The sequence below is a fragment of the Glycine max genome, chromosome 15, assembly GCF_000004515.6.
Source record: "Glycine max cultivar Williams 82 chromosome 15, Glycine_max_v4.0, whole genome shotgun sequence".
Lineage (NCBI taxonomy): Eukaryota > Viridiplantae > Streptophyta > Magnoliopsida > Fabales > Fabaceae > Glycine > Glycine max.
The window spans coordinates 49,787,101-49,913,060 of NC_038251.2; the positions used below are offsets into that span (position 1 = coordinate 49,787,101).

The 125,960-nt window shown below is 33.8% G+C and overlaps 6 protein-coding genes and 3 long non-coding RNA genes across 17 annotated transcripts; 4 read left to right on the forward strand and 5 right to left on the reverse strand.

Moving 5' to 3' along the window:
- Nucleotides 1–32,623: 32,623 nt before the first annotated feature.
- On the forward strand, nucleotides 32,624–35,335 carry LOC100815462 (G-type lectin S-receptor-like serine/threonine-protein kinase LECRK2). The gene has a single exon (XM_003545844.5). The coding sequence runs from the start codon at nucleotides 32,716–32,718 to the stop codon at nucleotides 35,161–35,163; it is 2,448 nt and encodes an 815-aa protein (XP_003545892.1). The 5' UTR covers nucleotides 32,624–32,715; the 3' UTR covers nucleotides 35,164–35,335.
- Nucleotides 35,336–42,994: 7,659 nt separating this feature from the next.
- LOC106796027 (uncharacterized) lies at nucleotides 42,995–45,012 on the reverse strand. Its single transcript, XR_001384853.2, has 2 exons — nucleotides 44,793–45,012; nucleotides 42,995–43,992 (listed from the first exon to the last, which is right to left on the reverse strand). It is a non-coding gene; the product is annotated as an uncharacterized lncRNA (long non-coding RNA).
- A 4,263-nt stretch (nucleotides 45,013–49,275) lies between these two features.
- Nucleotides 49,276–53,231, reverse strand: LOC100818832 (uncharacterized). Of its 4 annotated transcripts, none has more exons than XM_041009518.1 (5): nucleotides 52,962–53,226; nucleotides 52,279–52,390; nucleotides 51,030–51,132; nucleotides 50,202–50,382; nucleotides 49,276–49,631 (listed from the first exon to the last, which is right to left on the reverse strand). In XM_041009518.1, the coding sequence occupies exons 1-5, from the start codon at nucleotides 53,042–53,044 to the stop codon at nucleotides 49,517–49,519; spliced, it is 594 nt and encodes a 197-aa protein (XP_040865452.1). In that variant the 5' UTR covers nucleotides 53,045–53,226; the 3' UTR covers nucleotides 49,276–49,516. The 4 variants fall into 4 exon arrangements, with proteins under 4 accessions (XP_040865452.1, XP_040865453.1, XP_003546770.1 ...); XM_041009519.1 differs by having other exon boundaries at nucleotides 49,276–49,653; nucleotides 52,962–53,224; XM_003546722.5 differs by lacking the exon at nucleotides 52,962–53,226 and having other exon boundaries at nucleotides 49,276–49,653; nucleotides 52,279–52,450.
- Nucleotides 53,232–59,925: 6,694 nt separating this feature from the next.
- LOC102663727 (uncharacterized) lies at nucleotides 59,926–63,345 on the reverse strand. Its single transcript, XM_006598573.2, has 4 exons — nucleotides 62,534–63,345; nucleotides 61,779–62,438; nucleotides 61,108–61,698; nucleotides 59,926–61,026 (listed from the first exon to the last, which is right to left on the reverse strand). Exons 1-2 carry the CDS (start codon nucleotides 62,906–62,908, stop codon nucleotides 62,235–62,237), a joined length of 579 nt encoding a protein of 192 aa, XP_006598636.1. The 5' UTR covers nucleotides 62,909–63,345; the 3' UTR covers nucleotides 59,926–61,026; nucleotides 61,108–61,698; nucleotides 61,779–62,234.
- A 3,020-nt stretch (nucleotides 63,346–66,365) lies between these two features.
- LOC100819369 (ruBisCO large subunit-binding protein subunit beta, chloroplastic) lies at nucleotides 66,366–70,808 on the reverse strand. The gene is made up of 14 exons (XM_003546723.5): nucleotides 70,404–70,808; nucleotides 70,206–70,331; nucleotides 69,774–69,911; nucleotides 69,577–69,672; nucleotides 69,155–69,397; nucleotides 68,830–69,064; nucleotides 68,546–68,715; nucleotides 68,159–68,236; nucleotides 68,004–68,075; nucleotides 67,822–67,926; nucleotides 67,581–67,673; nucleotides 67,409–67,501; nucleotides 66,774–66,897; nucleotides 66,366–66,551 (listed from the first exon to the last, which is right to left on the reverse strand). Exons 1-14 carry the CDS (start codon nucleotides 70,590–70,592, stop codon nucleotides 66,538–66,540), a joined length of 1,776 nt encoding a protein of 591 aa, XP_003546771.1. The 5' UTR covers nucleotides 70,593–70,808; the 3' UTR covers nucleotides 66,366–66,537.
- Nucleotides 70,809–74,090: 3,282 nt separating this feature from the next.
- LOC100817058 (uncharacterized) lies at nucleotides 74,091–76,379 on the forward strand. Its single transcript, XR_001385276.2, has 4 exons — nucleotides 74,091–74,316; nucleotides 74,461–74,525; nucleotides 75,611–75,713; nucleotides 76,094–76,379. It is a non-coding gene; the product is annotated as an uncharacterized lncRNA (long non-coding RNA).
- A 2,859-nt stretch (nucleotides 76,380–79,238) lies between these two features.
- LOC121173515 (uncharacterized) lies at nucleotides 79,239–88,771 on the forward strand. The gene is made up of 3 exons (XR_005888562.1): nucleotides 79,239–80,851; nucleotides 85,580–85,647; nucleotides 88,241–88,771. It is a non-coding gene; the product is annotated as an uncharacterized lncRNA (long non-coding RNA).
- Nucleotides 88,772–101,274: 12,503 nt separating this feature from the next.
- LOC100170730 (peroxisomal glycolate oxidase) lies at nucleotides 101,275–106,785 on the reverse strand. Of its 5 annotated transcripts, none has more exons than XM_006596869.4 (12): nucleotides 106,354–106,785; nucleotides 105,382–105,558; nucleotides 105,103–105,227; nucleotides 104,581–104,627; nucleotides 104,207–104,284; nucleotides 103,991–104,115; nucleotides 103,800–103,866; nucleotides 103,652–103,714; nucleotides 103,086–103,155; nucleotides 102,899–102,999; nucleotides 102,702–102,806; nucleotides 101,275–101,722 (listed from the first exon to the last, which is right to left on the reverse strand). In XM_006596869.4, exons 2-12 carry the CDS (start codon nucleotides 105,516–105,518, stop codon nucleotides 101,525–101,527), a joined length of 1,116 nt encoding a protein of 371 aa, XP_006596932.1. In that variant the 5' UTR covers nucleotides 105,519–105,558; nucleotides 106,354–106,785; the 3' UTR covers nucleotides 101,275–101,524.
- A 12,854-nt stretch (nucleotides 106,786–119,639) lies between these two features.
- On the forward strand, nucleotides 119,640–124,614 carry LOC100819900 (probable sugar phosphate/phosphate translocator At3g14410). 2 transcript variants are annotated; one of them, XM_003546724.5, is made up of 8 exons: nucleotides 119,640–119,822; nucleotides 120,493–120,600; nucleotides 120,681–120,715; nucleotides 121,836–121,948; nucleotides 122,214–122,475; nucleotides 122,580–122,848; nucleotides 124,048–124,195; nucleotides 124,279–124,614. In XM_003546724.5, exons 1-7 carry the CDS (start codon nucleotides 119,733–119,735, stop codon nucleotides 124,170–124,172), a joined length of 1,002 nt encoding a protein of 333 aa, XP_003546772.3. In that variant the 5' UTR covers nucleotides 119,640–119,732; the 3' UTR covers nucleotides 124,173–124,195; nucleotides 124,279–124,614. The 2 variants fall into 2 exon arrangements, with proteins under 2 accessions (XP_003546772.3, XP_040865455.1); XM_041009521.1 differs by having other exon boundaries at nucleotides 119,640–119,751.
- The last annotated feature ends 1,346 nt before the right edge of the window (nucleotides 124,615–125,960 follow it).

Sequence of the window (125,960 nt, forward strand, 5' to 3'; positions counted from 1 at the left end):
TTTTGAAATGGAGGGTGACGAGCAACATGATGTATTGGATTACCTAATAAGCATTATTTAGGTGCATAAAATTTATAAAAAGTACCAACTGAATTTCTTAAGCCTCCGAAGGTGTCCAACATTCCTCAATTAGCATGAGGACTTGAATTAACTTGTGTCGTTTTGCTAATCTGGAAGTGCTATTAGGCAATAAAACTATAGCTTCAAGATAAATTATACTAAATTATAAACTACTGGAAGTCACATCGGATCACGTAACACAAGTTTCTGGTAGTTTTTTCTGACTCCCACATACAGCACCATTGAAGCTTTAGGATTTGATTAGAATTGTTAAAGCACTATTATATATAATGGAAAAACTATGTTATCAACCGGCCGCATACGTATGCATAAAAATTTCAGGAAACTTTTTCTTCCCACATTCAACACCTTCAATAGGTTCCCTTGCATATTCAATTTTACCCACAAAAATAATTTACAAAAATAAGCACCAAAACGTGTTCAATACATGATACTTTCTTTCACACCACTAATTACAATTTTCTTTGGGGTTATTGAATGATTTTAGTTAACTAATACGGAACACTATACTAAAAGAGCCTCTAGTTTTAGGGGTCATAATAACTTATAATGTTGACTTATTGATGAAGAGAGAAAGAAGAGGAGAAAAGATGCTGAGTTTAAATTCTTAAATTAACAAAAAAAAAATATCAACTAACAATTAATTAACATTGATCGATAAAAATAAAAAAAAAATCATGATTTTACATCATTAAGCACTGTGTTAAAATTTCCTAAGTGATAAAAGTATATACTTCAATTGGTTCATTTCATTTTTTCAGAAAAGCCGTGATTTGGAATTGAAGTTTGAATAATCGAAATTTAAAGTTCAAATTCATGATCGCATTTGAAAAAAACAATTATAAAAAGAGGTTTTGATACTGTTGATTTTTCATTCAATATATAATAATAAAGCTACATTACTATTTCATTATTTTGATTTTTAATGAAAATTTTATTATATATTTCAATTTAGTCCACCATTAATTAAAATATTTAAAAAATTGAAATTTTTAATCTCACATAACCAAACATTTCGGTTTGCAACAAACATATCCACATTTCGGTTCATACCAAAATCCTCAGCAGCAAACATACCCACATTTCAGGTTTTGGGTCTGAGTTGGATCGTTAAGTGAAGAATACAAGCTGTTGGTAGCCATCGAACCAGTGGTTGCTGAAGTAGAAGAAGGTGCGACGATGAAGAAGAAAGAGTTTTGAGTGTAAGGGGTGTTTGGAGAAAATCGTTAGTGATTGGCAATTTTGTGAGTCAATTCATGGATCCAGGAATGAAGGGTGCGAGTCAAAATGTTTCCTTTCGATGCAGTACTTCACTAATTGTCATTTCTTAGACGAACAATAAGTGCAGTGACAGTGTGTGATGTGCATACCGCAACTAATTATAAACTTTTATTTGTGTGGAGGTAACAACATATTAAAAGATATTTCTTATGAAAATTGATTATTAGACGCACTTTAAATGCCTAGATCTTGAGAAAGATACACAAAGAGAAAGATTTTTTTTAAAAAATATTTTAATTATACATGGACTAAATTGAAATATATGATAAAATTATCACTAAATATCAAAATAATGTAATTTGATTATTATTGGTTAAAAAATTAATAATATCAAAACCCTCCAAATTAATGTAGGCATCTTAGAACCTCTTAAAATGAAAGTCCTAAAAAGTATTTAAGTGTCAAACAGAACATTTTTTAAGTAAGGGTTGAAGTCAAGAGTTGTTATCACCACATGGATAGAGATATAATATATAAAAAATTTGTAGAATATATTTGCATGTGTTTGTGGGATTATTTGACCGTATAACATATATATAATATAAACCAATAAGTCTCTTGTATTTCATGTTTAGCTGTTGAAACACTTACACACTTCGTAACAATCACGCCCCATATATCAATTACTAATGATTTGTTGAGTTGAGTGTATATTTTTAAGTTCTAACTACTCTTTTACATTTCCATCCATTCTTGCATTTTGATTTACATTCTTGCAATTTTAACTCTGACAAGTTCTTTACTTTTAACATGCATTTCTTCTCTTCCTTCACTTTCTTTAATTTCAAGTTTTGAAATTTATGTATTTACCTTTCCTGCAACTTTTACATTTTTTTTAATTTATATTACCCTTTTGAATTTAAGTTAATTTCTCACGTATTTACATTTCAAGTACTTTTATCTTTTTGAGTACTTCACTAAATACCTTGAATTCTGTCTCTTTCTCTGAGTTCTCTAAATTTTGAGTTCTTTTAATTTTATTGAACATTTTATAGTCCTTTCAGTCTAATTGCTTTCTTTTAAAATTTTGCATTTACAATCTTAGTTCTTGTTACATTTTAACAATCTCTTTTATCTTTACATTTTATATATTAATTTCAAGTTTTTATTTTTTCAAGCAAATTTTTTAATTCATCATCTGGATTCAATTTTTTTTTCTGAGTTATTTATTCTCTAAATCATGAATAATATTCATCTGTTAATCAAAATCTTAATCAAAACAGTCGATTAGATATAACTCAATAACCAAATTGAATTTGATTATCTGATCATGTTTGCAAATCAAAGTCTTAATCAAAATAGTAGTCAATTAAGATTTTCATCAGATACATGCCACTTAACTAATGAATTTAATGATAATGTGTTGTCAGTATAAAATAATTTTATATTATTATATAATTATGAATCATTTATCGAATGATTTATAAAATAATAATTATTAAAATTAATAAACTTATTATTTAACGAGTTTCTAATTTGATCCTACCTTCTTTTTCTCTTAACTAAAAGCTTAAGATACCACAGCCCAAAAGTTTTCAATACTCTCATTCAGAATCAAACAATTTAAAAAACTAAGCCGTCAAGTTGAAATACTACACAATTCAAAACCACAAAACTCATTCAACAAATTTCACTGCCAACACATTGTAACCTCAAAAAGCTGCACCTTTGAGAAGCTAATTACAACACGTTCCCAAGGATAAATAGATAACTGCTGATGTCACTGTACTTGACGTCCCTTCTTGTGGAGAGAAGTTCATGCACCTCGCAACTTCTGCACTTAGTCCACACACACTAGTAGATAAATTTAGGCTCAGCCCTCCTTGCTCCTTTATTAAATATTTTTGTGCAAAGCCCTTCTCGAATTAAGAAGCCAGTTTTCATGGCCCAACATTTTTCCAGAATATCATTTGGAAGGACAACATTTGCAATCAAAATTCAAGAACAAACAATTGTTATAAGTACTCAAATTTTGGTGATAGGAAACGCGGTTTTCTAGCGTCAGAAGTGCATAGGTAACCATGAGCAACTAAGTCTAGTCACACATTGCACACAAAGACCACACAACACAAACTTCCCTTGTATTACAGCTAGCATAGTTACATAACAACATCAGCAAAGTTAGCTAAATCTATATATCCTATGGTCAAATGTCATCAAAATACACCAACCCCATGGACTAGATGTTAAGTTCTTACTAGTAGTGTCTGTAGCATGCACAACGTTACACATGTCAACCAGGTGTGAAATTGTGGCTACAATTGTAGTGACACTGCAATTGTGAAAATTGAAGATAATTGCAAAACAAAATTCAGCTGACGCAATACTTACTATGTAATCACGAACATCTCAAAAGCACAACATTGCAGTCACAATTTGTAGCTGTAGACAACAATTTAAAAGTACTATATTTATATATGTAATATATACTATACCAAGAAAAACTCATTTTTTTTTCTATGGAGCTTGCAAATATGTTGGCTATGTGAATTAATCACAGTGGCTCTCATAACACTTCAAAGGTTAGCTAGGAAAGTTCCAAAGGGGTAAGGTTTCCTGATTTATTGGATCCATAATTGTTGGACTCCGCCGAATATATTGGAGAATAATAATAATAAATAATAGAAATTAATGAAATAAGCTTAGATGATGAAAAAAAAAAAGAAAAAAGAGAAAGGGGTGTGGCAACTGTGATGGTGTGGTCCTATAACTCATCCAAAATTCCTTGCGGAAACTCTATAAATTATTGTTTAAGAACCATGTGTCAGGCTCTGCGAGAATATGTGCTTCAGTGTACCAAACTATGAGAATATAATAAAAATGAGTGATGTGAGAGGAACAGAACAAGCTTGAAGAATAATAGATTAATATATCCGCGGAGAAGGTAGGTCATAGGTGTCTATTTTGTTTCGGTTCCAAAACAATGAACAGAAACTTGGAGAATGGAGAAGATGCATGTAACATAAGCTAATAACATTGAACATATATTTTTGGTTTCGTAGGGTACAGACATGCATACATAAGCAATGCTAGATGGTCGATTTTAAGGTATATATATATATGCCAGCAGTGTGATGAGCAGAATGTGACCGTGTCCAAAGCTGCATATGATTGATATGTAATCAGAGACATTTTTTAATTTTCTGAAGTCTAATATATATATATATATATATACACGCAAATTGGTCCTTATTTTTTTATTGTTGAGAATCAAAGATGATTTCAAAAATTTATAATAATTTATATATCTTATTTAATTAATTAAGTTAGATTTTCTTGCCAATATATCCTCCATTTGATTGAAACAATAATTATAAGGATTTGGCAGATTAATTGAAGACATTATCCTTGAAACATAATAAAATACATTTCCTATAAAAAAAAATGCATTTAAGCGCCTTCAATATGCATGTTCTTTCACTTTTACATAAAACTAGATATTGTCGACACTTTTCTGCCATTTTTTATGCTTTTTTGTCTATCGAATTTATAGGACAAGTTTTGTTGTTTTGGAGTAGATTATGATAACGGAATGCCAAATGTATGGTAGTGTTCATCTAATGCGGTGTGTAAATGTACTTGGAGACTTAAAACTTGATAAGTGTTAGGGTTAGTTAGTAAAAAGGTATAAATTAAATGAAAAGTGCTAGCTAACACACTTTTTTTTTCACTCTTTCTAATACACACTATTGAATTTTACTTATAATTTCATACTGTTTTTTTTTTTATGATTTTATAGTTTTTGATAAATTTGGAAAGTAAAATGTGTGTTAGAAATAATGTTAAAGAATATGTTGTCAACACTTTCTAAATTAAATATATCAACAAAGATATAAATAAACTGATTTATATAAAGATATCTCAAGCCAAAAAAAAAATATTATTTTTGTCTTATTATAATTGTCATCTTAGGTTATCTTACACACATGAAAGAAAAATCATTAAATAGATAAAAAAGAATAATAATTTTATAAATTAATCTTATCATCATTAATTCATTTTTAATTTTTTAACTCATATAATTAATATTATAAGAGATATAAGTGAAAGAAATAATTAATGTTATATTATTAAGTAAAATAACAATTATTTTTAGATAAATATTTTTCTTACACAGATTATTATGAGATGGAGGGATCGTAGTAGTAAATTTCAACTTCAAATTAAAATTTAAGCTATTTAAATGGTTAAGGTTGTGTTTGAGAACCCCAAACAATATGAAAGGATTGACATTGATTATTAAACGTGCTTTAAAAGGTGAAAATGTGGCCAAAGAAACATATTCTAATAAATCAACGTCATAACTTACACTTCAACTTTTATTAGTCTAGTGACTAATTAAAGAATACTTGGATAACCAATAGTTTTTCTTTTCAGTTTGTATTTCTTTTTATCTGCCTTAAGTTTTTTTTTTTTTTTGAGAGGATCTGTCTTAAGTTTTAAATATATTACTTTTCATAAAAACATATTATTTCACATATCTTTTATAAGCCATTAATGTAACTATGTTCTTTACGGTTTTTATTCTGTTTAATTTGATTCTACGTATTTGAAACAATTTAATTTATATACGGCTAAACAATTTATCAAAAACTTTTAGAATAGGTTAAAAAATTAATTAATTCGTTTTTTACTGCAAAAGTTAATTAAATCTTAAAATTAAACCATTTTTACAAACATGCAAATCCATGATAGACTTTTACGTCACTCAGGAGTGCTACTTTCGGTTACAAGAATATATAGTTAGTGTTTCTTTTTTAACATTTTTCTTCTTCTACATAACAAGTAAGATTTAAACTTATAATTTCATACAAATTAATCCTAGCTTCGCATCCCTAACCCAATCCTAGTGGCCTGTTTTCACACCTTATTTGTCAATTAGTCATAATTTTATTGACTTAATTACAATTTTAGTCTCCATAATATTGGCTATTATCTTAAGGTTAATTGTCCATATTTCGTTCTCTTTGTTTCTAAATTATTAAAATAAAGTCTTTCAATCTAAATTCTGTCCAAATAACTAATGAGAATATAATGAAGGTTTAAATGATATCCATTTAACTATGTAAATTCACAAAAAAAAAGTACATATAATATTTCTATAAAAATTAAAATAGAGATCAAGCTACTCCAAAAATAATTACTTAATAATGACTTTTCATTCTCACCTTTCGCTTTCTTTTAATATAACGATTCAAGATAATCTATTCTATCATTAAAAATTCGTTGTATACTTTAAGATTATACTTTTTTCTATATATTTCAATTGTTGGGTAGTGTATCTTGAAGAGACATGTCGAAAATATATTTGCGAATTAATCTAGAGAGACTAATAAAATGCTTGGATAACAAAATACTGAAAGTGTAAACAGTATGAAGAGATCATTAAAATCTTGACGTTTTGGTTAAGCATTAGATGTAACTGTGGATTTATAGGGTAAACTGGTATAAAATTTTGTACTCTATACTAATTCATTAAGAAATCGATTTGAGATTTTATTTTAAAGAAAACCTTTTGAAAAATATATTTTCAAGATATAATTCGTAATACTACTTTCTAGAAGACTTTTGTCATAATTATTTTCATTTAAGAAATTTAAAGGAAACAAAAACTCAATTCAATCCTTCTTATATTTGTCTGCATTCCCTCTTTTCAAGAAATAAAACCAAAAATGAAATAAAGTATGAGAACTAAAAATTCAATCTAAGTCTAAATTTTCACTTTTAGCAAGACCAGGGAAAAATAAATATCATGTAATTATAATTAAAAACAATGGGAGCTTAGAAATGATAATTAACGTGCAACCTATTTAAATTTATTTGTTGAAATAAGTGTTTATTTTAATAAAATAAATAATAAATAATTTTTTATTTTTTATTTTTTATTTGTTTAAATTATTTCTGTTTAAAAAGGGTAATTTTTTTTTTATTTTAATAAACAAATCTTATATGTTTCTTAAAAAGCACTTATATTTTAAAGTTTTTTTTTTCTGGAAGCAAAGTAACCAAAAACAATGAGATTAACTCTCGTGGTGAAGAGTTGTCTCTTCTAATAAACTATAAACTCTTTTTCACATGAACATATAAGGAAATAACCTCTACAACTCAACCATTTATCAATTGTGTTGTTTCTTGTTTGATATATTTTTTAAAAATTAAACAAACTAATATATGTTATGGCAAATGCTAGTTGGACTTTTTTGTTCGTTTTTAATCCAATAGCTAGGTATAGGGCTATTGCTTCTTACACCTCCCCTTTTGCTTCATGCACCTCTAAAAGACTTAAATGAACACAAATACTCCTACCTCTCCCAAGCAAGTTCCGCCTCCACCTAATACCACCTTCGACCCAAACAGCACAGCCTCAACCACCCAACATCATCATTGACGACCCTTATGCATGAAAAAAAGTGTAGACAAAGTAAAAAATGAAAGTGAAATACAAAATTTGACTCTATTTTGAAAAGGACTTTTTAGAATACACAATTTTTTTTTACACTTTCAAAAATACCCTTTTATAATATATATATATATATATATATATATATATATATATAGAGAGAGAGAGAGAGAGAGAGAGAGAGAGAAAGACCTCTCTGAAAGCATAAAAAAATATACTTTCAGAAACACCTTTCTACAATACACTAATTATTTTACAGTTCCAGAAAATGCCTTTCTAGAAGTTTAAAATTTTACTTTTGGAATAACTTTTCTAGAAGTAAAATATATACTTTCAAAAAGACCTTTCCAGAATTCTTCATCCCCAATTATAAGATCATTTTTCATAAATTTGTTTATCAATTTTTATTAGATCATTTTTTAATTTCTAGATGTATTAATTATGTTTTTCCTACATACCCTTACTTAATATTCTTTCTTCAAACATTAATGAGAAATAATCAAATGGATAGAAAGGTAAGAAAATAATAATTTTAGAATGATAATACAAATAATTGACACATTGAATGTGATTAACTAAATTAATTACGCTTCTTAAGAGATGTGAATTAGTTGAAATATTCTTATAATTACGAACGAAAGGAGTATTTTTTTGCATTTCATAGAGGCCTTTTGGGAAGTATATTTTTTTAATTCTGAAAAGGCATATCTAGAAGTATATTTTTATATTTCCCGAAAGGATATTCCAGACAGCACACACTAAGATGAAGGTTTCAAATAGGTTGTTCTGTAATGGACTATTGGCAAATAAAGAAGATGTGGTGTGATAAGTTGATTTTGAGAGTGTTAGTGTATGTGGGGCCATTGCTTTTTTCCACTATGGTGCTGAAGAAAGGTCATGTAGAAAGAGGTTATTGGAGGAAGAAGGAGGTCAGGACATTTTTGTCCATTCAGCTTTTTATTGTTGGTGAAAAGCAAAATCGGAGAGGCAGGACGCAATAACCTCCACACGGGTTCTTAAATTTGCATAAAAGACATATATGGGCATATGGGTTTTAAACTTGGTTGTTCGACCTCCAAAAAAATCTATTAACTTGCTTGTAGATAGAAACATAAGATTTTCCAATACCCTAAAACTAGGATGCGTTTGGTAAAAAAAATAATTATTGTGATACAATATTTTAAGATATAAAAGCTAATTTTGTCTTACATGAATATAAAAAAAAACATGTTTATATAAATTATTGAATACAATAAAAAAACTTTTTCATCATAAGTATAATTCTGAAAATTATCATTCAAATAAATCATATAATCTTTTGGTCAACTTATTTTTTTATTTTATCTCAAACTATTATTTATTTTAAATATAAAATCAATTACAATAAGCAATTCCATAAATAATAAACTATTATTTTTATCCTTGAAAAGTGTATAATGTTGTTTTTTTAGTTCAAAACCATGATATATATTAATCAACAGAAGAGACTTTGATAGACCTCTTTTCATTGTTTACATGAGAGAGAATCTCTAAGGGAACATTCTCAATCCAAAAAGTGGTCAAAGTTATCCTACCTCATTACAAGAACCGTCACTATTATATTGGGCTAAAACTTTTAGCTCACTCTCATAGCTAAAACCCACTCTAAATAGACGGTTTATAGCGGGCTAAAAGTTTTTCTGTAAAACCTCTATTGGTAAATTTTATCTGCAGCCTAAAAAATATCCTCAATAATATAGTGAGCTTAGCCCATTATAACTCAAGGGTAATACAATGAATTCTGTGGTCACTAATTTGATCGTCATTAATACCAAGAGTCGATAATTTGAGTAAAAATAGAATGTATAAACAATTACAATGGTTAAGCCATCTCTACTATAATAGATAAAGCTCACTCCAATGCAAACAACTTAGCCCACTGTAATTATCTATTTTTATAAAAAAAAATATTACAAAATCACCTTTCCCTGGATATATTAATTAATTTCAAACAAAAATAATTTTAAAATAATACCTGTTTATGCATAAAATTAATCCATAAGTACAAAATATTTCATTTTCATAGCTTAAATTATTCAAAACATGACATAAAATTTCATAGAAGTACTACTACGTCATAATACAAATCCATAAAAATACTACATAATACAAATCTATAAGCTTTGATGCTGACAGCAAGGAGGCTTTTGATGCTGACATTTCAAGACTTGTCATCCCAAGCTCCATATATCAACAAGAAGACTATAGTCATTTGTATTCATTACAACCTAAGAGAGCAAACATCAGAATATATTACAATTTATCAGTCATGTTGCGATAGGCAAAAAATTTAGAAGAAATATTTACCGATAGCATATTCTTTATTAGCAACCACTGAGTAACATGTACCCTTCAGCTAGAGTATCAACTGGAAAGAATTTCTTCATAACAATATGCAAATTATGTGCGATGGTGTTGCTTTTTAATGTCAAGAAGTTGCAAACTTTAAGCCTTTTACTTTGGAACTTAAGGGCTTGTTGTAAAACTGATTTTTCCTCAAACTTCATCCTCCAATCATGTCTTGAGTATTGTATCCCCTATAATTATATGGTTTTAGATAGGTGTCAATTCAGTTTTTCATATCACTAAAATAACTAAATAACTTGATACCTTAGTTTTCTGGAGATATTTGGGTTCTTTTGTAGTAATGTCACCCACATGGTAATGTCATGATGGTCCGTAAGTTGTTAGTTGAAATGCTTGCATATCACTCTAGTTTCAGTGAAATTAGTGATGATAAAAAATAATAAATTCAAAATGAAATTATGTGTGCAACCATGGTTCTGAAACTAGTTCACTAACATGAAACTAGTTTGACTAAAAAATAAAACAAGCTAGGCTTTGTATTCAAGCCATGTTTTGTAAATTAAACTGAATACTAATAATAGTATAGGGTAAAGAACAACAAAAGCAAATGTTAGAGAGAATAAAATGTGAACAAAATAACCATGACCATGCTGAGAATCTTGAAAATACATTCCTCTCTCTGCTGTAAACTGAAACCTTAATTTGTAAAAAGTGATGGAACAAATACATTACATATGAGTGGTGATCCTATTAGATAGCCAAATACTCACAAAGATTCATATCAAGTCTATTTGTAAAATAGGCAAAAGCTGCAATGTGCATACTGATAGTGTTTAGGTTTACATAACATGTATCATAACAATTAGAAAGGTAGAATTTCTCCAACCATTGAGCGACTATGTTTACTACGAAAAGAAAATAGTTTACCTTTTTGACTGAAGCTCTAAAGAGTTACCCTCAGAGGATCACAATTATTATGTTTGACAAAGTATTCCTTCCATTCACCATAAACTTTTCTCAATACAAGAATACTTGCATCAAGGTTATTATCCATATAAAGCAAATCCTGTTTCCCAGTATTAAATAATAAATACATTTCTTTGTTAGCAAGTAGGAAAGGAGTCATTAGGAAAAAAAAAATAGATAAGATAAATATAACAGCTTATGTAGTATACTAAGTTAAGACAAGAAAAATCATTATATAATTTTTTTGACACACGCGACACAAATGCTTACAATGGACTGACACCAATTTTGAATTTTCAACACACATATATTGAACAAAAAAAATAGAGTGGACAGATTAGCTTGCGTACTGACTTAGTTGTTTCTTCATGCTAAATTGGTTCATGAAAACAAGTCAACAAAATAAAAGCGTATAAAAAGACAACTTTATATTGGCTCAAGTTCTTTTCCACTTAAACATTTCACCCTCTCTTCTATGATAATATGTAGTACGTCCCAAGTTATACTATAGACACTCCAACTGAGTAAGACCCCAAAAGCTACTACAACCCACATAAACACAAGATTTTATAATAAGAACATATGCATGAGCTAACAAACTATTCAAATTCCACCACAATCAATCAGAAATGCAAGAACTCTATAATTCATTGTCTTTTTCTAATTATCTAGAAAATTGTTTAATGGTATGAAAGGATATGGCCCTATTGGGATAATAATTAGTTATAGGGATTATAATTAGTTTGTTAGTTATTTTCTATTATGCATCTTGTATGTATAAAAACCTCAATAGAGTCCTTTATGCAGTGGGTTAACTCATTTTTCTCATTTTCAATAATAGAATTCTTCCTCATGATATTTCCATTCATCATAAGATTCAATATGGTATCAGATTAGAGTATTCCACTCTCACATCGATCCAACCTATTATTTCCTTACAACAAGATTCTTGATTTGATTCTGCTGGTTTCAATGGCTACACCAACCACCGATCCAAGTCAAGATCCAACCAACCCTCTTCACCTTCATCATTCAGATGGGCCTGGCCTTGTTCTCACAACCCCTTGATCACAAGAACTACACCACCTGGAGCAGAGCGATGAAGGTAGATCTCTTTGTCAAGAATAAAATGGCGTTCATCGACAGCACCCTTCCGAAGCCTGAAGAAAAAGCTCCTACCTACACTGCTTGGACACGTGCAAACAACGTTTTATCTCGTGGCTCTACAATTTGGTATCTAAAGAAATCATCACCAACATCTTGTTTGCAAACACCATGAAAGAAATTTGGGACGACTTGAAAACTAGGTTTTTGAGGAAAAATGGCCCTAGAATCTTCCAATTGAAGCACCAATTAATGTCTTTGCAACAAGGAACTGACGATATCAACACGTATTACACAAAACTTAAGTCAATTTGGGAAGAATTGGCCGATTACAAACCAACCTTTCAATTTGGGAAGAATTGGCCGATTACAAACCAACCGTTACCCTCCAAATTACTTCAAAAATTGCACTAGCAACTCTATGAATCAAGTAAATGACACACCCAAAAGTTCAACTTCTGCTCAGGCACCAACTTTAATTGCTACTCAGTGTCAAAAATTGATCTCTTTCTTAACCAATCACATGAAAATCGAAAACACCATTGATGCAGTAGCCACAAATGTTATAGGTATCTGTATGAATGCTGCTTTTAATAATGATTATCACACTTGGATCATTGACATTGGGGCTACTTCTCACATTTGTTGTCTCAAAGAGTTGTTTAATTCATTTACTACCATTTTGAACTCTCATGTTCTTCTGCCTAATTCCACGAAAGTTAAAGTAGAAGGAATAGACAGTATTAAGATTAATGAAGACATTTTTCTTCACAATGTTCTGTTCATACCTACATTCAGATTTAATCTTCTATCCCTTGTCACCTTTATTAATGCTAATCTTTTTCAATTTACAATGGAACTTGACTCCTTTATTCTACAGGACCTCAAGACTTTGAGGAGGATTGGCATTGCTAAGCAAAAGCAAGGATTAATGGTTTTTGAGTTCCCAAAACACATTTTTTGTTCTAAATATGTTAATATATGTAATAATGTTTCATATGAAACTTGGCATAAAAGATTAGGCCATATACTCATTCTTGTATACAAAATAATTGCTAATAAAATGGATCTTACCTCTGTTGATTCCAATTATCATTGTAGTACTTGCCATATTGCCAAACAAAATAGGCTCCCTTTCCCAAATCCCAATAAATTCAGTGATCACTGTTTTGACTTGATTCATGCTGACATATGGGGACCTTTTAGGCAACCTACTCATGATGGCTTTAGTTACTTCTTAACATTAGTTGATGATAAAAGTAGGTTCACATGGATATATATGCTTAAAAATAAATATGATTGTATCAATGTCATACCACAGTTCTTTTCCTATGATGAAAATCAATTCAAAACTAGTATTAAGGCATTCAGGTATGATAATGCTAGAGAGTTGGTTTTCAAAGATTTTTTCCTTCAAAAAGGTGTCTTACATCAATTTTCCTGTGTAGAGAGACCCCAACAAAATAGTGTGGTGGAAAGAAAGCACTTACATATATTAAACATTGCTAGGACTTTACTGTATCAATTGAATGTTCCTATAAAAATGTGGGGAGAATGTGTTAAAACAACTGTTTTTCTGATGAATAGAACACCAAGTCCTATTTTGCAACACAAATCTCCTTATGAAATTCTGCATCAACAACTACCTAACTATTCTGATTTCAGGACTTTTTGAACTTTATGTTATGCATCAACTCTTCTGTCCATACGACACAAGTTCAGTCCAAGAGCTACTGCAACATTTTTCATGGATATCCTCATGGATATAAAGGCTACAAGCTGTTGGATTTGACCATTCTCAAAACTTTCATATCGAGGGACGTGAAGTTCTATGAACACATATTTTCTTTCAAAGACAAAGACTCTACAACAAGTTCCTCTGATCCATTCAGCCCTCATGTTACTCCAAATTTGATTACTCTAGGAATTTGTGATGATCTTGACCCTATACACACACAACAACATCCAGACAACCAACAGATTATACAAAACAATCCTCGGCCTCACCCTCTTTCAGAAAATCAACTCAGAAGATCAACTAGACAATGTGGCACACCAGGATACCTTTGTGGAAGCAAAGCTTTCCAAGTTTATTTTGATGATGCCAAAGACTCAAGTCAAGAATCAAGAGTTAAACAAGTTTCAAAAATCAAAGAGTCGTTCAATCAAGAATTAAGATTCAAGTGAAGATTCAAGAAAAGACTCAAGATATGCAAGAACTTCAAGAAAAGCATCAAGATAAGTATAAAAAGATTTTTTCAAAAAAAAAAGATTGAATAGCACAATTTGTCCAAAATAATTTTTCAAGGAAGAATCTTTTACCAAAGTTTTTACTCTCTGGTAATCGATTACCAGAAGGCAGTAATCGATTACCAGAAGCCCAAACAGTTTTATAATTGTTTTACAAAGTAGTAATCGATTACCATGGGCATGCAATTGATTACCAATGTTTTTAAATGTTGAATTTCAAATTTCAAAAGTCACATCTTGTGATAAAACATTTTAAAACTTGTGTAATCGATTACACAACATTTGTAATCGATTACCAGTGTTTCTAAACGTTGGTTTTCAAATTCAAACATGAAGAGTCACATCTGTTGATGTGTAATCGATTACACTATAATGGTAATCGATTACCAGTGACTGGTTTTGAAAAATAAATTGTCAAGAGTCATGATTTTTAAAGTGACTAGTTTTTGAAGAATTTGTCAAGAGTCACAACTTTTAAAGTGACTAATTTTTAAAGAAAGTCCCAACTTTTAAAGTGACTAGTTTTGAAGAAATTGTCAAGAGTCACAACTTTTAACTTGTTTTTTCAAGAGCCATCAAATGGCTATAAATATGTGACCATGGCATGAATTTTAAAAAGAGGAATTCATTCAATTATTCTCAACATCTTTCTAAGAGTTTTTGTTTAATACTTGCTTTGTCAAGAAAAGTTCATTGGGCAAAAACTTGTGCTTATTCTATTTTCTTTTTCTTCTTCTTTGCTTCTCCCTCTTGCCAAAAGAGTTCAAAGAATTAACCGTCTGAGAATTCTTTTGATTCCCTAAACAAAGAATTCAAAAAACTAACCGTCTGAGAATTCTTTGCCCAAACACTGAATTCAAAGAACTAACCGTCTGAGAATTCTATGTAAGAAGCGGGTAGCTTCTTAGTTGTAAAAGTGAACACAAGGGAGGGTACATCCTTTGTGGTTCGCTTCAAGTAGAAGATACATCTACTTGGTTGTTCAAAGAGAACAAGGGAGGGTACATCCTTTGTGGCTCTTTGCTTGTAAAGGTTTTTGCAAGGTTATTGGAAATCTCAAGAACCGTGGGTTGCTTAGAGATTGGATGTAGGCACGGGTCGTTGTCGAACCAATATAAAACTTGTGTTTGCTTTCTTCTTTCCTACGCTCTTTACTTTTCCGCTGTGTACCTTTTATTTCCGCTTTACTTTTGTCTAAGCTATTGTTTTTGTTCTTTACCTTTTCATAACTTAGTAGTAAAGCCTAATTGAATCTAGTAACATTAAGAAGAATAAATTTTTAATTAGTCAAGACACATTCATAATTAATTCAATCCCCCCCCCCCGTCTTAATTATTCCGAGGCCACTTGTTCCAACAACCTTGCTGATTACCATTGTTACAATGTAACTATGGATTTCAAAACTACATTAATTACTCAACTTACAGCAACTCATACCGACTATATCTGTCAAATTTCTAAAAATCATGAACCACAGACATACAAGCAAGCCATCAAGTTTCCTCACTGGAAACAAGCTATTCAAGATGAACTTACAACCATGGATCTCAACAACACTTGGACAATCACTCAACTACCGCCTAACAAGAAGCCTATCAGCTGCAAATGGTTATTCAAACTAAAATTGAACTCTAATGGAACTGTGGCAAAACACAAGATAAGACTTGTAGCGCGTGACTTCACACAACAATATGGCCTAGATTTCCAAGAGATTTTTTCCCCTGTGGCTAAGATTACTACTCTCAGACTCCTTTTGTCTCTTGCTACTTCTTAGCATTGGCACCTAGCTCAGCTAGATGTGAACAATGCATTCCTTAATGGCAACTTAGATAAAGAAATCTACATGCAGATACCTCAAGGCTACAACCATGAACCTCCTTCTAGATCATATGCACCTCTTGTTTGCAAGCAGAATAAGTCCATTTATGGTCTGAAGCAAGCTTCAAGAAGTTGGTTCAATATGTTTAAAACCACATTGACATCTCAAAACTACACTCAGTCAAAGTATGATTACACCTTGTTCACCAAAGGAACAGGTTCATCATTCATAGCCATTTTGGTCTATGTTGATGACATTGTCATTGCTAGCCCTAATAAGATAACAATTAATTCTGCAAAAATCATGCTCCAACACTACTTCAAATTAAAAGATTTGGGTGATATAAAATTCTTCCTTGGCCTAGAACTCTCAAGATCTCAAGTAGGAATATTCATGTGTCATAGACATTATACTATGTCAATTTTGGAGGATACTGGAATGCTTGCTTGTAAGCCATCAGCAGTACCTATGGAGGCTGATCTCAAATTGAATGCAAAATCAGGATCACAACTTCCAGATCCAAGAATTTACAGAAGACTCATAGGAAGACTTCTTTACCTAACCATCTCAAGGCACGATATTTGTTACACTGTTCACAAACTAAGTCAGTTTGTATCTGATCCTCGCTCAGGACACTGGATGCAGCAAACATTCTACTAAGATACCTCAAGCACACAGCTGGACAAAGGATCCTTTTTAAAGCCAAGTCAGACACATCCCTCCATGCATATGTAGATGCAGATTGGGGTTCATGTATTGAAAACTGGATATTGTATTTTCTTAGGAAATTCATTAATTTCATGGAAGGCAAAGAAACAGAAGACAGTTAGTAAATCATCTTCAGAAGCAGAATATAGAGCTTTATCATCTGTGTCAAGTGAGCTTACTTGGCTACGAAACGATTTAAACATCAAGACATCATTTGCAGTTGTCTACTGTGACAACAAAGCAGTAATCCACATTGCAACAAACCCCACATATCATGAAAGAACCAAGCACCTAGAGATAGATTTGTACTATGTTAGAGAACAAGTTGGCAAAGGAGCACTAAAGCTGATTCATGTCAGAAAACATCATCAACTAGCAAATGTTTTCACAAAGTCTTTGCCTCGAAGTACTTTTCTTAGCATCATCTCCAAGCTGGGCATCGAGAATATCTTCCTCCCATCTTGAGGGGGGTATTGGGATAATAATTAGTTATAGGGATTATAATTAGTTTGTTAGTTATTTTCTGTTATATATCTTGTATGTATAAAAATCTCAATAGAGTCATTTCTGTAGTTGATTAACTCATTTTTCTCATTTTCAATAATAGAATTCTTCCTCATGATATTTTCATTCATCATAAGATTCAATAGACCCAAATATAAATTATTATTATTAGTTCAAATTTATTGTAACATTCTCCCTTATTGGTATCAAGGAAAGAAGTCACACGGTAGAGCACACACCACTTTTTCATTTTTATCCAGTTACTAGTAATGAACTATATAATTTAATTAAGAGGTGGGAAATGCAAGAGCAATCAAAACAAAAGCCTAGATTTGCATGTTCATGTGCAATCTATAATTATTATCCATAAATCTCATAAACAAACAGAACAAAAGAGATTTATAACGAAAAGAGAAACCTAAAAGTGAACTCAAGGTGTACCTCACTATCGACGCTACTTGGTTTTGGTGCTTCGATAGCAACCACCTGATTATCTTGCTTATACCCGCATCCAACAATTGCAAATGCGTGACCATGGAGACCTATCAGAGGCGCAACAACAGGTTTCAGTGGTGTATATAATTTGTCGCATAAAATTCCTAACAATGTATCTCATAAAGAATTTGGTCTAATAAGAGTTGTTGGGCCATCTAAAAGCCATTGCCTCAGCAAGCTTCAGTTGAAAACATTGCTCCTCTACATAGGTAGATGATGCAATTACTTCCCTTGCACAATCACAAGATAGCTCCCATCCCTATACCATTTCCAAATTGTAATGTTGTTACAATAGTCCTTCAAACTAAGAAAACTATAGGTTTTTATTTTAAGTTCCTAAATTGAATAACTTACTATTAATTTGATCCATAAACAAATGTCAATGTTATTAAGTCATGCATTATCTTTTTTTATTAGTAATTCATACATTATTTGGATTTTCAACTGATGTTATTGACGAATTACACTTCCAAAGATTTCTTAACGGTTTTCTTAATTTCAGGAACTAATATCACAACGTTATACATTCTCAAGGACTAAAATGTTGGTTTACTATTTTTTTCTTAATTTGATTTTAAAAAGGTAATTTCCTCAAATAATGATTTAAACGAAATATATATTATTTTAAAACACTTTTCAAATATATTTATATAATCAACAACAATTTATTATTATAATATTTATAATTAATCGAAACACAGTACGTACACCCCTTCAAAAGTATTGTCACTACAAATTATCCATCCAATCTTGAACAAAAAGAAAATATACACATTCATTGCACTAGCTCAACTGTCTCTATTTTCGTCGTCCAAAATGAAAAATTCTAATAACACCCTACCATTTAGTGCTCCCATCTTTGCCTTTTTTTTTTTAGAATAAGTCAACCCATTTTCTTATTATTCCACTACATATGTTCATATTATGAAAATAAGCATTCAACTCAATCCCATAAAATTACACATGATGCACTCAACAAAACTAAATTAGGCCATTAAAACTTTTGCACGCGCGCACACACACACACACACACACACACACACACACACACACACACATATATATATATATATATGGTTATCTACATGACACTCTGACACACAAGTTAGATATCACCCTAATATAGTAAATGAGAACAATATATGATAATAAACACTGTGTTACCTCTAGAATCTAACATTTCATATGCACATTTAATTGGACCATTGGGTCCATGTGCCTTACCTTTGTCTTAATATGGTGTTAATCCAATGATTTCTTGATTATGTTATGCAAAGGTAAAGATTAGATTATTAAGAACTAGATCATTTTTCATTTGTTAGGGTCGAAGAGTCCTCAGATGATCGATAACTATTCAACCCTATACTCAATTGATGCTTCCCTAGGACACAACCTAAGGGTACTTAGCACCATAGTTAGATATATAATAAAAGCAATATAAAGAATACAAGGTATGTTTATACATATTAGTCTCCACCACTGAAACTATATTCAATTCTTGATAAATCACCAAGTTTCACTATAACTCTTACAAAGTTACAATTACAAGTGGTGGGGGTGCTAGGAAGGCCTTTAACCTAATGTTAGAGGTTATCGTGGTGACTATCGTCAAATGGGCCTATAAAATAGATGTATGAGTGGATCCCTAGATAGGTTAAGGTCCTTGCAAGCCTTACCAAGGTAAGTCATTACCCACATTCATCCATTTTTTATAAGACCACACTTTCCCCATAAGGTTAATTCTAGTCTCCCCAAATGGTCAAGGTGTGATTATGTTAAAGGGTGTACTTTGGTTAATCAATCTATATTTTCCAGGACCCACAAAATACATGTGGCATCCTACATGGCACTCAGAGACACGTGTCAATACTCCATGTCAGCCCTCCTACAGGAGCGCGGACGCTCAACCCATGGCAGTCGGGCTCCCCAACTAATAGGTTATCTCTAGCCTATTAATATTTGAATACATTTATGATTTATCTATTGGCAGGTAGTTAACTAACTACAAAGTCACACATTATCTACAAGGTACAATTATCTTCTAGCTTTCATCCATAAGCTACTGTTTATCTTTAACATTATCTACAAGCTTCTAACTATTATCTACACGTCGGGAATTATCTGCAAAGGCTATAACAGCCCCTACAAACAAGGACCCACAACTACGCTCCACTCCTATAAATATCAGGTTCCATCGAACTCTCTACTCATCTGCTTACCTCTCGAGCTCACACACACATCTGCTCACCACTCGAGCTTACACACACATTCGCATATACTTACTTATTTCTCCTAACTCATATGTTCACTTGAGCGTCAGAGTCCTTTTTTTTTTGTCCCCCCTCTTGTCCTCTTGACAAAGGCATCTCTCAAAGCCAACATGTGAAGTCCAAGAGCCCTCTTCAGCCACGTCCACCCTAACATGTGCTAGCTCTAGATTTTGGTAAGAACATAATCAAAAGGTGAAATCTTCATAAAGTAGAGTTTGTTGTTGGTGTTTATGATTTGTGTACATGGTGATGATGATTGATGGACTCATGATGATGATGCTTGATAGTTGATGTATGATGTTGATTCTTGCATTGTTTCAGGATGGTTGAATGTGATATGTCATGTTTATGTGAGTTGAATGTTATTAGTTTATTTACTGTCAAAATACCATGATTTAAAGATGATAGAGCCTACGTAAATGCTAATTATTGAGGTTTTAAAATTGTTTTAAGTATGTTTATTTTTGGTAAGTTTACCCATGTGTGTGACACATGAGGTTGTGACTGTGATGCTCTCAAACTTTGTATTTGTGAGAGCAAATGGTTAGGAAGCGGATCCTTCCTTTAGAGGCATCGTGAATGGGTATACTTGGACGTAAAGATGTGACCCTTCTTATGTTTTTCTTTGTTAGTTTTATGTTTAGTGTTGGTCAATTTAGGTGTGTAAGAGTTACTCCCTTTGAACTCATATATAAGCAAAAATAAATACTTTCACACTATAAGAAAGTTAGTTGAAATCATTTAATTTTACGAATCTCAAGTAAAACATAAGGTTATTGCTAAAATGTCCTTCATTCGAACTTGATATCATAAATAAAATAGTTCTTGAAAATAAAGTTGCAATTAAATGAATGGTGCTTTAGGAATAAAATCATTAAATAGAGGTGAAATTAGTTAGATTTGCTTATAATTGAGTTCAATATACAAAGCAACTTTTTCGTTTATGTACGAGTCCAGAGGGAGTATCCCTTTAAGGAGTTGAATGTGTATATATAGATGTGTGTTGAGTTATTTTGAGGTTTCATCTTAAAGTTTGTGCTTTTAGCTTTTGGCTTTTGAGAATGCCAAAAGTTCAAAAGTATTTTTCATAAATAAATTAATTACAGAGTTTGAATTAAAGTAAAATAAAGTCTTCCTCTTTGTTATTTTTAAGTTATCATGTAGTGACAAGGGTCATTATAGTGTTGTTTTTATTATTAAAATATGTTTGAAAAAACTTTAATGCACGATTTAACTTATACTAATTATGAATAATATTTTTTATGAGTTAAAAGCAAATATGAAACAAGCAACAAACATGAGAAGCAAGTTAAGAGGATACATTACACATAACAATTTGATATTGGTTCATCCTAACCTTTGTAACACCCTAAAAAAATTACAACTCATATCATAGAAAGTTATGTGTTATGTGATTTGTATAAATATAATTGACATTGAAAATTAATTACTACGATAATTTAATCCAAGTAGTTAATTTAAATTTTCAATTATATGTATGCTATTTTATGAGCTAAGTTTAGTATAAATTAGAATTTCATTAGAATTGATTTTTACACTATGTAAAATTATACCGTATAAGTTTAGATAAACCAACACTTAGGGTCTTTTTCTTGTAGATTTCTTGTCAAGGATTTTAGAACTTGTAAACTATTGTTGTTTCGAGCATTTGGTGCGGGGAAACATGTTTGAGATGTTTCGGATCCTATTTGGGTTGTTTTGAAAGCCATTGAAAGTGAAAAACTCCATTTTCGAAGTCCTGCGAAGTTATCGTGGTTAAGCAAAGAGCTACTCATGCTTCAATGAAATGATTTGCAAGGAAAAAAGGGTTACTATTTTTCAAGCTTAAGCGTAGGTTGAGCCAAGCTTAAGCATAGGTTAAACCAGGCTTAAGCGAGATGACTATGGCCTACAAATGAAATTGTGATACTAGATTTCAGGCTTAAGCATGGGGTGAGCCAAGCTTAAGCGTAGGTCGAGTTAGGCTTAAACGTGGAACCTTGCAGAATGTGTATGAATGACTTCCAAATGAATTTCAATTGTAATTTCCTTAGTGTATGAGAACTATAAGATGCATAAATAGGTTTTAATGTTAGCTTACGAGATTATACTTTTACTAAGTATCTATGAATTGAGAGATGAATTGATTTAATTGTGAATTTCTTGCACCTTAATTGATATTATTGAATTGTTATTGACTAAATTGGAGACCGAGAGGACTTGTGATCCTCGAGAAAATTGTGTGTTGGAAACCTTAATTGGTGTGTGCTTGTATGATGACTTTGAAAATTATTTGTGACTAAGGATTATGAAATCCTTGAGAGAGGGAGCAAATGGACTCAATGCATGAGTACATTTGTAGAGACTAGGATTCAACCCTAGTATTAATAAAGGTTCATTGTGATGAACAATGAATAAAGACTTAACAAGAGTGTGAATCTAATGAATCATTTGGACTTATTAAACATTAGATACCTTTGCACATTGGAGTACATTATTATGAAGTGGACTTAGAATGCACCTTAGGTCCTTTGCTTAAAGAGCATGAATTATGATAAACCCTGTATAGTCTTGAGAGAAGAAATGATAACATAAAACTTAATAAAACGTGAGAAGGAACATGGATTCAATTATTGGAAATGTGTAAGGATGCCTTGGGAATTTGCTTATGTGTTGTGATGTGTTTCGAACGGTTTAATGTCTTGGTTTGAGGGCAAGAAGGAGAAGTCCTCTTTCCTTAAAGATGTAAGAATTGTGGTAGACACGTTATATTCGTGATGTCACACATCAAGAGGAACGCGAGGCAAATCATGGATGTCAGTTGGAGAAGTAAGCATGAAAGCAGTCATGTGGGAAGTTCTGCTTGTGTTAAGTGTGAATGATGAATGGTGGGGATTGAATAATCACCTTTGTGTTGAGTAGTCAAGGGTGAGGCCTCGAGCACATGTTTTGTTCTCCAACCACCACCAAGTACTTATGATTGAAGAATCCCGTGTAGACGAATAAAGACAATCCTAGTGAGGAAAGTTGTTAAAGAGTCAGTCCTCAAAGAATGGATGACCACACAGAGTGGCACATGAGGTATGGATCATTGACTTGCTAATTCTTGGGGGTGTCGCACCAAGTTTGTTGGTGAGAACCTCGTCATTGTACGTAACAAGGGGTGTACTCCCAATAGCCATCCAACTTAAATTGTGTAAGACCACTGAGTTCTATTAGTTTCAATAGGCCATGGTAGCGGGCCCATAATGTGATAAGTTAAGAATTTGTTACAAACATGAATAAGATTGGGAGTGAGACCATGAGAGGACCATATCATAGTGGTTAGTATGTATGTTTGTAACCGTAAGGTTATTTGCTTACGATTTTAGAGGAGATGGGAGACTTACTTTGTACACTCTTTATTTTTCAGAGAAAGATGAAGGACTTGATGCCAACAACGAAGGTCGGATGGGAAAGTTACAACAAATACTAAAGATGTGGTTGTACTTGTTCGAGAAGAAGGATTTGTTGATGGTGCCTCAAGAGTTTTGAAATGGGTATATAAGGGTTGAGTTTTCTTTGAGCCACTGGTATGAGTCTCAATCTTTTCTTGTACAAAGAATGGTAGGTTAGGTTTTAATCTTATGTTGTTATCATTCTTCGTATGTGACTCAGATGTATTAAGTATATAGTTTTAAGAATGTGAACTAGTGTTATAATTGTATAATGTAGTTGCTTAACGATAAATAATCGAGATTGTACATATGAGCTTTTATTGTTGTGTATTGCTTTAATGAAAATCTAGTATTTCACAAATTAAATTGTTCTTATTGGAAGATATGATGTTGATAGACACCTTATTTTATGTATAACGAGTATTATCTTAACATGGCTTATCATCTTAAAAGATCTCCAATAATAACATTTTTAAATAAATGACAAAAAGTTATTCATAATTTTGAAAAAGGATATTGGACAATTCATTTTAAATTAATTCATTTACTTCATAATTTTGCAAATAAATAAAGAGAAATCATAATAGTAACTAGGGGAGTTACAACCTTAACCTTAGACTATGTTTAGTTCTTAAATGTGCAGGATTTCCACTAAGATAAAGACCAATCACATAAGGTATTGGAGTTTATATCATTCTCTAATTAGAACTGGATATTTGTCTTGATAAGCTACTTAATAAGGCCTACATTAAAAGATTTTATAGAATACTAAGATAAAATTTTAATTCTAGTTGGAGAACAACAAAAGTAGTATCTAAGATTTTTTTATCAACTAATGTTAGTTGTTAGTTTTTGTTAAAATTTACTATCATATATTAATTATTGAATCTAAATTTTCTCTAAAATATCAACAATCACACTAAAAGGAGGGATTGAATAGCATAGTAATCAAATAATAACTTTTTGCATATAAAGACTTGTATCACCAACCCAAAAAGATAGATGCAATGAAGTTGTCCACCGATAAGAAAAAAAAGTTTGATGAAAACCAAGTTTGGTCGTCCAATAATAATAAAGCAATATTTTCACTAAGGTTTTTCAAGTAAACAATTGGTGAGATACAGTGTCAAGATAAGCTTAAAAGAATACTCAATAAAGCAACTTAAGAGAGACGTAGAAATACTTGGTTTATACTGGTTCACTCAAAGAGAGCTACGTCCAGCTCCTTTACGTAACTGTAAAAGGTTCTACTGATAAAAAAATTTGATTACAAATAAGTATTCTATCATGTCACTCCTAACTATACAAGTATTCTCTTTGCCACTCCTAACACACCCATAAACTCCCCCTGAATCTAAAACTACCAAAATATTGTTTAACACTAAGTCACTCTTGACTTTCACAAACAAAAGTTTGAATGAATACAATGATTCAACAATACTCAAAGAATGAATAAACAATAAAACTCAAATACAAAATAATTTTTCTTAACAAAGGATAGGAAATATAAGGGTATGTGTATAGTCCATTGATTTTGTAGAGTTTCGCTTCAGAGATCTTTTACGCATTCCTTTTCTTAATGATTTTTTTGTGTTTTGCTCTTGAGTAGAGGTTGTCTTTTATAGACTTCAATGAATGATCCATTATGGGATTAGTGTTGAGTTTTAATATGATTTTTGTCTCACATCTGGAGGCGAGGCAACATGGCTCACTCTGATTGGAGAGGAAAAGAATAAAAGTACATGCAACATGTGCTCCTTTTTTGCGACGAAAGCAACCTCTGGGGGAATATTCTGTAAATACCTTCTATTATGTCATTTCCTTAAATTTCAAATGTTAGCAATTCAAATAAAGAGAGAAAAAATTGAAATTCGTAAAGTAAGATCATGCACTTCCCTTTGTGGCTAACATAGTCCTTTCATACTCAATTGGACATTACTTATAAAAGTATTAAATGAGTATGTAAATTATTTATATGTAGTGGACATGAGTGATTTTACCGCGCATTGGACGTTGATTATATCTTTAGTAAAATAGTTTTATACTTGTGACTAGACGCAAGCTTACAAGAGTTGTAGAGGTGATGTTATAGTATGCTAGCTCATTTATGTAGTTCATCTTGTTCACTTAACAACAACTCATTATATCATCAATAGTTTATATTTTGTTAAACATCAAAATTAAAGGAAGAATGGGTCATCCCGGTGGATTGTCTAGACCTAAATTCTCGTATTGATTATTGTATTTATTAACTATCATGTACAATTGACTTCAATAATATTATTAAATATTATGTTTCAAATATAATATATTTAACAAATTAATGTGTATTCATAAAATGTATGCTTTTAATACGAATTTATACGTATTCAAGATTCATTGAGAAATAAAAACAATTGTTGTTAAATGTAATGCATAAATATACAAATATACTAAAATATACATTAATTTTTATTATTTAAAAATTATTTTATAAAATATATTTCAAAATATAAAAATTTATATTCATATTAATATAATATATATTTATAAATACAAGTATATCATATTCCATATGTTAATTATTACCCATAATTCTTATTTTAAATAAATTAATATGACCTATTTGAAATTGAACCATATATTTTTAATAAATAATTATTTTAAAATATTATTCTTTATAAAAAAAATTAAAATGACAAAACTTGAAAACTTATTGATATAATTTTGAAATTACTTGAAAAATTAAGTTAAAAATAATTAATTCTAGTATTTTTTTTTACTTATTATATTTTGGTTTTATGAATATAATATAGCAACTTAAATATTATATTTTTACTTATTCTGTAAATTAATTATTATGTTTTTTTTACTACTTCTGTCACATAAAAAATGTAAAGTTAGTTGGGATATGTTTGGATCAATCTTGCTTTAATACGATCTCAAGTAATGATCAAACAATTTATGTCAAGAAGGGAAATATGCTCCTTGGCTATGGGTTTCCAAACTACTCCTAAGAGTGTTTGGTGTAGGTGAATGAAGAAGAAGATAGAAATAGGATTTTGCGTGAAAGATAAAGGCGGAAAGGTTGCAAATGAAAATCATAAATGAAAGTGATAAAGAAAAGACAGTAAAGGAAAACATTATATGAAAACGGTAAAGAAAAGCTATAAAGGAAGGAAAGAAAATAAATGCAGAATAAAATAGGTTGTTGGTTAATTTGAAATCGAGATGATGCTGGATAAATCTGAAGTCGTGTATAACACTTTCAGATTTAATCAAATTTCGGGGTTCAACCAAAATTGTTCAATCGGATAAAATCAGAAGATTATAATTCAAGAGTTTTGTTTTGGTCTTGTATGTTTTGTCACACCGTTATGCTTTCTGAACTAGAATGATTATTTATGATCAAAGAACAAGTGGTTTTTGGCAGTTGATGGAAGTTTTTTCTTTTTTAAAAACTGTCGTTGATGGAAGTTTTAGTAACTTCCATGTAACTTCCAACCGTTGATGGAAGTTTTAGTAACTTCCATGTAACTTCCAAAATTTGCCTAAATCGAACATCTCGTTATTACATTAAAACAAGCGTGCACTCTTATTTTAACATAATAAAGAGATCAATTACACTAAAATGTCCAACAAACCTCCCCCATTTTAGTGTAATTACCGATCAAATCACCAAAGTCATAACATACAACAAACTACTGCATAGATGAAATATCGTGACGATTGAATTTCATCTTAGCAAATTACACATTTCAAATATTCGAATATCAGGGTGTCACTAAGGATTGAACCCTTTCTATTCATAATGAATACATGAAGATAATCTGCACAATAGTTTATAACATTACTCTTGCTCGACACTAGTTTACTAGCCTGTGTCCCTATCCTTCATAAGCATATCAAAGCCAAGTCCCAGCTTCTTGAAGCGGCTAAACTTCATGCTTATATAGGTAGTCATTTTCTTTCTTGCACCTGCAAATGCAATTTTTCAAAAGAACCATTGAGAAGTTATACTTCAACCTCCTTAACTTACAGAACCGAACACATACCTTTTGGGATACTTTCGATGATGTGTTCCAATCTCTACATGTTAAGCTTTCCACATTGAATTCAGCACCTAATGTCATATTAGATGGGAATTGGGTATCTTAACATAAGAGATTTCAGATGGACTTTAATCATAATCCCACAGCTGACCTTTTCACGAGATCTCTACTTAACCCTTTGGTTAAATGATCGGCCAATAAATATGCACATAGAATCATTAGATTCTAGCATCTCGTGACTCTATAACCGAGTTCACAGCAACAGAATCATTAGATTCTAGCACATAGAATCTATATGCTTTAGAATGTTCAGCTGATCCAATAAATATGCAATCTATACCTCTTTCACCTATGGTTTTCCTTTTAGGTTCTGTAAGCCTGACTACAGCCCTACATCCCCAAATTTTGAGATAACTCAAATTAACATAGCCTCACCCCAAAATCCTTCACTTAAACCCGAATAGGATAACATGGAATTCACCATTTCTTTCAAGGTTCTATTCTTCCTTTCAGCTACACCATTCTGTTGTGGTGTATAGGGAGCTGTAGTTTGATGTATTATTCCAGTAGATTGAAAATAAATCGGATCATAATACTCACCTCCTCTATCCGTACGAAGAGTTTTGATTAGCCCATTTTGATGAAGTTCTACCTCTTTCTTATAAATTTTAAATTTATCAAGAGCTTCATCTTTTGTATTTAATAAATATACATAACAATACCTTGATGCATCATCAATAAAAGTAACAAGATATTTTGTATGACCTAATGATGGAGTAGCATGCAAATCACACAAATCACTATGAATAAGGTCTAAGACTTTAGTCTCACTTTTAACATCCTTAAAAGGTTTCCTAGTGATCTTGGTCAACATGCAAGTTTTGCATTTTTCAATGTTCATATCAAAAGGAGGAATCATACTTGTTTTTGACATATCTTTTAATCTTTTGTAATGAACATGTCCTAATCTAGCATGCCAAATTTCTGATTTTGTCATATTAGTTATAGAACTACACGAGGCCATACAAACAGATTTATGAACAAAAGGAACATCAATGTTTAATTTACACATTCCATTACAACGATAACCAAATCCAACAAACGAACCATGTCTTGACAAGATGTACTTGTCACTTTCAAGTACTTGCTTGAAACCACAATTATTTAAAACCATACCAAACAATAAGTTCTTACGAATACCAGGTACAAATAAGACATTATCCAAATACAAACTTTTTCCAGAAGTAAAAACTAAATTCACACAACCTAACCCTAGGATTGGTTCAGTTGCAACATTGCCCATCTTCACAATAGAGCCATCATCGATTGGTCTAAATTCTTTGAACCAACGACGATCTTTGCACACATGGCTTGTTGCTCCCGAATCAAACTACCAAGCAACGTTATCATCCTGCACATAGAATGCATCAGATATTAGTGATACATAATTTGAATTCGTATTCGAATTAAAATTATTCACTACAATCTGACCTTGTTGCTTTTCAGGATCATTAGACCCACTTGGACCAGCCTTGTTCTTTCCTTTGAACACCCGGCAATCCCTCTTTAAATGACCAGGTTTCCCACACTTCCAACATGACAATTTTGTCTGTTTGTTTGGACCTTTGTTCTTATTTCCTTGAAATTTTCGTTTGTTACCTTTAGCATTGTAATTTTGCTTAACTGTTCCACTTTCCTCTACCATATTAACATAAGAGGAACCTGTTACGTTTTTATCATTGACTTTGTCAATTTCCTGAGCCCTCAGCGACTCCTCAATCATTGAATGACTACCGAGTTGAACCAGAGTCAACTTTTCCTTCTTATGTTTCAAGGTATGCTTGAAGTCTTTCCAAGAAGAAGACAGTTTATCAATTATAGATGAAACTGCAATGGATTCATCCATTTTCAAATCATGTTGAGTAAACTAACCCAAAATCCGTAGCAGTTCATTATATTGTTCCATAACAGGCCTCGAATCAATTATTTTGTAATTAAAGAAATTACTAACTAAGAATTTGTTACTTGAGGCATCTTCTGCCATATACTTGGATTCAAGAGAGTCCCATAATTCCTTAGCAGACTCAACATTTTGATAAATATCAAAGAGAGAGTCGGACATACCGTTCAGAATGTGTCCACGACAAATGTAATCGTCGTTCTCCCATTTCGAATGCTTCCTTGTTTGATCCAGAGTTTCGTCTTCCATAAACACCGGCATTGGTGTACTCAGCACATACATCACATTCAATGTTGTCAAGAGAAAGTGCATCTTCTTCTGCCATCTTCTAAAATTCTGCTCTTCAAACTTGTTCAACTTCACAAACTTGCTTGTTATCTTCGAACTATCGTTCGTCATCTCGAAAATTTTGATTCAATCTTTTGTTGGTTAATTTGAAATCGAGATGATGCTGGATAAATCTGAAGACGTGTATAACACTTTCAGATTGAATCAAATTTCGGGGTTCAACCAAAATTGTTCAATCGGATAAAATCAGAAGATTATAATTCAAGAGTTTTGTTTTGGTCTTGTATGTTTTGTCACACCGTTATGCTTTCTGAACCAGAATGATTATTTATGATCAAAGAACAGATGATTTTTGGCGGTTGATGGAAGTTTTTTCTTTTTTAAAAACTGCCGTTGATGGAAGTTTTAGTAACTTCCATGTAACTTCCAACCGTTGATGGAAGTTTTAGTAACTTCCATGTAACTTCCAAAATTTGTCTAAACCGAGCATCTCGTTATTACATTAAAACAAGCGTGCACTCTTATTTTAACATGATAAAGAGATCAATTACACTAAAATGTCCAACATAGGCTTGTGTTTTTTTATTGAATGTGTTCTAACCACATTTTTTTCTCACTTAATAACTACCTAGAACATGGTTTGGGTGTCACTCAGCTGATTTTGGATGCTATTGGGACAATGACTGGTAATCAATTGTCAGTTGTAGATTGAAATGATCCATCTTCTGGTCATTGCTCCTATACTCTAGGCATGCTCTTCTCTTCCAAAAATCAAATGATATGCATTTTAAATTTTAAAACTAACTAGAAACTATTTCCTAGTGTTAAGGGAGCACTATCATCAATCAACTTTAACTGGTACAAACCATTTAAATATCATAACACCGCGAAGAATATTATCTTATATTTATTAAGTTAAATATGAATTAATTTAGCTAATTTTCTAATTTTCCTTGTCAGCTGAATTATGTTAAATCAACAAACCATGTAAGTAGCTGATTGTCAATTTTTGTCATTTCGGCAGACATTGTAAGCATCCGATTTTGTCAAATGGACAGACCATGTAAGCAGCTAATTGTAGCTAATTGCCAATTTCTATCATTTCGACAGACATTGTAAGCAATCGATTCTGTCAAATCGGTAGACTATGTAAGCAACTAGTTGTGAATTAACCTTCTTCTTTAATTGATATTGAAAAAATAGTCAATCATGCATCCGATTAAAGTGATTTTATCCTCATTCAACTAACACTAAAATGAATTGATTTCCCATTCATCGACATCAATTTTGTTGACTGAAAATTGATTTTAGTTTATTATAAACAAATTCAATATGACTCAAAGTCAAACCTACCGAATGGAGAATCTTTAATTAGCACATAGGCAGGATACCAAAATGACAAAATTTGATTACCAACAACTACAAATAAATAAATAAATAAGGATTAAAACTTTTAATGTTATAGGATATTTTGCATATTAGAAATTATTTCACATGATTTCAATTTATATGATATTCTTGCCGTGTACCCAGCTAACTAATTCAGCTTCATCTCATTTAGTATTTGGTCATCTATTCTTCTTCTTTTTTGAATGAATGAATATGGTCTTCCTTTTCTAAGCATTTATTTGCAATTTCAATTTTTTTACAAACAAAATCAACTGACCTATTAAAAGCGTACTATAAGCCGCCCTAAATTTATGAATTGAAATGAAAATATCTCAATTTGATAAGGTCACATCAATATGTCATGGCATGCAAGTAAAAACGTTATTATTATTATTATTACTCCACTTAAATGGTGGATTAAGTTGACTGATGAAATGTAGTTTGAAGAATTTTTTATGAAATAAATGTTAGTTCAGAGACTAATCCGATAGTTCATCTCAGCTTTCAATTTCAAAATGATTATTCACTTGTTTTATATTTAACTTACTGATATAAAATATGGGTCAATGGTTTCGAATTGCTGATGTGTAGATGGAATCAGGACCCCAAACTCCACAACATTGTAGCTAGTTAAGAGTTGTGGGGGGTTTGTACGATTGGATAAATGTCTCTTGTATGTATTTTTAGAAGAAAAAATAAAATAATTTTTTTTATAAGTTAATTTACAAAATCTCGCATTAGTTTATCTAAAAGTTAATTTTTGTTAATAAAGAAGGAAAATGCTTTATCTCTTTCACTTATTTCTGCAGAAAAATTGACCAACTCAGTTATAACGTGACATCTGTCTTGGAAACATAATAAATTATTGTTTTACAGTACAAGCAATGATAGATGTTAAATTGTTAGTGGATTGGATATTTTCTCTCATTCCTCAATTTGGTGAATATAGCAGTGCTCAATAAATAAACTTATTTCAATTTTGTTTTCTATTAAAAATACTTATGAAAATAGCTCTTTTTGAATTATGGATACAAGAATCAAAATTCAATACGTAATTTTAGTATTGAAAGAATCTTCTCCATCCATTCAACAAAGACAGAACCACCATCATAATGCAATCCTTAATCCCTGGTTTGATTATATTTATCAACACGGGGGTTTATCGGTGTGCAAGTTCATTTTCTCATTTTATTTTTTTTAAAAGCTCAAGTGAATTTTTTCTATTACACAATTAAAACCTCAAACTTTAGTGGTATTTTATTTTCTCTTATATACATTTGAACCAGTTCATTTCAGTTCTTATAATCTGCCCCACTGGGGCCTTGAGTACCTACAGTTTATCCACGCACATACCTAACTAACGTAAGGACCAAGTTGATTCTCACCATGGCTTCCCCTTTGCTTCCATTTCTCTTCCTCTCAATGGTTCTGTTACCCTTTCAACACATCAATGTTATGGCCCAAACCAAAAGCAACATAGCCATTGGTGACTCTCACACAGCAGGAGCCAGCACCTCCCCATGGTTGGTTTCATCACCTTCTGGTGACTTTGCCTTTGGGTTCCTCCCACTTGAGGACACTCCTGATCACTTCATGCTTTGCATTTGGTATGCAAAGATTCAAGACAAAACCATAGTTTGGTTTGCCAACAGAGACAAGCCTGCACCAAAGGGCTCAAAAGTAGTGCTCACTGCTGATGATGGGTTGGTGCTCATCACTGCCCCAAATGGTAACCAGTTATGGAAGACTGGGGGACTCACTGTGAGAGTTTCTAGTGGTGTGTTAAATAACACTGGCAACTTTGTGCTTCAGGATGGTGACTCCAACACTGTTTGGGAGAGTTTCAAGGACTATAGAGACACCTTGCTGCCTTATCAAACTATGGAAAGGGGTCAAAAGCTTTCTTCTAAACTTAGGAGGAATTACTTCAACAAGGGAAGGTTTGTGCTCTTTTTCCAAAATGATGGTAACCTTGTAATGCACTCTATAAATTTACCATCTGGGTATGCTAATGAACACTACTATGAAAGTGGAACCGTTGAGTCCAACATATCAAGTGCTGGGACTCAATTGGTGTTTGATGGGTCAGGAGACATGTATGTTTTGAGAGAGAACAATGAGAAATACAACTTGTCAAGAGGGGGTAGTGGAGCTTCTTCTACCACTCAATTTTTTTACCTTAGAGCAACTCTTGATTTTGATGGGGTGTTCACACTCTATCAGCATCCAAAGGGTTCTTCTGGTACTGGAGGTTGGACCCCAGTGTGGTCTCATCCAGATAATATCTGTAAGGATTATGTTGCTAGTGCAGGTAGTGGTGTTTGTGGATATAATAGCATTTGTAGTTTGAGAGATGATAAGAGGCCAAATTGTAAGTGCCCAAAATGGTACTCACTGGTCGACCCTAATGATCCCAATGGTAGCTGCAAACCAGATTTTGTACAGGCATGTGCTGTAGATGAACTTAGTAACAGAAAGGATCTCTATGACTTTGAGGTGTTGATAGATACTGATTGGCCTCAATCAGATTATGTGCTTCAAAGACCCTTCAATGAAGAACAATGCAGGCAATCTTGTATGGAAGATTGCATGTGTTCTGTTGCCATTTTCAGGCTAGGTGATAGCTGCTGGAAGAAGAAGTTGCCACTTTCAAATGGTAGAGTTGATGCCACACTTAATGGTGCAAAGGCCTTCATGAAAGTGAGGAAAGACAACTCCTCCTTGATTGTTCCTACAATCATTGTGAACAAGAATAGGAACACTTCGATTTTGGTTGGATCAGTGCTTTTGGGTAGTTCTGCTTTTCTCAATCTCATTTTGCTTGGAGCAATATGCTTGAGCACTTCCTATGTTTTTCGGTACAAGAAGAAGCTTAGAAGTATTGGCAGAAGTGACACTATTGTGGAAACCAACTTGCGTTGCTTCACTTATAAGGAACTTGAAAAAGCCACCGATGGCTTTGACAAAGTGCTAGGAAAGGGAGCTTTTGGTATTGTGTATGAAGGAGTCATCAACATGGGTTCCGATACTCGTGTTGCGGTGAAAAGGTTGAACACTTTTCTCTTGGAAGATGTTCATAAGGAATTCAAGAATGAACTGAATGCCATTGGCCTCACGCACCATAAAAACTTGGTCCGTATACTTGGATTTTGTGAGACTGAAGAAAAAAGGTTGCTGGTTTATGAGTATATGAGTAATGGCACTTTAGCAAGTCTTCTTTTCAATATTCTGGAGAAACCAAGTTGGGAACTGAGGCTACAAATTGCAATTGGGGTTGCTAGAGGACTTCTATATTTGCATGAAGAGTGTAGCACACAGATCATCCATTGTGACATAAAGCCTCAAAACATACTCCTTGATGATTACTATAATGCAAGGATTTCTGACTTTGGATTGGCCAAGCTTTTGAACATGAACCAAAGCAGAACCAACACTGCCATAAGGGGAACAAAAGGGTATGTTGCACTTGAATGGTTCAAAAACATGCCGATCACAGCTAAAGTAGATGTCTATAGTTATGGGGTGTTGTTGCTTGAGATAGTTTCATGCAGAAAAAGTGTAGAGTTCGAGACAGAAGATAAAGAGAAAGCAATCCTAGCTGAATGGGCTTATGACTGCTACACTGAAAGAACTCTTCATGCCTTGGTTGAGGGTGACAAAGAGGCATTGGATGACATGAAGAACTTGGAAAAATTGGTAATGATTGCCCTTTGGTGTGTGCAAGAGGATCCTGATCTTAGACCAACTATGAGAAATGTGACACAAATGCTTGAAGGTGTTGTTGAAGTGAAAGTACCACCATGCCCCTCACAAATTAGTGATCAATATTCCTAAACTAATCAATTAGTGCTAATCCTAGTTGTGGTATCTAGATTCTAGTATGAACTATAAAGTTTGCAATTTTGCATTTATGTGCGTGTATTTATTTGAAGCTTTATCATTTGGGGTTTGAGATTTGTATTAACTAGCTTGATAACTCAATTGTTATGTTTTGGATTTGAGTAAATGTAAGTATCAAGTAACTTTAACAAGCCATCTAAGCAAAAGAAATAAAGCGGATACTATTAAATTAAACTCATGCTTGAAAACCATAGTGATGGAAGCTTGCTTGTAGAGCTTCTATGGAGGCTGGATCTTTGAGCTTCAATGAAATCCTTTAATGGTAATTTTCCACCATGGAGATGCAACGGAAGACAAAGGAGAAGAGGTGAGAGGAGGCGCCATCCACTAGGGAATAAGCCATGGAAGAAGGAGCTTCACCACCAAGATGAGCCTTGGATAAGAAGCTTGAAGAGGATGCTTCAATGGATGAAAAGAAAGAGGGAGAGAAAGAGAGAGGGGGGAGCAAGAAATTGAAGGAAGAAAAAAGGGAGAGAAGTTGAACTTTGAGTTGTGTCTCACAAGACTCTCATTCATCAAAGTTACAACAAGTGTTACACATGCTTCTATTTATAGACTAGGTAGCTTCCTTGAGAAGCTTTCTTGAGAAAACTTCCTTGAGAAGCTTCTTTGAGAAAACTTCCTTGGGAAGTTAGAGCTTAGCTACACACACCCCTCTCATAACTAAGCTCACCTCCTTGAGATGAGAAGCTAGAGCTTAGCTACAAACCCCCTATAATAGCTAAGCTCACCCCCATTCCAAAAATACATGAAAATACAAAAAAAAAGTTCCTACTACAAAGGCTACTCAAAATGCCCTGAAATACAAGGCTAAAACCCTATACTACTAGAATGGCCAAAATACAAGGCCCAAAAGAAGGGAAAACCTATTCTAATATTTACAAAGAAGAGTGGATCCAACCTTGACCCATGGTCTCAAAAATCTACCCTAAGGTTCATGAGAACCCTAGGGCCTTCTTTAGTAGCTCTAGCTCAAGCCTCTTGGAGTCTTCTATCCAATATCCTCAGGGGGTAGGATTGCATCACATAGACTATTAAATAATAGTAGTTTTAGCACATAGGAAGCCACCCTGCAATTCAGAGGAACCAAATTCAACATATAGACTTGTTCACTTTGTTACTTGAGACTGATTTGGTAATCACAAAGCAGTCAAGAGGTGTTTGGAGAACTAGGGAGTGTGTTGGTTTTTAGAGAAAAAATGCAGTAAAAAAAACAGAGAAATAAAATACTAAAGGATATACAATTTGAAGGGAAACGAATTGGGGGAGTGTTTTTATTCAGCTGCAAACATATACATTTATAAATGCTGCAGAAAACAGAAAAGAAACTAACTTAGATAAATCAGAATTGCTTTCTTCTAAAGTTTAGGAACAACTCTAACAAATTGCAATAACTACTTTGATTAGGAGGACTTATTCAAAAACAGAAAAACTAAAAAATAATGATCATGTTGCACTTCAAAGCAGTTTCTTAACATTCCTCCTTGCTTTAAGATCTGCAAAGTCCTAACTTTTTTCTGAGAAACTCGAACTTTCTAACTGGCAATGGCTTGGTAAACAAATCTGCAACCTGGTTCTTTGTTTTGCAGTAGACAAGACTAGCAACTCCATTTTTCTATGCTTCTCTTACAAAGAACAACTTGATATTGAAATGCTTAGTTTTCCTATGAAAAACAGGATTGTGGGAAATAGCTATGGTAGCTTTGTTGTCAACAAAAATCTATGTGCTCTCATTCTGCTTCATGTTAAGATCAATCAAAAAAAAATTCATCCACAAAGCTTGATTGACAGCAGCTGCAGCAGCAACAAATTCAGCTTCTGTTGTAGATTGAGCAACATTCTCTTGTTTTTTTGAGCTCCATGAGAAGACACCTGATCCAAAGCTGAAATTGTACCTTGAAGTACTTCTCATATCATCAATTGAACCACCCCAATCACTGTCAAAGAAGCCTATCAGCTTGAACTTTTTAGTTTTCTTGTACTTGATGCCAAAATTGCAAGTTCCTTTAACATATCTAATCACTCTTTTTACAACCTTGAGATGCATTTCACTTGCACAATGCATAAACCGAGATAAAATGCTTACAGCATTTAGGATGTCAGGCTGAGTTGCTGAAAGGTACAGCAAACATCCAATCATGCTTCTGAAGTGTGCTTGATCTATCTTCTCGGTTCCATCTTCCTTGCAAACCCTTTCCTTTTGATTCATTGGAGTGTTCATTTCTTTGCATTCTTCAAGTTTAAACTTCTTTAAAATCTCCTTGGCATACTTCTTTTGGCAAACAAAGACTTCATGTTCTCCTTGTTTAATTTCCATTCCAAGAAAGAACGTCATTAACCCAAGATTTGTCAACTCAAACACCACCATCATCTCTTTCTTGAGCTTCTCTACAAGACTTGAATTGCTACCTGTCACAAAAAGATCATCCACATACAGTGAAATGATAAAAATATCATCTCCATCTATTTTGACATATAATGTTGACTTTGACAGACTTTTAGAAAACCCCAAGTTCAGCAAATGCTCATCTATTCTGTTGTTCCATGCTCTTGGAGTTTGTTTAAGCCCATAAAGAGCTTTCTTGAGAAGATAAACTTTATTTTCTTCTCCATCCTTTATAAAACCTTGAGGTTGCTCAACATAAATTCCTTCTTGTAAGAAGCCATTTAAAAATGCAGATTTAATGTCAAGTTGATAGATTCTCCAATTCTTCTGAGCAGCCACAGCAAGCAATGACCTGATGGTGTCTAACCGAGCAACTAGAGCAAATGTTTCTGAGTAATCTACTCCAAACACTTGAGCGTAGCCCTTTACAACGAGTCTTGCCTTATGTTTATTGATAGAATCATCAGCATTAAGCTTTGTTCTGTATACCCATTTGACTCCAATCACATTCTTGTCTTGAGGTCTTTCTACACGATGCCAAGTTTGGTTTTTCTCTATCATTGATAGCTCCTCCTTCATTGCAGCAACCCAAACTTGATTTTTCTTGGCTTCTTCATAATTTTCAAGCTCACATACAGCAATGTTACATCTGTCATAGATATCAGAGAGCAGTCTAGTACCTCTAATAGGAACATCATCAACTAATTCATTATGCCAACCTTCAATTTCGAAACTTGGTGCAGGAAATTTCAAGTTTAGATGTTCAGAGGCATGATTTTTCATCTTTGGATCATCCCAACTCCATTCTTCATCTTCTGCAAAGTGCACATCCCTACTAACAACAATTTTTCCAATTTGTGGTTGGAAGATTTTATAGGCTTTGCTTGTTGTATTGTAGCCTATAAAGATGCCTGGTGATGTTCTTGTATCCAGCTTATCTCTCTTGCTGGCTAGAACATGAGTAAAACACAAGCAACCAAATATTTTAAGAAATTTCAATGATGGTTTGTAACCATACCAGGCCTCAAATGGTGTTTGATTCATCAATGCCTTTGTGGGAAGTCTATTTTGAAGAAAAACAGATGTGTTTGCTGCCTCCGCCCAAAACGTCTTTGCCAAATTCTTCTCATACAGCATGCATCTTGTTATCTCTAGTATATATCGATTTCTTCTCTCACTAACTCCATTTTGTTGTGGAGAATAGGGAGTGGTGAGTTGATGTTCAATGCCTAAATCTTCACAAAATAGGTTGAATTTTTTAGATGTGTACTTTGTTCCATTGTCTGACCTCAAAATTTGAATTTTTAGACCGCTTTCATTCTCAACCTTGACTTTGAACTTCCAAAAAATTTCAGCCACCTCTGATTTATACTTGAAAAAAAAATCCAACACATTCTGGTGAAGTCATCAACAAATATAATGTAGTAAAGATTACCTTTTAATGAAGGAGTTCTTTGTGGCCCTGCAACATCTGTGTGGATCAATTGTAACTTTCTTGACGCTCTCCATTTTGCCTTTGGAAAAGGTTTTCTGTTTTGCTTTCCAAATTGACAGGCCTTGCAGATTAAAATTCGATCATTAAGTTCAGGAACATCAAGTGCCAACCCTTTTTCAGTTAACTGCTACAATCCTTGTTGATGATAATACCCGAGCCTCTTGTGCCAGATTTCTATGAAATCTTCCTTGAGCGAGAAAACAACTTGCTCCTCCTCCAATGGATTAGGGTAAAACTTTTCCCTTTCATTTTCATCTTGAAAATATCTTGACCAGCTGCATCTTTTATCAAGCAATATTTGTCTTCAAAAACAACTTTAAATCCTCTATCAATCAATTGACCAACACTTAGCAAACTTTGGTCAATTTCAGGAACGAAGAGAACGTCAGGAATAAGCTTTGTGCCAGCATAGCTTGTGATTGCAATTGTCCCATTTCCTCTGAATGAGATAGAATCGCCATTTCCAATTCTAACTTTGGTGATATTGGTTGGCCTCAAATCTTTAAAGAGTGCTTTGTCAAAAGTCATATGGTTGGTACAACCACTATCAATCGACCAACTTTCACTTGATTCACTACTCTAGTAACAAGTGGTCACAAATAATTGATCTTCCTCTTTCTGATTAGCAGTCTGAGCTCCTTCACCTTGATGATTTTTATTGTGGCAAATCACAGCTTCATGCCCCATTTGGTTGCACTTACTACATTTTGCATCTGATCTCTTCCAACATTTGAATGGAGGGTGACCCATTTTTTCCGCAATGCTGACAAGGAGGGTAACTTTTCCTTTTACCATTTCCTTTGTTGTGATTATTTGCACTGCTTTCATTGCTGGTTGGATGATTCTTCTTGTAGTTTTTCCTTTTCCAAGTTCTAGCTTGTTGGCTCTTAGCTGGTAGAGCACCTTCAACAGCATGTTCTTGCCTCATCAATCTTTGTTGCTCTTGGGCTTGCAAGGCGTGTATCACTTCTGCCAAAGTGATCTTGGAGAGATCCTTTGTGTTCTCCAATGAAGCAATAGATGCTTCATACTTTTTTGGCACTGTTACCAGAATTTTCTCGACAATTCTGGAATCAGCAAAATCACTTTCCAACAACTTTATCTTGTTGGCAATACTCAACAATTTGTTTGAGTATTCTTTGATTGTCTCAGATTCTTTCATCCTTTGCAGCTCAAATTCCCTCCTTAAATTAAGTACATGTATACCTCGTATTTTGTCGTCCCCTGCATATTCTTCCTTCAAAAATTCCCAAATTTCTTTGGGTGATTTGAGAGTCATGATTCTGGTCTGGATCATTTTTGAAACACCAGCAAACAAGCATGACTTCGCCTTTGCCTTCCTCGTTTTTCCTTCTTTGTGATTTTTTATTTGGGCCATGGTGGGATTTTCGGGTAGTGGTTGAACAACGTAATTCTCTTCCACAGCATCCCATAAATCCACTCCCTCTAGATAAGACTGCATTCTCACTGACCATAGGTCATAACTTTCGCCATCAAAGAGTGGAAGAGCGACTTGAGAGAAATTTCCTTCACCTTCCATTTCACAGGTCTCGTAAGAAGATAGCTTAGATACCAGTTGTTGGTCTTTAGAGAATAGATGCAGTAAAAAAAGAGAAATAAAATACTGAAGGATATATAATTTGAAGGGAGACGAATTGGGAGAGTGTTTTTATTCAGCTGCAAACATATACATTTATAAATGCTGCAGAAAACAGAAAAGAAACTAACTTAGATAAATCAGAATTGTTTTCTCCTAAAGTTTAGGAACAACTCTCTAACAAATTACAATAACTACTTTGATTAGGAGGACTTATTCAAAAACAGAAAAACTAAAAAATAATGATCACGTTGCAGTCCAAAGCAGTTTCTTAGCATAGTGTTTGAAAAAATAGTTTCTAGACATAATTTGATAAAAAAAAATGTATTTATTCATTATATTGTGAAGACCTTGGACCATGGTAACAAATGATCTTCAAAATTCACTAGCCACAGGTCCATTTAATCTCCCATCATATTTATTCATCACTAATTTAAGCGTGGTTCTTAATCACAGTAATTTTTGTTGTTCTATGTAGATATTTTTCCTTAAGGACTAGCTTAAAATTACAAGGTTCTGGTGCCTTGGTGTATTAAACAAATTCCAGATATCAGAATTCCAATAAAAATTCTGCAAAAGCAAATAAAACTAAAGAAGAAATACAAACTTTTTTCTCAAAATTCTAAAATTAATTATGAGTGTTATTTCTTTCTAGAACTCCTCTAACCCTTGTCTAGACCATCTTGATTCTTGAAAACCTCATCGCTTCTATTTACTCTCCTATTGGAGGCTTTCCCTGTTAAATGGAACAAATAATTGTTATTAGATATCTTTCCCAAATTACCATTTACCAATAGTTGTAAAGTTCAATGTGCAAACACAACAACCACTCCACAAAGACTAGTAGTTAAATGGAACTTAGCTGAATAATACATGGTATGCTGCTAATTAAGCACAGCAGTACAAGATATAAAATTCAAAAATAAATGGCTAGGTTTGTAAAATTATTTGCACAATATATTAGCTTTTGAAATAAAATGCATATCCTTGATAAAAAAAAAGTCATATTAAATTAACCATCAAATACAAAATAACATCAATAAAAAGGTATAAAAAAGAGAAAGAATTAATGTATAATAGTGCAATGCAACTTTCACGTACAATTATAATATTATCAATAGTTATATTAAATCTACTTGACATGTATCAAACTTTAATATAATATTGGGCCACTTTTTTCTCCTTCACTCTCTCTGCTGTTGAGTTTTGTTGCCCATGGGGCTTTGCTAGGGGCACCAGGAACATTGTTTGTGCATCCAACATTAAAATAAAATTCCAAAAATATCCTTAAGTGTTTTTTATTTTTACGGATTACATAATCTGTATACCTCATATAGATTACATGATTTATATCAGTCATACGGATTACATAATTCATATGAGTTAATCTGTATGACTCATACGGATCACGTAATTCGTATGAGTTAACTCATACGGGTTACATGATTCATAAGTATTTTTTTAAAAAAAATTCAAAAATATGTTTTTTAATTTATTAACAAATTAATATTTTAATAGTAAATATTTTTTATTCATAAAAAATATATGGATTAAATAATTTGTATAAGTTATATCAAAATTAATTGTCACAAAATTTATTATTTAAATTTACATGTGCATTAAATATACATTACAAATTTTAGTGTTATATATGATAATACTATTTATTTTATAATATAAATAACCTATTAGCTTAGTTAGTTAGAATATTGTACTAATAACCTGAAAATCACATGTTCAATTGGACCATTAATTTGTAAAATATATTTTTGAAAAAACAATTTTAAAAAAACACTTAATCTATATGAAAAAAATTAAAAAAAAAAAAAAACACTTCCAAATTAGGTATAAGACTTATGGATTAGCTGATCCGTATGAGTCCAATCCGTATCCCTTTTAGGAAGGGGCAACTGGGAAAATCGTGAAATTGCTTCGCTGGGTCTACATAGTAATGCCCTTGAGCATGTAATGCACGCAGGCCACTTTCTATTTTTTTTAATACATATAATTTGATGTCTTTTGAATACGATCAATCACAACAAAAAATCATGTTTAAATCTTGGGATCGGTCCAAACTAACCTCACTTGTGATAATTATCACCACCTGTATCAAGGATTACGTGAAATATTTTAGTCTTCTATTCATTTTAGACGTAAGAATTAAAGTGTCTCACTTTTATGATTTTAACTTTTTATTTTACAAAAATAAACTTGTATAATTCATTAGCAATAGGAAGCTCAATACAAAACGGAATATAATTGAAAACATGGAAACTAGCATAAGATATGCCCTTGCAATGAGCAATTACATAAGATATGCCCTTGCAATGAGCAATTACATAAGATATGTTCCTATAGGACTCAACACTCAAACATCTAAAGTGGGCTGGTGCATTCTATCAAACACTTTGTAGTTGTAGCAAAGCAAAAGCCTCTCCCTCATGCATCTACATAACAAAATCTCCCCAACCAAAACTCCCTTTTCATCCCTTAAACACATGCCAAAGCCACCAATCTTGTGTTGTAAATTAAAGAACACAACATTTACATTACATTTTAGATAAGATGTAGGTGGAGGTTGCCAAGCCACTGAAATCACAGTTCAGCACTACATACATACACCTTAGAATCTGGTTCCATCCCATAATTTCCCATTACACCTCATCCAAGGTTGTTACTTCCAGCACTTCCTAAGTTGCTTCCTACACTCTTTTCAGAATATTTTTTGACCTTCCAGATTGGTCATTCCATAAGCAAAAAAGGGAGTGCATTCCCAAATGTAATTTAATTACATTTCGGATTGGCCATTTTAAAAGACAAAGAGAGAGCCCAAGAAGCAACTGAAAAGTGCAGAAAGCAATAGCCCTCATCCAAGTGCACCAAAAGACCAAAAGACCATGGCTAATAGAGCCCATTTAGTTTCTTCAAGCCATGTGCACACTAGGAAAAATAATTATGAGAAATTTTGCAGAACGTTTCAAATTTTCAATCACACTCCAAAACTCAACTACCATGATTAGATATGAATACTTATCGTCAGAAATTTTTTAGACATTTTGGAATAATAAGCACACGTTTGCCATCCCAATGTGATCGGAATACATTAGCCAAGCAATCTCAGACTCTGAAAGGGAGCAAGGCCAAGCAACATCTTCAACCCTAGTCTCGCAATTTTTATCTGGCTCAACCATGTCTTTCAATCTTTTGATTCTTTTCTTCAAGTGTCTGTCCTTCATAGGATCAAACTGAGGATTATAAGATCTGAATTCCTATTGAAATTATAACCTAAATAAAACAAGTGTTAGTTGTAAAAAATCTGGAAAAAAGTGGTGTTTCTTACAAACAACAAAAGTGAACATTAGCTGGTAAAAAAATAAAATATACATCTACTATCATACAAAATAACCAGGGGAAGGAAAATTAATGAGACTCCCAAACCAATACACACACAGAGAGTGAGAAACAAAAAACAGAACAAGAAAATTTCCAAGTGATATTGAGAGGGGCTGAAGAGTGTTGCTGGCATGTGCAAGAGTCCCACTCACCTCAAGTAGTATTTGAGTGCAAGTGGAAGAACAGCAGAGCAGCCCAAGAGAAAAAAAGTGAGTCAACCCATCAACAAGGGTTATCAAAAAATTCAACCCACAAGGGTTGGCTCACTACAAAATGTAGCCAACCTAGCTCAATCACCACAGGTGGTGGGTTAAACAGGTTGACTCATCACAATTAGAGAGAAAAACAGAAATTTTAAAATAGCAAAAAATGTAAAAATAAAAAATAAAAATAAAAAAGAGAGATAACCCCAGAAACATTGTTTAGGGGAGAAGAGCTCTGCACGTCGGAGGGAACCTCTGGTTGTGATGGTTCGTGCAGTAGCAGAGTTTAGGGGAGGGAGGGAGGCTTTGTGCGAAGACATAGAATCGAACCGGTGATCAACCCGGTCAAGGCACTAAGTCACTGATCGAACCAATAAAAAAAAATTACATCTCAAATTTGGAATCTACAATGAGAGAAACTTCAAGTATAAACAGCATTAGGTACAAGTGGTACCCTATTTTGACACAAAAAATGTTCCGCTTGCTTACATACACAAAAGCAGAATACACTTCACCGTGACCCCCTCCGATGACGAGGCAGCCTGGTGCAATAGTGGCACGGTGCGACCTTCCAACTACCACAGAGGAACCCCGTTTCGACGGCGACAGTGAACAACAGCAAGGGTTTTAAGTTGAGAGCTTAGTCTCAGTCACAGACACAATTCCAAATTCCCAATTCATTCGTACCTTCTTTTTTTCAAAACTTGTTTTTTTTTACCAGTTAAAACGAAACGGCATCATTTTAATATTAAAAAAAAAAAAGGAAAATTGAGCCCTCCAAACTTTTCTCCTTTTCAAATAAACACTTTAAAGTTGTGACTTTTGTTCTCAATCATTTATTCATTAATAAGCATTAGGGATGGATAAATGGACCCAGGTCTATGCACTGACCTGCGGGGTCTGCAGTCCGTGCGGGTTACGGACCAATTTTTTTTAGTCGTTCACGGTTATGTCATATTTTTTTGTCTGCCCCGCTTAACCCGCGCACTATGCGGGTTTGACCCTCGGGGTCCGCAGATTGTCAGCAGCTCGCAATAGGTTTAATTTGTGTGATCCTGACCCAATTATATTAGGTTTGATTTTCTTTTTTTCACTTTAAACTTTTTTTTATAACAAATAAAGAAATATATCAGATAACATAAAGATATAAAGATAAAAATAAAAGATTTAAATTAAAAGATGATAAAGATAAAAAAGGATAAGATAAGAAAAATAAAAGATTAAGATAAAAAAGATAAGTAATAACATGCTAAAAATCTTCTTTTTTGATATTTTCTCGATCTTTTTCTCTTTTAATCTATCATTTTCATATCTGAAAGTCATAAATAATAAAAATATCAATTCTTATCATTTAAGCAAAAAATAATTGTTAAATAAATATTTTTAAAGATATTTCAATATATTTTTATTATAAAAAATAGCTCATATCATATTTAGTAGTTATAGCAGGCTAAGAACATTTTTTTTTTCTCCTCCTCATCTGTGCTTAACAAATATCGAACTAGGCTTCTTGTTGACAATATATACTAAACATTGGTTACTAGTATTTGATATGTAGGGTAAATAATATGTAATAATTATTGTCTTTTAATCACTTAACTTGATTTTATTTTAATATTTATTATTATTATTTCGAGTTTTAGGAAAAGAAAATGAATATATGGAGATGGAGAAGGCTCAAACTACTTCAAATATGAAATCATTTGTTATTGGAGATGTTTAAATTTCATATTTTAGATTTATTACTTGAATTTTCTTTTGTTAAGACATTATTTATTTTATTGATGTAATTGACTAATTATTGAGATTTTATTTACATTTGTATTAAATTTAATTTGATTGCATTATATTTTTATTAAAATTAAAATTCTTTTAAAACTAGGTCCGCAGACCGGCCCGTTTGACCGGCAAGATCCGCGGGGCGGGGGTGGACCAATTTATTTGGTTCGTGTAAGAAGCAGGGTGGATTAGACCAGTCTGCTACCAATGCGGGCAGGCCTTAAGCGGGGCGGGGCGGGCCTGCCCGCTTACCCACCCCTAATAAGCACGTGAATTGGGGGTAAAATTTGCAAAAAAAAATTGGAGTAAAATTAGCCCAAAAAATAAAAAAATAAGGGTGAAAATTAACAAAAAATAAAAAGTTGAGGATAAAAATATAATTATGTTATAAATTAAATAATAGAGAGTAAAATATGCAAGTATATTAAAAGTTGGAAGTAAAATGTGTCAAATTAATTCGTGAGGTAAAATTCGTCAACCAAAAATTAACATGTAACGTGTAAAAAATACAATTAAGGCTAAAAAATATAAGCATGACTCCGCTGGCTCAATGTGGCCGATCGAGTCATCGATTCATATCAAGTCTTATTGATTCGTATTTAACCGATCCAACATATGATTTGGACTGGTTGAGTGCTCCAATTCTCGGACAAATGAGTTGATCTAATTGGTCTGAACTAAGTCCAATAACTATAGTTAAATGTGTTTGATTAATGGCAATAACGTGTGTCAAAAGATTTCGTTGACTAAATTAAAAGGGAGAAATACAATAAAAGAAATAAATTTTATATTTATTTATATTATCATAATAAAAAATTATTGATATTAACAATATATGTGATATAGTTGATAGATAATCTTCTTCTTTAAATATATTATCATAGATTTGATATCTAACTTGTGCGTATAAAAACTGTTGAGAGATAAATTATGTAAATAAAACTCAATAAATTAGAAATTAATAATTGACTTTCAGCTGAAAGTATTCTAATTAAAAAAATATTGATATTATTAAATGAACTGAACATCAAGATGATAATCATAACAATATTACGCCATAAAAAATATTTGGTTCAATCTTTTAAAAGATGGGTGAAAACCCAAAAAGGAATTGTGAAAGCATATAAAATTAGTCACCGACTATTACGCAATATTTATAATATATAATAATTTAATGAAATTCAATTATCATGATATTTTCATGTCTTGTATTAGGGGTGAAAATGAGTCAAGCCAAACCAGGCTTTACTAGGCTTGAGTTCGGCTTGAGTTAAATATGTAAGGCTTGAGCTTGGCTCATTAGCTGTCATAGGCTTTTTTTAAAGGCTCGACTCGGCTTACATAAAAGTTTGGCTTGGCCCACGAGCCTATTTAAAAATTTGCTTAAAGACGTCTTTGATTAATTAATTATTTTAAAACCTAGTGAAATACTAACTAAAAAAAGAAACTTATAAAATTTCGTATAAGTAATGTACAAATCCAAAAATAATTGATAAACAAAATCTTATTGAATTCAAGTCGTTAAAACACAAAGTATATCAAAAGAAAATAAAAAGAGCATAATATTAAAAAATGTATGGATTAGATCCTCAGTCCGAACGTTTACAAATCTATTTTAAGTCCAAGCCCATAAATGAAATAAAATAAAATCTGGACAAGATAAGATAAAATTGGATAAAATAAAATCTGGACGAAATAAAATTTAGATGAAATAAAATCTGGATAAAATAAAATCTAGATAGAATAAAATCTGGATAAGATAAGATTTGATAAAATAAAGTTATTATTATTATTAATTAAACAGGTCGACTTGTCAAGCTTAACAAACTTTTTTATAGTTTGGACTTGACCTTTTTTATCTAAAAAGACTTTTTAAAAAGCTTGAATTTGACCTGTATAGTAAACAAGTCGAGCCGAACCAAACCTTACATAAATCAAGTCAAAGGTCCTTGATAAACTACTACTCCGCTCATTTCTACCTCTACTTGGTATCGGCTTTAACGTGTGTTTGGTTGCAGCGGATGAAAGTAATCCTGCGATGCAAGGCAGTGAAAGGCTGAAAGTGCAACAAGCATCGGGTCCCATGGCAAAAAACATTCACCAAAATTGGACGGGTCTGCTCGTTGTTTCAAGAACTGGCCATCCAACTGGTATTCGTCACTTTTGGATTGATTACACACACGACATGATCTTAAATTGGTGACTCATGTATTTTTGAGTTTTTTTATGGTTGAAAAACATTACTCATTAAAAAAATTAATTTATATTTTACATTTGTGTTATTTACATATTTGCTTATTTGTTTTACTGAAAATATTTGCATAGTAGAAATTCAGATGATAAAGTTGTATTTTTTTAATTTTGTTTTTACTAATTTGTGTGTATTAGATTATATATGTCATTGTACAACATTGATTAGATATGAATACATTTTTTAAAATACTTATCGTCAGAAATTTTTTTAGACATTTTGGAATAATAAGCACACGTTTGCCATCCCAATGTGATCGGAATATATTAGACTAGCGCCAACAGCTTAAGATTAAGGTCATTTGGAAAAATGCCCCTACACGAGAGGGTTCAAGTATAGTTTATTTAAACTCGGGTATAATTCTTAATTTTACAATATTTAAGTTTATGTAGTATAATTCTTAATTTAAACTCGGAACAGAATGTTGGGCGGTCAAGAGCCAACATGAGACTAAAGTAGGTGTAGCGGAGATGAGGATGTTGCGATGAATGAGTGGTAAGACTCGACAGGATAAAATTAGAAACGGAAATATTAGAGAGAGGGTTGGAGTAGCACCTATTGTAGAGAAGATGGTGGAAAATAGACTTAGGTGGTTTGAGCATGTAGAGAGAAGACCGGTAAACTCTGTAATGAGGAGAGTAGACCAGATGGAGAGAAGACAAACAATTCGAGGCAGAGGAAGACCCAAAAAGACTATAAGAGAGGTTATCAAGAAGGATCTCGAACTTAATGATTTGGATAGAAGTATGGTACTTGATAGAACATTATGGCGAAAGTTGATCCATGTAGCCGACCCCACCTAGTGGGATAAGGCCATGTTGTTGTTGTTGTTGTTGTTGTAGTATATAATATGAATGAATATTTAATTGTTTCATTATAATCTTTGCATACATGTCTGTAATTATGTTACTATAAAACTAAGGAAAACTATTTTAAATGATATTTTAGAAAAAGAATTTTTTCCACCTCTCATTAACTTGTGTTTCTATACAAATAAAACTATTAATGTAAAATTCCCTAGGCAAAATGGGGATTTACTTGCTACACATTCTTGCAACAATTTTCTAAATATAACGGGGTATTTGCTCCAACTAATTTCTAAATAGAAAAATGTCAAGAACCAAAAACTATAAGCAACCTAATAATAAATAACTTGCATGAAAATTCGGCAATGAGAAAGAAACTATAAATGAGAGTTTCCACAGCCAAAGTAAAGGTGTTGCCATAAGGATAAGCTAGAAATTTTAGATCCTCCAATAACTGCAAACCTTTCATTCTCGGCTTCCAACTTTCTGCTTCTTTTGTTTGGATGTTGGAGGACTGCACAGAGAAAAGAATATTAACATTATCATATATACAGATCTCATAAAAGCAATAGAGGATATGCTATGTTTGTTACACAAGATTAAGGACGGAAGGATAGAGGACCGACAGTAAAATGAGATTGGTGTCTTCCTCCGTTTGGAAAGGATGGAAGAATGAAGTGTGGGACCCACATGCTTCAGCAATCAGTCCAATTTTGGGAAGAAAGGTGCTTCTTGTTTTAAAATTAATTATTTACTCTTATTTTGGTATATTAGGGACTATGTCATTTTATGTTTTTTCCTTCCTTCTATTTCCCTATACAACCAAATAAACAAAAAGAAAAGGAAAGTTTTAACTTTCTTTCCTACCGAACAACTACAAAATCATCTCACTCTCCTTTCACTTTATTCTCTATATTAAGCACACCCTTGAGGTGTAATGATCACATAGACAAGTTTTTATGATATTCAATTTAATACCCATCTCCCAAACTCAAATCACTTGAAAACAGTGTATTTTGCAGACAAACACTTGAATAGTTCATACAAGCTCGGTAAACATACCTTCTAAGAAAAGTTTCTATATCAGCACCAAGACTTGTACTTAGCTCATCAATATTTGCATCAACCTCATTGCTACATTTCAATAGGTTGCAAGCATCTAAAAAAGAAGTAGATTTAACCATATTGGGGATAAGTGATGAATCTTTTATCTCTTCCTTCAGATGGCCCATCAAAACAAGTGCTGCACAGAGGTCCATTGGAAGTTAGAATAAAAAATGCAGCTAATTAGTAATCATGTATAATCTAACTACTAGTGCAAGAAGTGGATTGATTATCATGCACCTGCTAGTAAGAATTTCAATTTTCCATGAATACAGTGAAATTCAATTCAATTCAGTTCAAAATCTCAGAAATTCAAATCGCAAGTGCAAATCATGAATTGTGATAGTAATTCACTAGGAATTCATTGTATATATGCAACAATCAGGATACAATAGCCTAGGACAAGCCAATGTGCTTCTATGATTTCAATGGATGAAAGCAAACAAAGAATATCCAGAAGTATTAATGTAATGAATTCTTGTTACATGAATTGAAGTTGATGGTCAGTGCAATCCAGACCCTTTGATAATGCTCAACATTATAACTAATTCCTGATATAAGGGATGTGTTATTTTTTTAATAAAAATATGTGACCTCCACTTCTAGAACCTTCCCTAACCACTAGTATCAACATTATATAAGAAACACAAAAAACAGACAGATAAAACAAGATAAATGCATATGACTATTATTTTATTTTTTTGCATTCATAATAACAATATGCATATTACATTTTGAAAAGACATGCATTTAAGTTGGAGAAAAAAAAAAAGGCATACATCATACCAATGGCTCGAATCATTTTAAGGTTGAATTTACTAGCCAGCTCCTTACAACCCATCATTTTTGCACGCTGAATGATCAACAGTTTCAAGCTAATCAGCATGTCCTGCAAAAAATTTCAAATTTTGAGCATAAAAAATTAAGAACTTACAAGAGAAATCACTCAAAAGTGTGGGAGTACATCCAACTTCATGAAACAGACATAACCCAGCTAACCGTGACAGATCAAATCTACTTTAAAGTAGATTTGCACATATAGCCTGATCTAAGAGACTAACGTGACAGATCAAATCTACTTTAAAGTAGATTTGCACATATAGCCTGATCTAAGAGACTAAGACACACAGGCTATATTACATAGCCATTCTTTGATCAACTAGATATAACATGGTCTATTTTAAACTATATTTGCACGTATAACCTGGTCTAAGACAAAGACTCTATTTCATTGCCATTCTTTAATGCCATTCTTTAATGAACTACTGGATTATTTTGTTTTCACAGGCTCAAATTCTTTTACAAAAATAAGTTTAATTAAAGAACAAATAGTAGAAGTACAATGGAGTGGGGTGGGAGAACAAGATATCCTACAAGAATAATCCAACATGTAGAAGGAATATTATAAAAAAGACAGCAAGACTATCTAATCTCTGAATATTAGTGACGATTCTGAATCCTAAAAAGTTGCAAGCTTTCCTCTCCAAACAAACAGGACTGTAAAGATAGCATACTGCTACCGAAAACTTATGCTTTCATGTTAAAACCACCATTGAAATGAACAAAGAGAAATGAAGGGACACGATAAACATCAAACATGCAAAAAAATTATTCCAAAGGGAAGTAGCTACAGCAATCACTACAACATTATACAAAGGAGAGGACTTGATCAGTCACGGTTTATCTTGTAAAAATTTGTTAACTAATAAATTTAATCCTTAAGATTTATTTTATCACTTTTAATATTATTACTAATTTTGTTGTCAAGATATCTTATCTTCATCCCCTTTGTACATTCACATGTCTATCCTCTCTAATAATATTATTGTTTTATAACAAAATGCTGCAGAGTATGATTCTTGCATCCTCTGTAATCTATGAGCATGACTTCAGGCATAAAACATTTTACCAAACGCATAGGGTTCAAAACACTAGACTAATATTATCTAATTCAACCAACCTAGAGTATCTAAAAATAAAGAAAACAATGATGAAATGTGATCCATCAAGTTATTGAACAAGACCAGAGACTTACAATCTCAGACTCTGAAAGGGAGCAAAGCCAAGCAACATCTTCAACCCTAGTCTCGCAATTTTTATCTGGCTCAACCATGTCTTTCAATCTTTTGATTCTTTTCTTCAAGTGTCTGTCCTTCATAGGATCAAACTGAGGATTATAAGATCTGAATTCCTATTGAAATTATAACCTAAATAAAACAAGTGTTAGTTGTAAAATAACAGGAAATAAGTGGTGTTTCGTATAAAAAAAATAAAATATACATCTAACAATCAGACGGCCAAAACAAAATAACCAAGGGAAAGATAATTAATGAGACTCCCAAACCAATAAACGCACAGACAGTGAGAAAAAAAGAAGTGTTCAACTCAACAAAGGAATTCTAAAGGATTCTATGACAGAATAATTCTATTCTGAATTTCATTTTTGCTAAGGCATAAATATATACAAGAAAGTTACAACAAAATCTCCTAAGATTGAGCTATACAACTTGATTCTCCAAATAAAACTCCTAAGATAACGTCTAGACTATTTACATGATTACATGCTAATAAACGGGATAATAGTTGCACACAGATTCTGTTATCTCTTCATGATCTCATTAGAGCACGTAAGGGTTCAGGGGTTTGAACAGAGCACATGAGGGTTCAATAAAGGGATTCGAACAGAGCAAAGAAGGGTTCAAACTTCAAACTACGAACCTGTTTTCAGAGGCCGAGAAGACGGCGTCAGTCTTCAATCCCAAATGCGTCGCCGTCGTCCAGGGATAGGCGGCCAGAAGCATGCAATTTTCGTCGTCCGAAACGCTGCCGACGACGGTTTCTGGGGGTCCACTGGCGTTGCCGGTGAAGGAGGCTTCTTCTGTGAGGTTCAGCTACTGCGAGGGACGGCAAGGTGCGTCGAGATCAAGATCGAGGTCTAGGGAGGCTGGGAGTGGAGGGTCTTGGCTGCGCTTCCGATTAGGGGAACTTTAAATCTCCCCAAACTGCAAAACGACACCGTTTTGACGTTTTGGAAAAAAAGAACAAAAGGCTTAATTTAGTTACACTTTAATTTTTGACTAATTTTATCTCAATTTTAATTGAACACATTTTACTCCCAACTTTTAAAATTTTGTCCCGAATCATTTGTTCATTAATAAGCACATATGGAAATAAAAATTACAAAAAAATATTGGAGTAAAATTTTCCCAAAAAAAAAAAAATTAAGAGTAAAAATTATCAAAAAATAAAAAGTTGAGGATAAAAATACAATTATGTTATAAGTTAAATAATAGAGTGTAAAATCTGCAAGTATATTAAAATTTGGGAGTAAAATGTATCAAATAAATTGGTGAGGTAAAATTTGTCAACCAAAAATTAATAAGTTACGTGTAAAAAATCCAATTAAGGCAAAAAAAAAAATGAGCATGAACTCAATGTGGTTGGTTGAGTCATCGATTCACACCAAGTCTCATCGGTTTGTATCTATAATTGATCTATTAGATGATTTGGATTGGTTAAGCATCCTAATTCTCAGGCCACTGGATTGATCTAGTTAACTTGAACCGAGTCCAATAACTATAATTAAATGTGTTCAATTACTAATAATAATGTGTGTCAAAGAATTTCATTGACTAAATTAAAAAGGAGAAATACAGTTAAAGAAACAAGTTTTGTATTTATTTATATTATCATAATAAAAAATTATTGATATTATCAACATATGTGATATGATTAATAGATAATCTTCTTCTTTAAGTATATGATCATGAGTTTCACATCGAAGCTGTACTTGAGAGGTAAATTATGTAAATGAAACTCAATAAATAGAAATTAGTCATTGATTTTCAATTGAAAATATTCTAATTAAAAAGATATTGATATTAGTAAATCAACAGAACCTCAAGATGATGATCATAACAATATTACGCCATAAAAAATAATTGTTCCAATCTTTTAAAAGCTTTGTGAAAACCCAAAAAAGAATTGGGAAAGCATATAAAATTAATCACTGACTATTACCCAATATTTATAATATATAATAACTTAATGAAATTTAATTATTATGATATTTTCATATCTTGGTATCGGCTTTAACGTGTGTTTGGTTGCAGCGGATGAAAGTAATCCTGCAATGCAAGGTGAAAGAGAACCACTATCAGTTAGGAATGAATGAAAGAGTGGGCTGAAAGTGCAAAAAGCATTGGGTTCCATGGCAAAAACATTCACCAAGGAAAGGAGCTGAAAGTGATGATTGAAGCATAGTTTTTGGGTCTGGTCGAGTTTCAAGAACTGGCCATCCAACTGGTATTCATCACTTTTGGATTGGTTACACATATGACTCCGTTGATCCAATTGGTATTTATCACTTTTGGATTGGTTTAGCACACGACATCATCTTAAATGGGTGACTCATGTATTTTTTAGTTTATTTGATGGTTGAAAAACATTACTCATTAGAAAATTTAGTTTATATTTTACATTTGTTTTATTTATTGGTTTGCTTATTTGTTTTACCAAATATAATTGCATCTTAAAAATTCAGATTATAAAGTTGTATTCATTTATTTATTTATTTATTTTACTAATTTATGTGTATTAGACTATGTATGTCATTGTACAACAATGATATATATTTTAAAATTTAGTTTAATATGATTTACACTGAATTATTTTGAAAAAATATGTTGTATGTTCAAAATTTTAAATAAATTCATAACTATATATATTTTTAATATGTTGAATTTCATTAAATTTTAAATATTAAGCGTTCAAGATTACATGTTATGAAATTATTTAAATTTTTTAATACAAAACAGATGATGCAAGCCAACTAATGACTCATTAGGTTGATTCTTCATCTAATGATCCATATTCAAAGATAATCAATCTAAATCCAATAAGATTGGATTGAAGCTCACATGATATTATTTTATTACAATATCAGCCAACATAATAATAAATTAATAATAATAGATTTTCATTTAATATTAAATTATTATTTTTATCTATCAAATCACTTTAATTTAAAACATTTATCTCTTTTCAATCTCTATCAAACAATTTCTCTTCCATCTCTCTTTCATCATTTTTCATCACTCTAATTCCCTTTTATCCATCTTTATCGAATCCACCCTTAAAACCCATATAATAAAAGAATATCACCAGTGGTACTGGTGGGTTTTTAAAATATGGTTGCAACAGTTGCATATGCATGTATAATAATTTAACAAAATTTTATTCCTCTTAAGAAAAGCACCTCGATAAGGAGAAATGTAAACTACTAGTCAAGCAAAGCTCAACACTCGAGAGAGGTGGTACTCTATTCGAATTCTACTTTCACTATCACATGACAAATCCATTTACCTTTTTTTTTTTAGATGAGAGATTTCCAAATTCTAAAATTTTTGAAATGTCACATATTTGAATTGCTCTTATTTAATATTATTTGATTTTGTAAATGATTTGTTTAGATAAATTAATTTGAATTTCTGAAATTTTGAATTCTTAATTTTGATGGAATAATTCAATACTTTCATATGAAATATTTTATTTTTAAATTCATATTTTTCTAAGAGTACGAAGATAAATATAAATTTCTTTTCTTAAATTATGACAAAATGGAGATTTATTTTTTATTATATTCATTAGTCAAAATAAAAATCATATTCTTTTAAAATAAGTTTTCATAATAGTTTTTTTAAAAAAAAATCATTTGATAACACTCTTTTCTTGATTCCTCCTTCCTCACAACTTGCACCAACTCACCAATCAAAACTGCCACCACCAACTACCTTTCACGCCGCCACCTCCAACCACCACTGTCATTGTCACACCCCACCATTGGCATCATCGTCATTTTCTCTCCCCTTCACGTGAGACATCACCGATCTCCATCTCCTTCGTGCGCAACACCAACATCATTGTCATTCTCTCTCCCAAGTGTGGAGTCATGAGACAGAGACGGTGAGAGTTGAGTGAGAGCATCTCTATAAAAAAAATTCAAATTTTCTATTTTTTGGAAGTAATTTAAATTCCACTAATTTAGTATAATTAAATTGTTCGATAAATACTAACAATTTGAATTTCTTTTTAAATGTTTTTACAACAAGTCATTTCAGTCAAAAGGATTTAAGTTTCCTTTACAAAATGAATTACTCAATTTAAATATCTCATCCGAACACCGATTATTCATTGGGTATTGCTAGGGGCACCCAGCAACATTGCTGGTGCACTCAGCTATTTTTTAGAAACCCCAAAATACCCCTGAACATATTTTTTGTACAAAAAGCTGGTTTATTTGTTTTTTGGTTACATTGTTGCTTTCTTTGTTTGTCTGTGGTTGTGTTGTGCGGTATTTGGAGCTTTGAGAGAGTTTGGGGTGTGGTAAAGTTAGAGATCTCTGCTTTGGTGTGTTATTTGTCGAGAAAGGTACATTTTTTATAGCTTTTGTGTGTATGGTGGTTTATTCTGGGTACGGGAATGGTGGAAGGTTCTATTTGAAAGCCACGAAAGTACTTCTTCCGTGTGAAATCCACGGAAGAAACTTCTTCCGCATGTGTAATTAACAACTGGGGAAGAACTTCTTCCGCGAGATGGCACGGAAGAATGTTCTTTCGTTTCAACTGCGGAAGAAGGTTCTTTCGTGAGTTAATTTGTTTTTTTTTTTATAAAAAATTAGATTATTTTGTATGTTATATTGGTTAATTCTATTTGTAATGTATGTCAAACATAAAATACGTAAGATATTATTATATTAGTTGGTTGAAGTGTTGATTTTTTCCCCTAGGATGAAGTATTTTTTGGTGATATGAACTATGTAGTTATAATGTTGAAATTAGGTAATTAAAAGTTGAATTTGTTTTCTGTTAAATTATTGATGTAGATAAAATATTTGTATTAGGTTGTTAAATCTTGAATTAGTCGATATTGATAGTTTGAAGTTATTATTTAGTCAATTTATTTAGGTTGTTGTATTGTTCAAATTATTATTTAGTTGAATGCTGAATTAGGTGATAGTTATAGTTTGAATTAAGATGGACGAAGATCAATGAGCGTATGACAATACGATGTCTAAAGAAGTTGATATGGATTTTGAAGATGAACAACATTGTGGTGTGAATAAAGGACATGTTGATTGTTCAGACGCTTTTAATACTTCTCAGGTAATCATGTTGATCAGTTTCAATCGTTTGGTTTAATGTATGATTTATGTAAAAAGTAATATGTCGGGGTTGCGTTGTAGGTATTTGCAACCCGAGACGACGTTTTGCAGTGGGCTCGAATGATTGCCCATTAAAATGGTTTTGTTGCAGTAATTATGAGGTCTGATACATATACTGGTAGTAGAGGAAGAACTTCATTTGTGTTAATTGGGTGTGAAAGAAACAGTCAGTACAAGTGTAGGAAGAAAGAATTTGTTAGAAGAGACACAGGCACTAGGAAATGTGGTTGTCCCTTTAAGCTTCGTGGGAAACCAGTGCATGGAGGAGAAGGTTGGATGGTGATGCTGATCTGTGGGATTCACAACCATGAATTGGCGAAGACCTTAGTTGGACATCCATATGTTGGGAGATTGACAAATGATGAGAAGTATATCATTGTTGATATGACAAAGTCGAATGTGAAACCAAGAAACATCCTGCTAACGTTGAAGGAGCACAACGCTAACAGTTGCACCACAATCAAACAAATCAATGATGCAAGAAGTGCATATCGTTCTTCAATCAGAGGAGATGACACTGAAATGCAACACCTAATGAGACTTCTTGAACGTGATCAATACATTCATTAACATAGATTAAAGGATGAAGTTGTGGTGCATGATTTGTTTTGGTGTCACCCAGATGCAGTTAAGTTATGTAATGCATGTCATCTTGTTTTTTTGATAGACAATACTTACAAAACAAATAGGTATAGACTCCCATTGTTTGACTTTGTGGGGGTGACACCAACAAGGATGACTTTCTCTATTGGGTTTGCATACCTGGAGGGTGAGCATGTGAACAATCTTGTATGGGCATTGGAACGGTTTCGAGGCCTATTTTTAAGAAACGATCGCCTCCCTGTTGTTATTGTCATAGACAAAGACCTAGCCCTCATGAATGCACTGAAAATTGTGTTTCCGGAGTGTACGAACTTGTTGTTCAGGTCCATTGAAAATTTAATTATTCAAATATTTTCAATTATTCAATAACTTGGCTTGTTTGTTTAACTTATTATTGTTATTTCACTTATAACAGGTTTATCTTAAAGATCGTTGTCCCTTACCGCCTATGGTGTTGTTGTGGTCAAACAATTCATATCCTCAGGCAAAACAGTGGCCAACTGCATACGTAGGTAGAATGCAACAGTACTTAAGTCTAATGACAATTAAAACAATGAATGTAGACCTAAACGAACCCTAAAGTTGTAACATTTATGTATCTGTATTTACAATTGGATTTGTGTTGATGTAACATGTCAAACTTTCATTCTAATGAATTGTTGCGTGAATTAATCGATCATCTTGTCCATTTAAAAGCAATTACTTGCTTGTCATGTGTCAGTGTCGTAAGTCACAGAGCGTTGCATGACGTGACTTGACATTCATTGATGTGATAGGACAAGTAGTGATGCGATACGACAATGACTAACGTTACCCGACATGACTATGACTGATTTGACTCAACATTGATTGACGTGACATGACATTGAATGAAGTGACACAACATTGCTTTAGTTGTAAATTTGAAAACAGAAAATGGTCACGGATGTGTTAAAAGTGAAGCCACACAACTGCATGTCATGTATATAAACTAGACATGGCCAGGCGCCCATCCGTCGCACATCAAGTGGTATTCACATTTAGTCAAAAAAAAAAATCGACAAACAATGGCATTCTTAGGAGAAACTTCCTCTCAGACGATCGTCAACTCAAGGTTGGCCTTCATTTTTCAAAATGGATCCGTCATTCACAACGAGTGTGGGATTTATTTTCAAAGTTCAACCCCAGTACCCATGCGAGTACCAAACACGTGCGATTTTGCAACTCTTAAAAGCAGGATACACAACACCCTTCAGCTAAATGACAATCAAGTTGTGGATGAAATTCATTACCGGCAACCACTCGAAGATACAGATAACAAAATTCACTTCCAATGTATGCAATTGAAAGATGACATGGATGTGAACACAATGTTAATGTGTAATGATCGATTTTCATGTGTTGGACCGATTGAGTTGTCATGCACTGCTAGTAGAACACCAGATGGAATATTAAACTTACTTGAACGCACTATGACCTCTACTCATGATGTGGTTCTGTATTACAACGGAAGGTGGAACATGCCACGCCAAAACAACTTTGTAGGTTACGCGTTCACGAGAAAAAATCCCCAAAAATTTGATATTCCAAAAGGATGTACCATATATGAACTGAAGGATTTGATCAAGCAAGTAGCACCTAAAGGAAATCCTCTTCATGGGATTCATGAATCCCAACTTGTAAGACGTTTGTTTTTTCGACAACCTCCTCATTTGGAGTATTCTGAAAAAGTTTTAAAATTTGAAATTATTGAGCTGAAATCTAACACGACGTGTTGAAGGTATTGGTAGAGTCCAATTACTGGAAACAATTTATGCCAATAGAAATTTTGGCTCTCTTTAGTAAACCGGTTATGGAAAATAAGGACGAGGTGGTTACGTCGTTGCAGGATTGAATGCTAGTTATATTTTGCGGTGTTTCAAGCAAATTATATTTGTGTCCACCATGTTCAACTGAATGTAATGTGTTAGTGTGTAAACAACTCTTTGTCGCTTTGTTATGTTTGTGACCCATTTCTTATGTGTATTATATATCAAAAACTTATGCTTAATGTCGTTGGTTCTAATTTATTTTTTTTAGTTCCTTGACGTGCAAACATGAGAAATAACGCCCCTCGAATGTCTTAGTCGAATCGCACATAATTTTTAATAAAATGGTGAATAGGGGTACTTAGGCATATTTGTAACGGTCCAAATCCTATTTTTTTTTTTAATTTTTGTGCTTTTTTTTCATGCCCGATTCGATGGAACCGGTCAATACTTTTTTTTTTGAGTTCCTTGATGTGCAAACATGAGAAATAGCACCCCCCCTCCCCCGAATATCTTAGTCGACTCGCACATAATTTTAAAAAAATGCCGAACAGGGGTACTTAGGCATATTTGTAACGGTCCAAATCCTTTTTTTTTTTAATTTTTGTATTTTTTTTTCAGGTCCGATTCGATGGAACTAGTCGACGCTTTTATTTTTTTTAGTTCCTTGACATGAAAACATGACAAATAGCGCCCCTCGAATGTCTTAGTCGACTCACACATAATTTTAAAAAAATGTCAAATATGAGAAATAGCGCCCCCGAGTGTGTGGTTTATTCATTTCTTTCATTTTATTTCTATTTATTTGAATATTATAATTTTTTTCAGCGCCTATCATCTACTTTAATTGTTTGATTTTTTTTATCTATTTTGAACTCTTAATCTAAATTAACTTCAAGAAAGTAACTTTTCTCCAAAATCTTTGGAAAAAAAATTCACATGTAAAGCATATATATTTAAATTTCAAAGCATATATCATAGCCTATGCGTCCTCTTTGTCGCGGCCTAAGACTTCATCTGCGGCATCACCTCTAGCTATCATCAGGCAACGAGCCAAGATGTCATATAAGTTAGTGCCTTCAGTGACCATCCTGAGGTTGATGACCCGCTCCAAATCCTCAGCGATCGCTCCCAAATCCTAAGCAAACGCTTGACATCCTTGGCAGTCAACCTATCATAGCTCAAAATAACAAAGTTAGTATCACATTTTTTAAAAATTTAAATTATGAAAAACTACACAATTTTATCTTACCACTGAATGCGTACGGAGATCAGACGCAACTGGAACCTCCGGGATAGGTGGCTCGACGAACTCCTCATCATGTGGGGTAGGCGGATGTCTCGGCTCAGCGCCGTCCTCGGTCTGCGTGACGAACAGGTGCGAAATCCGGAAAAACCAATCCATGTAGTCTGGTGCCACCTGGCCAGGAACTACACAGATCTCCCTCGTGGGCACTAGATGGTCTAAAAAGTGCAGCCACCGATCGTCTATATCATGACCTATCAACAAATCACGAACAGGCGGCGGAGGGACGGTCTGAATGTACCCGAACTGTCGAAGCACCCACTCTGGTCGAACGTAGACGACAATCTAACCCCATCTGAGTTGGCCTGTGTACGACGAGATCAAGTCAAAGCCCCTAACTCCCTAGTGCTCAGCATAGGGCATCCAGCACACGTCAGTCACAGTCAGGGCTTCCATACATGCCCGGTATGGGGCTCCCTTGATCCCCGTCATATGAGCCTTACCCGTAAGCCACCTGGAGGCACGTGGGCTTGCCTCAACATAAGCATCATCAACGATGCACTGATGCACCATCGAAAAGTGCTCGTATATCCAGCACTACAAACACGAAGTCAACATCAATAAAAAAACATGGATTGAATGCTAGTTCAATTTAAATTATAAGTAACAATACTTACCTGAAGTAGTGTAATGTAACCGGCCATTTGTCGTGTAGGGGTCTGCGACGCCTCATTCAGATGCTCATACAAGTGGATCAATGCATCCGCTCCCCAAGAGAATCCCCCTTCCTGGGCCAGGTCCTTGAAAGCCTGCAGGTGCATGACATGAACATAGGTTGCACTCTTGTTAGTGAAAAAAGTGCAACCGACCAAGTGGAGGAGATACGTGCGGGCTGCTACAACCCACCGTCTAGCCCGGCACCTGCTCTTCTACACGTCCTGAAGCCAGGACAACCGAACATGAGGCCCACCAGCCTGACGGGTCTCAGCTATAGCCTCCTCAGGGGTGACCTCAAGCAGCTCCGTCAAAAGCCCCACCGCATCAAAAGTAACCAGCGGCTCGAAGGCATGCAGCGCGCCAGTGATGGGAAGGTGTAGGAGTGACGAAACGTCATCCAGAGTGATCATTAACTCTCATACTGGCAGGTGGAAGGTACTGGTCTCCCTATGCCACCTCATGACGAAGGCGGATATAAGTCCAGGATCAGTGGTGATTATAGAACACCTGATCAGTGGACTCAATCTGGTGGCTGCAATCATGTCTTCTATCTCAGGCGCTAGTCTCCCAAATTTATCTACTTTTCTACCATGGGAGACCAACTTCAGATTGGGTCGTTCCTAAATTGAATAACAGTTTATAATAATGTCTATATAAAAAACAATCCAACTATAAATAATTATCATGTAATTACTCAACGTCGAAATGTATGTACCTCTCCACTCCAGATGCTGTGTGCGACATGCTCAGCAAAACCAGTCAAAACTGATGGGTCGCGTGGCCCACCAGGGAATCCCTCATCAACAGCAGGTGAACCCAAGCTACCATCACTAGCCACTCCCTCTGCGTCCGCAACATCAACGGCGCTTGTCATCTCCGGAGTAGCGTCAGACACATGAGGAACATCCTCATTCAACTGAGGCACATCCTTAGGTTTCTGAGTAACGTCCTCAGTCACATGAACCTGTTGCCAATGTACTGAAGCAGTAGGCCAATGACGCCGACGAACTTCAGGCTCATGCGCATCCTGACTCAAGTCTCTGCCTCTACCAGTTCCTAAGTCACGACCTAAACCTCGTGTTCTAACCATGATCTGAAATCATGAAGAACATTTAGTGTATGCTTGTGCGAGAATTGGCAAAATCAATTTTGAATGAAATTGATTTTAGTTAAAATTGAGCTTGATGTGAAGTGATTTATGTTGGGATGTTTTCCTTATAAAAGCAAGTTAATAGCAAAATCCAATTTTTTTTTCTAATACAAAAGTTACTTGTTCTTTCAATTCAAATATGTGAACATCTAACTAAAATCATATTAGCTGGTATTTAAATGTGATTTTGAATGATTCAACAGGAATCTTAATCTTAGTTCTTGATTCTTAATCTCAAATATGTGAACATCTAACTAAAATCATGCTTAGCCAAGCAGAGTCACACAAGTGGGGAGATTGGCAACTACATGGCAGTTGATGTTCAGGACAAATTGATATAATCGGTAACAAAGCTTTGTCTTTATTAACTTTTGCGTGTGTCTATTCTTTTTCTATTCTTTTTCTTGTTTGGTTAAGTATTTTGAAGGTAGAAGAAAAAAGTTAGGAGAAAGAATTCTCCTTCTCCCCCAAGGATTTGTCCTTTCACAACTCATTTATCTTTTTCTATATTAACCAACTACTATCCTCATTTATCTTTCATAGATTTAATTCAATTAGTTAAATAAGGTAGTTAATTATGAAATGGGAATGGCCTCTGGTTGAAAAGGAATAGGCATTGTGGGCTAAAATACTAATACCTAAATATGGTCCAATAAGGGATATGGGAACAATCTTAGGCTCAACATTTATTTCCAAATGATGGTGGCGTGATGTGAAGATAATGTGAACATATAGTTTTTGTCCTAATAAAATTTATATATTCAAGATCATTTGTGTCTCAGTTACATTCTTTGGAGACAACTCTTGCGGGTGCTTTGAGAAGGGAACAAATGTCAGACATTTTGATTAGGCAACTACAAGCTGAAATTGAATAATTAAATCGTTTGGTATTTCTCTTATCAGGCTTCTTACCAACACAGTGACTATGAGGGAACAAGTACTTATATTTTTGTAATTTTCAAAATGGTGACAGACATAGACATAGGTGACAGACAAAGGTCATTGTAGTTTATATTTAGTTCAGAAAGTCATTCATAGCTTGAAGTTCTTCTTTATTTACTACTAGTTAATATTGTTGAGACTAATGATTTTGGAGAATGGAGGGTTTAGATTCATGAAACTACTATTCTTTCACCTTTGCAATTAAACTCAATGTTGTTGTTGTTTAAATAGGTTTGGTCAAGATGTTGTGGCATAATTAACAAAAGTAATTCAGAGACAAGGTCTTGACATATTATTTAGTCTTGTCTTATTTTCCTTGGGTTGAGTCTTTACTCTTAACAAAGGTTACATATTATTTGACATGAATGATAGATTAAATGTTGAAGTTTCTTTGATATATGATATGACTCTAGGTGGGGCTCTTGTTAAGGATAAGTCTGCTTCTTGCTTTCACTATAGGTCACAAAAAGTATTTGTGTCTAGGCCTGAAACTTGATGCTACACAAATGTTCATAACAGGTTGTCATAGCCATCATAGTGGAAAATTAAGAGGGAGTTTTGTTCATTGCTCCTCAGCCACTCGCATGTGGAGTAGGCTTCTTAGTTGTTGATGAATAAGGGAGAGTTTTGTTCATCTGCTTAGCCACCTCACCTTAGGTTCATTAGTGAACAAATAGCCTTATAGACACTCTTTTTGTTAACTTTGGAATGAAAATTGAGATTAGGTCTTGGTTAGGATTTCACAGCTTAGGTTCATTAGTCAACAAATAGCCTTACACAAAGCATGTAAATCATATATCAAAGGCACCAATTTGTCATTTCTCATATACATATACAAATTGAAATAGCAAATAAATAAATAAAAAAACAAACCAATAATATCAATAAAATGATGGTTCAGTCATAATTTAAACTAAAAAAAACCAATATACAATAAATAAGAGGGCTGCGAAAGAAGGTTCTTCCGCGGGCACACGAAAGACAATTCTTCTGTGGATGACAAATCGTGCCTGCGGAAGTACGGTCTTCCGCGAGAGTCTACGGAAGAACGTTCTTTTGCGGGATATATTGCCTGCCTGCGGAAGAAGGTTCTTCCGCGAGTGAAAGACATTTCGTTTTTAATGTGCGGAAGAAGGTTCTTTCGGTGGATCATGCGGAAGAAATTTTTTCCGCAAATACCTGCGGAAGAACCATCTTCCGCTAGACACAAATGAAGCGTCTTTCACGCGCGGAAGACGCTTATGGCCACGCGGAAGAACTTCGTCTTCAACCTCGCGCAAAAAATTCCTCACAAATGTCATCTAACCTAAGGCCAGCCTACGCTATTCAAAGAGAAATGAGGTTAGAACACTAACCTAGACAGCGGAAGGCGACGAAAAAGCTTCATGGAGGGTGCCAATGGAGGAATGGAGGAACTGTCGGAGAAGAAAGGAATCGCGCGGAGGAGGAAAATTTTGAAATGCTGGGTGCACTGAAGAATGGTTTTTTTTTTATTAATAGCTTTTTTTAATTTTTTTTAATGAAAGACATTTTTGGTACTACAGGTAATTACTGGGTGCACCAGCATTATTGCTGGGTGCACCTAGCAACACCCTTATTCATTATATAACTATTTTTGTTGGGCTAACCCACGCATGCCTTTGGATGTGCGTTTGCAGCCCCAACTTATGTCTCTGATGGGTCAAATATGATTTTTACATTGATAAGATGTTTTAGTTGGATGTTGAAAACATGATTCTGAAATTTGAACTTAAATTTGTAGCAATTAAAAGTAGTTTCTTCATCAACCTAAATTTTAATCACTATACATGTTCCAAGTATACTCCTATTATCTTGATTAACAACAAAGATCAAACACATATAGATGCATATTTTGATAATTAAACACTCAAAATCAATTTTGATTACAAATTTTTAAACAATTTGTGTGTATCTAAACACACTAAATCAAGCTCTCATTCAACATCGTGTTAATACACAGGTTTAATAGAAGGTAAATGGAGGAGCCTGAGCATTAACACTACGCAAATGTCATTTGAGTCAACTGCCAACTTAATTATACGAAATTTAAAAACATCCAATATAATAGGAAATTTAAAAAATGACAATTTTTTTATGTGACGATAAATTGAAGAGGCGTATAAATGACGATATAATGTAAGGTCATTCAATTTGGTTAGTGCTGTCATGTTAACAAACACTTATATCTCGTCTTTGTGTATACAAATCAGTTCTAGAAATCAGCACTTCCAACATTTATCGTTAATTCCACTACGTGTAACGTGTAAAAATATAAATTTCATCCCATTTTATCGTTTATTCCACTAGTTTTCAACTTCCCTACCAACCGAAGGGTAAGTGTACTTAAAGGGGCAAAAAAAAGCATATTTTCTTCCCGCAACGGCTGGTACTGGACAAAAGAGCGAAAAACAATTATAAAAATAAAATCTGGAAGTAATCAGCAAAAAAATTATTATTAACTTAAAAAAAATAAGGGAGGAGAGGATGCATCACTATCTAGTTCACCACACTTCAATACATTTCGACTCTTGCTATATGGCTATACCAAATTTTGCATTTCATCCGAGGAGAAAAAAAATACTCTTCTCACTGAAGCAGCCGTTGCTCTAGATACCATATCCTGGAGAAAACAAGTCAAAGGTCATCAACTACAGATTCTTGAAATACCTTGGAATGTTAAGATTGAGACACACACACGAGTTAAGTTGAACAAATAGTTTTAAATTTTAATACCAAAATACATTTCCATAATATTGAAATCTCAATGAAAGTGTTGAAAAGTATTGTAGATTCACACTGGCATACCAAATGCAAAATAGTATCTCCATTTAAAACTACATACCTGAATTGTCCATGGGGTTTCCAGCAGGTACAGGCTCAGGTTCCTTTATCTCGACAACCACACAATCTGACATTAAGAAGGTTTTGGCTACAGAGGCTGCATGTTCCAGGCAACATCTGACCACCTGTAAAAGAGTAGTTGAGTCGAGAAGACATTCAATGTTCTAAAACAAATAAAAAAAAAAGCTAACACAAAAATTTGGTAAAAAAAACAAATCAATGTTCGAAAATATTACAAAACCTTTGGAAGTGACCATGCTTCCTTGTGGAAAAAAAAGGCCTACTTAAGTCATTGTAGATAAAGATATTATTTTTATTTTCTTAACCCTTCAGTTCATTATGAAAAAGGGACACCGACTAATCTGGAATTCGGTCAGGAAGTAAAATCAAGTCTGGTCAATAATTGTTTCCACCAAGGATCAAACTCGGATCCTACCCGAACGATTCAACCTTAACTTCAACACATTACTAGAAAGACATTCATCCAAACTGGAAAAAAAGATAGGCTAATGCTTCTATCACCCCACCCCAAACATGAAATTCAATATAAACATGTCATCATATTAGACAAACCCTAAAGCTTAGTTAATCAGGAAGAAAATTAAAAAACTAATGATTCTCAAAACAGAAAATCACCTTTGTTGGATCAATGATCCCAGCAGACATCAAATCTTCATATTTTCCGGTGGCAGCATTATATCCATATCTTGGATTGTCGCTGGACAATACCTAACCACAGCACAAGTCACATCATCACAACCACATTCGTAGAGAAAAGAGAAATTCTAAATGGACCAAACCTTAGTACCTTCTCACTGACAACACTACCATTGACACCAGCGTTTTTGGCAATTAATTTCAAAGGGTAACTAAGAGCTCTTTTCACAATATCAGCTCCAACCTGCAACAATTAAACACAATTTTGAAGTCATGACCACGCTAGGAGTTGAGTTGAAAGCAACAGTCAGAAGCATTTCCCAGCACCCAAAACAAAAATATCACAACATCCAAGAAACTTGTATTCTCTCCATATCAAATAAATGACTCACTTTTTCTTCATCATTATCAAGGCTATCCTTGATTGTGTCCACCTTTGATGCAAGTCTCAGAAGAGTGCAACCACCACCAACTACAATACCCTCCTCTACAGCTGCCTGAAAGTCAACAAACTATTAGCTTACAGAAACAGAATTCAAAAGAAATCTAAAAACTTTGGGAAAGAAAAGGATACCTTTGTAGCATTAAGAGCATCTTCAACTCTCAATTTCTTTTCCTTGAGCTCAGTCTCAGTTTGTGCACCAACCTACACATGTACAAAAATTGCCCAAGTTGATATACCCAACGGCGTACCAAACTAACATATTACCATTTCAGTGAGTCTGTTACCTGTATGACAGCCACACCACCAGATAATTTAGCAATTCTCTCATTCAGCTTTTCTTTCTCATACTCTTGCTCAGCAGCCTGTAATGTTCAGTAACCACATTGTTAGAACCATGGAGAAGAATGAAGCTTTTACATACTCTCCCATCAGTACAGAATTTCTCCTTGGACTACTCATGTGCATCTTTGCATACACAAATGGATAAATATAAAATTTTCTAGCTATGCCTGTATACCAATCATTTTTAAACAGTACAAAATATTTCTCCCATGTTAAAGTGTATCATTAGTCAGTCATGTTTTCTGTGAAATATCTTCATGAAACCTGCCCATGCCACGTTTGCATGTGCAAACATTTCAGTGGAGAGAAAAAGAGAGAGATGGAAAGACCTCAATTAGGTTCCTAATCTGTGCAACTCTCTTGTTCACTGCTTCCTGGGTACTTCCATCACCAACAATTGTGGTTGTATCCTTGGTGAGAACCACCTTGGAGGCATATCCGAGAACCTCTTTCCCAGCTTTGTCCAAAGTAAGGCCAACCTCTTCTCTGATTACAGTACCTGTAAATCAATTGAGAAAATACATATCTTATCATCACCTGGAAACAAAAAAGATAGAGAAACGCATATACACACTTCCAAAATCAAAGGCACAAAAACTTAATATTTAAAGACCTCCAGTCAAGATGGCAATATCATCAAGGTACTGGCTCTTGCGATCTCCAAACCCAGGGGCCTTGAGTGCTGCAATTTTCAGTGATCCTCTAAGTTTGTTCACCACAAGAGTTGCTAAAGCTTCTTGTTCAATATCCTCAGCAATAATTAATATAGGGTATCCACTTCTAATAGCATCCTCCAGTATGTTGATAAGATCCCTTGCATTGGTTATCTTTTTGTCAACTAACAGCAACTGCATAACATACCATGTAAAGTTATAATTAAATATGAAGGATGTTAAAAAATAATAACAAGTTACAGGGAAAACAGACAAATGTCACACCTTACAGTTCTCATATTCAACGGCCATTTTCTCACTGTCAGTAACAAAGTATGGAGAAATATAACCACGGTCAAATTGCATCCCCTCGACAACATATAGACTGTTATCAGCACTCTTACCCTCCTCAAGGGTCACAACACCCTTTCTACCAACTCTGCTCAATGCTTCAGCTATCATATTTCCCACTTCATAATTGTTCCCAGCACTGACTGCTGCCACATCTGCCAACTCACTATCTTCAACCTGCAATCCACCCAACCACATATCAAGTCTCAACAAAAAGATAAGCAAATTAATGAATTAGTAACGGAGCACTAAAATATATTAAAAATTGGGAAATTTTTAGTACCCCATGTAATAATCATGCTTATAGACACACAACAATGTTTGGTATTTCAACAATAAGTAGAAAAATGCTTCACCTCTTTTGACATCAGTTTAAGCTCAGAAACAAGAGCTTTTGCCGTCTTCTCAATGCCCCGGGTGATGAGCACAGGGTTGGCCCCAGCTGCAACAACCTGCAAAAATTAACATAAAATGAGGCCTAATTACAAAATCCAAAACCGAGTAGTTATTAGTATGAACACTACATTTCCGAAAACACAACAAATAATTTTACCTTAACGCCTTCGGCAATAAGACCCTGAGCTAGAACAACCGAAGTCGTGGTTCCATCACCAGCCAAGTCGTTTGTCTTGGCAGCTGCTTGTCTCACCAACTTGGCGCCAATATTCTCAACCGGATCCTCCAACTCAACCTTCCCAAATCAAATTCAACAAAGCATCAAAACAAACACCCAAAAAACCCACTTAAACAAAATTCAAATGAAATCCTATCCACATAAACAAATTCAAACATTCCCAACACATGCAATAAAAGAAAAGAAAATAGGTTATGCACCCTCGACATAAGACAGTTTTAAAGAGTCATCCAACCACAGCTCATCATAACTCATAAGTTTGATGGTTTTTAAAATAACTACTTTAAAATTGCTTTAAATTCCAAAAAATAAACAGCCATAATAATAATATGACGAAATTAAAAAACTCACCTCTTTGGCGACGGTGACACCGTCGTTAACGATTTTCGGCGAGCCGTACTTGCTTTCGAGAACAACATTCCTTCCCTTGGGACCAAGCGTGACCCCAACCAGATCCGCGAGCTTGTTCACACCGCTCTGCAAAACACAAAAACGACACTCAAAACACGCGTTTCACGATCACTAGCCACAGCGATATACAGCACGTACCTGGAGCTTCCTAATTGCGGTGCCGTCTTTGTTGAAGTGCAACTCCTTGGCCATGGCGGAGACCCTGGCGGCGCGGCTGCGTCTGGACAGAAGGACGGCGTTGGTGCGGCGGTGGGTGGGGAAGGAGGAGATGGCGGCGGAGGAGGAAAGCTTGCAAGCGGACATTGCGGTGAAGGTGGAAGAAGCCATGGTTGGTTAGGGTTTAAGGAGTGTTGTTGTGTGGATAACGTGAGCGGCTTCGGAGTAGTTCGTTGTGCAGTTGTTGAGGAGTGAAGTGAAGGATTAGGGTTTTATTACTACTATGCGGAGAAGGACGAAGGACTAAGGATTAGTCTTGAAGGTTCTGTTTCATCTCAGCCGTTGGATTCTAACGGGGTGGACGTTGCTCTTGTCGTACATTAGAATAGTCTAGAACTTCCTGGGGTGCTGTTTGTTGAGGTTAGTTAACAAATTCTGACTTAATTAGTGTTTAGTCATTCAATATGGTGGATCCTATTCCCTATAGTCTCGCAAATTTAAATTTATTGTTTTAATTCTTTAATTTTGAAAATTACTCACCTCTCCTAATTGTATGGCAAACAAATAATAATAAATTAATAATTTATGACAATTTTAATACACTGAAACAGTGGCGGACTGACCGACTGACCGCCAGTTGAGAGTGTGCACTTGTACCCTTCATTCTTTAAAATTCATCAAATTTGTAAATAAAATTTTATATTTTTATATTTTATTTTATTTATATTTATATAATTGAACCACTGATTTTATTTTTTATAATTTACACCCATTGAGTTAGGGTTTTGGATCCTCCAGTGTCCTGAAGGATAGTTTAAAGATAAGAAGATAATTGTATATTCCTTAATCAATTACATTACCGCCAAAGAGTCAATTTAAAACTCCAGTGCTTAAAGTTTAACCTTTTTGGTCATCTGAATCCCATATTTTAGACCCATAATTCAGTCATCAATACATTACATGATTTCATACTTTTTATAAAAGCACCTCACAGCTTTGTCATCAGAATCCCTAAGGAAACCACCGCAAGATGTTGTACCAGAATTTACATTATATGATCCATTAGTGTTAACTTTATATAAGGGAGAGGAGGGAGGTTTCCATGCAATGGGAGCTTTCATTTTCAGATTTTGAAACCTGAAACTAATTCCTTTTTGGAGATCCCTACCAATGAAAAGGGCTTCTGCTATAACTTGGTGTGGTTTAGACTAAGGCACATGTTAGATTTGTGATTAAACACCAAATCGTTATGTCTCTCCATAACATATTAGTAACAGTGCCAAAAAAGGTGACACATGTTCCAACTAGAGCTTGAAAGGATTTATCAATGAGATTAAAATTGATTTAGTCATGCAGTCCCAAGCTTAAAAAATTTGCCTAATTTTGTTGATCAATAAAGTACGACCAAAAAAGCTCTTATTGAATTACAATCTTGAATTGCATGCATCACATCTTATTGGTAAAATCTACATCTGGGACATATATTTAAATTAGTCATATGCCAGTACTTTTTGAACTCATTCATCATAAGCCTCCTATGAACTAGGCACCAAAGGAAAACTCTTATCCTTTTCGGACCTTGCCAATGCCATACCAGATTAAATTATTTGAGATTCTCATCCACCAAAGGATTTGTTGGCATGAAAAAAATAGTTATATGTCTCTTTTATTTTAAGATTTTCATCTTTGGATCGCCTCCAAATTGGAACATTATAGAAGGAGGGATAAGTGTCAACAAAAAGTATCACATCACATCATATATAATATTTCACATTTTCTTATAATGTCATTTCTTTTTTTTCTTTTTTACTTTAAGCAACACAATCATTTTTTCCTCCAATAAATAAACTCATTAAAGTTTCTAAAATGAATCCCATAATATATCTAATTCATTTATATTTTATTATTCATCTTAATTTCAATTTAATATATTTAAATGTTGATTGTTAAATAAATATAAATATATAATACATCTTAATTAAATAAAATTCAACTTTCAAATTTAAAATACATAAAAAATAATGCAAATTAAAATTAATAATAACTTTTAAAATACATAAAAGAAAAACAAATCAATATATCATTAAAATAAAATTCTATTTTGGTTATTCTTGTGTCCAAAACATTGTATGTTTCACTACATTTGCTTGAAGATGATGGTGTATTTCCATTGGACGAAGATGTGCTCTCTTTTAAAAATATCTTAAAGCTTATTTGATAGTTATGATTAGATAGGATAACATGAACTAACATAATAAGAGGAAGGTAAGTTTTAGATGTGTGTTTCAAAAATTAGACCAAACCAACTTGTCATATTAGAAAACTAGTGAACCAGATAGGTGATTGATTCAATTAAACTTGAAGATGATGGCGTATTTCCATTTGACGAAGATGTGCTCTCTTTTAAAAATATCTCAAGGCTTATTTGATAGTTATGATTAGATACGATAACATGAACTAACATAATAAGAGGAAGGCAAGTTTTAGATGTGTGTTTCAAAAATTAGACCAAACCAACTTGTCATATTAGAGAACTGGTGAACCAGATAGGTGATTGATTCAATTTAACTTGAAAAAAAATCGTTTAAAGAATTAAGAATTGGTCAAAATTTGGGAAAATTGATAAAAGTTAGTTAAAAGCCGATTTATAGTGTGTTAATAAAAAATACTTAATGCAACATCATTTTGAATTTTATTTTAAAAAATGAAAATTGACTTAAAATATTTTTCATTTTCTTTTATATTTGAAATGTAAACTCACTATTATATATTGATAAATGTTGATGTGTATTATTGAAACTTCAATTGAAGTATTATAACATATTTGATTTGAACTTTGGTATGTACTATGAATATTAAAAACCTATAAAAGTATGTTTTATATTTATACTTTTTATTAAAAAGTTATAATGGTATACTTCTTTAATGTTATATTTTATATTGTTTAATTGGTATATCATTATTTTATTAATATTGGTTTGATCTTAATTCAACCATACTTAAACATTAAACCTTAAATCAATATCTTAATCGGATCAATAATCAATCTAGTTTTAAAAATATTGAATTAAAACATCAATAATGTATGTTATTGGTAGTAAACAAAAAACGTTAACATGGAAAGAAAAATATTATTACTAGTAAAGATTGTTTGGTGGGACCTCTACTTGTTGACTATAAAGATTGTTTAATGGAATTTTCATATTGTTTGTGTTGATTTCAAGAGTAACCTAAGTATGATGTAGAGATAATTTTTTTGGTCATTACTGACCTAATGTACATGATTTCTTGCCTCACTCCATAGTTGTGACTATGATTGAGTAGAAACATAAGTTGGGATTAGTAGAACCTTCAATCTAGTACTCAAAGGGTTGGTGGGACCTAGTAGGTGGACCTTAAGGATTTAATAAACAGGTGAATTTCACACTAAAGTCAAGATCATTGCAAACTTTGTATTGTGGTAAGTCATTATACATGCATATTTATCCTCACATGACACTGCATCACTTTCTATAAATTAAGGCGTCACTACTACTAGAAAAAGTATTTTTTATGATTTTTGATAATAATCTTACAAAACTATCATTCTAAAATGATTTTTATATAAAATATATATATATATATATATATATATATATATATATATATATATATATATATATCTTTCTCGGTGCGGGACTCCCTAAGAAGAATCCTGGCTTTTCAAACCCTCTTTCTCCGTTCCACCCAAGCTCTTGCCAACGCTCTGCGTCTTGTGAATCTACTCAAATGTCAGGTTGAAGCTCTTGAACCGCTTCTTCAGCACTAACTTGTGCACCTTCCTGTTCTCGTTCAAACCTTTAGGGCTAAGAGAACTCAGAATCTTGCTCCACGTTTCAACCTGGTAGTTCTTGTGGTAAGTTCTCAGGTCCATGGATCTCTTGCGACACCACGTTTCTCCCATCACTTCGTAGATCTCTGTAGAGCCTTTTATCTTCTGAACTATGTACCTTCTGTTGCTCATCATAAATATGAGGCTTAGTGGTACTTCTTTGTACAGCTTCGCTTTTCCTTCAAGATTTGTGTCCAGAAGCTCCATTACCCTCATTAACTGCGCCGCAAAAGGTGACACATTTTCTTTTTGTTTGTTGTTGTTGTTTGGTTTGGAATCTTCGTAGTGTGGCCTGCTTGTTGAATTTGCACGCTCCATTTTGGAGTGTTCTTTGAACACCTCTTCTAAAGTGTCTTTGTATTCACACGCTAGCCTTAAACCTTTTTTCCTCCGTATATTAGTTACTCATCTAGTTATCTTCTTTGTGCTTGAGTTGCATTCACTTTTCCTATTGCCTTTAAAAATCGAAGCAGGAATTTTCAGACTAATTTTAAATGGAGACCTTGATTTCTTTTCTGAACCGTGGTCAAGTATCTCAGAAAATGCTAAAGAATTGGTAAAACAGATGTTGGATAAGGACCCTAAGAAAAGAATTTATGCTCATGAAGTTTTATGTGAGTTCCTTTAGTACTAGTTTTAATTGGATTTTTATTATGTGCTACTGGTATACTATATGCCAAATCATTATAGTGTCACAACTTTATAGCAGATCTAATAACAACTATGGAGTCTTGTATAATCAGGTAACCCTTGGATTTGTTCTCACTTTACTATCTTCCGATAATTGTTCTCACCTGATCTCTCGAAATCATAAAGAACATATAATCTTGTTCTGGAAAGGAAAAGGTTATGCAAACTACATTTTATTGGTTTCTTTCTATTAGTAAGCATCTCTGTTCAGATGTACCAATGCATGGTTAGGCGTTAAGCTGGTTAAATTGACATGAATAGAATTTAATCATAGTGCATTATAAAGGTTTTTATTCATTCAATGGTGAATTGTCAGATTCCCTAGCATGCAAGGGCTAGTTAAATAGTTGCAATCGGTAAAAAATGCGTGTGATTTAGGCCTCTATAATAATTTCCTAGGTGAGTCTCTGGTGGCAACTCCAACGTGCCAATTCTGTCAATTTTATAGCATAAAATTAAAAATTAGAGAGTGTACCAAACTTAACTCAGGAAAACATGTTTTGGTTACCCTATGTACGAAATGGTATGAATAGTTCCACACTAGGTTATTTCATGGCTCAAACATATTCTGCCAACAAGGGAAGAATGAATAGAAATAAAAAATTTTATGTGCTTGCATGATGTGCAGATGTTCCTCTCACTGTTTCTGAGACAAAGTTAAGGCATTGAAGGCCGAGATGCCATTTTCCAGGCCTACATTAAGGCATTGGTGGAAGATCCAGACAATACAGGTTAGAACATTGTGTAATTATTGTTTTCTTTATCTTGTTTTTGTGATTCCTGCTTCAAATCATTAGGAAAAATGGAACAACTATTATCAGTCCCATTTTGAATAGTTTGCATTTGAGGTTAATTTTTTTAGATTAGTTTATATGCACTAGCAACCCTTTACAGTGTCAACCAATTATAAATAATGGTACCCTTTACAGTGTCAACCAATTATAAATAATGGTACATATAATTTTAAGGCAACTTTTGTAAAAGTCATTAAACTTGCCATATATGTCAATTTTTTTTTATTGAATGACAGTATAAAAACTCTTTACACGATTCGTATATAGATTATCTTCTCTAAAAAAAAATTCGTTATATTAAATGATGTTTTATACAGAATTGATGCACGAAAGTTGGAAGAGTGGGCTGGAGTTCAAAATCCAACTTCTCTTGTTGAGTTTTCATCCAAAGAAGGAGAAGCTGAGAAGATTTAAAGGACATTGCATAAAGGGCTGGGGGGAAGGGGAATTCAGTTATAGTCGTTTCTTTGCAGTTGGACTCTTTCGTCTAGTTGAGTTGGAAAATGCCACAGAACCAATAATTTTGGACAAGGCTAACCAATTCATTTAAGACTTATTATTATTATGACTTGGATTTATTCAAATAATCATTTCATTACTGTATTTTGTTTTGCAATTGGAAGTTGAAGCTACCAAGTCTAGTTCTCACTTCCCATCTACACATGTTTTAGCAAATTACAAATCAAGAAATTCCAACATATTTTGAAGTGCTTAATAGATTTTGCCTGATAAGTTATCATCCAAGGATCGCTCTAATATCATGATTGTAAAAATTTCTGTTTCATACATCCAAATGAATCTTTGGTGTTAACATAACAGCTTTGTGCGGCTTTGAACATCAACAAAAGAAGTGTTGATTGGGACTTGGATGTGTATTGTATCCTGCTTTCAGAATTGCTTCAAGTAAAAGAGTTGCTGAAGGAGTATATTGACAAGTATGCATCGAACCTTTCAATGTCGTTCATTTGTTTTTCTCTGTTCTCATGGCTTTTAATTTGAGATATAATTGGTGAATGTAAAAACTTCTACCAAAAAAAAATTCTAAACATTGCCACAAGTTTGAATTTGCAATTATATTAAATATATGTGATACATAATGATCATATCTGGTTTGAACAAAATTACCTCTCTTAAAAGACACTTATGGTTTCTACTAAAAAAAATAGAATTTATGTTTCAACGCATAATTTAAATGAGATATTTTACTTGACCTATTCGAGCTTGCAGTTGTAGCTCTAGTGAGTGTCCATTTGATTTAGAATTTGATAAAAGTAATTTTGAAATATTGAATGTGAATGAGATGTGTTCTTAAATTAATCTGACAGAGACTAAGTTCTTTAGTTTTAACACCGATTGACATTATATCCTAAGTAACCCCCTTTTAGAAAACATGAGATGAGATTCCACAGGTCTTTGGTAACGAACTAGCAAGTGAGATCAATAATCTCAAGCTCACATTTTATTTTACTTCAAAGTCTATGTAGTCCTGAACATAAATTCTGAAACAAAAGGCTTCATTCTCAACTAGAAAGTAGAAACCAAGTAAAGCCTCAATCTGAATAGGGAAAAGCTGATATATTCATATAATTATTAATCCACGTATAACAATTAGCAATTACCTATCAATTGTGGACCACTGGCAGAAATTGAATTGAAAGCAATTTTTGGTTCTTGCTAATTAGTGTTATAATAACATTGGTAAAAGGTAAAGATAAAGGCAAAACATGTCACAAAAAAGGTAAAGATAATTAGTGTTATAATAACATTGAAAGCAATTTTTCCTATTCAAGTTTTATTTTTGTGCATTTTACCAGTGCTAACATGTCAAAAAAAAGGTAAAGATAAAACAAAACATCATCGTTTTGTTACCAATTGAAACACATTGTATGCTAAAAGAGAAGAAAAAAAATATTATATATAATAATAATATAACATAACCCCTCCTCTATTTTTAAACATCTCGAGACCCCCTCCTTCACTTTCCTAATTCCCTTCTTTCAAAAGGAGCCCTCCCTCTTCATCCCTATTTGCATCATTTTATTCTCTCATCCTTCCACTCTTTTTTCTCTATTGTTCCAAAATTCATCAAGTTCCTTGCACCCTTGTAGCACTCTCAAGCATGCATGGGAAGGTAGTTGGAGTAAAAGGGAACAATACCCATCTTTCTAAATTTTGTATTTGAGCTCCTTGAGCTAATTCCATAACCCATTGAGATAAATGAGTATTTTCATGTGGTAGATTAGTTGTTGTGATTTCCTTGAAACCTTATGCATTTTAAATTTGTGGAATTTACCCTAAACTCTTGTTCTTTTTATTTTAATGCCTAGATTGTGTAGAAAATTATGGTGGTTGATCCTCCCAATGACATTGGAAGACATTGATTGTGTTCACTTTGGTTGTAGCTAATCTACTTAGTGACACTTTTAACTGTTTTTAAGAGAAGCAAATAAATTTTAAAATAAGTTCTTTTGGTGATTATGATTTCTGTGAGCACTTAAGAATATAGTATAATATTTATTTTACTTGGTTGGAACTTGATTCCTTGTGATCCTTAATGGTTTGATGAATATTTTAATAGTTTGATAATGTAGTTTAATTGTGAAATTAGTTTCTTATCGTGGGTTATGTGATTTGTTACCTTTGCTACAAGATAGAGATAATGTAACATATTTTTTTATTTGTTACAACCAAGAGACAATGTAGTGTGTTTTTCTATATGCTACAACGAAAAGATAATGTAGTGTGTTTTTTCTTTCTGTTTGCCACAACAAAGAGATCACATGGTTATTAAATTGGAGTAAAATTTGATATTCTTGATTTTGACTTGATTATATTTCCAATGAATTTTTAAGGGAGTAAATATTAATTTTCGTAAAAGTGAGTTGTATATATTCTTGCTTTTATTACATGTCATTTCAATTCTTTATAAATGAAAAAAAAAAACTCGTGCCATGTTTACTTTCTCCTTCCTGATCACTTTGTATTTTATGTTTTTACTAAGTCTTCATGACTTATCCTTTTCTTTCCTTTTTTCCCTCAGATACACAGTTGGTTAAGTAGTTAACTTCTTGGGATTTGTTGTCTTACCCGGGATTTTAGTCATCTTTTAGTAGGCCTCCATTGCATATGATGGATATAATATTTTGGTAACTCCAGTAAAATGCAACCATAGGGATTCAAGTTAGAAATAGAAATATAGGAAATCCCTTACTTTTGGGATGTAGATAATCCTACCTTATAGATTTGCTAATTATGTAATTATGATGTTTTGAGACACTTTAATGATTACTATGTATGAGCTATATTATTACTGGTTGATGTTTTGGATGTTATGTCAATGACCTATGTTGTGATCTGTAGTCTTAATATCTAACTGTTGGATTTGAGAATATATATATATATATATATATATATATATATGATATTTATTCAATATGTGGTTTGTCTTGTTTTCAAGAGAAACTCTGTTGGATTATTGGTAATCCCTTTGGGTTGGTTTTTTATTTGTATTTTACTATGGTGGTACTTTTAGGCTAGGCAAACTAAGGAAATTATAGTTTGTCTGCTAGTCACGGTCCAAGAGCAAGTCGTGGCACCAACGTGATGGTAAAATGCATAAAAATGAAAAATTTGGATGGTAAAATTTGTGAAATATTCAAATTTGGATGGTAAAATTCATGAAAAGAAAAAACTTTAGTGGTAAAATCCACAAAATTATGAAAGTTGGGTAGTAAAATTCTAAAAATAAAACTTGAATGGCAAAATTTTGCAAAATAATGAAAGTTTGGTGGTAAAATTTGCAATTGAGTGAAACATGCTAACATATCGTCTATATGTCAAAAAATAAATAAAAAAACTACACTTATATATACCATTATATATAGGGAATACCTTTTATAATTGCTTTTTGGTGTCCTTTTTTTTAAGACCATTTTATCCTTTAGTAATTACATAAGCACACTAAATTTATCTGATTACCCCCGAGAAAAAGTTGTTTAATATATAAATAAATGACAAATAAAAATGCAACCATTAGTCTCAAACCATTTTTCCCATGTTAAAAATATAACTACAATTTCTATTCAACATCCTTTATCTCTCCCTCTTCTATCTATCTCCTTGCTCTTTTTCTGCCTAGCCGCAACCATTCTTTCCCCGATGATTTTCAGAACTTCTTCAAATAACGAGGGTGAGTGGGTTCTCAAGGCTAGAATTTCATTCCACGATTCTTCATTATGCACTACTCCTATTTCCTTTGATAAATTTGTTAGCTTATGGGTTTTCATTACTTTGATATAAAGCTTTGGATTCTTCCCTGCATTTTTTTTGTAATTTCAACTTTTTCCTTTTTTTTTCATGTAACCACACATATTGGCTCACCGCACACTCTTTGCTTACAATATTAGGAACTACAATCTCTATGATTTTGGATTGAATATCACAACTTGACCTTTCAATTAGAAGGGGAATTTTCCCCACTTTCTTCAAATCATGATATCTAGCTTTCCATATATGTAACACTTTAGATTGCAATGTCATGGACCTTGATTTCCTCTAGTTCCAAATTGCACGAAAATCCAAACAAGAAGGGCAATAACAACGATGAGTAGGCTTTCAAGGTCAGTTTTAAGGTTGACATTTCATTTCATGATTCTACATCTACTCGACTATCATTTTCCTTAATCAATTTTTTTCCTTATGATTTTCAGTGCTTTAATTTGTCCAAAAGTTTTAGATTATCGTTCTTCTTTTCAATTTAGATTTTACATTTATTAAGTACAACATTTTTGCATTTTTATTCACTAACAATAATTGCATGATTTGGTTGATGTAGGATCCCTATCTAGACTACTCCATTTTTATTCTTTAGATTTCTTTTATTTTTTTGTCGCTCTCATTGAATTTTAGTTATTGAAATTTCATCATTTTTCCTTTGAATTTTAGTTATGTGATAACCTGCACGATAGTTGTTTCTTTTGTGTATGCGAGGAAACAATCTTGTTCTTTTTGATCTAGAAATTGAAGCAACATGCAGAAGAAACAACGCTGCAAGAAGAAAGAGAAAACAACAAGAGGTGAAGGCCAATTAATAATCATCATCCTCTATATCATTTTCTTCTTTTCTACATCCAAATTTTGAAGAACACATCATGGCAGAGAACTAGCCATAGAGAATCACTCTAGAGGACTACTCTAGTTCCTCTACACCTTAGTACTTCACAAGCATAGCCCAGCCCGAAGTTCAACCTGCCAACATCACTTATCCACGTTCCCTCATCCAGATTCAAGGTAATCTAATACATGCACAAGATTATGATGGAAGAAGAGTACAAACCAGTGAGATATCCGTAGAGGAGGCTCAATCCATCCATGAAAGAAGAGGTGCAAAAAGAAGTTCTCAAGTTACTTGAGGCTGAACTTATTTACCCTATTTCTGACAGTGCTTGGGTGAGTTTCGTCCAAGTGGTGCCCAAGAAAGAAGAAATGACCGTGATCCGCAATGAAAAGAATGATCTCATCCCGACTCGTATTGTCACTGAATGGAGGATATGCATAGACTACCGCAAGCTCAACGATGCTACAAGAAAGGATCACTTTCCTTTGCCATTCATGGATCAGATGCTGGAGCGGTTAGTAGGCCAAACTTTTTATTGTTTCTTGGATGGCTATTCAGGGTACAATTAGATTGCAGTAGACCCCAAAGAACAATAAAATATTGCTTTTACATACCCTTTTGGAGTCTTCGCTTACAAAAGAATGTTGTTCGATTTATGTAATGCATCAACCACTCTTTAGAGGTGCATGCTAGCTATCTTAACTGACATGGTGGAGAAGTGCATTGAATTTTTTATGGACGATTTCTTCGTCTTTGGTCCCTTCTTTTGACTCATGCTTGACCAATCTAGAGCTCATGCTACAACACTGTGTTGAAGCAAATTTGGTGCTGAAGTGGGAGAAATATCACTTCATGGTTCAAGAAGGAATAATGTTGGGCCTCAAGGGATAAAGGTGGACAAAGCAAAGATTCATGTCATTGAAAAGCTACCTCCGCCATTCAATGTGAAAGGCATAAGGAGTTTCCTTGGACATGCAGGATTCTATCGGCGATTCATAAAGGATTTCTCCAAAATTGCGAGACCCTTGAGCAACTTGCTGAATAAAGATGAAGTGTTCAAGCTTGATGAAGAATGCTTGACAACCTTTCAGACCTTGAAGAATAGTTTAGTGTCTGCTCTAATAATAGTGACACTTGATTGGACTAAAGAATTCGAGCTCATGTGCGACGCCAGTGACTATGCAGTGGCGGCAGTTCTTGGACAACAAAGAGATAAGGTATTCTATGCTATTTATTATGCCAACAATGTCCTGAATGATGCACAACTAAATTATTCAACCACTGAAAAGAAGATGTAGGCCATTGTCTATGCATTGGAGAAGTTTAGATCTTATTTGGTGGGCTCTAGGGTTGTTATCTTTACTGATCATGCAATAATAAAATATCTTCTCACAAAGGCCGATTTGAAGCCAAGACTAGTTAGATGGGCCCTTTTGATTCAAGAGTTTGATATAGTGATTAAAGACAAGAAGGGCTCTAGGAATGTAGTGGTTGACCACCTCTTCAGGTTAGTCAATGAAGAATTAACTCAAGAAAAGCATGAAATTTGGAATGAATTTCCCGATGAATCCCTTCTACATGTGTAGGAAAGACCTTGGTTTCCATATCTGGCCAACTACAAAGCTGCAAGTATTATTCCAAATGACCTCAACTGGAATCAGTGGAAGAAGTTCCTCCATGATGTTTGTTTCTGTGTCTGGCATGATCCCCATTTTTTCAAGATTGGAGTAGATAATTTGTTAAGAAGATGTGTCACCATGGAAGAAGCCAGAAGCATATTATGACACTGTCACAATTCCCCTTGTGTCGGACATTACGGTGGGGATAGGACAGCTAATATGGTTCTACAAGCTGGATTTTTTTGGCCTTCTATCTTCAAGGATGCCCATGATCATGTACCTCATTGTGATCAATGCTAGAGAATAGAGGGCATTTCTTAGAGAAATGAGATGCCATTACAAAACATCATGAAAGTTGAAGTTTTTGATTGTTGGGGCATTGATTTTGTGGGCCCTCTACCATCCTCTTAGTACATCTTGGTTGCTGTTTATTATGTGTCTAAGTGGGCAGAAGCTATGGCTGCTCCAAAGAATGACGTCAAGACTATTATCAAGTTCCTAAAGAATAATATATTCTCATGTTTTGGAGTTCCCAGAGTGCTAATCAGTGATGGGGGTTCACATTTCTGCAATGCAAAGTTGCAGAAGGTTCTAGGGCATTATCATGTCAGACATAAGGTAGCTTCACCTTATCATCCTCGAACAAATGGCCAGACATAGATTTCTGATAGAGAGCTGAAGAGGATTTTAGAGAAGACTATTGCCTCCTCAAGAAAAGAGTGGACTTCCAAGTTGAATGATGCATTATGGGCCTACATGAGTGCTTTCAAGACTTTTGTTGGACTATCACCCTTTATGATGGTCTATGGGAAAACCTGTCACCTACCAGTGGAGTTGAAGCACAGGGCCTAATGGGCCCTCAAATTTCTTAATTTTGATGAATTGTTGTCAGGTGAGAAGCAGAAGTTGCAGCTATTGGAGCTAGAGGAGATGAGACTCAATGCCTACGAGTCTTCCAAGATTTACAAGTAGAAGATGAAGGTGTACCATGATCGAAAGCTAATAAAGAATAACTTTCAGGCTGGGCAAGAAGTATTGCTATTCAATTCAATGTTGAGTTTCTTCCCAGATAAACTCAAGTGTAAATGGTCTGGGCCTTTCACAATCAAAGAAGTGAAGCCTTATGGAGCAGTGGAGTTGGTAGATGTTACCTCAAGTGAGCCTAAAAGAAGCTGGAATGTTAATGGTCAGCGACTGAAAATCTACAATGGTGACTACATTGAAAATCTACAATGGTCTTGATTACAACTGAGTTTTCAAAAGATGAACACACACACACACACACACACACACACACACACACAGGCCCATTGTGCCTGTTCAAAATAGTTTGAAAAGATGCGTCTTTTCAAAAGTTTTTCTGAAACTTTTCACTTGTAATCGATTACATGATTCTAGTAATCGATTACACTGTTAAATTTTTGAAGAGTTATGAATTTTCATTAGTTTTTCTAAAATCTCTTCGTTGGTAATTGATTACACGGATCAAAATTCAGATAAACTTGTGTCGTTAGTACAACAATTCAAAATTTCAAAATCCATTTTCACAAACTATTTGGTAATCAATTACATGATCTTGGTAATCGATTTCCAGTTCAAAAAGAAATTTTTGAACTAATTTTAACTATAATAAAAGAATTTTGATAGTAAAGATTTTGAGGCCAAACTATAGCAATCAAATGGTGATTCTTTTAACAAATTTACTAAGTTCTTATCTTAGATTTTCTTGTTCTTGTTCTTTGACTTGATTCAATTCATGCTCATCAAGTAAAATTTTGGCATCATCAAAACCTGCATGATATACATTCATAGAAGAAGTTCTACTCCAACATCTACGACCCAAAAGATGACATACCGAAGTAGTTTCGGGTCTGGGGGAGGACCATTAGATTTGACATAGAGACGTTGAATGATTTTCTAGGGACTCTTGTCATCGTCTCGAAGAGGGAGTAACTGATCATCTATCCCCAGTACCTACACACCTACCCAGACCACCAAGCCATCGCGGCTAAGCTAGGCACCCCAGGAGGGCAGTTTATTCTTAATGTTGATGAAGCTCCATGGAAGATTTTGCGGAAGGACCTCACCACTTTGGCTCAGACTTGAAGCGTGTTTTCCTACTTCAACCTCACTCCTACCTCTCACACTTCTTACCTCAACATGGACCAGGCCTGCCTGATCTACAGACTCATCATGAAGATGAACATGGACGTGGGCAATATGATTTTGTGGCAGATTAGAGATTACACAGATCACCCAGTCTAGCACGTCCAAACTCGGCTTCCCTGCTCTGATTACGACACTCTGCAATGCCCAAGGGGTCGACTCAGATACTTTGATCTATGAGTCCCTTAGTTTGGTTATTAACCTAGCTTATATAAAGAAGAATTGCTAAAATCCAACAAACTATTCTATCACATTCCCAAAGTCAAGGTGGGTCCGGGCCAGAGCCACTCAGGATGCACCACTACCACCAGTTATCCCTCCTCTAATCGCCTCTTCTCCCACTGGCCAGCCTTCTTCTCAACAGGAGCAACTCTTCCCCATGCCCTAGAGCCTCTACCATGGCCAACTTCTCTTGGCCCATAGCCTTCATCGACTATCTCTCCAGCAGCTAGTGATGACACCAAAGGAATTTCTCTCTCAGGTTGCCTGGCTAGGAGTCCAACTACCTTTTGTAGGGGGGTGATACCTCTAGTGTTGGTGATGATGATGTTGCAGAGATCGGAGCTAATGATGACTGCGTTGTGGACATCACCGCTGCATAGGGAGCCTGGGACCTATGACCAGCTAGAGATTAAGGCCCATTTTTCTTTTTCTTTTCTTAATTAGGACTTTTCTTCATTTTCTATATTTTTTCTTTATTTTCATTTTTGTTATCTATATTTTATTTTATTGTCATTTTATTTTCTTGAACTTATGTTAATTTAAATTTTGGTAATTTAAAATTCAGTCATTTAATTTTTATTCTGATAGCAAAGTAGACACTTATTGTTTGGTTACAACATATTTTGAGTGAATCAATTACATGAGACTAACTGCATACTAATGATTATTTTTGTGAATAGATGATTCTTATGCAAGCAAGCATCAATGTAAGTGATGGAGTGTGAACTAACAGTACAAGAGTGAAAAGGTTAGTATTTCTAACAGAAATGCATGGAATGAGAACCTGAATACTTTATGAAAGTCGGTAAGTTATGTGAACTTTAAACTATGAGAGAACGATTAGTTTTAATTTCCTGATTTTGCATGATTCTTGGATTGTTTGAATGCATGCATGGTGTGGAGATGATCCAAGCCATTTTTGTTATTTTATTACAGCTACTTAGCCAAATAGCCATCTTGTAAATAAATGTGTCCCTTGCACCCTTTTTGAGCCTAATGTAATTTTTTTTGTCATTGGAACCTGTTAATGCTCAGAAAATAGTTTGCACTACTGTGAAATTTATCCGCAAGTGTACTGAGTCACAAGTAATATAAAAGGGTAAGAACCGAGTATCGAATCATAGGGAGTTTGTTTCATTTAGGAAGGCGTCCATTCAATAAGTAGACATTTATATAAAACCAGGAAATAGAAATAAGCAAAGATATTTTCTGTAATCCCTAAGTTAACTACAAAATTAACTACCTAAATGTGAGAGATAAACAAATGATTAAAACGTTGGGTCCTTCTACTGAGTGACTTGATGCAATTAGGTATTTTTCTCTATTTAAGGTTGTTTATGTGTTCTATGCTGAGGGAAACTACCCCAAACCACGATTCCTAACATGAATGGGCTAATTCTATTTAAACCTCGTTCTCGGATCCCTCGTCAAACTTAGCCTAAATGAATTGCATTAAGATTACAACATATTAAAAACTAAATCCTTGCACTCTGTGTCCAGACATATAGTTCTCTAGCTTGTTCTATCCAGTTCTAAGGATTTAAAACACTTTCCAATGCTAAAAATCCTAACTTTACACACAAATGGGAGATCAGTCCACAAACATGTAAGAATTAAATGCAGATAGAAGCAATGAACACATAAAAACCACTTTAAATAGATAGTAGAGAGTTTTACATCAAGGCTCAACAGAAATTCCCAACAAGAAACTTAGCCTTCCATTGCAAGTTATCACCTTTCAACAACAAGATGAGGTTTTTGAAGTAAAATTAAGATTACATAGTGGTGAGGATGTCTCCTCCACCTCTAGAAACCTAAAAATCACTCCTAAACCTAGAATCCTCTTGAAAGTTGAGATCTTTGGCTCTGTTGCGTCTCTCTTCACAAAAACTATCAGGCCTCCCAATTTTTCGCCAACTTTAGCTTTTAAGGGCTTTCTATCCTCGAAGTCTCGCTTAGCGCCATTTTCGCATTAAGCGAGAGTTAGTGACTTTTGGCTTAGCGAGCGAGGCGCGCTTAGCACCAGAGGAGACAAATGACTCGTTGGGTGAGCTGATGGTGGGCTGAGCGCATGTATGCTTGGCATATTCTCCTAACTCGCTAAGCGAGTTGAGTGCCTCGCTTAGCGAGACACCAGTTGCTTCAACCTTCTTATTCTTCATCTTTTCACCTGAAACTGAAGTTGAACCACATTAATTCACAATGAAGGGGATATCTACTGAATAAAAACTAAACTAAACATAAAAGTATGTACAAACCTACAAAAAGAACCATAAATTGGGGGAAAGACAATTTTATAAAGCTTTTCAATACAAAAGTTAGTTGTAAATGACGACTAACAGAACCTAAGCCTAAAAATTTGATATTGACTAACTACCCTTTCTTAGGTTATAGAAGAGTACTCACGAATTCAGAAAAATTTGTCCCAAATTTGGGAGAGTGTTTTTTGGGTGAATTTTATTGTAGGAAAATGAATAAACAACACAAATCAAATTGACCCACATTATATGGTATTACTGCAACCTAGTATGAATGTCTATTACTTTTTGCATCAAAAAAATTTATTTATTTTAAAGAATAAAAGCTAGGGTAAACCATCATTAAAGAAAATGGTTGTGCTGAAAAGAGTAGCAAAACAATAAGGTTGATGTTGTGAAAAATTCTAAGTTGTGATTTGTCAACAATTTGGGGGAATAAATGCTCTCCTAGATCCTAAGCTTTTAATCCTAAAAAAACCATGATTTCTTTGTTAGCTCAGCCACACTACAAGCCTAATAAAGTCCTTAGTGATCCACATTATATATGTATGATTGCATTGGCTGAGATGATGTGCAAAGTTGAGAATTTTACTATTAAGTTATTATAATTGAAACACTTTGAACTAAGACACTTGTGGGATTGAGAGAAACACTAGCCTTGTGAGGACTGAAGTTTGGGGATACTTCCTTGTGGTCTGTCATTCTTGCTAACTATTTCATTTAAAGTTCATCGTGTTATGCTCCTTTCATGAACTTATGACAAATGTGAACTTGAGAATTGACCAATGAAACTTTTTGGAATGTATGCAGTTATCTAATGAATTGTGATTAGTAAACTCTAAACTTTTTCTTAGTGTAATTAGTTACTTTTGCTTAAGGACAAGCAAAACTTTAAATTTAGGGGAGTTTGATAACTACTATGTATAAGTATATTTTGGGAATAAATTACATAGGCATTGATCATTTGTCTTTCTTATTTCTTCCTTTTTGTGCAATAATTGTTATTTTAATATCATTTAAGTTTTTGTGCAGAAAATATTAAAAGTTGATGAATTTGTGGTTATTATTGAATAATTGGTGCAGAAAAGAGAAAATTTGAAATTTGAAAGGGCGCGCTCAATGCGTCCCAAGCACTAAGCACGAGGCACAAGCTTAGTAGACACAAGCTTAGTGACAGGAAGCAGAACTAATTTAGGAAAGCAGGCTAATTCAGGAAAGAGACGTGCTTAGCGTGAATCATGTGCTAAGTACGAGGTTACCGCCATTCTCACTCAGCGCGGAAAGTGCGTTCAATGCGAAGGTTACATGGAAACTAAGCTGATCTACGCCTATAAAAGAAGGAGAGAGAAGAAGGAAAAAACACAGAAATTCCAATAGAATACAATTCCTTATAGAAGGCAAAGACTAGAAGAAGGAGAAGCAAACATTGGGAGTCATTCCTTTCCTCCACCCCCTTTCTCAAATTCCCCATTTACTAAATATTCCCCTCTTGTAATTGTAAAGCCTCCTATGATAATGAGAGGCTAAACCCCCCTTTGTTAGGAACTTGGCAAGCCAGTTATTCTTGATGTAATTTCTCTGCCTATCCATTTAATATTATTACTTTTTGCATTATCTTTTCCTGTGCTTAATTTTATTGCTTATGGTTTGATCACCCATTTGCATGGTAAGTTTTAGGGGTAGCATTGGGAAACATTATTTTTTAAGAGAACTAGGAATAGGTATCTAAAATAACTTCATCACTAGGGATAGGTTGATTTTATTTAGCCTGTTATACATCTCTATTCTTAATGCAATATAACTATTTGCTCTCTGCAAAGGGATTTGTGAGAAAAGATAGATAAATTAGATTCTTTCACTCGAGGAATCTTGGTTAGAGTATATTAGTGGATGCAGGTCTTAATTGGAATAATTATAGAGAAAAATCATCAATATTACATCAAAGAGTAGCTCTAGTAGGTTAAGTTTTCAACATTCTCATCTTCTGAATTTAACTTCTATAATATTGACTTTTCTTATGTTTTCTGTTTTTAATTAATTAATTAATTTAAATTCATGTTTAATTTCTTCTTTTGTTTATTTTAATTTAATCTTCTACCAAATTAATTTATTGTTTTTCTCCATCCTTTTCCAAATCTTTTTCTTAATTAAATATTCATCTACCTAAGTACAAACAAAGTTCCTATGGATTTGAACTCGGACTTCCATTTTAACTTTACTTCTTGGGATGAATTGGTGCACTTGCCAATGAGTTAACAGTGAACTTTTAAGCATTCACTTTTTTTCTAACCGTACCCTCTCCCTTCATTTTAAATGTTACATGCATACTTTTCCTTCTTTTTCGTTTCCATGGAGGTCCTGAATATCAATGGTCTTCACATAGAAAATGATGATGGAGATCTGGAATTCAACATTGCCTATGCACCCGAAGACATCATAGTATAGTCACTATGTTTGGTTGGTAGATTCCTCACTGATCTTATTATTGTTTCCAATTAATGAAAGAAATAATTGCATTGGTATGGAGGCCCAAGTGTGGATTTGAAATTACAATAATGCGAATTGGAGTTTTCCTATTTTGATTTTTTCACTACTTGGATGTTCAAAGAATCCGTAAAGGTGAACCATGAAGTTTTGGCAAACATCTTCTGATTCTTGGCATCATCAAAGAAGGAGTCAACCGAGCAACCATCCCTTTGTTCTCGATCCCTTTTTGGATCCAAATACACACTATACCTTTAGTGTTTATGTCTCAAGAAGTTGGACTAAGCATTGGTAACTACACTGGAAAATTCTTAGAGTATGATGTAAAGAATAATTCCAATTTGTTATGTTCCTTCATGTGCATCAGGGTCTTATTGGATGTTCGAAAGCCACTGAATAAATCAAAGAAAGTCAAGAAGAAAGTTGGAGATTCTATAGAAGTTCTCTTTAAATAAGAAAAACTAGGAGTCTTTCTGTACTTGTGTGGTATCATAGGTCATGTAGATGAACTTTGTGATCATTTCTTTATGATGGCAACTGATGTTGGATCCAGGCACCAAAGTTTAGAGTTGCAACCTGAATTACGTCCAACAACAACCGGAGTAAGCACTACGAAATACCTTCGTGGTGAAAAAGTTGGCCCCTGTGAGACAGGAAGCAAAATAGAAATAGTTATAGACAATAAAGACATTAATGAAGGAGGGACATAGTCAAAAACTATCCCTAATAATTAGGAGTCAATGCTTGAGAAATTACTATAAGATATATTTAAAAATTTAAAATTGATCTTGCTACAATCAAGTTAGCAATCGTTGCTCAATAACCAGCCAATCAATCATGCAATGATGATGGAAGAAAAGTCCAATGTATATGAATTAATTATTGGTGACAAAAAAAAAGAAGGTTGCCGATTGATGCGAGTTTAGAGAAATCAAATACCCATCCCATTGATAGCTCTATGGATACCATCACACCTGTGTCAGAAAGTGTAAACCCTAGCTTTTTTTATTAGTGGACCTTGGAAACTAGGCCTATCAAGGACAATGAGCCTCATCAGTTGGAATTGTGAGGGCCTGGGTAACCTGAGTGTAATTTTTATCCTCCATGACCTAGTTTGAGCTTACCACCTAGACATCATTTTCTTTTGTGAGACACTGGTTCACTCAAATCCTATTAAAGACCTCAAAGTCTAGCTAGGGTTTGATTTTTCTTTTGCTAATGAATCTAATGGTAGGAGTGGGGGCCTATTGCTATTTTGAAAAAACCTTACGATTGCCATTTTCTAAATTTCTCTCCTATTTTTATTTTTGTGAAAGTTCTTCGTCGTAGAAAACTTGTCTGGTAGTTCATTGGTTTCTATGGCTATCGAAGAAGACACTCTTAGGGCCTCTTAAGATCTATTGTTGTTGATCATCAAATCTCCCTTGGTGCATATTCGATGATTTTAATGACATTCTCTCGCAAGATGAAAAAATGGAATCAATGATCCCTCGAACTGGCTCATCAAAGGTTTTAGAGAAAAAAAATTTTTGATGCTAACCTTCATAATCTTCCAATGGAAGGTTATCGATACACGTGAGCTAGAAGAATAGGTAAACCTAATGTGGTGGAGGAAAAGCTCGACCAAGCACTTGCCACTCCTGAATGGATTGATATGTTCCCTTCCTTCAAGCTTATTAATGTGGTAACATCAAAATCTGATCATTCTTTAATAATTCTTAGACTTAATGATGTGGCAAAATTCATTTTAAGAAAAGATTTCATTTTGAAAACACTTGGCTCCTTGAACTGGAATTAAATGATGTTGTTGAGCTTGGTTGGTCTCACCTAAATGGTCAAAATTTCCTCTCAAAATTATCTATCACATCCGCTGAAATGAATTCATGGGGAAACCAAATCAGAGGGAAGTATTGTACCAAAATTGTTGAAGTCAGAACCAAGATGGAACAAACTCGTGAAATGAATGATATCCATTCAACATAAAATTTCGAAGCACTCTATAAAGAGATGGGCAACCTCATTGAACAATAAGAGATTTATTGGAGGCAAAGAGCTAAGGTGTTTAGGTTGACAAAGGAAGACATTAATTCAAAGTTCTTTCATTCCACTGTAATTACATGTAAGAAGCTAATGCCATATTTTCTTTGACTCGTGATGATACAGTTGCTATTCATGATCATCAAGACATTTTTAATATTGAAAAAGATTATTTGATTGGCTTATATCATGATGATAATAATGTTGATGATTTGATGCCAATTATTAATGAAATTTCTCCTTGCATCTCATCTGGTGACAATGATATTCTCCTCAAACCTTTTTCTATATCTAAATTCAAAAAATGCTATTTTCCAAATGAATTATGATAAGTCACCTAGCCTTGACGAATTAAACCCTGCTTCCTATAAACATCTTGGGCATTTGTACGGCCTTGAATTGTTTCATTTTACTACCTAATGGTTAGAAAATGGCTATTTTCCTTCCTAAGTAAATAAAACCTCAATTGTCCTCATACGAAAAAATAACAATCCCAAAAATATGAAAGATTTTAGATCTATATCCCTTTGTAATGTTTTATACAAAATAATTTCAAAGGCTTTGGCCAATTGTCTTAAACTCTTTCTCCTCAAATGAATTTCCCAAGAACAATATGCTTTTGTTGAAAATAGGTCTATTTTAGACAATTCCCTCATAGCCTATGAAATCATTCACCATATTAGATGCAAAACAAAAGGTAAATTAGGAGAAATTACATGAATAATCAGATGGATGAAGTTGTGCCTAGAAATTGTAACTACTCAATTTGGGTCAATGGAGATACTATTGTTTATATTGTCCTTAGGAGAGGGCTTAGATAGGGTGACCCGATGTCATTGTACCTATTTATCCTATGTATTGAGGGACTTTCTTCTATCCTAAAAAAGAGAGAGGCTAAGAGAGAGATTCATGGTATCAAGGTGTGCAAATGGGTTCTTACCCTCTCATGCCTCTTATTTGATGATGTCTATTTTTATTTTGTAGGGCAGATGAATAAGAAGCCAAAATTCTAAAGGAGGTCCTTGACACTTATGGAAAGGCATCAGGCTAAATGATCAATTACCATAAGTTAGAAATCTTCTTCAGCTCCAACACTCAACCCATTTTGCACCATCAACTATCTTCTTTTCTTGGAGTTCAAAAGACCTTAGGAATTGGCAAATACTTGGGGGTTCCATCTCTTGTAGGAAGGAAAAATAATTAGATCTTTGCCCTTTTGAAGGATAGATTATGGAATCGCATCAATCATTAGTGAACCCAACATCTTTTAAAAGCATGGAAGGATAATCCTTGTCAAATTAGTAGTGCAACCAATCCCTACTTACTGCATGAGTGCTTATTTGCTTCCTTCAACTTTTGAGGATGATCTCCAGAAAATGATGAACTCTTTCTGGTGGGACAAAAGAAAATGAGCAACAAAAGGAATCAACTGGCTTAATTGGGAGAAAAGACAATGAGGAAAGAGGATAAATGAATGGGATTTATACATCTTCATGCTTTCAACTTGATCATGCTAGGGAAGCAAGGTTGAAAATTCTTAACCAACCAAGATACTATAGTTACCAAGATCTTTTAAGATAAATACTTTCCAAATGAGAATTTTTCGGAAGCTCAATTAAGGCAAAATTCAAGTTTTGTTTGATATATTATCCATGCTTCATGAGTGGTAAATGAAGGAAGAAATGGAAGAGACATTCAAATATGGGGACGACCTTGGCTTAGAGCACATGACAATCCGTATATATCACCCACACCTCCTATGGGTCTTGCAACTTTTTCTGTAAGTTTTGTCATAAATCACGACACACAAGCTTGGAGGGACGACATACTTCAACAAATTTTCAACAATGAAGATGCTCAATAAATTAAAAAGACCCCATAACTTAATTGTCTAACTCGAATCAAGTTCTATGGAAGCTTTCAAAAAATGGTAATCATTTAGTTTGCATAGCTTACCACTGCCTCATGAACACCATTAAACTGATCATATTATCTCAAAAAGGAAAGAGACTAGACACAAGTATGGAAATTACATGTGCCCTCTAAGATAAAACATTTTCTTTGGAGGATATTGAGAGATTGCTTACCCTTTTAGTAAATTGCATACAAGAGGCGTATAATGTTCCCATGAGTGTTCTTTATGTGAGAATAACATTGAAAATGAGTGGCATATATTTTTTGATTGTGTTCATGCACAAGCTGTTTGGCATAGGTTTTTGGGCTAACATTCAACATAAAATCATCAATTCAAAGGGCATAAAGGACTTGCCTTTTGATATTCTATGTACTTTTCCACCTAAGAAGAAGAAGCATATGGCTATTATTTTATGGGCTATTTGGTAATAGAGTATGTGTTAGCCTTGTTATTTTTAGTGTTAGTGATGACATTATAATCACAGCTGTAGCCCATGTGGCAAAGTTAGTTACTCTCACACTGTGTATAAATACTAAGAATGTACCATAATTGAAATGAAGATTCCATCTCCTTCTGCTTTACCTTAATACCTAAATAGCATGACATTAGTCCAATATCGGTCATCTCGAACTCATTGATCATTATTTTCTTGAACTCTTCAAACATACTTGGATTACTTCCGGTGAAGATCAAGTCATCCACATATATGCATACGATCAATATATCTCCATCTTTGATCTTGAAATAAAGGGCATGCTCATGTGGGCACTTTGTAAAGTTATTTTCTAGGAAGTACTTGTCAATGTGACTGTATCGTGCTCTCGGTGCTTGTTTTAGTCCATAAAGTGCCTTCTTTAGCTTGAGAACTTTGTCTTCTTCTTCTTTCACCTTGTATCCCAATGGTTGCTCAATGTACACTTCTTCCTCGAAGACTCCATTCAAGAAGGCAGACTTCATATCCATTTAATGAATTCTCCTTTTGTGTTGAGCTGCAAGAGAGAGTATTAGTCTTATGGTCTCTAGGCAACCGACCGGAGCAAACATCTCATCATAATCAATCCCAACATTTTGACTATAACCTTTTGCAACTAGCCTTGCCTTTTATCTTTCAGTTTCTCCCTTGACATTCTTCTTTGTTTTGTACACCCACTTGACACTAATGGCCTTGTGCTCTTTTGGAAGGGAGACGAGTTCCTATGTGTCGTTCTTCTCGATGGATCTAATTTCTTCATCCATTGCATCTCTCTAACTTTTATCTTGCACAAATTCTTCAAAGTCCATGGGTTCACAATCTGCTAAGAGACAAAATAGTGTGATATTATCCAATCTCTCAGTTCAATCATAAAGATCTTGAAAGGTTCTTGTGTGTGACACAACCCTCTACCCCACACATATATGTACTAATAATAAAATGAATAAGAAATCATAATTAATTAAAAGTTTTAAAAACATATTCAAATAAAAGCATTTCAAAAGGGTAAAAGGCTCACATTCACTTCACTATTACCAAATAAAACTTGTCAGAAACATTTTTGGCTCAAAACATCATGTAATTAAAAAAAAAGTCATGCCCCAATGTTACATCCTATCAGAGCATTGTGTCCCAATGTCCTTTAGTACAAAGTTCCTTAAAGCAATTCGCCTAGTCATTTGCTCCCACGAACACAAAATTTGATATCATCACAAGATCCAAACACAAACAACACACGAGGAGTGAGTTATCACATTCCTAACTAATAGAGAGAAACAAGACAACATGTAGATATACATATCATATAAACAAAATATAACTTATTTAAACATAACTCACATTATTCCACCACTTTGTCGTGTAACATTACATCACAACATAACATGTCTCATTCATTTTCACATCCTTCACCTACTCAAGGATCAAAACACAATATCACTAAATCAATCAATATCGATCAATACCCAAGCGTTATGCAACAGATACACTAAGACTCAATCCTATATGCAATGTGGTACTATGTCAGTGAAAAATCTCGTCAAGCACCTAGGAGTATGTGACAAGACAAACCACACACTAGTAAGTCAGGTCACTCTCACTAGGTAAAATCATAGGGAGAGCAGTTAGGATCACACTGTTTTGCGAGAATGCTCCAACCATGTGGAATCGACACATGCTTAAAGGAGCACTCAAACTGGGTGTATTTACCTCCAAGGCCTAGACTTCGAAGAGTCCGTCAGGGCCTCTCCCTCTTGATTCAGGTCCAACCCAAAAAATATTTTAGCACATAAACTCTACCTATGAATTGTACAAAACACACTACTCCTTAATTGTTCTCAAAATAATTTTATCTTGTTGCGCTTAGGATTAAACTCATTGGGTCCCCACAGTGGTTCCCATCATAATACTTGTCGCCCTTAAAGAGTCTTATAGTCGTGTGATTGTATGATTCATAGCTCATAACTCAGTGCACACAACATCTCAAGGCCCATATATATTACAAGTCAATACATACTCAATTTATCACATACACTTGGTCTTAATCACAATGGTATAATCCCAATTTAACATGTTATCACACCTCATAAATCATATACACTTTACATATGAACTTGCAATACATACAACTACTCAATTATTTTCAAAATCATTTTAACTAGTCGCGCCTCAAAGTGATTCAACTCGTTGGGTTCCCACAGTGGATCCCATCATAATACTCATCACGCAAAAACTCGTCGCCCTTAAAGGGTCTTAAAATTGTGTGATTGCACAATTCATAACTCACAACTCAATACATACAACATCTCAATACACATGTATCTCATCATTCATCCAGGTTCAATTTGTCACTTACTCATAATTTAAATCACCATAATCTCAATATAACAATTTATACAAAATGTTTCTCACAACAAGGAGAGTAAAACTCCTCAAAAAATTTCACACAATCATATTAAAATCCATGAATCAAAATCATAGGTCAAAAACATGAAAACATGAAGAGCACTCAAGTTTATCAACCAATTCGCATAAGAACATCAAATGGTCAGTCAAACACAACAATATTGTATTTATAATCGTAAAGGTAAATTATAATTCAATAAACCTCCCAAAATAAACCCCAATTTAATCCTCTAAGGATCCCTACACATGTTCATTCTAACCCTAATTGTAATAAACTCATTCATTACCTGTAAGCGGACTCACGCGTGTATTTTGACAATGATAGCGACATCTCTCACGGTTTCCTGAGATTTCTCAAGCTTTTCCTCTGGTTGCTCTGCTAGGATTTCCAACGTTAGAGAGAAGGATAAGAGATTGAAACCTTCATTCCACTGTCTACGTGCGATGAGTATTTCTCCTTCGACAGACATTAATTTGAAAATCCCAACGCTGGAGATATGTGGAAATGAATTGCGAATCTGGTGCCAAATTGCATGACGATCCAATGGTTAACAAGTTCGGGATTGTAGTTTTACTAGGATTAGTTTGGGTATATGCGGGAAAAAGAAAGAGTTTTGGGAGAGGGAGAAGGAAAAATGAATTTGAGAGGAAGAGAAAGCGTAGAGATATCGTCAGTCTGAAAATTGACCTAATATGTCTCTATTTATAGCCAGAGTACTCTCAACCTATTATTTACTCTATTTATTTGTTTGTTTTATAAGGAAAAAAATTATTTTATTTTCTATCAAATGAACAAATAAAATAGCTTTTTTATTTTCTTTCAAACTATTATTTTAATTAATAAAGTTATTTCTCCTTATTTATTTAATTATAAAAACCTCATCATTTTTTCTAAAACTCTTTATTTTTAAATAAAAATATTTTTAAATTTATTTTACAAAAAATGGGGTGTTACACATAGCATTGGGTTTGAGATTTATCATACCTTGTGCTTGCATAGCCTTTTCCACATTCTTTTGTTGAGCTTTTTTCCTTTCTCGTAACTGTTGTTGATGAAATTTGAACCTCGTCCACTGTTTACACGTCCAACCTATCCTCGACCTCTACCTCAGTCTTGTTGACTTCTCTTATTTCCTTGACTTTCTTCCTTCTGCTTCAATTGCATCTTGAAGAGTTGCTTAGTGATCTCTTGCTTCTTCTTATGTTTTTTTCTCATAAGCTTGTAGTGATCCTTGAAGTTGTTCTATCATCATGGTTTCTAAATCTTTGGTTTCCTCGAATGTCACAACAATGTGCTCAAATTTAGGATCTAACGAGCATAGTATCTTCTCCATAATTCTTACATCTTCTAACTTCCTACCATTTCTTTTTAGTTGATTTGAAACAGCGAGAATTCTTGAAAAATAATTAGAAATGGACTTTGACTCTTTCATATGTAAGGATTCAAACTCACCTCTTAGAGTTTGGAGACACACCTTTACTTTGTCTTCTCCTTTGTGAGAGGTTTGAAGCTTATCCCATGCCTCCTTAGCAGATGTTATATCATAAATCTTCTCGAACGCATCATTATGCTTGATAGATGAGGAAGAAAGCTTTCTTGTCTCTCTTTCTTGAATCCTTTAAAGTATCCTTTTGTGCTAGGGATAATGAAGTCTCATTTTGCGACTCCTTATAGACTTTTTCAACCATTTCCCAAACATCATGTGCTCCAAGAAGGGCCTTCACTTTGATGCTCCAATTGTCATAGGTGTTCCCCTTTAGAAGTGGAACTTGGAAGGATGCCACTCCATTGCTTGCCATAACTATAGAGGAATTTCTTATCTGAACCTAAGCTCCGATACTACTTTGCTGTATGAAGTATTTGAGAAAAATGGAGGAGGAGAGAATATTTGAAAGAATGCTAGTTTTAATGACTTGAGAAATGCTTTTGTTTTGGCTTCTTTTGGCTTCGTTGGGTTCACTTACAAATGACAACCTCTCCCCCTTTTATAGGTCTCAAGGGAGAGTTTTAGATACATCAAGAAAGATTCCACACACTTCAAGGGAAATTTCTACACACTTCTCCCAACTGCTTAGTTCTACACACTTCTTTCAATTAAACATTACTTCTACTTATTTCTAAACTTCTCTAGAATTTTCTTTGGAATAGTAACACAAATTTAATGGGTCTAACACTTAATTAATGGGCTAAATCAAGTTTATATTATTCAACACAGGTTTGCTCAAGTTAAACATTGATGCCGCAATCTTCTAAGATAGATGTTGTTTTGGTGTAGGAACGTGTATCCGTGATGAACAAGGATGATTTGTCAAAGCAAGAACTCAATGGCATTCTGATGTCCCTGACATGACATAAGCTGAATCATGGGCTTTATTGCAATCTATTCTTGGATTCAAGAGCTACATATCCAAAATATAACCATTGAAGTTGACTGTAAATCAGTGGTTGAAGATTTAGTGTGTGTAATGACCATAATACTGATGTTCAAATTGTGGAAGCAAAACTTCATGATGAATCAAAAGTGATTCAAAGGTGTTTTGATGATAACAATGATGACAACAAAAGATGATGACAAAGGTGATGAACAAAAAGCTCAAAAGATCAAAGAACAATTCAAGTGAATCAAAGAACAACTCAAGTGAATCAAAGAACATCTCAAGTGAATCAAGAACAAGTCAAGAGTTCAAGAATCAAGAAGAATTCAAGACTCAAGAAGAAAGTCTACAATCAAGAATCAAGATTCAAGATTCAAGATCTCAAGAATCAAGATCAAGATTCAAGACTCAAGATTCAAGAATGAAGAAAAGACTCAATCAAGATAAGTATTAAAAAGTTTTTTCAAAACTTTGAATAGCACATGAGTCTTTGACAAAACCTTTACCAAAGAGTTTTTACTCTCTAGTAATCGATTACCATATTGTTGTAATCGATTACCAGTAGCAAAATGAGTTTGAAAAAGTTTTCAAACTGAATTTACAACGTTCCAAATATTTTCAAAAGGCTGTAATCGATTACAATGTTTTGGTAATCGATTACCAGTGTCCTTGAACGTTGAAATTCAAATTCAAATGTAAAGAGTCACATCCTTTCACTTAAAAGCCTTGTGTAATCGATTACACTAATTTGGTAATCGATTACCAGTGTTTGTTTCTGAAAAATCTAAAGATGTAACTCTTCAAAAAGGTTTTGACTTTTTCAAATGAGTTTTAAGTTTTTCTAAAAGTTATAACTCTTCTGAATGGCCTTCTTGACCAGACATGAAGAGTCTATAAAAGCAAGGCATTGTTTTGCATTTTCAATCAATCTTATACAATCCTTTACAAGCCTTGAATCTCTTTGAACTTCTTCTTCTTCTTTGTGCCAAAAGCTTTCTGAAGTTTTCTGGTTTTCTAAACCTTGAAAACTTGTGCTATTCATCTTTTCATTCTCTTCTCCCTTTGCCAAAAAGAATTCGCCAAGGACTAACCGCCTGAATTCTTTTTGTGTCTCTCTTCTTCCTTTTCCAAAAGAACAAAGGACTAACCGCCTGAATTCTTTTGTGTCTCCCTTCTCCCTTGTCAAAGAATTCAACACGACACAGTCTGAGAATTCTTTTGATTTTTCCCATTCCCTAATACAAAAGCGTTCAAAGGTTTAACCGCCTGAGAATTCTTTTGTATCCCCATTCACAAAGTATCAAAGGTTTAACAGCCTGAGATCTTTGTCTTAACACATTGGAGGGTACATCCTTTGTGGTACAAGTAGAGGGTACATCTACTTGGGTTTGACTGAGAACAAGAGAGGGTACATCTCTTGTGGATCAGTTCTAGTGGAGGGTACATCCACTAGGGTTTCAAAGAGAACAAGGGAGGGTACACCCCTCTTGGATCTTTGCTTGTAAAAGGATTTTTACAAGGTTGAAAGAAATCTCAAGGACCGCAGGTCGCTTGAGGACTGGAGGTAGGCACGGGTTGTTGCCGAACCAGTATAAAAATTCTTGTGTGTTTGTTTCCTTCTTCCCTACTCTTTTACTTTCCGTTGTGCATTTAATTTCCGCTTTCACTTTCTGTTAAGTTTCTCCTCTACTCCTCATTCTCTTAACAATTTAGTAAAAATCTTAAAAAAGTAATTTTTTAATTAGTAATTGTTTAGGAAAAATTAATTCAACCCCCCCTTCTTAATTATTCTGAGGCCACTCGATCCAACACACATCATTCTAACAAAGTGTAGAGAGGTTTTACATTTTATTCCAAACTCATTGGCGAGTTTTGTAAGGAGGCAAGTCAACAATGTTGCTCACAAATTAGCTAGAGCATCATTGTCTTATGCTAGCATCCACAACTTTGATTACATTCCAATTGTATTCAGTATGTTGTTTTGAATGAAATGAAGTAGATTTCTTTCAGTAAAAAAAAAAAGTAAATATAGATAATGTATAAAATATAATAATATATAATCAAGTTTCTGTAAGATTTAAAAAATAGAGATTTCACGTACTAAGTCAAAATTTATAATAAATAAGGTAATTTTATTTAGCAGTCAAGTGTACCATATAAAAATTAAACTTAAGCGAAGTGTATTTATACGATACGAATTTTTTTAATGAGATTTATAAATACCAGAAATTTTGTTTAAGAAAAGCAACCTACAGAATCAACATGTTTTGGTTTTAGTGAAATTAGACTTCATCTCTTAAATAAAGTCTGGAATTCGAGCCTTGTCAATGGAAATAATATGGTTTGGAGGGGGGATACAATAAAGGTAATCAGCCATGTTTTTTAGAGGGAATATTTCATATCAATGTCATGGTAACTAAAAAAACAACATAGAGAAAGTTAATAAATTTCTCAAAATTAAGAATATACAATGAGTGAATTAATGCAGCAGCAGCAGTAGTCACACAAGTATCATCATATAATGCTTAAAAGAAATTAAGCATAGAGTTTTCCAAATACAACCTTAAATGAGTTCTCCAAAAAGGAAAAGAAAGGAGGTTCATGAAACACATATAGAACTGTTTCCTCCATTGTTCTGCACCACATTATACAAACTTGGCTCAAATGAGGAGCAAATTTTTCATAATCTTGGCAATGCGCGGGGAAGAATGCGAGGTTGGTCCCAATCAGTGACAATGTGATCACGAGTGATATCCTTGAGTGAGGTGCAACCACTCAAGGCCATGGTTAGCTCAAACTCCTCACGTAGCATCCGCAGCACGTTTCTTACACCAGCCTCTCCTTCAGCAGCCAAGGAGAACACCACAGGGCGTCCAATCTGACAGAACAAAGTTTGTTACACTTAGTTTATATAAGGTTAAGATGACATATTGCTAGGAGTATTTATACTAATATATGTGTGTTTTGTGTGTATGTGTGTGATGCACACCCATAGTGTTGGATGCACATTGTTTAGTGGCCCCTGAATGAATTTCACCTAGTAATAAAAGTGTGTTAAAATTAATATGTTAAATAGTGTGTTAAGGTTTGGTCTCACACTTGTCTTTATTTTTAAGTTTTAGCTTGTCTCTATATGAGAAAATTGCAAGTTTTAGTTCCTACATATGCATAAAAGCTAAGTTTTGGTTTTCATTGCTAATATCAGGGAGCACTTTCTAACAGTGTATATCTGCTACCAAAATTTTCTGGTGGTGATAAACTATCACAAAAAATTGTTCAAAGACTAAAGCTTACAATTTTCTACTATAAGGACTAAAAAATATAAAAGAGACAACTATAAGAACCAAATGAATAGTTTAACCTATAATAAAAATAAGTATAATGTAGGATTCATTATTATATAGGTTTTGTTTGAATTGTTGCAAAAGAATAAAATGTGAGAAATGGAATATGATGGTATTCTGTTTCATTGTTTGGAATGATAAAATGAGGATGGAATATAACCTTATTTTATCTTATTTCATTCTTTACCTTCCTAAATTTGTTAGGAATGACAGGGAATAAGAATTTTGTTCATTCCATCATAACATATTCAAATAATAAAATGGAAATTTTATTCCATGATGTTGTATTTTACTTCATTCTATTCTATCTCATCACTTTCCATCAATCTATTTTCATGGTAGTAAATAACATGGACATGGGATCCAAATTCGTGGTCGGCTCTTGCAATAAATGACAATATATGTGTATAACAACAAACAATTAATAGGGAACTAATATCTGAAAATGTTATCCCAATATGAAAAAAGCCAAGAATTATACTAAGCTTTTGGAAAAGGTCATGAAGTACTCACAAATATGCCAGAGGCACCTAGTGCTAATGCCTTGAAGACATCAGTTCCACGGCGAACACCACCATCCAAAAATACAGGAAGGCGACCTTCAGCAGCTTTGACAACCTAAGTTTCAATAACAGAAATATATATAACAGCCTTAAAATGAGTGTGTATAAGTTTCAAGGTGACTAAGATGTAACTCAAAGTTGATGTACCTCTTCTAAGGCTGATATGGTGGCTGGAACATAGTCAAGTTGTCTAGCTCCATGATTGGACACTATAATTCCAGCTGCACCACTTTGTATAGCTATCCTTGCTGCCATGTTGAAATGAAGGCATTAATAAAATATTCAAAGAGGGAGAACATATGAAAGTGAAAACAGGCTTTTTGGTTTTCCTTACTGTCCTCAGCAGTCAGCACACCCTTCACCAGAATTGGCAGTTTGGTGATTGTTTGAAGCCACTTCACATCCTACAAAATTAACAAGGATTATTTAGATGGTGGACCCTATTAAGTGGAACCTTGAAAGTTCCATATGTATACATAAGAAATGAAGAAACTAAATGTAAACTATAATTTAGTTGAACTTATTACTCTACATTCCTCTGAGGGATGCAGGAATATTATCTTGCAAGCAAATTATGAATCAAATCAATGAATTGGGCAAATGAAGTTGTCACTTGTATTCGACTTCAGTTTAATTTTCACGCTAACAATGCAGTTAAGGATTTTTTATACTGTCAAACTAATTAGAAATCGTTATGAGCATGGCTTTTAAAGTAATTATAATACAAGTCAACAATTTTACACACAAGACAATCTATGATTAGATGGCATTATAAAAAAAACCTTTATGTTCTCAATGCATTTTAATTAAATTCATTTCCCTTTAATAAAATCTTGCTTACTGAACAAGATAATAACTACAAAGGAAAAATAAAATGCCTTATCTGATTATCTAACATACCTTCCAGCTTAAAGTACGATCAATTTGACCAGAAACATATGAAGCAAGTCCAGAGTCATCAGCCTGAAAGGATCAAGACAACTGTTCAATTAATGATAAAGGAAAGAAAAGTGACCAACAGAAATAATTCAGTCATAACTCATCTTACTTTGTCCATCTTTCCAAGGTCCAATCCTTCAAAGTTCTTCAATGTCAAAAATGGCGGCAATGTGAATCTGTAACAGGCATTTTATTATTGATTATAATTGACAGGATAAGGCTGAAACTTGAAGAAAAGATAATCATATTCATTGAGAAAGTGATATAACAAGGTTGAAGTGGAAGAGTTCAGAGTTGTACCTGTTCTTGATATCAGCTTCTCTGCGTCCTAGTATTGGGGTATCAACAGTAAGGGCAATGGCTTTGAATCCAGCCCTTTCAGCTCTTCTCACAAGCTGAGCAACCACATTCCTGTCCTTGTACACCTAAAGTAAGGAGAACAAATCATGTCTGTAAAACACACTATTGTACCAAAAGTTCAAATAAACAGTAAAATGGAATTGAATGAAAGCTTACATATAGCTGGAAAAAGCGAATGCCAGGTCCTGTTGAAGCCACCTCTTCAACACTGGAAGTAGCCCATGAGGACAAAGTCTGAAAGAACCAAAATGTTACTCATCACTAAAGAACATAGAGCTTATCATTGATTAACAACAAATAAAATTTACAAGCATACAATCTCATGAAGTTAATTGGAGTGTTCATGAATGAAATGTTCTGGCATGATGTACAAGGGAGCAGATAACACATGCTCAGCAAATCCACCAATTGCAAATTACAAAGTTGTCTATGCTGAATTGAATCATTGATTCCAGAATATGTGGTGATTAATCAAGTGAAGCACTACTAGTTCCCTAATTAAGAGGAATATGAACATAAAAGAGAAGAACCATGATTGTTCCAGCAGCAGATGCAGCTCTTGCTGTTGCATATTCTCCTGCATAAAACAAGCATATGTATCATCCAACATAAAATCCATGCTCTTGGTTGTTGGTTTAGAAGTGTTTGCAAAGGAGACTTGGAATTAAACAATTTAGTTTATAAATGTCAACGAATTTAAATGTTATTATCCACGAATTTAATTGCTCCTGCCCTATTGTAAAGTTTTCCTAATAAAAAAGCCACAGATTTTGCTATTATCCATTTATCAGAACTAGATGATAATAATGTTTTCAGCATTACCGATGTTCAATCACATTTGACTCCTGTATAATTTCTACGCGTGTAACAAATAGAATCATATAACAGAACTATGAAACATGTTTTTGTGCTTACTCATTAAACCAATACACAATTAGAAAGTATGGAATTATCTTCTTCCAGTCTTCCTTTTGGCAAAATGCACACAATATTGTAATACCACAACTAAGAATTTACTAATCCAAGAGAATGTAAAGGACAAACAATTATACCCTCAGGATGAGCCATTTTCTGAAAGGCTGTTGGGGCAATCATGATTGGCATGGATATTTTGAAGCCTAGGACAGTAGTTGTCAAGTCTATCTTGCTCACATCAATAAGAATACGTGGCCGAAACCTGTATATTAATCAAACATATTTTCATTATATCAACATTTGTTTGTATTCTTAGAAATACAGGTATATGAATATCTAAGGAACACAATTGATAATTATTAACTAAGGAACAGATTTAGTAGTTCCTGTAAAAATAAGCAGGGAAAAAATCTTACAAAATTCTGGAAAAGGCATTTCTGTTCTCTTGCAGAGTCCACTGGTCCTCTGCACCAGATGCGTAGTAGTCAAACGCCATCTTTGGCAACTTCTGCTTTGCAATAGCCTCATACTCACTGACATTGGTGATCTCCATTTTCAGAACTGCTTGTTGATGCTACCCTTCTTCAGGAATTCTAGATAAAAAGACATATATCATCAGCTATCAATTCTTTCATCACAATCTGTAGCTACAAAGTTTAAGATATTCCTAGTATGTGTTGATATAGGAAGAGAACTACTATGCCAATCCAAAATCTTCGGAAAAATCTAAATAATCAATTTTGTGGCAGATTCAGCTGTGAAAATTTTCAAATAAATAAATAATTAGAAGTTGAAAAATTTTCCTAAAATTTCCCAGATTTTGGATTAAAGAGAAAAAAAATAAACACTTTGGATATGCTACAATGTTGAATTTCAAAAGGAAATCAAAACTTAAAAGAAAAAATAGTGGCAGTATAAGATGGAAACAAGTTACATGATGAAAAACTCTGGCAACAAGAAAAACAAAGTTACATGCTACGGTTTTTTACTAACATTTCAACACAGTATTCCCCCCATCATTACATGGCTGAAGATTTCTAAAAAATCTACAAAAGCATGATACATAAAAGGGAAGAACAGCATGTATATATATACATAAAAAGGAGTAACAAAAAAAAAAGAAAAAAACAGATGCAAAAGAAGATTGATGCTATGAGCTATCCAATCACAAAACTTAGTTCAGCCTTAAATTCATACACAAAATCAGTTTGACAAACACAACTGAGATTGAAATCCATTCATACACACAACACAAACACTACTATCCAATCCTGCTAGAGTCTGATGACATATTGAGCATTGAAGAATGATTATAAAGGCCACATGAAGTGATGGCATGTTTGAGCATGGAAACAAACTACATAACTGATGAGCAACAAAAAGTGGACCTTGGTTTCCAAAACTATGCAACTGTGTGCATGCAGATGAAGAACCAGTGGAGAGGAGCTCCTAGTGAGGAATAGAAACAGAACGGAAGTGAAGTGAAAACAGCAAAGGGCTGATAAATACTTGGTGGAATAGAGACAAAGTTAGATGGGCCTAAAAAAAAAGAACTTGTTGTAACGTGTATACGTGCAAAAGAAAGGAGAATTGGAATTTTTTTCCAAGTGGATGAGCTTTTGGAGGTGAGCATTATTTTGAACCAAATCTCATCAACTAAGTGAGGTGCTTCTCAGCCACAAACACCTTGTGTGTTTCACAGCACTCTTTTCTTTCTCCATTATCATTTCCATCTCTAAATAATGAAAAAGCAAAAAAAATAATATATATGAGAGAAACTGTTTATTTGTTCCTATCTTTTTCATATCTGTTTGGAGTCCTGAAAACAGAAGAATAGTAGTACCCTCATCATGTGATATTGCCCTTGTATGAAGGAGTGGTAAAAGTGGATTAGGCTATAAGCCTATAGATAATGTAAAAAATGCAGTAGCATCTATCATCTTGCTAAGAAAACATATGTCATTACTGTAAATTTACCCATTTTCAAAAATTACATGATTACTATTAGCGTTTTTTTTTTAATTCGTAGAAATGAAAGACATGTATTAGAAGATATACCACATCTCAAGTGTCATGTTCAAGTAATTGAGTTTGACTCTCTTACTTACTATGGTGTGTTTGATTTTAAGTTTTTTTTTATATTTCACATGTGATTTACAAAAAACTAAAAATTATATTTTTACGTCTCAAACGTGATTCTTTCATTCTGAATGAGTTTTAAACCACATATACATAGATTAAGTTGCTTCTGCTATCATGGTAAGTGATTTAAAAAGGAAAGACGTATGCTAGTACCATTTTTTTAAGATAATGTTTTGATATATAAATATGAGAATATCAAATTTTATTGACTGCAATTCAGCCACATATGTCAATTTTCTCATATCTTACGTCTGCCTCCAAGATTCTGATTAAATTGTCATCCCTTTCTTTTTCGGAATTCGTTCATCTGCAGTTCCAATTTGAACCCTGAAGGTAAGATCCAAGGGCTGATATTTTATTCAACACATCAACCCTAACCCTAATATATTACTAACATAAAACAAAAAAAATTAAAGGTGAAAGATCTCGTGCAGTTATTATCAAACTTCGGAGTCCTGAATCCTGTACCTTCTTTTTCTGTCCTTGTGTATTTATCTCTTTTAATTTTTCATTTACTTAAAAAACTTTTAAAATCCCGTACAAATTTTAAATTGTGGCGATTCATTTTAAAAAATATTAACGAAATTATATGGACATACATATTAATTTAACCTAAATAAATATTTTTGTCTTTTTAGGTTTATTTTAACTTAATAAAAAAATAGAATATAAAATAAACCAAAATCATTCTATAGGAAGCTATTAAAAAATCATTTATGCTTACAAACCTTAAAACTTATCATTATATTTTCCAACCCTAAATAGATTTAGAATATAGTGCAACTTTTTAAAATAAGATGAAATATGGTAGAACTTACTTTATTTTATTTCATTCAATCTTTTTTCTAAAAAAAAAACCTTGAGAGTATGAATAAAAATATTTTTTTATTTTATCAAAAAATATTCACAACAAAAAATAATAATTTAATTATTTTTTATTATAAATAAATAATAATATTATTTTATTTAATTACGTTATTGCAATGACTATAGATTTTGAAACATGAATTAATGGCAACGATTACGAGAACCTACCTTAAAGCGCAATAAATTGATAAAAACTATTTGCGGATTAGATAAGTGTACAGTGCACTGTGCATGCAGCGTCACGAAAAGTACTACAAAATTTAGCTGAGCCCACTCCAAAATTCAAATGAATAATGAATGAGGTGACCCAGCAACACCCTCTACAAGTTTTCAATTCAAGCTCTTTTTATTTTTATCAATGGATTTATTTTTTAAAAAAATAAGAACAATTTTAAAATATCATATCTTAAATATATTTAATATTTTCAAGATATTTGAGATATTTATTTTTTCTTTAATACTTTCATTATATATTTATTAGAAAGATTTGTAGATAACATTACTTTAAAAATAATTTTTTCTCATAATTTAAAATTTTCCTAACATCCTTTGTACTTTTGAATGGTAATATAGATTGTGTTTGTCTTGTAAGATAGATTGTGTCTTACTAAGAATCATTTTAATCATAGTTAGGTTGGTGGGCATCTTCTGTTGGTCTAAGTCAAATGCCAACCATGTGTTTGTAAAATTGCCTCTATGGAAAAAAAGGCAAAAGGGTACTTGACAGTGAGGGGTACGAGGAAGGTAAGTTGTTGTCTAACAAGGTTGTATGGTTATGGCAAATAGTGGCATCAACTTGGTGCTTCATCAGGGGTCAATGTTGCCCCATGAACTTCCTGTAGCTTCTCAACTGATACCTGCAAGCTTTCGTTCATTTTCTTCAACTTGGGCTACTACCAATGGAGCCCTTCATGTATCAGCACAAAGGTGGAACTGCAGTGCGTCTTCTTGTTGTTTCCGTGTCAGGGAATGCAGATGCAAATGGAAACGGGTTCTCAGATGCTGCTCCACCACTGTTATGAATGGGAAGCTACGTGCGCAGGCCATAAGGAAAGCATGCAACCTGCTGCATGAAGCATTCATAGCGAGGAAGTTAGTTAGGAAGTGTCAATGCTGTTAGGATTCTGTTAGAAGTTTCTGTTAGAGGGTTCTATATTCTGTTAAGAACCTTGCCTTATAAATAGCTGGTAATAAGGTGTTCAAAGGAATGAGAATATACGCTACTTTCATCTTCTTCTTCTCTGCAATTTCTGGGAGGCACTTGGTCCTCGAAATCCAAGTATAACATTGATGCTTTCGTTGAGAGTCCATGGCCGCCTTCCATGGCTGTCATACCCATCTCCACACACCTTCGTTGCCGCACACCCTTCATCCCTTTGTACATCCAGCTCAATCCCTTGGAATTGATTTTGAGAGTACCCGCAAACGTTTGTTGAGCTTGTTCGATCCTGAGAGAACCCTTCCTTCATTTCAGCAACCACCATACGAAGCTTCCATGGCTGCCGTCCATGATTGCCACTCGCCGTACGGAGCTTCCACCTTCCACTACCACCACCCCTTCCCTAGTCATTCTTTCCACACAGCCAACCACCAGCAACCATGTCCACAACACCCATTCCCTTCCATGTCCAACACAAGCAAGCACGAAGGATCTTTGACTCACCTCGAGGCTGTCCTCACTCGTCTTGACGAGAGCATGCACTCCATGAATCTAAAGATAGATGAACTCCTGAACCGTTTTCCCCCTGCCACTCCGATCTCAAATGCAAACCCAATACCAGTTCCACACCCCTACCACGCTGCTCCTGCAAACAATCACAGGATCAACTTAGAAGGACCATGGACCGACGGCACAGCACCACACCTTCAAGAAGAGAAGCTTTCGGAATGCTGTCCGTGGACTCCGTCTCCGCCACCACCTCCACCGCCGGCTCCGTCACCACCTCCGCCGTCACCTCCATTGGTCGCACTCATACAGCCGCCCCCCACAACCTTGCCCGGTCCGCTTCCCATTGTGATTGTTTCCCTCATCACCAACAGCAACCCTCACATGTCCTCTGACCCCCGCGGGATCACCATTCTCGGAGTCCGCAAGGAGCACTTCAGCCGTGGAAAGGAGCTCGACCACTCCTTCCCCCTCACCTTTTACACTGCAAAATGGTTAGACTTCCGCAACACTAACCTCCATCTGCTCATTTCTTCACCCATTTTAATTTGGGATCCTGGTTCGAATGTTGAAGCCATGGTGGTAGCCCCAACACCTTGAGGACAAGGTGTTTTTGATGGGCCAGGGAATGTTATGAATGGGAAGCTACGTGCGCAGCCCATAAGGAAAGCATGCAACCTGCTGCATGAAGCATTCACAGCGAGGAAGTTAGTTAGGAAGTGCCAATGCTGTTAGGATTCTGTTAGAAGTTTCTGTTAGAGGATTCTATATTCTGTTAAGAACCTTGCCTTATAAATAGCTTGTAATAAGGTGTTCAAAGGAATGAGAATATACGCTACTTTCATCTTCTTCTTCTCTGCAATTTCTGGGAGGCACTTGGTTCTCGAAATCCAAGTATAACATTGAGCAGGTTGCATGCTTTCCTTATGGGCTGCACACGTAGCTTCCCATTCATAACAACCACTGAGTTTGTTATTGCCAGTGATGACAACTATGGCAAGAAGCAGGTCGTTAGTCTCACTCCCTTCCTCTATGACTATGTCCTAAAAAATGTTCGAGAACCAGAGGTGAGGACTGAGGAAGACACCATTTTGCTTCATTCATTGTTTAACAAGAAAAGGATCATTTTTTATTTTTTTTGGGGTGGGGGTGTTCATTAAGTTGCCCTTTGTGCTTATTGTAAAGCGGTTGCATTTCAGATTCTAAGGCAATTGCGACAGGAGACGACCTCTATGCTTGGAAGTCAGATGTAGGTGCCTCCGATATGCTAATTTACTTGCACAGTTTACCAATAGAATCTTTAAAAGAAAATTACTAATAGAATTGTTAATATTGAGTTTATGATTGTATTTTGTCTTCAGTATGCAAGCAGGGGTTTGTACTTCACATTTAGTTTAGTTAGTTACTAGCATACTGCTTGAGTTAATTTATATACTATTATTGATGAAATGAAAATATGTTGTCTACAAGTTATTTTATTTATTTTTATATTTTTTTTTGCATAAACATGATTGACTTACATCTCATTAACAGGGGGAAATTATCCTAAATTTGACAATTGTGGTTAAAGAACTCGAGTCTTGAGACGTCTTGTGTATGGGTACATAGCAGTCTTTGATTGTTAAATGTTAATTAACTTATTGGTACTTGTGTAATCGTGTATTGATATCCGGTCAGGGATCATGTTTGAAATTGTGAAATTTCATGGAACAAATAAAAATTGGGCTGGAAAGGAGAGGGTTGTGTTAACCGGTCCCAAGCCCGGATAAAAGGAGAGGGTTGTGTTAGGCTTTCGACAGCCAACGTTAAACTTTGTCGAATCTCTATGACATGGATCAATTACGTAATAATGTGAATGCTAGGTCGTTGCCCGGAAGCAACGCGCTGTATGGCTCGAGTACAGTGTCAAAAGAGCAAGGGCCGCTGCATCGCCGCCCGGATGTAGTGAAAAGTAAGCAAGGGTTCCCACATTTTCGTGAACGGGTGTGGGTAAAGAAGCTAGTTCATGACAGGAGGATTCGCTTTGGTACATGGAATATAGGCACACTTACTGGAAAATCTATGGAAATAGTGGATGTTATGGTGAGGAGAAAGATCAATTTTATGTGCCTACAAGAAACTAAGTGGACAGGTGAAAAAGCGAAAGAATTAGACAACTCGGGATTTAAGTTGTGGTATACGGGAAAAATCAGATCAAGAAATGGGGTAGGGATTATTGTGGACAAGGAGTGGAAGAAGGATGTCGTGGATGTAAGAAGAGTAGGAGATCGTATCATAGTCTTAAAATTGGTAGTGGGACAGGACACCTTTAATGTTATTAGTGGGTACGCACCTCAGGTTGGGTTAGCAGAATACTTTAAGGTAAAATTTTGGGAGGATCTAGAAGGGGTACTTCAGGATATACCCCAAGGAGAGAAAGTTTTCCTAGGAGGGGATCTCAATGGACATGTAGGTAGCGTGGCTAGAGGTTTTGAGGGGGTGCATGGGGGTTTTGGCCTAGGGGAGATGAATGGGGAGGGTAAATCCATCTTGGAGTTTTCAGAGGCTTTGGATCTTTCTATAGCCAATACATGGTTTAAGAAAAGAGAGGAACATCTTATCACTTACAAAAGTGGAGGGACATGTTCTCAGATAGATTTCTTCCTTATCAGGAAGTCTGATAGGAAGTATTGTTTGAACTGTAAAGTTATCCCGGGAGAGAGCTTGACTACCCAACATAGAGTTTTGGTTATGGATGTAAGAATTAGAGATAGGGCAAAGAGAAGAAGTCCTATGGTAGCACCAAGGATCAAATGGTGGCACTTGAAGGGTGAGAAACAAGGAATCTTCCAACAAAAGATATGGGAGGGTTGGTGTGGATAATCACAAGGAAGTGCAAATGATATGTGGAACAAGATGTCCCAAGAGATTATTAAAGTGGCTAAAGAGACGTTGGATGAATCTAGAGGTTTTGGACCTAGGGGTAAAGAATCGTGGTGGTGGAATGAAAATGTTCAGAGCAAAGTTAGAGTAAAAAAGGAGTGTTTCAAGGAGTGGTCTAGGTGTAGAAATTCTGAAACTTGGGATAAGTATAAGATAGATAGAAATGAAACCAAAAAGGCGGTGAGTGAGGCAAGAGCCCAAGCTTTTGACGGACTATACCAAGCTCTAGGAACCAGGGACGGAGAAAGATCTATATATAGGCTTGCTAAGGGTAGAGAGAGGAAGACTAGAGATTTGGATCAAGTAAAGTGTGTTAAGGATGAAGAAGGCAAAGTCTTAGTGCATGAAAAAGATATCAAGGAAAGGTGGAAGGCGTATTTCCACAACTTATTTAATGATGGATATGGATATGACTCTAGCAGTCTAGACACAAGAGAAGAGGACCGGAACTATAAGTACTATCGTCGGATTCAAAAACAGGAAGTAAAGGAAGCGTTGAAAAGAATGAGTAATGGTAAGGCGGTGGGGCCAGACAACATACCTATTGAAGTGTGGAAAACTCTTGGAGATAGAGGTCTTGAGTGGCTCACCGAACTCTTTAACGAAATTATGAGGTCAAAACGCATGCCGGAGGAATGGAGGAGAAGCACGTTAGTGCCAATCTATAAGAACAAGGGGGATATACAAAATTGTGCAAATTATAGGGGAATCAAGCTCATGAGTCATACCATGAAATTATGGGAAAGAGTGATCGAACGGAGATTAAGAAAGGAGACTCAAGTTACTGAGAATCAATTTGGTTTCATGCCGGGAAGGTCGACCATGGAAGCGATTTATTTATTACGGCGGGTGATGGAGCAATATCGCATGACCCAACAAGACTTGCACTTGATTTTTATTGACTTGGAGAAAGCGTATGATAGAGTGCCTAGAGAGATTTTGTGAAAAGCTCTAGAGAAGAAAGGGGTTAGGGTTGCATATATTCGAGCTATCCAAGATATGTATGATAGGGTATCGACTAGTGTTAGGACACAGGGTGGAGAGTCAGACGATTTTCCCATCACAATTGGGTTACATCAAGGGTCAACCCTTAGCCCCTACCTCTTTACCTTAATTCTGGATGTCCTCACGGAACAAATCCAAGAGATAGCGCCGAGATGCATGCTTTTTGCAGATGACATAGTCCTCCTTGGAGAGTCGAGGGAGGAGTTGAATGAGAGGTTGGAAACTTGGAGACGAGCTCTAGAAACACATGGCTTTCGCCTAAGCAGAAGCAAATCGGAGTATATGGAATGTAAGTTCAACAAAAGAAGGAGGGTTTCTAACTCAGAGGTGAAAATAGGAGACCATATTATCCCTCAAGTCACACGGTTTAAATATCTTGGGTCTGTAATACAGGATGATGGGGAAATTGAAGGGGATGTGAATCATCGCATTCAAGCAGGATGGATGAAATGGAGAAAAGCATCGGGGGTGTTATGTGATGCAAAGGTACCGATCAAGCTAAAGGGAAAGTTTTATCGGACTGCGGTAAGACCGGCGATTTTGTACGGAACAGAATGTTGGGCGGTCAAGAGCCAACATGAGAATAAAGTAGGTGTAGCGGAGATGAGGATGTTGCGGTGGATGTGTGGTAAGACTCGACAGGATAAAATTAGAAACGAAGCTATTAGAGAGAGGGTTGGAGTAGCGCCTATTGTAGAGAAGATGGTGGAAAATAGACTTAGGTGGTTTGGGCATGTAGAGAGAAGACCGGTAGACTCTGTAGTGAGGAGAGTAGACCAGATGGAGAGAAGACAAACAATTCGAGGCAGAGGAAGACCCAAAAAGACTATAAGAGAGGTTATAAAAAAGGATCTCGAACTTAATGATTTGGATAGAAGTACGGTACTTGATAGAACATTATGGCGGAAGTTGATCCATGTAGCCGACCCCACCTAGTGGGATAAGACGTTGTTGTTGTTGTTGTTGTAAAGAATGAACAGCAGTCTCACTTGCCATCTGTCATGTTCCACATCGTTATCCCACTTGCTTATCAAGAAGTAAAATGTTGACAACACATTGTCTTTTTAATAGGTGTCCCCTGATCTGGCACAGCTGCTCGCAATGCTTGTGCAGATTCTTGGAGCAGAACAGTGTATTGAAGTTGGTGTGTATACTGTATGTACTTCATTTTTTTACACTATACAGTGTATTCACTAGTTTTCTTTATGTTACATAGATGATACCACTTCTCTTCCATTATGTAATGAGGTAGTATTATATTGTTAATTTGACCCAGGGATACTCATCACTAGCCTTAGCATTAGTTCTGCCAGAATCAGGTCGTTTAGTTGCCTGTGAAAGAGATGCCAAATCTCTTGATGTTGCCAAGAAGTATTATCAGCTAGCTGGTGTTTCACATAAGGTATATGCTGCTCATATACTTTTGATTTGAAAAGGTTCTAAATTTCTGTTTATCTCTTTGGAATATATGGGCTCATTTTATATTATAATTATGTACTGCCTGTATTTTCTGATGTTTTTACGTAACTGACTCTAGGTGGATGTAAAAGTTGGACTTGCAATGGATTCTCTAGAATCTTTAATTCTAAATGGTGAAGCAGGAAGGTATGTGGGTTTTCTCATTTTCAACATCACAATGATAAATGATTTGATATTTCAGTTTCTGTTGTTGTGGATAGGAACTCTTCCACATCTGCTATGTTCTCTTTCAATTATTATTGTTAATCAAGGATCCTGCTATATGATATGAACATTGTCCAAGAAAAAAAGTAAAATAGAATTAAAGAAATATTTCCTTTTCATGCAGCTATGATTTTGCGTTTACTGATGCTGAGAAAAAAATGAACGAGAAATATTTTGAACTGCTACTACAGCTGGTAAGAACATAATAACATGGTCAAAGGCATTCAGAGCCTCCTATGCTTCATCACAAGATTTTTCATAATCTTTCTTATTCGGTTCCTATGAACTGTTATTATGATGCAATGAATAATTTATTGTTGCAGGTGAGGGTTGGAGGTCTTATTGTAATTGATAATGTCCTTTGGCATGGAAAAGTTGCTGACCCATTGGTGAATATATTCTTCTGTGTTATGCTTCATTTCCATATTCCAGTTAAATGAACTTGACTTAATGTACTATGTGCAGGTAAATGACCCTAAAACTTTCAGCATTAGAAATTTTAATCAGAAGTTAATGGAAGACAAGCGTGTAAGCATCAGTATGGTAGGTTATAGCAATTTTTTCTACTTATATTTATTACACTTTCAGATAAATTCTGTCGAGTTGATTTATAATATTTTAACTCTTTTGGAGAGTCCAGGTACCTATTGGAGATGGGATGACAATCTGTCGAAAAAGATGACCATTTTTGAAAATTTGTTTGGTAAGTTCTATGCAAGTGAAATTATTTCTCCCTTTTGGTGTACTGCTTCTGTATAATTAGCAAACAAATCATGAATGTTCTTAAAACTTCTGATATTGCAAGGTCCATTCTCTCAGGCTCCTTTCAGAAGGATCTGAGAACTGCCTACTGATGATGAACACCATTTTGGCTCCACAAGGAATACGGTATACTAGATTGTGTGATCTTTTCTACCTCAAATTTTGTACGCACTATAGGTAGCAACCATTAGCCTTAAATTCAGTGACCTATTACTTTTAGAGGCAGATATATTGTACGGAGAGAAATACTAGTAATACATTATTTAACAATTCTTTCATATACTCTTTATTGTTGGTTGAAATTTAACGGAAATTACGAAGTTAAGTGAGTCTATGTACTCATGATTTTATTATTTTCAACAAATTTTAGCTAATAAAAGCTAATGGGTTAAAAAGTGCGTTACTAATGAGGAATAAACTCTCTGGTATCTGAGAATACTGTTGAAAGCTTGGAAAATAAAGTTTAGAGAGAATGCTTTCATTGGCGATGTAAAAGTAGCACCAGAAACTTTATTGCAAGAGCTCATTATTCTACTTTATAGTGGTGAATTGTAATTTGCATCCTGTAATTAATTTTAATGAGTTGCATTATATCACGTTTCTTTGAAGAATGAAAGTCAACTACAGGGTTATGTAAGAGGTAGTGGCAGAGAGTATTCTTTTTTCTTTTTTGAGTTTAATAAGCATGTCTTATATAAAATTTTTACACTAATATTAATTACAAATCATCTTTTATATATATATATATATATATATAAATATTATTTATGACTTTCAAGATAATTATTATAAAAAACAACAACTTTATTATATAAAATAAAAGCTTAAACGAAACATTATTCCATTTTTTAAAAATAAAACAAAGCAATAAGTCTTAATTAAAAGAGTAACTTCACTGGCAAGGGATCTCGCTCAATTGGTTAAACAAGGTGTGAGTTATTGTAAATGACTGTCTCTGGTTTTTATAGATAAAAAAGAGCAACTTCACTTTTAGAAGTCTTGAACCCCATATATAGGGGTAGGTATAGGGATCGGTTTGGTCCATTTAAGGTCCGATCCTTGAAACCCGTGTGTGTTTAGATAGTATAGATAAGTCTAGTCGTGAAATAAATGAACTTTTTTTCAAGGTTTGTGTCTGGTCCACAAAAGCACGCGGATAAACAAATTGGTTTGTGGATCCAATATAAATTTTAAAAAAGAGAAAAATGCATAAAATTAAAAGAAAAAGAATTGACTTCATTTTTTAAGCTAAAATCTATCGCACTAAAACATGTCAACATTTTAAACATGATAAAATAACAATAACAACCTAAATTAATGATCAAAATCTTAACATAACAAATTAATAGTACTTACACATTAGATTTAAGCGGGTTAAACGATTAGTCCACAAGTTTGCGGTAAAGTCCGCTAGGACCATGAACTTAACAAATTGGATTCAAAAAAATAAATATAATTATACAGACTTTTAAAAAAAAAGACTTATTATCCGTCCGACCCGCGGGTAGGTCTATATAACCACTCTTACCCATATACGATTACTTAAAAACAAGCCGAAGATTGAATATTAAATCTTAATTAAAAAACCTAAGTGCCAAATCATTTGTGTCAACAACTTTTGTTTTAACACTTTTTTACAATATATTAACTTGAAAGTTATTTTTTATTGGTGAGTCAGAAGAGCTAAAGGCCCAAAGCCAAGATATGAGTGACCTTAGCAAGGTCTTCTATCACGAGCTTGCAACAACTATTTTTTTTTATTCATAACTTGCAACAACTAATTAATAGCTTGTTTGTACAATAAATAAAATTTGATCCATAAAAGATGAATTTTAAATTACAATATACTTTTTAAGGTGGATATAAAGAACGAAAAATGTTGTTGTTCTTGTTGTTTTCTACACAATCTTTCTAACACAGAAAGAAGCAAATGCTTAAGAATAAGAAGTCTATCTTTAATATGTATATCCAAACCTGTACAAAGAGAATTTGCTAATTAAAAAGTTAGGTACCTATTTCCCTTACTTGCTGGGAACATACATTCCAGTCCTTACCCTAAAGCTCCCTAATCTGCACGATCATTTTGTATCCAGTGGGTGCCTGTGATCGACACGTTCATCCAATAGCTATGCAGCCTATACCTCCACCCATATTAAAGGCAAGCCATGATTCCAACCATGACCTAGTGTCAAAATATGACTCAAAGCTCTGAAAGAAAGATCAAATAGGAGCCAATATTTTCAACAAAGCCAAACAATCAAGTTTTACATCACCCACCGGATCGTCCACCTTATAATTTGTACATATAATATCATGGAACCACTCCTTTGGGTATCTTGATATATGTTTACTGATGCCTTAAATCATAATAGTATGTTTTATTCATGAAAGAAAGTTAAAAAAAAATGAAAGAAAAAAAAGGAAAGAAACTGAACAAAAAGTGAGATGATTTTATAGGTTGTTTAGTAGGGAAAATATATATATATATATATATATATATATATATATATATATATATATATATATATATATATATATAATATGATTAATAGAAAATTAAGTATGTAAATGTAAAGGTATGTTTTGTCATTTAATGATAAAAATTACATTCACCATATACTCAGACATTAGAAATATAGGTGAGTTTACCCGTCAGGATTGGCTTATTGGCAGAAGTTGAAATGGGTGAGGTCAGAGGTTTAATAAACCTCACTGCAATCATGGTAAAACAAAAAAATATACCAAATTATAAAAAGAAAGTTATTCAACGCTTTTGTTTTATTCTCTTCTTTTTATGGTGTTTCTTGAATTTCAAACAAAATCTAAATGTATGTCTTTGATATGAATTCATATTTATTAAAAGAAGGGAAGTGGTAAGAGGATATCTTCTAACACATTCCTCAAACACATTCCTCCAAACACATAGTTTCTTTAATTTGTTAAAATTCATTAAAAATTATAAAATTTGGAGAAAAAAAATTAAATATAATATGAGACCCACCAAATTTTATTATTTTTAATAAATTTCAATTTATAATAAAGAACATGTTCAAGAGTGTGTGTGTTTCTAGCATTTTTTGTTAAAAAAATATTCTTAAATACAATTTTGTTTTTACAACTACAAAATTTAAAACCTATATATATACATATAATATATGCTTATTAAATGAATGTCTTGGTGTGAATTCATATATATTTTAAAAAATATTCTTAAATAAGAAGTAGCAATTACAAAATTTAATACCTATGTAAATATATTAAAATATGAATTAATTTTTTTAGAAGAATCAGCTTGTAAAAATTATTTAAAAATAGAAAAATTTTATTTGTTTATTAATCTAACATAAATGAATTGATATATAATAATAACAGAATAATAATAGCAATTTGTATTTTTATCTTTAATTATTAGTTTAAGTATATTACCAATAATTATTTTAAATTTAGTTATATATTTAAAAATTCTTATTTTATAATTATTACTATTATTCATGAAGCATATTTTAAAGTAACAAATTGAAATTATAAATCAATAAAGAATTTATTTCTTAACATATTTCTTAGGTGTTATTTAAATTATATATTTTTATATTCAAATAAATTCTATTTATTTCCTTTCACATGTTCTTCGAATCGGGTTTCAGATGCATCTTTGAAAAGGCGCAAAAAGTCAGTGAAGTAAATAAGCTGAAACAAGAAACGTTGGTTCAGTTTGCATCAATGGCGGATCTGAAGAACGGTAATTTCCTCACCTACGCGTACATTCTTCTCTACATTGCTCTCTCCAGCGGCCAAATCTTCTTCAACAAGGTTACCGTCGATCACTTCAAATTCACATTCTCTTCTCCGTTTGTTTGTTTCCCCGTGAATTGCGCGAAAACGCTTTGCCACATAGATATCGCTAAAATGGATTCGTGCTGATTTCGAGGCTAGGATTGGATGTTCTGTTTGTTTGTTTCTATTTTGATTTTAATTTTAGTTTTATTTGTTTTCTTATGTTCTATGAATTGTTTTGCATGAATTTGCGGTGTGTGTTGTTCATTGGAATTGGATATGCTGATGAGTGATTTGTCAGTTGTGGTTGTGAGTGGTAGTTGAGCATTTTGTTCAATTGTAAAGGAAGCGTTTTAATTTGACCGTTTCTGGAGTAGGGTTCAGTGCAAGAGAATTGAAGGAATTAAGCAGATTTTTATTCATTTTTTTCCCGGAAATTTACGTGTCGTGTCTTATTCGTGAAATGATGGTGGTAAACTGGTAATGGCAGAGTGCCTTGTGTCAGAGACTCAGAGCTTGTTGCTTGAATTTTGGTTTTGGTCTTTTGTGGTTTGGCTGTCTTTTTGGATTGATTTTTGGAAGTATTATTGCATTCTGGGTTTTATTCTAGATTTATGCTTAAATCGTGATTGGTTTAATCTGAGGAATGAATCGAGGAGAAAATGTGTCTGATGCATATTTTGTCTTTTCAATTTGTTATCTGCAGTGGGTTTTGTCCTCTAAGGAAATTAACTTCCCTTATCCTTTGGGCTTGACTCTACTTCACATGGTCTTCTCCTCTGTTCTGTGTTTTGTGTTAACCAAGATTCTGAAGGTACGGGTTTGAGCTTGGTGTATTTTGTTATTTAATCAGTTACTGTCATGCAATGCAGGTTAATGATCTGTTTCTTACAGGTTATGAAGGTTGAGGAGGGAATGACTCCTGAAATGTGAGTAAATAATGAAGCATTCTGTATTTAATAGTTGATTTATACCAAGGTTTTATGAATGGAACAATTTTGATTGTCATACTTTCTCTGGCTTTTGGTGACTCATGATATGTTAAAAGTTGGATCTTACGACATTTTCTAATTGAGAATAATATTAGCCAAAAATTTCAACATATGGTTGTGTGCCTGTCAAACTCGAGAGTTTACGTAAGCTTGTGGAGCTTATGAAACCACTTGGTTACTTATATGTTACGGTCTTCTACTTTTTAACTTGCGTATAAGATTATACATTGATAACAAGACTTAGTTATGACTTATGATTTTGTCTTTAAGAGACTTATGGTTAAGTTATTTTGTTGTTTCCCTGATTAAAATTATTACATTGACCACCGTACATCATTTATATGTTATACTTCCCATGATTGTTCATTGTTCTTTGAATCTTTTGATTAAATACAATTTTTTATTTGCAACTCAAAAAGTAGCTTGACAGTTCTTGATTTGAATTTTTTTCCAGTGTAGAGCAATTTAAGGGTCAAATCTTGGTTTTGAATGCACTTATTGAGTTGTTTTCTTTCTTTCATATCCCAATTCCCTGGTGAAACACATGTTACTTGGGATATAACAATGATAATTTTGTATTACCATAAAAAATATTTCAGGGATGTGACATTGGCATGAAACTGTGATTTTCCAGTTAACTAATTTAAAATGGATAGCTACAATTTTAGTATTTTCTAGACAAGGATTCAATCCATTTGTTTGGTGGGTGTTCTATAAGTGAACTTTGTTCTAGAAATTCAACTGCCATGTTTTGATTTGAAAAATTACACTAGTGCTAGTCCTGTTGCAAAGTGATTGGCTCCAGAAATTTCTGCATATTTGTTGATTAGGTTCTTTGAATTTTTTGATTGAAATTTCTGTTGTCTTTTACATGCTTTAGTTTTGTAAGAATGGACTTTGCTGGTTGAATGCTTGTGCTTATGCATATACATCTTGTATGTGTGTGTCACATATCTTAAAATTATTAACTTCAAGTCTATGTTCCTTAATATTTTATTGCATTAAATGCATAAGATGTTTCCAAATTCCAGTTGTAATTATACCTTGATTGTTTCAGATACGCTACTTCAGTAGTGCCAATTGGGGCCATGTTTGCAATGACTCTTTGGCTGGGAAATACTGCCTACCTGTATATTTCTGTTGCTTTTGCACAAATGCTGAAGGCAATTAGTAAGTTTTAGTGATCCTGCTGGTTATTGATAATAGTTAGGTATCTTTGTCCATTTATGATATCTACCAATCACCAATGGAAAGCATAATTGCTAAATGTGTATCCTGAGGCGTTTAAAACCATCTGATCTATTGGTTAATCAACTTTCCTTAGTTGTACAATGTGTACTATAGTAAATTAGTAATTATATATTTACGCATTACTTTTTCTCCAATATGGCAACTAATTGCATAATTGCATTGGTTCTTCAATTGTCAATCACAGTGCCTGTAGCTGTTTTTGTGCTTGGGGTAGCTGCAGGACTTGAGGTAATGAGCTACAAAATGCTATCAATCATGTCTGTGATTAGTTTTGGTGTTCTAGTAGCTTCTTATGGAGAGATAAATATAAACTGGATTGGAGTAGTTTACCAAATGGGAGGTGTTGTTGGTGAAGCTCTGAGACTTATCTTCATGGAGATTTTTGTTAAGAGGAAAGGTCTTAAGTTGAACCCTATATCCGTGATGTATTATGTTAGTCCCTGCAGGCAAGTGTTTCTTTTAGTAATTTCACTTACTGCTACACAAATGTTTGAATATTCTGTGAACTGTGAATTAATTCCTATGAAAATAATTTTGGATTCTTCTGCAGTGCAATTTGTTTATTCCTTCCATGGATATTTCTGGAGAAACCAAAGATGGATGAACATGGACCGTGGAACTTCCCACCTGTTTTGCTTATCCTCAACTGCCTTTGTACTTTTGCTCTAAACTTATCAGTTTTCCTTGTGATTACACATACAAGTGCTTTAACCATTCGTGTTGCCGGAGTTGTCAAGGATTGGGTGGTTGTCTTACTGTCTGCTGTTCTGTTTGCTGATACAAAGTTAACACTTATCAATTTGTTTGGTTATGCAATTGGTAAGTAACTGATTCTGTTTGACCTTCTAAATTTTCCTGTCTCATTGGATATAGCTTTTGAGGATTTTTCATAACCTTTCCTGCAAATGCCAGAGTACTTCCACATATTCCACCGTCCGGGAAAATTGATAGCCCAGTATTGGGTGCTACCTGGAAGCCTATTTGCCATTAGCATTATACAAATTTTTAAAACTCAGAATCAAAGATAGTACTTCATTTTGGAAATTAATGTGAGAATATCTAAGATTCGTTAATTGTCAGGTTTCTAATATGGTTGGAGTCTAACTAGCACTCTAGCAGTGTGTTATTGATGGGACAAAACTAAAGGGAGATTGTAATAATGGAAATGGAGTATACAAAATGCAGTAAGTATAAAAACAGAAGCTCCCTGGCTGAGAAATGGATTCCTGGGCCCAAAGCTATAAGCTGCGAACTATTACCACCCCCCTTCCTCTCTGGGAATTATTCCCTCTAATTATATCCACTTTCTGTCTCCATAATTGACTTTCCCTCTTTAGCACATATCTTCCCTCCTAACTAATTTTTGGCCTGGGGTTTAGGTCTATGCAAATATAGTTTAAGGCCTTCTTTCTTGGCTCAGTCTCAGCAACCTGAACCATATTTGTATGCACGGTTCTATCAGTTATCCAATTACATCAATTTATCTTTTTTAATCCCTTTTTTAGGGTGAGGGTGGAGAGTGATGCACCATCTTCTACTTTTTGTTTACCATTGCCTGTTGGTCCAAGTGGTTAAGAAGCCTAGTTCTCCTTTAGTAATGTCTTAGGTTCAAGTATTGTGAATAAAAAACTAGGTGCTAGGATAACTTTGGTCCCCTAGGAGGATTCACTGATAGCAGGATTTAAAGACTTCTGGATATCAAGGATCTCAATCTCAAACCAAAAAAATATTCCATATTTTGTTTTTTGTTTTAGATGGATTTATAGTCACTGATATACTAATCTGGAGTGTGGACACAATAAATTTGTTGAGCTGATTAAAAGTACACAATATGATTGATTTTTGAGAGAATATTTCTTAGAGAATTATGGAGGCTTTACTCAAATCAAAATCTAGACAATACAATGCAAAAATTATAATAATTGCTAGTCTTGGACTAGAAGCAATTGTGAATAATGTTAATTATTAATTAAGAAAAAAGAGAAGCTTCTGTAACCATTTTATAAATTTTTATACAGCCATTGCTGGGGTAGCGGCATATAATAATTGCAAGTTGAAAAAAGAAACCTCTCGTGACACCTCAGATGATTCCAACCCTGAATCTTCCCAAAGGCAAGAGTCTCAGCCTTTAACAAGTAGATAGTTGCAATCTTTGAGCTACTCAAGGTATGTAAATAATGTATTTGAAATCATTCTTATTCCCACAATTTTGCTTCCTCTTATACATTATTTCTTTGTATCTCTTCCAGTTGTCCATGCCTTATTCAGAAGTTGATGAGACTATATAGTAGTTTTCACTTTTCACATAATGTAGCAAGAGGACATAAAAATTCATGTAGTATATAAAAGTATAAGCAAACATTTTGGTTCAATCTTATAAACAGTTTCAGCTAATTTAGATCGGGGAAAGCAATGTGCTGATCCAATGTAGTACATGAAAATGTAAAATACAAACTTAATCCTTTAAAAAACAGGTGCTTGGCCATGGCATTTGATTTTTGAGGAATTTGGAGTCATTCACATTCCACAGTGATTATTTGTTTGTAGCAATTACCAATTTCAATCCTAGCGATTCATTATTTCAAGTTGAATGATCAGAGATAAAAGCCCCTGCACCCACTATTTATTATAATTGGACAATGGGCGAGTAACCAGGGGTATATAGAGCAGTTTCTTAGACAGATGAAAACTAGTAGAAATAATGTTTATTTGAAATGTACTAATAGTATTCGATATTCTGAGACAGTTTGTTTCAGTTTTGGGAGTCTTTGCTCCTTTGTAAAAAAAAATTATGTGGATGCTTTTATTGTATTTTGTGAATGCATCTCGTTGGTTCTCACTAGTCATTAGAGATTAAGGGGAAAACAAAATAAAAAAAATGTATTTTGCTCAAAGATAAGGTATATGTCGTGTATTTGAAGTATATCTGTATTTTGGTTTTAATATATGACCTTTTCGGCATATATTTATTGACTAGGCAATCATACTGTCTTTCATTTAGTGTTCTTGGGGATAGGAGGCCTGAAATTTAAAGTCTAAATCTTGTTGCAGATAACATGGTTATTAATTTTCAATGTGCATATTTAGGCCTCATATTCTTGGGCTCCCTCGTCCCTCCCAAATAGTGTTTTAGTTCCTTTTCGCTGTAAAGTCACTTCTTTCCGATGCCTCATAAGAAAATATAGTTTCTCCCTTTAAAGTTCTATCTTTTGCCACCCTGCCACTAATAACACATCAAAGTTCTTTTAAACTAGGCAATAAGGGCAAATTCGAGGTTCATTTTAATTAGAGACACAACCTTGGGAATCATTGGAAGATTGTCACATTTCCTGGTTTACTTACAATTTTTTGGCTTGTGTTTTGGAAGTAAACCCTAATGAGTCTTCAATTTCAATTTTCAATTCCGAATACTAAACTTGTTGATTGTGTGATAAAAATTGACGTTGACCAAGGTGGAATGATGGTTTTAAAAAGAACAAAAACATACATATTTAATTATTTATCTATTGTTAGTTTAACAATGAAGAGATGGTTTTTTAGTTAAAAAAATTGTAGAGGATACTGATGTAGACAAGAATGTGTGGAGGTTACCAATCTCTTAACTTCCCCGCAAATTTATAATTTAAATATAAGTGTTAATTTGCAAATTTGGTTAACTCTACTCAGTCTAAAGATAAAATCAATTTTGTTTGAGAAAACATAAAAAAAAAAGGTAAGAAATGAAAGCACCAGAAGTAATCATGATCATATAATAAATATGAATGATTAAGATTAGATTTAAGTAAAATAATCTTAATTATCTAAATATATTAGAATGATAAAAATTAGCTCATCTAACTAATTAAATATAACCTTATATATACTTGTATGAGTATTCCTATAATCCTATTTTTAAAAATGCTTTTATTTTTTTTTACATTTTAAAATGAAA

Coding starts and splice junctions, on each gene's coding strand:
- LOC100170730 (XM_006596869.4), bottom strand. CDS start 105,518: ATGGAGATCACCAATGTCAGTGAGTATGAGGCTATTGCAAAGCAGAAG. Junction 104,116..104,206: donor TTCGCTTTTTCCAGCTATAT/GTAAGCTTTCAT, acceptor TCCTTACTTTAG/GTGTACAAGGACAGGAATGT. Junction 103,156..103,651: donor ATCGTACTTTAAGCTGGAAG/GTATGTTAGATA, acceptor TTAATTTTGTAG/GATGTGAAGTGGCTTCAAAC.
- LOC102663727 (XM_006598573.2), bottom strand. CDS start 62,908: ATGGTTAGAACACGAGGTTTAGGTCGTGACTTAGGAACTGGTAGAGGC. Junction 62,439..62,533: donor ACAGCATCTGGAGTGGAGAG/GTACATACATTT, acceptor TATTCAATTTAG/GAACGACCCAATCTGAAGTT.
- LOC100819369 (XM_003546723.5), bottom strand. CDS start 70,592: ATGGCTTCTTCCACCTTCACCGCAATGTCCGCTTGCAAGCTTTCCTCC. Junction 67,927..68,003: donor ATGCTCTTAATGCTACAAAG/GTATCCTTTTCT, acceptor GTTGACTTTCAG/GCAGCTGTAGAGGAGGGTAT. Junction 67,674..67,821: donor TTGATAATGATGAAGAAAAA/GTGAGTCATTTA, acceptor TAATTGTTGCAG/GTTGGAGCTGATATTGTGAA.
- LOC100818832 (XM_041009518.1), bottom strand. CDS start 53,044: ATGCTTCTGGCCGCCTATCCCTGGACGACGGCGACGCATTTGGGATTG. Junction 51,133..52,278: donor CCCTTTCAGAGTCTGAGATT/GTAAGTCTCTGG, acceptor AATTTTTTGCAG/GACATGCTGATTAGCTTGAA. Junction 49,632..50,201: donor ATAGAAACTTTTCTTAGAAG/GTATGTTTACCG, acceptor TCCAAACAAAAG/AAGCAGAAAGTTGGAAGCCG.
- LOC100815462 (XM_003545844.5), top strand. CDS start 32,716: ATGGCTTCCCCTTTGCTTCCATTTCTCTTCCTCTCAATGGTTCTGTTA.
- LOC100819900 (XM_003546724.5), top strand. CDS start 119,733: ATGGCGGATCTGAAGAACGGTAATTTCCTCACCTACGCGTACATTCTT. Junction 119,823..120,492: donor GCCAAATCTTCTTCAACAAG/GTTACCGTCGAT, acceptor TGTTATCTGCAG/TGGGTTTTGTCCTCTAAGGA. Junction 120,601..120,680: donor TGTTAACCAAGATTCTGAAG/GTACGGGTTTGA, acceptor TGTTTCTTACAG/GTTATGAAGGTTGAGGAGGG.